Genomic DNA, 144,179 nt, shown 5'->3' on the forward strand with positions numbered 1-144,179 from the left:
ATGCCTTTTAAGTGTTTCCCTATGAAGGATGTCTCTCAGAGCTGCAACAGTCTTCATTATGTACATTTATAATCTTTTAAAACTAATTGTCCCCTGGAATTAATAACAACCAATACAAAATTAAACAATATAGCCCAAGAAACAGTTTATTGTTTAGGCCTTGATAAAAGGCAGTTACATAGTTAGAAATACTGTACAAAATTGTCACTTCTACTAGATTTAGGAAAATGCAGCCATCCTCAGTCATCAATTCTTGCTGTAAATGTACAAAAAGGGCCAATATTACATCGGATTTTTTTACTCTCCTTTGTTGTCTTTTTCAGAATAAAACCATGGTAACATGCTATTAAAAATTATGTAAGTAACTTTTTCTTATATTATTAGTTAGTACCTATACTACATTTCTTATGTTTCCATATATTTTGGAATATTTACTCAAGGATATTGCTTTATCAGATATCCTGGTTAAATAATTTTAAATTACATTATTACTGGAACTTCAGACTATGTCAGCTAAGTTAAAGTCATTTTTCATGACATCTTTTTATTTCAGTATTTTCTGAGATCAAAAGGTAGAAGCAATTTTGGCTTAACAAGTGCATCAGTCCCTTTCTTTGCTGAGACGGAGCAGTAAATTAATAAGATTAGAGAGAAAGTCAAAAATTGCAGTTAGAATCCCAGTCCTCACACAGATGTGAAAAACGTTTTGAATAATTGATAATATTTGAGGACACAAACCTACACATTTGCATGTAGCAAGACATGAGCCTATGACCTAAAACCCCTAATAAAGAGGGAAATTCACCAAGTGCTTTACTACAGTGTTAAAGCTTTTAAAACATTATACCTAATGCCACCAGTAATAGAGGCAATCACTTTTAGGTAGAGACAAAGTAACTAGGTGTACTGTAATTACAGAAAATGCATTTCTGTCACAACCATGAAAATGTGGTGATGGTGAATTTCAATTATTATACCTTCTTAGATTTGTATATATTAAAAAAGATGGCAAAAGTTACTTAGTCCAATTAGTGTAGCTAGACTTGTACATTTTAATTTTGCACATATATTCTCAAAGAGATAATTTTATGCAGCCTGTAAGAAAACTAAATATTAGTAGCCAATATACTGCTCTTTTTCAGATTAAGTGAAAGTTTCTGGTGCTGATCCCTTTATAGCCTACAAAAGACTGACCATGCTGGCTCAGCTTCAGTAAATAACTGTAAGCACATGCTTAATAAAACTCCTGAATTCCTTCTATTTCATCACATTTGGCAGATGGTACCTTCCACAACACATTTCTCCTTGTTCTCTGCTAGAACAGGGGAGTACACCACCTACTGAAAAACCACAGGTCTCCCACACAAATCCTGATACCAGAGGGACTACATACATACACTCAAATGCTTTTCTAGATGAAACCACAGCGTACTTGGCAGGTTCATGCCCTTAGAAATAAAAACTTCCTTATACCTTCCTGAAAAATAAGCCCCTGAACTACTTTGTACCATTCTTCAGCACCTGTTTCTCACAATAGTTTCTAATACTCTTTTATAACATAATAGATGCTCTTTCATAACATAATAGATGCTCTTTCACTTTCATTTGAAAATACTGTGTAAAGCAGCAAGTATGGAGTGATTGCTGAACTGGCTGCAGTTTGCTATTTACTCAGCAATCTATATACAGAATAACTATAAAGTGCTTTAGGATTGTTTCACATGAAAGGTGCAAATCAACATGTGAGGTCCCTGGAGACATAGTCCTGGTGAGCCCACACTTGAGAGTATCCTCAAATTGTTACAGCAATTTAATAAAGATACTGATTTCTTACACTGAAGAATGCTTCTTTCTCCAGTATTTAGTGGGCTTAGTGTCTCGTGGCACCAGAGGCAGCAGGCCCGCTGCTTGCCTTTCATTAGGTGTCTTGCTGGATCCAGACAGACTCATCTGGATGGGTAAAAAAAGGTACGGTGCTAGTCTGGGAATCCGCACAAAAATAGTCCCTTTAATGTGCAGAACTTGGGGTTGTTAGTTGATTCTTTATGATTGCCATTTGCTGAAAATATGAACTGTCAGCACACTGCAGTATTTCTCTTTTTGGTTAACAGGGTCAAAATTTCAGGCACTGAATACAGCACATCTCCAAAGTAGAATGCTGACAGGTCGATCAATTGTCAAAATTTTCCAGGATTTGGATTATACCACTGAAATAGCTCTCGCAAATGTCTATATAATGCATTGTGCAGCACTGCACTGCTTACAATCTCCTGTTCCCAAAAGATCTGACTATAAATGGGAAGCATCTTTACTGCTTTTATGTATGAGGAATTGAAGCGCCAATGAGTGAGTGAAGTGTGTTAACATAAGAGTCAAACCCCACAATGACTCTATGGATCATATTCTGTTGTAGTACATAGAACTCCCCTAAGAACAAGTACGATTCCATATTTCTACAGAGTAACTATTTCATACATTGGGGTAAATCCTGTTCCCACGAAAACCAAGGCAAAACTCCCACTGAATGAAGCATAATCTGGATTCACATTGTATGTGGAACCAAACCCAGGTACTTTGTCATACGTAGCAAAAGTATCAGATAGCCTCACAGCATTCTGGATGAAGTCTATTACAATTCTGAATGATAAAAATGCAGTATCAAACAAACATTTTGCCTTATTCAGTTTTTTCTGTTCACATTATTGTAGCTCGTGACTGCTGTTTTCCTTAACTGTGGTTACTACAGACTAAAAAGGGAAAAAGAAATAACAAAGAAAGCAGAACACAATAAATCCTATTACCCAGTTGACAGAGTAAATGTAGATTATCACCATGTCCATATCAAAACGCCATCCACGGCTATCATCCTCAAAGTCCATGTAGTCCATTCTGTGAGCAGCATGTGGGAAATGCCTCCTTGTTACAGTATTGGAGTGTCTTTGAAAACCTGCTGAAAAACAGATGAGGGATAAAAACCTTTATCAATGCAACAAAACTGAGTGGAAAAAAAAAAGAAAAAAATTCTTCCCCAAGTTATTTACATGACAAATGGAAGCAGGAAATCTCACACCTCACTACAGGTTTCCTCACTCTGTGGGACAAGCAGGTCTCTGTGGATTTGATTTTTAAAAATTTAAAAAGTAACTCTGTATTCCATGTCTGGAAAATAATACATTTGTTTGTTTGGATTTGGCACACTCTACTATAGTAAAGTAACACTAACTGCCTAGTTATCCAGGCCTACGGACACTTCTCATGCCTTCTTTTACTGAATTTGATTCAGTGATCTAGAAGTGAAAGGCTCTGTATATATACAGATATATAATATGTATATTATACTGTAGTTAATGTCTTGTGTAATTAATCTCTGGATTCCTCAGGTCTACTTATCTGAATTCTTCAGCAATCGAGACACACCCATATGTGTACACACATAGTTCAACAGCTCAAACACATTTGAACTCCTGTTTCTAGTATTTGATTTTTTTTTTAAAACACTCTTCTAAATAAATCCTACTTTCTTTAGTATTATGTATTAGTATTTAGTATATGATATATATCAGGTTAAAATTAATTTTTTTAATTATTGTTTGTATGTTGGCAGTACCTTTAAAATATACAGGCAGATACAAACACAGCCTTTTGAGTGGAAGTAGAAATACTGCAACTCCAAGAATGGCCTGAGTGTGGGGTCCTGCCAAAAAGTTTTTTCCTCTTCATTCCCCCCTGACTTCTCCATGTAGTAAGAGAAGGACTATCAGAGCATAGTTCTTGCACACGTGAGATTAGAGAAGTGTCTGTGCAGCTGCGTTAGACAGCAGGCTGTGGCGCAGGGAAGAGGCCAGAAGCTGCGCTGCAAAGGCTGGAGTCCTGTCCTATGCTGATAAAGGACAAGAAGGGAATGCAGTAGTACTGGTCTGGATTTTTGTTCCATTTTCAGGTAACTCTCAATCTTTATGATGCATTCTTTGATTTTGGAAAACAGGTCTTCGCTGAGCTGCCCAGACTCTTCTCTCTTGCATTGACACCATGGCTGTTGGAGTCTCAAGGTGGATAGGACGTGTCTCCTTCAGTGAGCACGACCACACACCAGTGTGTCTCAGTGGGCACTCCTCAGTTTTAATCTACTACGGCGTTGCCTTCTAGTCCAGCTTGATTAAGACTCCTTGAAGCTTCTCAGTCTTCTGGTTGCGACTAATATAAATAATTGTGTATAACTGGTGTTCACATGCCAGTAATTGTAATTTTAGCATTTTCAGACTTTATTAAAGATAATTGAGAAATGTGTTTTTTGAAAGTATCCTAATACAGGACTTTTCTAGAACTACAATATTTTTCCTTTTCAGTGGTGGCTATTGACTATTTCTTTGTTTTTCCTGAATTACTGTTTTGCTCAGAACTTTTATAGCACAATTCTTTCCATGCCTTTCAAATGAAAGTATTCTCTCTTTTTGGTATCCTTTTCAAAACAGTTAATCAGAGACTTTTTGGCTCTCAATTACACAGGCAAACGGGTCCTCCTGTATTCAGTTAATGACTGCTTTATTTAGAAATTTGACTAGACTACTGAGACACAGAAATTCTTCCTTTGGAGAATCACTCATGGTTAGACATCATGATATCTTTGCATTTCTTTTTTTTTTCTTTTTTTCTTTTTTTTTCTTTTTTCTTTTTTATTTTTTCACAACAATTTGTTTGTATATTTGTTTGTCATGTATAAATACTAAGTTGCTATATCTGTATACATCAGGATCTCTCTAACAATTTATCTTATTTTGGAGACTATGAAATCTTAATCTGGTCAAAAGAGTGATGAGGTTTTATGAATATTTTCAGTGACTCCAAGTGGGATAAGATTTGCCCCAAGCTAAATATGCTATACTGACTGCAGGGGAAAAAATAGGTAAAAAATTCCAGGTATTTACTTTTAAAGTTTTATTATAATACCACAAAATTTTATGCAAGTGCATGAGCTAAATATCTGCTTAAAGATCCTGAAGATCTGTTTAAAGCATGATATAGACCTCCTTGTTCTTTATGTTATGCTTTAGATTGTGTTAATTTAAAATGGCATTAATTTAAAATATTATCTTTGATTACTGGAAAACAACATCAGTAACAGAATTCTGAAAAATGTTCGTCTTCTTTAAATGTCTTTCTGCCAAGATGTAACTTGCTTGAAAAATGCTCATTTAACAACTTACTTCAATTTCAAACCTGTATTTTTCTTAATTTCTTTTCTAACACTTTCTAAACATTATTGTCAAATAGCAATATAGTTTTATGTTGCTTTTTAAATGTAATTTGCAAATGCAATTAGCAAATGTCATTAAATTTTATCAGTAATGCTGTATCATTCATTTTGCCTTTTACACATGAATTTTAGTGTACATTACCCTCTCTGGAGGGTCTTGGTCAAGACCGCTATCTGTGCTTTCTTTTTATTTATTTCTGTACCTAAAGTAAAAATAACACAAAACGCTAGAAGCTGGTTTTGGATCAACAAGGATCATCAGGGAATTATGCAAAAATGTAGCTACATTAGTTTTGGAATGGTAGCCCTCACCTTCTAGAGGATTTGGACAAGTAATAGTCTTGTTTTGTATGTCTGAGCAATTCACCTTAAGCAAACATGCATGGAGTTTATCACAGATTTGACTTTGTAATGTAATCATTCTACATTCAAAATGAGCAGTTTCAGTATAGAAAACTGGCTATTCTCTGACTGCTCTTGCTACAGAAAACCACAGAAAAATTGTTGGTGCTGTATTATATATTATGTATATAAAGATATGTATACAATTAGGAACTGGTTATTATACACCATGTGTAATCCCTATGGCTTCTCTGAGTGCGAGTAAAGCTATTGAAAGTTGACAGCCAGTTATGTGGAATAGATTTCAATTCCGTTGCTGAAGTAGTCTCTTTTTCATCATTTGTAAATAAAATAAGCTTCAGCTGAAAATGTCAATAGTACAACTACTATGTAAACTGAATTCTATGACTTGACAGATGCTAATGAAGAAAAAGAACTTTTTCCGTGAAGTATATTACCAAATAAACTTGCGTATAGTACTGAAACCAAGAATTGGATTTAGAAACTCTGTATGATCGTGCACAAAGGTTGCTACACACTCTGTGACCCATACTGTGAGCATTGTCTTAAATTCTGCCATGAAAAATACCTTCAGATGTCTGTCTCTCCAGCTAGAATGGAAATAAGCCATGTCTCTGCATCTGATTCTAGCCACCTGCAGATAAATACTAAGAACTATAGAGTTCCTCAAAAACTGTACAGCAACATGGAGTAGGGGTTTAAATTATGAAACAGAAAAGATGAGGGAGCTTCAAATCACTTCTAATCTATTCACTCAATTTTTCAAAAGAAACCCTATCTTATTTGATCAATACAGTACTTACAAAATTTCTACACAGGCATGTATTTGTTAGAACATATATTTTATTCAACTGTTTTGTGCATGCCTGTTTTGCTATACTCTGAACAAGAACTTCCACTCAAATCACATGAATATGCATGCACAGTGCCACCAGAGTCCGGCAAACTGTTACTGGAAACCCTTTACTAGAAAACAAATATAATGTTGTGTGCAAATTGCACTTTTACACCCACCAAAGTGCGCAAATCAAAAAGAATTTTTGCTAGAGCATCAATAGGCACATCTGTTGCACATGTCCCTGCTGAAGTTTTGCAACCTTTTGTTCAGGTACTGGCAATGCTGAAAATAAGACTACAAACAATTCTAAATATTCTTCCCATTTTACAAATCGACTGACCTCATTTTGCTATGACTAAATAATATAAGACAGAAGATGAAAAATCTGTACTCTAAAAATGCGCCCAAATGAATAATATGCTAGCTATAATAACCGTGTACATTAGAAGCGCTCTTGTAAAATTAGCTTACCTAAGAACAAGTGTTCTTAGGTAATCAGATGTACCAAGGTCATTTTGATGCAGTCTCTTCTGATTGTGAGCTGCAGGAGATAAAGCTACAGAAAGCGTGTAAGAAAAAAGGCAAGTGCAGACTGACATCTTCCTATATATGCCCCTGCAGCAACCAGTAGCTTAGGACCCCAATGCTATGGAAGCTGTAATCAGAACAATGCATTAAAACAGCACTGATAGGATTTTCTTTCCTTATATGTGTCTCTGCGTACTTTTGAACCAGATCTCATATGCCCTCCACTTACTGCTCTTCGTGTCCCCCGTGGAGCTGTTCTAAAGCAAATAAATCAATTTCCTTTCAGGCGAAACTAAACCAGAAGATGAGCTCCAAGAATCTGATGTGTTCCAGTAATATGCCTGAACCACAAACTGGCACTCAGCCCTGTTATTGGAAGTAAGTTGCTCCGTTCCCTAAAATGCAAATGTGGACACCTGACCCTTAGCACCAATTGTTGTGCTCTATCTATTGTGGCTGATATAACTGCTAATGCAAGAATACCTCTGAGATACGGCAAACAATCTTTCCTAAAACATCTTTATGACATTCATAATTTTACAGACCTCTTGTATCTGTCTTCTGTTATATCCTTTACAAACAAAAAACTTGTAAATTCCCTTTGTATGGAAAAGCTTCCATACTTCTGATCTTCCCTTCCACATTATGCTTCATCCTGACTTACCCTTCTTTGTGATGATGTCATCTAAAATTATATGCAAAACTGGAGATATGGGATCACCACAAATCTAGATAATGACATAACGTTTTCCATTTTATTATGATCCTAATCATTCCTGCTTACCTTCTGGTGATGGCTGTGCATTGAATGTGTTCAGAAAACTAATCAAAGTATTGCCCACATCTCTTTTCTTAAGTGACAATAGCTAATTTACAGCTCATCATAGTGAATATTATGTATTATGGCTCTGTGGGCAACTGCTCCACCACTTGTCTGTCCCCACACAGTGAAAGTGTTTTTCTTACTTGCAGTCTGAACCTCTCATGCCTGTTATTGCTCATCCTCCTGCCACGCACCACTGTGAACAGCTGGTCTGTCCTCTTGGTGGTCTCCTTATAGGTATGGTAAAGGCTGCCTGGTGATCCTCTCCAAAGCCTACCCTCCTCCAGATTGAACAAGCCAGTTCCCTCAGCCTCTCCTCACAGGTCAAGTGCTCCAGGTGCCTGAGCATCCTAATGTCCCTCTGCTAAACCTGCTCCAATTTACTGCCTTCTTTCCTGTATTGAGGTGGGGCAAAATTGCAGTTATTTCAGATGTGGTCTGCTGAGTAGCAGGGGAGACAAACTTCCCTCATTTACTGCTGTTCATACATCACGCTCCTGTTCATAAAGCCCAGGATGCTGTTGGCCTTCTTTGCTGCCAGGGCACACTGCCAGCTCATAAGCAGCTTGCTCTCCATCAGGACCCCCAGGTCCTTTACAGAGAGCTGCTCCCCAGGCTTTCAGTGCCCAACCTGTCTCACAGCCAGGGGCTCTTCCTTCCCAGGTGCAAGACTCAGCATTTGTCCTTGTTGAATTTCACAAGGTTCTTTTCAGCACATTTCTGCAGTTTGTCTAGGTCTCTCTGAACAGCAGCCCTGCTGCTGAGTCTATCAACTTGTCCATCAATTTATTGCCCTCTGCAGACCTCATATGAGTGCATTCTGTTCCCTCCTCGAGGTCACTGACCAAGAGAACTGTTAGATATTGAGTCCTTATTTACTATCATCAGTGAATTGAATAATTTAGTATGATTAATAAGGGACTTAATCTGCTGGAGCACCTGCTTTAGTGTTTCAGCCCATTTCTCCAGCCTGTCTTGGTCTCTCTGAATGGCAGCCCCACCACTGAATCTACCAACTGGTCCTCCAATTTCTTGTCATATGCAGACCTGATGACAGTGTGGAGAAATGGGCCAGAATTTCCCAGCATTCTGTACTTTTTTCAAGGACAGAGTGTTTCTACACTGCTTTCACAAACAAGGTATCATCCCAAACTTCTTGCATAAACACCAGCCTTCTCCCATACGCACAACATGCACATCACATTCTAGTTATGCTAATATAATAGCTAGATTGCAAGATTTGCTATTTAAAATGAGCTATGAGACCTGTATTTCCAACAAAGCAAAAAGCGTATAGTACTAGAGAAGTTTATGAGGCACTTACCCTGTGTGAATGCCTGCCAGCACATACTATTGACTTCAGATCTTGTGTCCCACCCAAGCTCCAACTCAGTCTCAATCTCTCCGGCAAACTCAAATTCCCAAAGCAAGGCCATTCAACCCAACTAACATCCTGTCAGATCCAAAGTTTTATCTTTTCTCCTCCTCCTGCATGAAAAGCTTGAACCTCCCTATCCTCCCATCTCAGATATTTCAGCTCCACACACTGATTTTATCAGAAGTCAAAATCTCTTTCTTTTCTAGAGAGAGCCCTCAAATTCCAAACTCCTCTTGTCCCAGGATGCACACCAGAATCTCCAGCTTTCCTACGTTAAAACTTCTTCCACCACCTTTCAAGGCCTTTCTCGCTGTCAAGTCCAATCATCTTCCCAAACCTCCCTCGCTATCCTACTCCTACCTTCCTCTCATTTCCTCTCTGCTCTCTTTGAACACTTCTCTGCTTTTGCCCTTCTGATTTCATCTGTGGGCTCTCATGAGCTGTCAGCACCTTATACCCATGTGTGACTAAATTTACATGATGGTCTAAACATCTCTGCATTCCTTTTCTATCCCCAAAATCCAAGTCCTCCTTTCTGCTAGCAGTTAGGCTTTAGAAAACCTGGATGTAAAATGTACTGAGACCAGACGTAATCCTTATCTGAAACCATTTTTATATTCACTGTGATGACTGTCTTGCTAGCTGTAGGACTTCTGCAGGGCTTTTGGTTTAAATGTTGAAATCTGCGACAGTCCCAAGAGGTAAATTCTGTTTAAGCTGTTAAGTTATTTGCACGTGCATAAAGTGCTATTTATTGAACTCACTGTGCATACAATACAGTTCTTCTGCACCTGAACAAATTAGCAGCATGCAGGCAATTTAGCAGGGGACACACAGTAATTGCTTTTCAAGATGCCGAAGAATGTTGCTTGCAAAGGGTCTAGAAAAGCAACTGATTACTGTGAAAATCTGAAAAAGCCATGTCCTGAAGCCTTTCATATAGGACACAAGATCTGATTGCATAAGGGGCACTCCTTTTTATAACAGTGGTTAGGAACCACTGTTCACTCCCGTTACAAATTACTTTTTGTTTTGTGACTTCCATAAGGCATTTGACATAAGAAAAAGAACATCACGCTACAGACTAAACTATGCGGAAATCCCAAAACGTGGTAGTGCCACTAACTGGCATACATTTATTTCATCTGTTGAAGCAAAAACCTTATAAAAGCCACAGCCCTACAGAATCAACTACCAGGCAAACGCTGCTTCTCACCCATCAGTATCAACATAACTATTGGCACTTATTTCTAAGAATCACCTCTACTCTCTTAAAAACTAATAAATCCTACATGGATCTGGGAAGTGAAAATACACAAATGAACCAGAAATCACTTAGCAATTAAAAGAAAAAAAAACCAAAACCAACCCAAAATAATCCATAGAAGTTCTTGTAGCAGTTACAGTTTTGACAAATATTTATTTCATATTGCTCTAACTTTCCATATTTTTTTCAAGATTCTAAATATGATCATCTATTCCTCTTTTCTGTAGGATTCTCTGACTTTTTCCACAGAGGTATGTATTCAAAATAAACCCAAGATTTAAGGTTATATACTACACATCAGTACATAAAAGCTGTACTTGAATTCAGCATTTCTTTGGACAATTCATTGTTAATCACTGCAATTATCACCTTTAAGGCCTTCAGGACAGAAAGGAGACAATTTCTCATTCAAGCCTTTTTCCTCTGTGAAATACTGTGAATTTTATTCATTCAAAATTACAAATATTTACACTTGACAAAAAGATCTGACGGTTTTAGTCTGTACAGGAAATGAGATTTTTTTCCATGAAAATACAGCTCATTGTATTTCAGGAAGAACTACTTCTAAATGAAGTTTTTTGCATGTTCCCACCATTTGTTTGAATTCTGAAACATAAATATAGTGCTGCTACCATAAATTAACAATAACATTCTGAATATTAAGTAAATAACCAAATAAAAATGTGTGAAAGCAGTTACCTCTTGCTATTTTGTAGGCTAATAATTCAGCTTTTACTGATTAAAACACAAACCATAAAGCTAGCTAATATATCAAAGAATCATGTTACTGAAAGAGAAAACAAGAGAAAGATTTAAAAATGAATGTCAAAATCCATAAATCAATGCACACATACACATTGTACATTATTTTGCATAGCTAGCATTGTTGCTTATTTATTAAATATGAAATCTATTTACCGACTTTATGAGAAATATTTAAAAACTACTGTGCCCAGCCTCTCTCATAAATTCAAAGCAAAACTAGAACAACTTGTGGGTTTGATTTTGGGCTGTTTATTTCCCTGGAAATAAATGAATCAAGAAGCAAGAGGACCATGGGAGGGCAGAATGAACTGAGAAAACATACTCTGTCCAAACATATGTGATTGTTCTATAAATATCAATACTCATAAAAAGAAGCTAATTGGCTAGTGTAAGTGCTGGGATGCATACTAGAACAGGAGTAATTAATCTCACATTTCACAATATAAAAGTCATTTGACTGTGGAAGCCATGAAGGAATTTTGATAGCCAGTCTGCAAGCAGATTTTTTTTTAAAGTAACTGAGTGAATTATTTCTTTGCTTTTTCTTTCTTTCCCTAAACCATAACATACTAAGTACCAAACAGGCAGGACATCATACAACAGTTTTTAAAAAATATTTATAGCAAAATCTACTCTCATACTTTCAAACCACTTTATTTCAGAATTCAATTACTGGTCATGAAATAAAAATAATATACAGTAATTGGAATTCACGTCCTTCTTTTTCAGGGTGCAAACTAGCTCTGTGAATAAATGAAATTTATTTGAATTTCAATGAATTATATTGACTATCAAATATATATTTGAAAGAAAACTGGCTTCTTTAACCGCCCTCCCCTTCACCACACCTGTTCTGACTGCAGTCCATATAGTCTTGATGACTGACAGCAAGAAATGAAGTTGCATGGTCTCCCTATGAGAGCATGTCATGGATCTAAATTCACAGTCTGCACACATTCAAAACCATCAAATGTCTTCTTTTAATTTTAAAGGTAGGTTTTCTACATGTATATTGATGACATATAGTTATGGTAATTTTCATACATTTGTCTTGAAGTAGGGATTTGTAATCAGTTTTGTTCACATTTGCATGTAGAAAAACTGTATCTTAACAGTGAATTTAACTTGTGGACAGCTTCACTCCTTGCCATGACAGTGCAGACAATGAAAAGCAGGGAATTTCAAACAGCAACATGATGTATTTAACTTTCCATGGTATGTGCACCAATAACCTATATAAAAAATTAATTTTTAAAAGTATGCAAAATATTCTGACTCTATGAACTTTCTTATTAATTTTTAATATATTTTCTATTTCTCTTCCACTCTCTCTTTACTAAATCTTTTACTCATCATGGTCTTGAACTCTATTCATTATCAGCACTCTCTTCTGTTCCTACTTTTTATCACTGAACATTTCTAAAAATCATGTTACAAGTTTATGTTTTCTTTACATTTGTCATCTCCCCAGCTGATCACATACTATATTTCAGCTGTCAGCAACCCTTGCTAAATTATCATCATAACAGCCTTTAACCTTTTATGTCATATTACTATAATGGCATCACCTCCCTCTAGGTTCATTCTTCCCCAGAACTCCTCTCTAATTACTTACAACCCTTTAGGCTCCGGTTGTTAGGACTGCTACTGTATAAAATACATAAAATATGCTATTGATATTCATAGATAGGCTTAAAGGTAGCTCCAGATGAGTGAGTAAGTATAAAATAACATTAGAAAGGATTTCATACTGATGCTTGCCTCTAGTGTGAATGCTACTTGGCATACTGCTTAATTGTCTTTAGATGCTTATTTCTTGACTTGCACAATTGCTACATTTTGTTAAAGTCATTTAACAAAAACTTTGCAAAGTTCTGTTACACGTTGCTGTCCACAGTTCTTTCAGTGCTTAAGACTTTGATGTTTTAAGCCAACTTTACTGGAACACTGTAAGAACAGTAATGCAAATACTTTCGTTAAAATAAATTAATGAATTGGCTCTACTTGTCTTAAGACAGGGTCAGTCTGACAGCAAAGGTCAGAGGGAATACACGAGGTAGGCATGCCAGTGCCTCACCACACCCCTCTGTAAGACAAGGCCGTGTATATCTACACAAAGCATTTAAGTTTATTTGCAGATCTAGCTGTCTGACAACATGCCTCCCTTAATTGCTCCAGAAAAACGGGTGAATGACCTATCTTGGACCCATACTACTGTCTTTGAACAAATTCATATTCAGCTTTAGCTAATGTCAACCCCCAAAATTCCTACTTCCCATCTGAGCAAACAAAATATATATTAAATCCTCCAGAGAATGAAAAACACAAAGCACAAGAACACATCTTGAGAAAGCTGGCACAGTTTTTCTGAACAGAAAGTTTTCTGGTGCTGACAATACTTAAACAGTTTTTTGGAAGCTGCTGAAAAGCACTCATATATGTTAAAAAAAAATGCACCAAGGAAAGTTACTTGAAGAGTTCTCAAGAAGTAAGCTATTTAAAATCTAAAAAATATATTTATGAACTGTTAAAAAAATCCTTTAATCCCTCATTAAAACTGTAATGGTTATCTCTGACTTTTTCTGACACCATTTCAAACATCCATCTTTATCTATTCAGCTAAGATATTAATCAAAAGTCTCCTCACCTTAGTCTGCTGTTTGCTCATCTCTTGCTTCTTTGAGAAGGTATGCTTAATCTGGCTCTGAAAACTACAATCACCTTTTCTTTCTTATTATTCTCACATGTCACCTTAAGTTCTCTCATGATTCTTTTGTCCTTCACCAAATCAAAATTTCAAGTTTTGTTTTCACTTTTAGGGGTCTCCAAAACTTTGCCTTGCCCCAAAAATGTTGCCTCACTTTTTATAATTATGCTACGCAAGTACACATTCCTTCAGAAATCTTAGGAGTTTTCTACCCAGTAAGTGATCTAGGATCAAACTTAACCCATGCTCATGTCCAGATTTTGGAATGGTGTGGATCTATCTGTGTCACTGGTACAGATGTACAAAACAGAAATCACAGGCATGTTAGGTAGCAGAGACAATGTACATGTTCATCCTACTTTCTTCTCTATTAACTCATTGATAGTGATGAAGCCAATGGTATCTCTACAATCTATTCCCAGCCAAAAATTCTTTGTTTTCTTACAGTAAATGGGATTTCTATGAGGCATCAAACCAAAAGATTGAATACCAGGCAAACTTAACTTTCAAGGCAAGATATGTTTACAACAGCTGAGTTGAGACTCTTAGCGGGCTACTTCAGTACAAACTGCTCTCCTATGCAGCGCATTTTGCCAAGAGGACTGGGGGAGTGTGCTGGGGAAGCATGTCTGACACAGTCTTTACTAAACATAATCAGTTCACAGCCCATTAGGAATATAACCAATTTTGCTGGTCATTACTCAGTGGCCGCAATCTTTCTGCTATTCTGTTTGGCGTAGCTGGCAAGGATCATTCCCGACTTTCACCAAAATGCACAGGAAGATACATGCTAATTCCTGCCAGTGATGAAGATGGAAGGCATTTTTGCTTCCACTTGTTCACAGAGACCTGTCATAACCTGAGCTAGTTTCAGCAGGATCTTACAGAAAACACAAAATTTAAGACCAAGAGATATATTATGCTTTAAACAGATTCTGTGACGAACCACTTCAAAAAGCTACTAATTCAAAGTTTACCTAGGCTGGTTTAACTTGGATTACATATTGCTCTCCATTGTCTTTATAGAGGTCAAATAATAAATATTTATACAATCTTATTTGATTGTCATCAAATTGTAGGATATCTCATAAGAACAGGGATACTAAGAGTAGGGTGAAGGTCTTCTTCCTACCATATCATTCCTCCACTGACAAAGCCAAACAATGAGGAATTCGTGAATGGCAAGGAAAGAACTTAAGAAAAGGGCAAGCATATTGCAGTATTTTCGTGGTATTCTCTCAGGTCCCAGGACTTGCAGTTCATGGATCTCTACAGGCAAACGTGTTATCTTTGAGTTAAATACACTTTACTCCATTTTTCTTCCAAAAATCTGCCATTATTTGAAACCATGCTCTGGGGTAATTATTTTATTTAATGTCCTTTAGCAGGACATTATGAGACAGCGAATAACAGCAGCCCATTCACTTCTGCCATGCCTCCCATGATTTTAATTACCTCTATCATCCTCCTTCTTTAGTCATTTCCTGTTTTGGCTGAAGCGTCCTAGTCTGTTTACACATTCCTCATCAGGAAGTAATTTAAAACTGATGATTTTATTTATCTTCTTTGCACCCTTCCAGTTTACTACCTCCTTCTGTGATGAAAGGAGAATGATTTAAACATTGCTGAGGATCACTCAGCACCATGACAGTCTTCTGTCACTGCTTGCTCTTTGCTTTCATTTTTATATCCCCAATATTTCAGTACTGTAAGCAAATGTTATCACCTACATTTCTGTGACAAATATGCTGGATAGTACAAACTGTACCATATACCCATATGGACCAGACTGCTAATGTCCCTCCGGTGAGAAAAAATGAATTATTTATTTCCATCCTTTGTTTGTATCTTTCAAACAGCTATTAATGGATGAGAGGATGTTCCCTCTTTTCCTTAACACAGCTGTTTTTCAAGCATCTTCAGAAAAAAAACGTTCTTAAAAGACTTTTGGAATTTGCAGTCTGCAGGGTGAAAGATGCAATACCTCTAACTGCCCTACAAGTTCATTTGTGTCCCTCCAGTGAAGCTGTGGGACCATGGCTGCCTTAGAGGTCTAAAATGATTTTGGTTTGTCTTACTGGCCAGTGTGAACACTTTGTTCACCAAGCAGAAGTAAATATGCCAATCTAACATTCATTCAGGGGCATATCAAGAAATACACAGGGAAAAGCTTCAATGTGCTTGTTGACCATGGTTATTCTATCACAATCCTTGGTGTTGCATAATTATAGCTATCAATATTCCTAGTACAGCACTCTTATAGTATCATGGTTAAATGGAAACAAGCAATCCTGATGACACATACAGATTACCTAGAATTTAATTCCCTTCAATGCACTGATGAACCAATAGAAACAACTGAGTGGCCATGATTTCTGAGAGGTATATCACTCCCCTACACAGGCTAGCTCTGGATGCAGTTTTTAGGACTGGGAAAATGCTATGAAATATCTTTTCCAATGGGACTGTGGCTCTGAAGAAGTCTCTAAAGAACAGCCTCTGCAAAACAGATTAAAAGATAAAGGCGGCTATTGATAACTACACAATGCTTTGTACTAACACTGCTGGCAAAACAGCAGGGACAGAAAGTGGCAGGGCTAGCATGCTGAAGCTTAAGACATATCTGTAGCACCGACCTTTGTACCTTGAAGTTCCCCTTCTATATTATTTTATCTTTCAGATTCACTTCTGCTTGGTGAGGTGGAAAAATGAAGGCTTGAAGGCTACTCGCCATGGGACCCAAGTGGGACCTTGGAACCAAGAAACCAGTCTTGTGTTTCTTACCAGTGATGTAAGGACTTAGGGGCAAAGAAAATGGGTGCAAATGTTAGAGTCCAAGTTCTGACAAATCAGTAAAATGAAAAAGTTGCCATCAGTCCAGCTGACCTAAGACAAACTCAACCAGCAGTGCTTGGATTCTGTGTTTTCCGTCTTAGTGTACTATAGGCATAACAGATGCTCAAAGACAACACCTCCCAGTAACATGTGTCTCCTTGAGGCAGAAATTCACTTACTGTGAAGACTATAGACTGTAAATGCATCTTGAGAGAAATGTATGTGTGCAAATTAGCTTTTTGTGATTCCACAAGCAATACTGAAGAATCAGATGGATCCTGGCTTAAAAAGGAAAGCCTTTTGGTGAAGCAGCATTGCATGGTTCCACTACTGCAGTCATGAGTAGTATGACAAAGGAACAAACAACTTAAAACAAAGAAATAAGGAAGTAAGGAAATTAACTGGGGGGGGTGGGGTGGGGGCGGGGGGGGCGGGGGAAGTGCAATGAGGAAGGATGGAATAGTAAGACTTGGAAAAATTAGCTCAATATAAAGATTATTCTGAGAGACTTATTACTCTTTCTAGCTAATATCATTGCTGCACCTTCTATTTTCAGTTAACACCTATCTTGTTTCTCTTCTCAGCAGATCACCACATCAGAAACTTGAAAAACAGCATTACTTTTTTTCTTCTTTTTTAAACAGAAAAGTATGATATTAAAACGTAATTGAGGTAATTTTTCATAGTAAATTTTGACAGCTACTAACTTCCTTCCTTTGCCTATCTAACTGAAATCATGGTAACAAGAATATGGAATCAGGAAAGCAGATTTTAAAGCGTTATACCCTGATTTCAAAGACAGAGATACAAAAATGTATCGACAGATATTACTAAAAGCTTTCATAACATTTCTTTTTTTAAAAAATAGGTAGGAGATTGCACACCCTTTTCTCTAGAGAATGATTACCTAAAAGGACATGGCAGATGTGACCCACTGAGGTGGTGGGAATTGCCACTAGTATTAGCAGGCATTGAAAACAGTTTCTTGTAATCCTTGACTGATGCAGAAGTCAATAGCTTTTTATTAAGTCACTAAACAGATGAGATCAGTAAAGAACCAGCACAGATTTCACTGGATGCAGCACTGGGGGAATGTTTTCTAGATTAAGCTTTTTTTAAAAAAAAAACAGATACAAAGAATTACTCTATTTCTAAATAGGCTTTTCCACTTCCAATTTACTCATCATATTTTAAATAATAAAGTTAGCATAAAAACAGCTGGAAGGATTTCCTATTAGCCTGGGAATAATTATATCTTGAAATAGTCACCAAGGGCTGTAACTCAGAGGTTTCATCACCCCCCTCCCCTCCATTCTGAATGCCCAGCTATGTACTTATCTTCAGGTGTAGCTACAACCTTTCTCTATAAGCAGTCAGTCAGCACCCTTTTACATTACCATCACTATCTTGATTACTCTATCTGGTCTCTTCAATGTACTTCTGTCTCAGATTTATGCAAACGCTTTTCAAATAATCCTTTTAGGACCAGTGCACTAAATGTCACAGTCTGTTTTTTTATAATTCCTGCACTTGACTACACCACAGTCACTCAAATTAAGTATCGTTATTTTCAATTTAAATTATCTGTATCACTTCTTTTAGTCCACATTTTTGGTCTCAAATTACTTTTGGAGACTTACTCTTAATTTGTGAACTTTTTGTGACTGCGGTTAAAGAATGCAACTCCCATTTAATGGCATGCAAAGGCTACACTTACGAAGTTATTAAACTATAAATATATGGTAACAGGATCCAATTGAGCACATTTGCTATTTAACTGTCCTACTCAAACTACACTATTTAATTATTTTTAAGTCTATTTAGGGAAATCATTATTTGAGATGCTATTTCTATTGTGCAATTACATTTTTTAAAAGTTACCAACACTGAAAACAGTAACAAAAGTAATATCTTTGTTTAGCTCATTTCTCATTTTAGAGCAATATTTAAACCTAGCTTCTTAACTTTCATATATATTACAAATCTGAATGGTAAGAGAAGATCGGCTTTCATTCTTGAGTAGCATTTTGCCATTAACCTATCCTTGACCAAGTAGAGCATACCATATAGAAAGCAATGCCCTATGAAATATTTATGAAACAAATGGGAATTCTGTTAATAATTATAATTGGAAGAAAATGCAATGCATTATAAGGACAAGCTATTCTGGAGCAACTTGCATCTGCCCTGAAGCACAAAAGTGCTATAGTGCTGCAGTCTCTTACTTTTTGTACAAAACCTCAAAAGCTACAAAAGTTTGGCATTGTTTTTAGTGAGAAGATAGTTTTACGTTCCTCATGAATATCTCATATGAAAGAAAACTCAGATATTAATTACCAAATCTGGCTCAGTGAATCACTTCAGGCAAAAAAGGAAAAAGAGAAAATGTTTCATTTTATCTAGCAGTCCTACAACATTCAGAAAGTCTAAATTAGTTCAAACTTATAAATCAACTACATAATCTAGGCTTTTCAACAGCCATCTTTCTCTCCTTGCATCCCAATCTAATTCTGAGGTCTGATAAAATCAGACCTAGCATCTCTAATGAGTAGTTTACTGTTGAAAATTCAATGTTTTTATGTCCAGAGTATTAATATTGTGCAAGAAGTTTTGTCATATGGAAAACTGGAATCATATGAAGTTTGAAAAGAGCTACTAGACTCTCAGTGACCACTGAGTCTGCTGGACATGAACTAGACAACGAAGCATATACATTTCTAACAGGGCCACAGAATTTCTTCCTTGACAATGCAGTATTGTCTTGCAAAGGGCCAGTTATTCTCATGTTCAAAGCTGCATGTTTTCATTGCTTTCTAAGCACTGTAATCATATCCTTTTTCACTCCAGTCACTCTACTCATGTATTTACTCTGTTCTTCCTAATCTTTGCACTTTGCTTCCTGCAATTCTAAAATGTTATTAGGCTGTTATCTTCCTAATTAAACAAAAATTAATCTAAGTACCATCTTTTCCTGTACACTCTCAGCGATATTGTTTTGCATTTGTGAAGGCATCTATTATAGTGTAAGAAGGCTGCTGCTGCCAGTATGCTCAGTCTTCTACACCTGTGAAGTCCCTGGGAGCCTCCTGAGGCACGGAACATAAACAAAGCTAGGAAAATCAAATATGGAACTTTAGATGTTGCCAAGCAAAACTTAGATGTAAGCCCAAAAATACCATCCAGGAAGAAAATACTATACACTTGCATTTTGAACTGACACAAACCGTGCAGGAGCTTTTAGTCAAATAAAAATTCAGAAGAGAGAGACAGGGCAGTGACACTTGTATTTAAGAAGGCAAAGACAAAGTTTCAGACAGCTATGTGGTTTGGTCACCTATTAATTAGATCAAATCGTGCTCCCACATGGTGTGGGACTTTTAGGCTATCCTTTGGAGACATGTAAATCCAGCATTCTGAATTACATTTGTGGAATGACATTCCCAGTTTTCAGGCAGCACGATACTGAAGCTGTATGACCTCTCCAGATCTTCCTTTTATTTTTAATTATTTATGTTTGTACAAAGCTCAGCGTGGTAGTTTTTCATACTTACAAAAGACACAATTCATATGACACTATGGAACATGTATGAACTATGTCATATACATACAGTAATGTATTACAGCAGACCAATAAGCTCTGCATCAATAACACTACATTAGTGGCTGATAGAGAAAAGAAATACTCATTGTTTTTCCTGCCAACAGCTTCCCCTCTGAATAATACCAAAGATGATCAATATTAATTAACTAATCAATTAATTAATTAATACCTCAAACATCTCAAGTTGCTAATTTTTCATAGGTAGGAGCATTTCAGTGTCAAATCATGACTTTGCATGACACAGTTTTAGAAGTGGAGTACCAGAATTTATCAACTTTTACTTGTAGAAAGGTCTGTGGAGACTCACAAAAGGAATATAAAAAGGATGTTCTGTTTTATTTTTTCCATATACTTTTAGAATCTATTTTGTTCTTAGAAACAGAAAAAATATATCTGCTAGCAAGACTCAGCACTACAGAAAGTAAGTATGTAGGTAAACATTGATGAAACCTGGTGAAGAAAGGTCACTAGACTGAAAACAGGGAAACATGGGTAAACAGTGAATCCTACATTTCAGTGATCCAACTTAAACATTTTCCAGTAATTTTCTTTATTCCACTATGCAGACACAATTTTTTCCAAACTGGAAGCTACATACAATTATCCTGATGGTGTGCACAAAATTAAAGATTTAAGAATAAATAAAAAGGTATACACACAGATAGTCTTTATATGAGTCACCCAGGAGAATTTAACTCAGCTCTACTTCAATATCCACCTCTGATTTTCTACGGCATGTGTTAGAGCTAGAGGTTCATGTTCAAATGTGATACTCAAGACTGAGTGAAGTTTAGGAAAAAATGAAAAAACTTACCTTCAAAAACTCTGAAGGCTTTCTTGCAGCTTGGTAAAGGCCATTTTGCAGAATTTGATTTTTGAAAATTTTCTTTTAACTTCAAATATTCCATAGGGAAAAAAGATTTAGTAGAGTTGTTCAGATCTACAGTGGGAAAGAATGTATACATCAATGCTGTAAATACAGCAATAATTTGGATACATTTTTACTACAAAATAAACATGCCTTATCTACTGTGTAATCCATTTTCTGATTATAACATCGTTTAAATTGTTTTAAAATCACATAAAACCAAGCGTTTCCAGATATAGCAAGAACAAGTCTTACACATCCTGTTATGATTCTGTTCCTCTGAAAAAAAGCATTAAGGAAAGATGATGTCAAATTCTAGCAAAATTAAGTATATAATAAAGCAGGCTATGTTTGCTCAGTTGATACTGTTTTTTAACACGATCACTCAGTAACAGTAATGCAAGGAGAGGTGGAGTCTAAAAATTATTTTTTATATTTTTTAAAATGTGGTGGATTAGCAGGAATTAAGAACACATTTGTAGAATGACTACTGACAGATTTCAAGGGTTGACATATTTTATTAATCTCAAGAAATCATTAGCTTCTTGGGATATAATTTGGGGAAACAGCTACGCGGACTACAACTTGAACCTGCCAAAAATAACCTATCCATAGCAATACAGAAATGGAAATAAATTTAATAATAACCATATTTTCTTACCACAGAAGTGTTCTGCTGCTAACAGAAAAACTTCAAACCCCCCCATTTTGACCCTTCAAACCACCATGGCTCCAGATAAATGCTAATAATAGCAGCTGCTACCATAATTCCTTCTTACCATAAAAGAAAGAAAAGGCCCTTCACACATCTTATGAAAAGGCTTGTGTATTATTACTTTACCTGGTTCATTGCAATTGTACATACTTTTCAATAATTGATATTTTATGAAAGGATCAAATCTTCTTCTCTGGCAAATTTGAGAAAGCTCAGCTTTTTGTGAGCAGGCTCCAGGAAGAAGAAAAAATTCCAAATGCCCTTTGGTTGCAGTAGCTTTTTTCTATATAAGAGGGAGGCATCAGCAGATTTCAAGCAAAAAAAAATATGCTGGTCTTATTCTAAAAATTTTTCTGTATTTCACCATGTCAGAATGGAAGTGGGACGAGGCTACAGAATGCATGCAGAGTACAGAAATCTCCAAATCCTTCTATCTCATTATGTGAGAAGAGTGCTACTGCACCCATAAACCTCTGTTACTGAGGAGAAAGAGGCCATTTTCTTTCCTAAATGTAAAAGGAACAAGCTGTGTATTTTTCACTAGTGGTTTTTAATTTTTATGTAAGTGTTTTATATGCTACAGAGCATATATGAGAGGCATTTGAAAGACAGAGTTACTTGAAGTGGGCTGCTGCAATCAGATCAAAAGCTGTTGTTGTAGATGTATCCTGGGCACCCTGTCATCTGACCAGATGTGACTTTATCCTGATCAAAGAAGGGCTTTTAAGAAAATCTTTAAGAAAGATGGGAATGCATGGTGGACACCACATGAGCAACCTATCTGGACTGGAACTCAAGTCTCAAGAGAATCAGTGAAAAAAGCTGACTTGGTGAAGGCAACAGGCCAGAGGAAGTATCATCGTGGATCGCATCCAGCTTTGTAGTTCTTGGTTAAGCACAATTTTTTCTTCACAATTGGTGGATAACTGACCTGTTAGCCTTCAGCTTTTTTTGACATGTTACATTCTGTTGCAGTTATGTTCAGGTGCAAAACTGTACAAGCTGAACGTGAACTTCTGAATATACCAATAAATGTTTTCTTTTTGACATGTCCTTGTAGAATAAAATGCAGTTATACAAAAGGAAAGCTGCATGAAGTATCTAAAATAAATTAATGAGGGAAATAAGACATCCCAGTTTCAGCATTAGAGAAATATGTAAAGAATGCTAGCAACTTTGCTTTGTTTGTTTGTTTGGCTGCTATACAAAAAGTATAGCAGCATACTTCAACATAACTTTTAAAAGGCTTAATAAATAAGTAAAAAAAAATACTTACTACCCTTTACAGTGGTTTGGCACCACTCATCTTCCTTAATGTGTTGATTTAGAAGCTGCTTAGTATGTTATGCACTGGGAAATTACAAATATTTTTCTTAATGTATGTATAATAAAACAAAGTAAAATTAGTGTACCTCTTTTCAAATACATTGCTAAGCTAAGCATACAGATATCTCCTGTAAGGCCGTATAGATTTCTCTTATCTGAAGTTGTTAATACTACATAAATCTCACCCACTGTTACAGCTCTCTATTTACAGGAGACTCTCTATTTACACACTTATGACACTGTATTAACACTTCAGCAAGACAGATCCCTTTCCTCAAAACTACATAGCTTTTTAGTATTTTCACAGAATGGGTTAGGTTGAAAGGGATGTCTTGAGATCAGCTAGTCCAACCCACACTGCCCAAGCAGGGTCAGTTACAGCAGGTTGCCCAGGAGCGTGTCTGGCTGGGTTTTCAGTGTTTCCACAGATGGAGATTCCATAGCCTCTCTGAGCAAGTTGTTTCACCACCCTCACAGGAAGAAGTGTTTTCTTGTGTTCAGATGGAATTTCATGTGTTTCAGTTTGTGCCCACTGCCTCTTGTCCTGCCCGTGGGCACCACTGAGAAGAATTTGGCTCCCTCTTCATTCCCTCCCATCAGGTATTTTTACACATTGTATATGAAGTACTCAAAGGTTGCAAATAATCCTTGTGACATTTCACTTAAATGGCAGTACTTCAAATGCCTTGAAAAGTTTTGCAAATACTTTTTAGCAGGCTTCTATATTCTTTGTGCTCTCCCAGTACTATTTTGCTGCAGCGAATCTGTTAAATAGCTTTTTTAAGATTTAAATAGCCCTAAAACAACTGTAAGTAATTCTCTATTGTTGAAACACACTTCATCTGGTACATCAAATCCAAGAAGCATCAAACATGAAGCAAATTAAATGAGAACAGCTTGAAACCCCTATACACCAGCCAGGCAGGATGCTGAGAGCTCAGGCTGCAGCTTGCCATCCATTTTCTCTGCTGACTGGCTGACATAGTCAGTCCCTGCCCTGGAAACCAGCAGCTCCCCAATGAACCATTCTGGGACAATTAGTTTGTTTGAAAAATGTCTCCTTCCCACCTAAATGAGTTCTTATTAGCCCAGTCAGTTCCTCGAACTGGTTTGTGATCAAATTGTACCAAGTTGTGTCCGTGCAGAGGAAGAGTCTGTGCACAACCAAAAATAGAAGCTGGGCAGCTCTGCTCATCAATTTGAAATCATACTTTAATCTGCAATACCAACCTGTCATCATCACAGCGCTTGCCCAGTTTAAAGAGGATCACTGCAAGGTCTCTGCAGCATGCAAAAATAAACAAAACACTCCTTCATGGCTGAGTCATTTCCATTACTTTGTGACCTGTCTATGCACAGCTTTAAGTGCTCTAAATGGCCTCACTCCAGGTATCATACTGAAATTTTATTCACAGTGCTTAAATTTGCCTTTTTCAGCTCCAGACATAAAAGTTTAATTCATGCTGTTCCAAGTATCCCATCTAGAGCACTACTTACCCTCCTTCTATCCCAGTACTCATTCTGACATCAAACACCCCTTGCTCACCAAGTTTTCCTACTGCTATGTCAGGAACATCAGAGATGAAGGCATAAGAGGCCAGGAAAGGAGAAGTTAAAAACAAGATTAGTTAGGAGGATTCTATAGTTCCGCCAGCCTTTATTTTCACTTGTAGCTAAACTAAAGCCATAAAACCAAGAAAAGAGCATTTATTTGTGTGTCATTGTTAGTAATTTTAAGAATGCTTTTCTGGCAGGAATTTTGACAAAGTGTTTATTATGTTTGGAGTTTGTGATTATTTAGCAAGAGGAAAACAAAGAAATGCAAAATATGAGAACCTCACTTCAAAAATCAGCAAGTTTTAAAATACACATCTGTAACAAGATTCTTGCCCCTAGAGAAAGCCTGCATGGAATAGTCCTAGGCAGAATTAAAAGCAAAGAAAACCTCACAGTGGATTAACATCATGGAATTTTGCTCTACATGCATTTGGGATGTGGCCCATTGCATATTACTACTTCTTTCTTCTTTTTATGACTATATTTGGTTAGTAAAGTTTTACCATTCTTTAACTATGTATGTATTCAGGCCAGAAATACGGGAAGGAAATCTACGAAAACTGTTCTGTATTGCAAAAACTTTCATTTCTATACCTGTCTGGAAAAAGACTCTGGCAATTGTAGTGCGACACAGCGGACATGGAGTGCTGGCTGGATTGTCTTTGGCAAGCATCCTTAAGCAAGGTTCACAAAAGATGTGGTGGCATGGATAGCACATGTAAGGGTTGAAATAAACATCCAAGCACACCGCACAGAGATAGCTTTCTTTATCTCCTCTGAGTTCATGCTCATCGTCTGTATGTAGGGTATCACTTGCAGTCTGTAAGAAGAAAAAGAAACAGAAAAGGTATTTTTACAGGCTAGCTCATAACTATTTTGGATAAGCTAGCTGGCAGGAAGGTGACTTTAAAAAAAGCTTAAGAAGTTGGTAAACACTGGTGATATTCTTAATTTTTAATACAGGTTACTTTTAACGAGATGATGAAACATCCTGATAAGACAGCAATGTCAGAACAAGCACTCTGTGGGAAAGGAGAACAAAAATTGTATGAGACAGTAAAAGAAAGAAATAACAAAACCAAAAAGGGTAAGTAAAACTGTACTATCATCAGATTTCTTCTTTTAAAATGAACTTTAACAAATTTATTTGTAACTTTATTACCAAAACACCTGCTTACTTTGCTAAGAAAGGCAGAACAAAACAAAAATCTCTAAAAATAATCTGTGGAATGCTCTGCCCTTGAAAGGTAATTTGTGGAGGGCATGTTTGATCAAGAATAATGACTCACAGTTGAAACAAGCCACAACCTTATTACTACAATGCAGAATCTAAACCTTAGAGTAGAAAGTCTAGGAACCCCTAACAACCCTGGTAACTGCTTGTTTTCACCAGCACATATGCTCCAAATTTCCTTGCATTGACATATTTGTAGGGGGACACAGCTGGACTTCCCAAATGGTGTACATGCCATATGAGTGTAACAACATGTGTATACTGCCAGGTTCCTGCTTTGCTCTTGTAGGATGACTAAACTTTTCCATGTAATCTGAAGAACTCATACTAATGGCATCCAAAGGTTTTGGCTTAAAAGGTATTTTTTTGGAGCCCCAGAAAACACATTGACTTTTCTATAGCTCGTCTATCCTCTCTGTTTCACAGTTAACAGAACCCAACACAGCCCGATATCCAAGAGACCTGGCAGGAAAGAACCAAGACAGAGGAGGGTCTCAGACACTATGGAGTGTCAAAACGCTTCTCTCATGGCCCTTGTTCTGAACTCACAATCCTTGCCTAATGATCTCCGTTTAAGTATCTTAATTCTACACTGCCTTGTAATACCAGTGACTTCTTGTAGGATCCAATATCCGTAATACCCTCATGCCCCTTGATCAATCACTGCTCCGCACCTGCCTCTTTGCAAGCCCTGCAACACTAGTCCTGCAGCCCTTCCAGACATGTGTCATTGATGTTAAGTGCACCTATTGATGCATTTCTACCCAATAAATACTACTTCGTGCTAGAGCAGCTGCTTGACTTGCATCCACCTTACACACCACTAGCTGTATGTTACACAGGCCACTTTTGACACTCACGGGCCATGGCAGACAACCACCGCCTGCTATCGGTACACTAAATATTAATGGCAATTATTTTGTGCCTGCTGTAGAGATGGGATTCCCTAGATCTGTTTCAGAGATTATTACATTGGCTTACTGGTTTGAATTTCTGTTGTTTCTCATTGTAGTTAGTCCTTTTCTACCTGGGATATTGAACACTATGAATAAGCCCTAACAGATTAGGTACTGTGGAATGCATTTAAAATTACAGAACAGAAGCATTTACCCAGAATTTAGGAGTTCTGGATAAGGACTCATCCTGCCAATGTGGATCAGCCTTTGCATCCATCGCACTTTCCAGAATGCCAGGTGCCAAGAGGGTTTGCAAATTCTGGCCTGCTGTGATACAAATGCATGGAGATAGTTTGGGTTTAGCGCCATGTCCAATTGCAAGCTCTTGTGCAACCCTAAGCGTCCATACCTGTGTGGCCCTTGTAGCACTTACCTCAGCACTTATTACTCCACCTTGATTTTCTCTGTGCCAGACTTGAAACAGGCCCAGAAAACTTCAGCGTGTACTGGAATTTACTGCAGAGGCAACTGGGCTGTACTGACAAGCAGCCAGTGTAGGTCTGGCTGCAACTAGCTTCTAGCTTCTGTAGTATCTATAGAAGCTAGTCCCAGACAGTAACAACTGGGACTATTACTTCTAGCTCCACACTGTAGGAAAGTGTTAGAGCAGCGTTGTATTACAACTAATCAATAACACTGTTTAACCCAGACTGTCTCCACACTTACAGCACAGACAACCTGCACCACCACAGGATGGCAAAAGGTTAATTGAGAGTTGATTACAGCTAGGTGATTTTAGAATGAAGGAAGCCTCATAATATCGTTTCTTTGACAAAAAGTGGGAAGTAATTTGGCACAGAAGGTGAGGAAGGCAGTCTGAGCTTAACACATGACAGAGATTACTTCAGCAGAAATTAGAAAACACTAATATACTGTGACAGTAAGAACCCACTCCAACCCAGTCACATGGACTTGGCACTGTTAGGTTAACTGCCTGGCTCAGTGATCTTAAAGGTCTTTTCCAACCTAAATGATGCTAAGTAAGGGCAAAATTGTAATTAAAAGCTAGCACAAACCCAAAAGGTGGGCTGGGGTGGGGAAGCAAGCTTTTGCTGACTGGTTTTGATAAGCGCTGATCAGAAAGGAAAGATGCAGTGTGTATAGACGAGCTGGCTGTCTTGTTGGCTGCAAGTTAAACATCAGCCAATGATTAAGTAAATAAGGGAGCTGGAGGCAAAATGGCTCAGGATTCAAGGGTAATAGCTGGTTTTGACATAGGTTTGTAATCAAGGTAAGATGCACAGACAGGAGAATCTCAGAGCCATTTGCAATTAGAAAGAAGATCAAAACTATTCTGATGTGCAAACTAAACTCCAGCACTGGAGTTTACTCCAGTAAAAACAAAGCTGTTTTTTCTACAGTTTTGCTCCCCTTCTCAAAAGACATATTTAGATGCACAGCAGAATTTAGTACTGCAAAGCTAAAATCAGAGCAACTTCTTTACACAAGAAGCTAACGCACAATAATTTGAACAGGCACTGTTTTTTGTTTGCAACTAAGCAGTGCCTGTATGTTCCAACTAGAACCAGAGCTTCAGTGTTTTGAGAGCTTTACAAGTTGTTTTTCCAGAATTATAGTACAGACGAAATTGAGAAAGGCCATGTAGGCATCAAGGACAGTGATGGGAGTAAGGCTGCCAAATACTATGGAAAATCTTGAAAACAAAACTATTGCTCCTAAGAAAAGAAAGAATGGTAAGAGTGACAAAAGTTTCCATCTTCCCAAGTGATTTGGGAACTGCTAATACTGACTGTATCAGCTGATGGCAACCTCTCATATTTCACTGGTAAGAAGGATGTTAAAAAAAAAAAAAAAAGAAAGAAGAAAGGAATAGAGGACCAATTTTGCCTTGAAAAGCCTATAAAGAATGTTAACTAACAAGGAGTCTAACACAGTTTGGCTGGACTACATGAAAGTGTCTGATTCAGTCCCATATTCAGAAAGAACACATGCACCAATGAATAATATGATATTTAATGCAAGATTTACCTGTAATCATGTGAAAGACCTATCACTAGTGGATGTAGACACTAACAAGAAAAGATTCCATATGTATGCTACCAGTAAAAAGGAGGCTCAGAGTAAAATCTGGGAGTATGATCAGAACAGTTACAAAACTAAATAAAGCACATATAATATTTGCCCCAAGATGCCAAACTGCAAAAAAAACAACTTTGCAAACCCCTTCATTTTAAACTGACCAATTCAGAATGCTTTGTAAGCTCAAAAATTTCCACAGTTAAAGGGAATGATGATCAAGAAAAAAATCTGTTCTATAGTTCATATTATTATCTTGCAGAGATAACTGCCTGAAATAAAATTTGGAAAAAATACATAAAACTGTATTTATAGAAATATTACTTCAGAAAAGATCAATGATCAAAGGTGGATTTTTTGTAAAGGCTTTGAAGTTAAGTAAACATTAGAGAAAATTTTTAATATATTTCACTTTTTAAACAGAAGAAGGAAAGCCAAAAGATACCTGTTGATGCTTTGTCAATGCAAACTCAACTCCAAGTTAATTAGTAGTGACTTACTAGTAGTGCATAATAATTGTGCCAATAAATTGCCCTTAAGTGACAGCAGCAGAAGAATCTAAATGCCTTATAGGGCTACATTCTTCTGCTAACCAAGAGTTAAAATAGAAGCATGCCATGGACTCTTTTTCCCACCTAAACAAAATCAGTGTGAGAGCAGAGTCAGGGATAAGCCATTCACCATGGACATGACATTTTCAGGTGAGTGCTTTGCAGCGTTGTGGTACTAAGAATGAGAAAGAATCTGTATAGTCTGGGATGGGATATGCCAAGTAGCACAGTGCTGTGCAGTATGGAGGACCAGAGAAACACTTAGTGGTGTGAGACGCCTGAGTAGTAATGTGCACTGTGAAATGGCTGGGCATTAAACAGCACAAGCTGGTGCAAAAAATTGTGTAAGAATGATGGAAAGCCCTGTGGAACAGACGGGGGAAACAAGACAGATGCATTATTAGTGTGAGGCCCACCAAATATATCCAAAAGTTCTCTTAAAATGAGAAAGGTTATTAATCTTTGCCATAAAACTGTGGGGATCCCATTCCAGACTGCACTTGTAACGTAACTGTGACTACATGTTCCACTGGGCAATAAAACCCTTTTTTCAGCAATTCCTTACTATAAGAATCTGACATATGTGGTGATCACAATACATAATCCGTTAGGTGTTACATAAACTGGTTAGGAGATGAAAAAAATTTCTTTCTGTCCTTATGCTTAATGTAAAGATGGATAAAACTGTAGTGTCTTTGCAGAGGCAACTCCTTCGCTGTTCCCTTACACGAACAATACCTCATACAGTACATCAAAAGGGGACCACTGGTGTGGGAGGCTCAAGAAGCCACATATTCACCTTACAAACCAGGAGGAAGACCTGATTTGCTGCACATTCGCACACCTCACATTTTGAAAGAGTGCAGTATGCATATTCTCCTTTGTTCTCTTGGAAGCTGCTTCTCAGTAATCTGTTCCATGCTATTCATAAGCTGTACATAAATAAATCTGCAATGATTTACAGCTCTAAAACAGTCTTTAAGCCTCCAGTTACACTATTATAATCAGAATCATACACCCCAGGACTGAAAAGTTTGGAAAGAATGAACATACATCCCGTTTTGTACAGAAATGAAGCAAAACCAAAGAAATACTTCTTGGTTGCTGCTTGAAAAAAATAACCATTGGGTTTAGCCTGACTTCCAACAGAAATGCAGCTTATGGGAGTGCCATGACTATCCATCTGTAAGGTTGTCCCACAACAGCTTTTGAACCTGTTAGTCAGTTATAACCAAACCTGACACATGGCTTGTGACCTCAGGTGCACTGTCTTCCTGAAAATTTCATAAAAATTGATAGCTAGGTTGAGTAGAGACACTGAAATGAATGCCATTGCTATGGGAAAGTCTGCAAATGCTTTGTTGCTTTGATCAGAACTTATTTAGCCTAATTTCTACAGACTAAATTGGTGACTTTTTATGGAGTTACAAAAGCAAACTCAGAAAACAAATTCAAGTCCAATTTTAAAATGTAGCAAAAACCCTACCAAAAATCTTTACTCTAAACTGGCAGAAGTTCTTCCAAATCAGGCCATGCAGTCTGCTGGGGTTTATATGACTTTGAGCATTCAGTTTTGGTTGACTGGTATGATGAATGCAAAAGGGCATCTTTTCAGGTGTCTAGCAAACCTAGGTTCGAAACATACACATCATAACAGGGCAGAGGTGCCAATGCTCATGGCTTCAATATCTGTACAAATCAACAATTCAGTCTGAATTCCTTGCACTCTGTATTTCTCCCCATACAACATCTCAGAAGAATCCAAAGGCAAGCCAAACACTTCTAAGCAGGGCAAAGCTGCCTCAGCAGCTCTCTGGAGCTATCTGCTGCCACATCCTACATTCATACCCCTTCTGCTGCATTTGGGTTGGGTTGCTCAAAGGAAATTGCTCAAAGGAAAACAGCTGAAGGACATTTTGTTCATTCTTCTTCTATAAAAGTTTTGTTTAAAGCTAACTCTATTTTTTTTTAAAATTCTGTATTATTTGGAAGAATCTTTAAGCAGTGGAGTTGTTCATCTTGTGTCATTAAGTGCTTTGTAGACCAAGGCTTCTAAGACAACTACTTGTTGGACACCTACGCATTATGTATATGGGGCTCTAAAGAGACAACCATAAATAAACAGAATAAACAATGAAAATGAAAATCAGAATATTCTCAACAGATATTTGCACTCTAACCTCATTAGCCTCTGCCATGTTCCAGTGAAAATAAATCACCTATCCTCCTGCTTCTCAGAGAAGATACACTCCATAACACTTTAATGCCCTTTCTCTCTCTATCTGAGCTATCAAAGGTTGTTCTGAGGTGATGTATATTCATGAGGGCTATTGCTTTTTAGACCTGAAAATACTTTTTGACCCTCCAAACATTGTTTTTCTACACTTTAGCAGGTTGCCTAATCAAATATGCTTTATTTGTTTAATCAAATATATGTACACATACTAACTTTATCAATCTCCAGCAGTTTCTGTCTTTAGGTAATGAAGGCTACTACAGCATTACTACAATCTCTTCTTACTCCTGAATGATCTCATAGTGAACAACACAGGCAAGTTAAATTTCTTACCTAGTTAAAGTTTACTGAATTATTATGCATAGGCCATAGTTGAGAAAATTATCAGGTTTTTAACGTTTGCTGTATTCAAACATTATGCATGCCACAAACAGAGCCAGGTTAGTACTCTATGAGCTTACCGTACCCCTGCCTAAGATAAATATTCAGTCTATTATTTTAGTATCTCAGCACTTAATGAATGCAAGTTATCACAATTTGTCTGGTTAGCTGAATTTATTTTCATGCATTTTTTAGATTCATTACAATTTCTTATACTTTCCTACTGTGACTTTGTACTATTGCCAACCTACTCAGCTATGATAAACTTGTGAAGTGCTGTTTGGACTTGACTAGGTGACTGCCTTTGCACTAATCACCAGGGAGTTATTAGAAGTTCCAAGTCTGTTACCCACAAATTAAAATGCATGCAGAAAAATTAGATAGCGTACAGAAAAGATACTAGAGATTAAAACAATAAGCCAATAGCCTGAAGATGAGGTGCTCACAGAGAGCAAATGATGCTTATTAGTTATGAACCCTGATGTGGGAGCCAGCACTAGTACTGTTTTGTTTTGTTCAGGTGCAATAAGACACAGTTCCCTGGAAGGATCAAAGGTGCTGACAAGGCTAGGCACAGCCAACAAATCTGCAGGTAGTCAAAAAATCTCTGAAAACTGCTATCAGTTCATTACGTTTCTCAAGTTAAAAGACGCTGTGTCGTGCACGCTCTAATATAAGTAAGTCTTGTCATATGCTGGCCTGGAAATGTTAGCTCTTGAAGATACTGTTGAAGCATAAATAAGGAGATAGGAAAGGACACAGTTTTTTTGGTCCCAGATAGGAACACCTGGGATAACTGGGAACTAGGAGCTAAGCAATCGATACACATGGACACAGGGCCTTGGTTCAGAGCTTAACAACACCGTCTGGATTAGCTGCACTGGGAACGATTCCTTATGACTGTGTCAAGTGCCCAGAGCCAAGGAACTATGCATTTCATTTAACCCATGTGATGTTGCCCCTCTGATGAGGCCATTCACATCATTAGTAGAGCAAAGGCCTTATCAATGGAAGATGCAGGGACATGAAAAAACTGCTAGTTCTTTGGAGCCTTGTCAGGCCAAAAAATTCTTCAAGTATTGAAGGCCAGGACACCTTCACAACCACAGGGTAAATGTGGACATAGAAAAACACTGGAAGAACATAGCTTGTGCTTGCCCAGGAGGAATTTCTTCTCTTGCTGCCTACATAAGACTGCTTTTAAAGGCTGTCCTGAAGTTCTGTACAGGTTGTTACCGAGATCTCTTCTAAAATAACATACCCAAGTTTGAACATCTGCAATTTAAAACTGACATTTCAAAGCAGAGAGGGTACTACAAAAACATATAAAAGCCTAAAATACATCCTACAACAGAAGGCAAAGAAATTCTGTCAACTTGATTCTTTAAAATCTACCACAAAAAGGAATAAGATGTGACATCTTATAGATGCAATTAACACTTCAAACTGGATAAGCCACAAATATGAAGCGAGAACAACAATTTAAATGGATTATCAATGTGATAAACTCTCCACCACTTAAAGACTACATATATGCAGACTATTTTTTTCCAAAGTATCTAATCTTATGGCCTGTTAGTGGAGTAGGTGTACGACACTGAGTGCAAAGTTTTATCAGCGTGTAACTATTACAGCCCAGCTGCAGGCAGAAGTCACCTATGAGACAGTACCAGCACTGAAATGACTGGATTAACTCAGCACTCTGTGGAAAATAAAGCCCACTCTCATACATGGGCACTTCAAAAGAGTCTGAGTAGGTTCAGCCTCCACTTTTCTCCTATGGAGAGAAGTCATATTCAGAAAATATCACGACAATCTGGAAACATCTGACTTTCACAGGCCTAAAACTATTACAAAGAAACAATAAAAGCCATGATTTTAAAGTTTTAAAGAGTAAATTTATTTAATCCAGGAAGCATATCCTTTTTACACACTTCATTAATTACCGAATTGATTAATGAACATTATTTAGAGCATTTTTAAAACTTCTAGTTAGAGATTCATTGAGACTTACAGAACTTAATAACCTCAGTAGCCTGTTAACGTATTTAATATTAATAAATGCATTCTTAATATAATCTCTTCTAAGTAAAAGGACAATTTGAGGACATAACTAGAGTACCTTAAGAAAAATAAATTTCTAACATGCTTTGATAGAAGGCAAGTTAACCAATTTGTCTCAACGACATATTTTTAATTCAGCAGATCTTTAATCTTACTTATGTTAGAAGATAAAGAATTATTTTGTGGAAGAAGTGTAAAACAAAAGTCAGAGAAACAGATAAAGGAGAAAAAAATGATCCAGTATCTTTTTTTATTTCTGTACACACTTCACAGACATAGAATAAAAACTGTTTTACTGTATTAAGGATTCATACTGCTTTAATCAGATTGAAACAGGCTGCACAGAACTGAATATCCCTTGTGCTAGGTGTTGTACATAGGTATTATGCACATATCCCCTTTCTTTCCAAGCATCTTGTATAATATATTTCAGTTTCTTGTTATAATGGATTTGAAATTATTGAAGCATTTTTTGTTATGCAATTTGATTGATATCTGCATCTCCTTCTGTGGAGTAGTTGAGCCTTTAAGCTTTTGGAATACACATCTAATCTGGCAGTGCTAGCTATTATTACCCTCTTGGAAATTTGTCTTAGGAGAGCCATATTTATTGTTCAAGGAACATCTATAAAAGCAGCTTTTATGAAGATCTTTTGAAGATCATGGCAACTACTTAACTGATTTATCATAAAATATTATTCCTATTAAAATAATGTAATTATCAACATGAATTCAGAGACAAGCCGCTAGAATAAATATTACTCAAAGTACTCGAACCACAATTATCTTAATGCTTTGATATTTATACCCACCCCTAAGCTAGTATATACGAAATAAGTGCCATGTTACAAGCTTATCTTCATTTTTCTGATTTTGCATTTTGTGCTTGCATTAAAATACACACATTATTTATTCAGGCACTTAGAACAATGATGAAAGCATTATAGCAAATGAAGCTTCACACCAAAAATAAATATGCCGAGTACAGCATCCAGGCAAAGCTATTAGTGTCACTACACCTAACAATAAAGCAAATATTAATTATTATTTATCTTTATTGTAACCAGTATTTCAAAGAAAGATGAAAATTCACTCACAGAGGCCTGCAGAAACTTCTATGAATCGCCTAGAACCTTGATGCCGTGCCTACATAATGAAAAAAGGTTGGTTCTGGTGTGAACTCCATGCAGAGAAAACATCTTTTTTAACAACTTTTTTCTCACAGAAGTTGTAGGGGAAAAAAAGGAGAGTATTGTTGCTATTACAGATCTCCTTTGCATTTTGGAAACTGAAACAATGTAGAACTGGTAGTAACATGTGCTAAACATACTGCTGAGGCTTACACACATACTTGGACTGCAAGGTTAAATTATAGTACTGAAGCAGTAAACAAGTTGCAAGCATGAGTATTTCCTTCTGTTAGTTTGATCAAAGCAGTTGCTACCTACATGGGAAGAATCCACCTCTCTCGTACAAGAGCACAACTTCTCTCCAGTGCAACCATGGTAAAAAGACAACAATCCTGTCAATTCACATACATAAAGAGCTGAGAATCAATAAATTATTTGTTATACCTGTATAAATAGCATAGCTTTTAGTTTTAACAAAGGCAATTACAGCACTGAAGTGACAGGCAATTTGTATGCATTCATTTTTCCATTCTACTTCTAGGCTTTGCATGAATGTGTATCATATTACTCTGTTAGGGAAAATACTCCTAACAAAGTGTCTGTAAAAGAATGTCTGGAACAGTGCTGCTATATTTTGGCAGCTTTGCATAAATATAGTCATAGTATATCAAACAACACATCTGAAATTCTTCTTGTCATTCAGCACAAATCTAAAGCAAATTACAGTGATGCATGACACAATCTGAGTTAACAGCACACAAAAGGACCTTTTGTGCAGAACACCTACTCTTACCATTAAAGTAAGTCTCTTCCCCATCAGTCTACAGCAGGAAGCATAGTAGGTGACATGTGAAGAGTGCTGCTCAGAGTTGGACATCCGCTCCTGTTCTGAACAGCACTTACAAACTCTTTATAACTCGATGCATCTCATCTTCTGGGAAACAGCTCTATCAATAACAACGTCAGTCTACAATTTTAAGTTTCCTACAAAAGCCTCACTGTTCCTGGGATTTGCCAGCTCCAAGTTACAGTTCTCTCTGCTCATACAGTCTACATCAACTGCACAGATTCGTCTGCTAACAGTTATCCAAGGATCTACACAATCAGAGTTACAGAGATTTTATGGCTGCTAGATATCGTTGTAGAAGACTTACAATGTTTTGGACAGAAAAAATGGGTTTGCTGAACTGAACTCTCACCACAGGCTTTTTCAAAAATGTCTTTACATGAATTTCACACAAATTCCTTAGCAGTATTACATAAGCATGACCCTCCTTTCAGACATTAATTGTGGTGGCTACATGGCCAATAAAATTTTATTAATACAGGAACACAGATTTCCAACACAGGCTAGGGCAAAGTGAGAAAGTTCTTGCCTTTCATTACTCAGAAGAGAATTTAAGTAAGAACCACCACAATATGACTCAAAAGAGGAATTTAACCCAGATAAATTAACTGTGCCTCTGTTTGTATTCACCTGGATGCACACTGAGGTATGCCCAGCCCTGATCCTTCAGCTGGGTTCTGGTGGAACATGACCACCTTCCATCTGGCCTGGGTGCCCACAGTGTCCTTCTCATTGGGCTGGGACATGCCTCTCTCTCACCCCAAAGACACAAGCAGGACACCCTAGAATTATGAATCTGCAAGTACCTACCCTCTGTTTCCACAATTGAGGCACAATTTGTGAAATATTACAGTAAAAGAAGGGTCCCCCGGGGACCGTCCCATCTTGGGGAACCCCCAGGAATCCCTGGAGAACCCTCATCTCTATGTCCCACCTCCCACGTCCCCATGTCACATGTATTGCTTTGAAATAAGTTGGCAAATAAGTTGGCCTAAAATTAGGAACCTAAAACTGTATTTAGACAATTAAATGATCGTCCCAGTTTTCAAAAGTTTCCTTACCTGGACAGAGTGACTGGGTGATCACCTTGCTCAGAATAATCAGGCCACCTATTTAAAGCATCTTGGTGGAGTTTCTTAAACTCAATTTAGTTATTGATTAAATAAATAGACTTCATCTCTAAACAGTGTTTAAAGTACAGCATTCACTTACACTGAAGGAAAATAAAGACAAGTAAAGAGTTTCAGAAAAGAATGTATCTGAGAAACTTAGGGGAAAGGTATTCAGATTTTATCACTATTACTTGATTTTTTATACCTAGTAAAATCACTACTGAATAACTAACTTCAGCAGAATCAAATCTTTGAAATCAATTCTTACGCAGTTCCAGGATGACTTGAAAAAATCATACAATTTTTTCTTAAAATGAAAACAAACAAATCACTGAAATACATAAATATAAGTTTTTACTTCAAAAAAATCAGGAAAATTATGGTAGATTTTCCATTACTACAAATCTGCAAGAAATCCAAGTCTGTTTGCTTTCCTACAGAGCTTGTATTGATTTTCTGGAAATTTTATCTATTTTGTAAATGACACTGAAAAGAAAAAATGATTTAAGGTTAAGACTCTACATCAGGTTAAGACATCTACATAAGGTTAAGATCTTGCATCAACAACAGATGCAAGATTTCCATTTTGGTTACATAGGTACCCTGACTCAGTAAAAATTGCCGTTTGTAATCCACTTGGAGTAGATAGACATGGTAATGCAAAATTAAAACAATAAACCACCAAAATACAAATATGTTTCAGATGTCTTAATGTAGCAATAAAAAAAAAAAAGTCCCTTCTTCACTCTCACACTGGAGAGTGATACTCAAATTTGATCCTACACTGTTTAACAAAAAACCAATCCAGACAGATCTGCAGAAACAAAATGCAATCCAACTGTTTCATATATTGCTTTTCTGACAAATAACATCTAGATGCTCAATTTGATAATCAATCTCTCCTCAGCTTTTATTCCTTATGATGTTTTACCAGAAATTTTATCATAACTTACAGTTTTGTGATGGCAGCTATCACCAATAAGCACTACATTATTTCCTTGGTATTTTATTCACATACCCAAAGTCATCCAAACTGTGCAAAAGGTTGTTTACCTCAAATTTAACCATTAGATGTCTCAGTCTGAAAGTGCTGAATGGCTTCAGCAGGGTCAGCTTTCACTGTACTGATACCTAAATAAATTCTTTCCAGATACTTGATTTAAGCTGCTGTTACCCAAGTCTTTTCTATCTGATAAACACAGCAGAAATTATTATTTATTTTTTTATTTCTCAGTATAAGTGAAAAATCTTGTATGCACGTATGCATATTTCTGTAATAATTAGTAATTTCATTATACACTCCCATAAATATTTACTTTTATACAGAGCAAACTGTATTCCTTGAACAGGTATTACAATATTCAGGTGTTACTTTATGCAAGTTTGAGGACCCCTGGTCTAGATGGTCCACAAATTTAAGTTTTCTGAATTGTAAGAAGCAGACAGATGACAAGATCTTTTGATAAGCCCTACCAGCTGTCCCCTTCTCTTGTACCAGCATGGCTAGGCATGGTATGTGGCACCTATTTAGCTGGCATGAAGTTGTTATACACAGTTTTATTTATGATACACATGCTATTTTCTAATTATTATGCCATAAGTTTCTGTTTAAACAACATGCTGCTATGACACTAAACTTCTGGATTAAAAAATCAGAAGAACAGTGGTGCTAGAAGATTTTATTTTCTACTTACGCTGATGATGAAATTTTATTAGCAAAGGAAACAAGCATTTGACTACATTTGCACAGGAATTTAATTCAAAATTTCTATTGTCTTTGTATAAAGGATATATAACCCTATAGATGACACAAGTGGCAGAAAAAGTTTTGTAAAGAATGAGCTGGATAAGGAAGCAACAAAACCTGCCTTCAGCTCAGCATTTCAGGGTGCTCTGATACAGGCAGTATTCAGGAGGTAGAATTAGACTTCTTGCTTAGAATGTCTCGGACAACAGACTTCCAGAAGAAGCCTCACTGCCAGTTACTAAACCATGATCCATTGCTTGTAACATTACAGTTTCACTTGTGACGAGATCCACGGCTACAAGCTTGTTGACAACATAATCCATCTCCTGTGACTCACAGGGTATGGGCCAAGGGTCCTTCCTCAAGACAGGCTCCCACGTCTCTCTTTTTTTAGGGGAATCTTCTGGGGAAAAGCCATCATGGAGCACTACTGTTACAATGCTCAACAAAAAAAAGATTATTTTTTTAGTGGAAGGATGAAGCTGAATTGATCTTCTTACGCTTAATGGAATTAATCCACATTCTAATTAGCTGTATAGGACAGCAGAAACAAATGTTTAATTTTGGGAAAATGTGCCTAGCACTAAGTTTTATTCTGGTACCATAGAAGATGTTTCATTCAGGTGTACTTTGTGTCTTTCTTTTAACACTTACATTCATACTGCACACTAACTTGGAATTTATCTTTCTACCGTTAGCAAAATATAAGCCAGGAATATATTTCATTACGGAAGGGATCTGTACAGAAATTCTCTTCTGTGTTCTCATTTTCACTTACAAATTATTCTTTTGATAAAATAATGTCTTTGTAAGAAGAAAATGTGAATTGATTGCACTGTAAGCGAAACTTTACTACAGTATCTTATATTGTATCATCTTCAGAAACTGAAGCTACTCCAACACATTCTGTATAATTTAAGAATTCCAATTTATTGGTAATTTTACATTTCATCTATGTTCATCTCCAAATAGAGTTTCAACCAAGTTTCTTCCTTCTCATTTTGCTTACATGCACAAATAATTAAAATGATAAAGCTTCCCTACAAAAGAACAAAAATACTTTGGTAAATGACAGTGAGTAATGAAAGATCACCTATGAAAAGGTTAGAAAAAACTCAATGGAGAAATTCAGTCCTAAAAGACTGACAATCTCTATAGCTAATTAAGTTGCCACAGATATCTTCATCAGCTTTTGCTGAAGCTATCAGTCAGATTGATTAGGTCAGTCTTCTCAAATCTCCCTTATGAGGGTGTTCAGTGGATCCCATTTCACTTACAGACCTCCCCAAGAGTTACAGAAAATTATGGTCAACTAGAACATACATGGAACACAATTTTCTAATAAAGAATAGAGAAGATGACAAATTGTGAACCACAGCTGCTGAAACTGCTAAAAAAAATAAGAAGGAAATGCTCAAACATAATTTAGCACTCCAAAAAATACAGCTGATACAAAATAATAGTAATAAATAGAATTTGAAAACAATGCACATACTCCTGGCTGCGACAGTGAGCACACAGAGACAGAGAATTAAAGCAAATAATTTTGATATTCAATTAACCAATTAGCGAGTATCTGGTGAATTCACTAGTCAACAGAACCAGTAGCCACACAAAGACTAAGGAAAAAAAAAAGGATATTGGGAGTAATGGATAAGCTTCACATTGCTGGGGTTTTTTTGTCACTGAATTTCCTGGGAATACACTGCTTCACTCAAACAGTACTTTTTTGGGTCAGTCAAAAAAATCATACTCAGATGTTAGGATAACCTCTTACAGGAAGAATCCAATTCAAAGCCATGTTACATATGAACATTCTCATAGTTAAGGAGCAGAGACAATGTCCACTGGCATTACTCACTAATTCCAAAAGCTTGCTGGGCCCTGTCTTTCAAGACTCAAGAGGATATGAAGGAAATAAGTTAATAAGACAGAACTAACTTCTGTTATTGAAAAACTGAAATACAATACAGGATGAGACTACAGGAAAGAAAGTGATTTAACTCCATCAAACAGCAAGTATAAATTTATAAAATACACAAAATCTTCTGTAATTATAACTGCATTTTAAAGCCACAGTACTTTTGGCACTTTGGTAAACAACAGGGTGAAACCAAAGTCCCATTAAAGTCACCTGGATAGGTCTAGGATTTTGTTCTGCAGCATTAGATGACTAAGTAGGCTAGTAGGAGTTTATTACAGCACTATAGCAGGCATTCATTTAGAACACTACACAAAAAAATTGTATTTATAAATGCACAGGATGTAGCTATTAATTTTATATATAAGCAGAGGCACAGAGTTAGTCTTAGCAGTTATTTATCTGTCAACAAAAGCAATGTTACCATAGAAATATTATTTGTGATCCTTAAATACATTCAAGATTATTGTTTGAGGGTTAAAATTTTTAAGAGAGTAGTCCAGAAAAAAACCCTTAAACATGATCATGTTCTCTGTATCTAAAATGGATCTCAAGTTTTTGAATTTATCTTAGCTCTGGTACACCTTATCTAAAAGCTTAACTGCTCATGCAGCAAAACCGCCATATACGTTCATTAAAAGTCTCAGGATACCTGGATTTACAGAAGTGAATACACTGTCCTATACTTCACCCATTTAACCTGTTATATGACTTAGTTATATGAAAAAATGAATACTCAGATCTGACTATGGTAGCCAACACACAAAACAATTCATCACCAGTAGACAAGGCATCTCAAAAATTTCACTGCTGGCAGCCTCAAAGTCCTTGCAAGACTGACACTAAGAAAGTATAAAAGACTTCAGAAATCTGTAGAAATATAAACAAAACTGGGACACACAGCTTACAATGTTTTTATGTGAAGAACAGTTCAAAATATACAGAAGGAAAAAAGGAACATCAGAAAGGGTTATTCCAGACTCACAGCTCTAAATGATGCAAAAGGAACTGCAAATTTTTTTCATGACAAAGCACTGTATTTTAGTTTGATACCAGAATAATATCCCCTTTCTGAAAAATTCAATAAATTTGCCCACTATTATTGATGTTAGTTAAAAATGGTTTTATTTTTATTTATCTGTACTGATTGTAAGAAAAGACACTAATTCCTACTTTTTGTCTGGTACAACAGTAGGGAAAAAGGAGAAACTATCGAAACAATCTTACTAGACTTCAGCAGAGGACAGATCTTGCACAAGAGCATCACACATAATTCAGGACTCTCAAGTAAGGTCTTGGAAACTTTCTGATCTTAGCTACTAATTTTAATTTCCTTAATGTGGGCAGCACCCTCTGTCCTTGTTTAGCAGAACAGAAAAAGTCTTTTCTAATGAGGAAACATAACAGCCAAAGACAAAAGACCAAATAAAGTGAAGCACACAAAGTGAGCCAATGCCATTTAGTTTAATTGTGCTGGGTTGATTGCCTTCTTAATGTCAATTTATAGCTGATAAACTGTGATCGTGTTTAGAAGTGTTAAGTCAGTTCTTTAAGCAAAAGCAGGGCACGTTTAGAGAAACAACTCTCACTTTTATATTGTTCAAAGACATGCCTATCTTAAAAAGAACAAAACTTGTTATGCTACCTACTTTTAATTTTATGGCTTTCACAGTGCATTCAATGAGAAGCTAGGACTTTATTTTGGGTCTTAAAGGATGCAAGATAAAGCCCTCAAGCAGAAGATCCAACATAAAGCTTTTGTGAAGGGTACAACCAGCACAAATACTTAAGAGTGCACATGACAAATTCAAATCCACTAGCACCCAACATTTTGTTACTAAAAAGAAGTTCCTAGCCCTCATTCTGCAGATAAACCTTCAAAAGTAATAAAATCTAACTGGTGAAGACAACCTGAAAGAAAAACTCAGTCATGCGAACTCTGCGCTTCTTAAGCCTGAGTGCAGTTTTAGCTCTGAAGTCCAATCACTGTCAAATTGAGTCACTTAACCACGGATCATTCAGTGGATATAGGGGTATGAAATGGCAATGAAACAGACTCAGCAGGGAACTGGAGATGCTGCTGGGAAGAAAATGCACAGAAAAGCAAAAAAGTGTGTACAAAAAACCCTACCAGTGAGAGAATTTCTTCATAGCAGTCGGTACGTGGCTGTTCTTTGTATTTATGGCCAAAACAGTGCTGGTAACACAGAGTGTTCTAGCTATTGCTGAGCAGTGCTTGCACAGCTCCAATGCTTCCTTTCTCCCTACCTCTGCAAGTAGGCTGGGGGTAGCCTTGAAGTGAGGAGTGGATATAGCTAAGACAGCTGACCCATACCACAGGGTGTCACACTCAGCAAAAAACCCTCAGGGAGCAGAGGAGGCAGGTGGGACATTTGTGGTTATGACATTTCTCTGTGCAAGCAACCATTGTGTGCTGAGGCCCTGCTTCACAGCAGGTGGCTGGACATCTGCTTGCTGACAGGAAGGAATGAATAAATTCCTCTTTTTGCTTTGCTTGCACACACAGCTTTTACTTTTCCTATTAAACCATCACTATCTCCATCCATCTTGCTTTCCTTCTATGGCCAGCCCACCTTGAGTACTGCATTCAGCTCCGGGGCCCCCAGCATAAGAAGGACAGGGACCTGTTGTAGCAATCATCATAGATGATCTTTAAGGTTCCTTCCAACCCAAAGCATTCTATGATTCTATGATTCCTAGAACACATTCTCTTTTCCAGAGTATATTTTCATTTTCAGAAATTCCATTATGGCATTAAAATTTTTCTACAGAAATAAAATTAAAATGCCACTGACTGAAGTTTTCTAAAACATGGGTGGACATTTTTTCTGCTATCAAAGTATAAAAATACAGTAACTTCTGTATTTTCAGATTAATTTTTAAAATACTTGCAGACAGTAGTTAATTGTAACTATGTCTATGATGTATTGCCATGTCCACTCGGGCTACATTTAGCACAGAAGTAAGGAGCCAAACATGAGAGTGAAAACCTGTCTTTTCTAGAACAAACTGAGGACTAAGTTTGACCTCAAGGTACATCTTCAGACTTCAGTTACTCATTATTATCAGCATGCAGGTCACCCAGGCACACTTGTTAGGTAGGATGCTCCTATTCATTGTTTTCACATTACTGGGTGGGAATTAAAATGTACCCCACAGAATTTGGTATGTTACTTTCTTAGGAAACACTGCAATCACCAGACATATAGTTTGTCCTGTAATTTTCTTATTTGTTACCATGCACGTTTTTTAACCCAAGAATGTGCTCAGTGCCTTGTGGAAAGAAGGTTGTCAATAACTAGATGGGCAGGCTGTTCTTAGTGCCTAGGAATTGTTCTGTAAAATGAGTGCTATTAATTACTTTGTATTACAGAAATGGAACAGACAGCTGGAACTGGGGTCTCAGATTTGCCCATTCAGAATTAAACAAATATTTCTATTAATATATCTCGCAAATTCCCACACACAAATGGTACTGCATAGTTACTGAGGCTGACCTTAATTAAAGAAGAAGCAATATATGCTTCTGTGGTGGTGTGCGCTCTCTGCCCCCTGCCTGAGCCAGAACCACCAGTGGGGGTGTGATGGCTCTGTCCAGAGTACTCTGGGCTTTGGGGGACAGATGGCAACATGGTAGCCAAGGGCTGTGTCACATTAAAAAGGCAGATTTCTTTGAACCCTTTATATGTGATCAGCCTGTCAGTTTCCCAAGATGAAACATTTGTGTCTGACTAGTTTGTCTATCTGTGTTTTGACAGCCCACTGTATCGCAGGGTGATTCCACTAACATACACAGGGACCGCCACAGACAGCATCACTGAGTCAAGTCCCTTGCAACAACTACTCAAACCTCCGAAGATTTATACAAAATGAACTTCAGCTGAAGACTTCTATTATACGAAGTACGAGTTTGTGACAGAATCAAGTTCAAAGATTGCCAGTGATAATACACTGACTGTAAAATGAGCTTAAAACAACACACTTAGTAACAGCTAGCATGGGTTAGTCACAGAATCAAGTTCTTACCCAATAGGTGTTCCTATGCGGGACAAGACAGGTTCAGCCCATCGACTGATCCCAGGAGTTACGATGGAGTCTTCCCTAACTTCTCCCCTCACTTATCCACTTTTTGTACTTCACAGTACGTTGCACATTCATTGACCATACACAGGACTGGCTACAAGTGTCTCGCTTCTAATGCAGATCAGCGCGCATCCTCATACAGCACTACGGAAGCTTTCTGCTAACACGCGTGCTCCCCAAATGGGGTTTTGCCCTCTCTCGGGGGGCTATTTGAGTCAGAGGTCGCAATCTCCCACTGCCACAATTACCTCTGTCCTATTTTCAACTAATTTTCTGTTGATGTGTGGGGGTTGCAACACCTATCAGCTTGTCTCCTTTTGTGGCCAGAGCTCTCCTCACTTGAAAGCTTCTTTCTGCATAACTTAGATAACAGTGTTCTTTTCACCATCCATTGTTTGTTTCCCGTCCTTCCCAAGGCTGACTCCCTTGATTAAAAGTCCCTTCCTTCTTCACTTTCAACAACTTTAGAGAGTCAGCTTGACCTAAACTTTGTGCACACATTCGTTTAACACATAGTTAAACACTAAAACAGCATGTGATAATTCGTGAGTTTAGATAACAAGTCGCCCCCCCGCTTTGGACTTATTCCAGTTCAGGGCCAGTCCGTTTTCTCTGCATTTAGGTGGAGCTTGAGTGACTCCAGTCACACACACTTCTGTTAGGGGCTGGTGTCGCCTGCCCAGTGAGGTGTGGCAGTGCCCCAGAGGCGGGTGACTTTGGGATGGAGGTGTGCGTTGGTGTTGCAATGAGAGTGTTTCATCTAAGGAAATTACTTAATTTTAATAATTAAATAATTTAAATTTAATAATTTCTAAAAAATAAATGTAATAATTACATCTAAGAAAATAAAAACGGTCGGCTCAGCAGTGGACATCTTCTCATGTATTCTTGGTGTGACAACCGCTATGCACGTATCAGCTGCGTGGTGCCATCGAGTTCCCGTTCCCGCAGGGAGCACAGCAGAGCCCGGCCGCGGGGTCTCCGCTCCGCTCCAGCCTCCGTTACTCCCACCAGCAGGTGCTCAGACGGCAGGGTGTGTGGTTAGGGAGCCGTGGCCAGGGAGATTCCGTCCGTGCCAGCCATCCTGAAAGCCATAGCTGCATTTTACCCTAAAAACATTTCTGTAATACCATGCTTCTACTAGGTCCCAGTTTTCTCTAATTCCAACCTCCCAGCCCCCCTACCCCCCAAGTAATTTTCCCACAGGCTGTCTGGAACAGTGACCCAGATGTCTTGCAAGTATGCAAATACGTCCATAAGTCAAAAGCCCAGGGCCCACTGAGCTCTGCACTGCAGCGGGCTGCATGCCAGGATCTCCCCTCTCAAGGTTACTCTTGGAGGCTGACAGAGTCCTTGCTGCAACAGATCCTCTGGAAGTGATTAATAGCAAGCTGAACTTCGAAATCTTAGTTAAGTGATATAAAGGATTAATTGTGCATGTGTAATCCTTTAGACATAAACCACTGACCAACTCTGGGACTAGGACTGGATCCAACTGCACCTAGACTCCTCTCTGAGGAGCAGTTTAGAAAGGGAGTCCTTTCTGAACCTCACGACTGAATGGGAGGGTCTGTGTTGACAGTTTGTTTGACCTTGTCTTCTATGTAGTAAATAATCAAGTGCACCTTGCCATCAAAACTTGTTAAACCACTGTTGCATTCACCATTGAATTTCGTTAACTCACTGTTTTGTATCAATACAGTATGTTATTGCCTCTGCCTTACCACTGAGTGCATGACTCCATCTGCTTCCATGGTACTGCTCCTCCCCAAGTATTTTAAGTTTTCATATATCACATAGGAAAACATTTACTTTTGGAGTTCTTAATTTTTTGAATAATGTTTCAGATTCTGTTGCTCAAAAAGCAGTCCTAAAAAAAAACCCCAAACCTAAACCCATTAATTTCTATAGCAGTATAAAAATGCTGACAAGCCAAAATGCAAGCTCCCCGAGTGTACTGCAAAGCAATGTATCAGTACACATGCTAGTTTATAATTCATTATTCAAGTATGGATTATTAAATATGTTAAATATGTAAGGCTACAAATGCTCCAAAGCAGATATAAAAGTCCATCTTAAAAATTTATGAAGATAAAAGATGGATCACTTTATATATTAACATTATAGAGTCAGGATATCAATACAATGTGATTATGCACTAGCCCTCAACCTAATTTTATTCATAACAAATCAGTTCTGGGTAATGTCTCACACATTTCCACTGAGAATAATTACACTGCTATAGCCATTGTAAGAAACATCCATCAAGTAAAGATGATTTGCTGATAGGAAACAGTATGACTGCAAACAACCAAAACTCTTTTAACACTGGTGCATTTTCTAGCAGGATTGTTAGAATATGAAACAAATGAATAGTTAGCAAAAATCATAAGTATAACACCATGCTTTCATGTTATAGCTCAGGTGATCAGCTAACATCTCTTTACCTCCCACAACACAGTTCTCAAATACACTCCTACGCTGGCTTCAACAACCTACTGAACCCATGAGCTGATGTGGCAGAAAAGTCAATACAAAAATATTTCAGTTTTGCCTTTTTTCCCCTCTCTGAATCGGGACACTGTGGAGTCAGATGAGACGAGAGAAGTAGACAGCTGTTACCAGAATTGTATAGGAATTCCTTTTCAACCACTGTAACATGAAACCACTGCCTACATTGCCTGTTCACACCATCATTTAAACTAAAAAGATAATTAGATAGTGGCATATTTTTGCGCTGCCATGTGGTTCTGACTATGCAGGTATTTTGAACAAAGAACTACGCAAATTGCCTAGAAAGTTGTTCATAAAACTATGCTGCAATAGTGTATCATTGACATGGTGAGTCATGTACTTTCCTTGCTGCTCATGCTCCGCAAAAGTAAAACTGATTCCTGGAAAGCTCTTGCTCAGTCACAAATCCACTGCCAGTCCACCGTTCTAACAGGCCAGCATTCTTCAGACAGCTTAAACAAAGTCAACTAGTAGGAATCTTGCAGGAGGGCACGTGATTCAGGGTAGTACAAGTTTCATACCTTTTGTTCTGTCTTATGCCAAAAATCTAGCTTGGTTACCTTGTCAAAAGGAACATCCTGTAAAGTAGCAGGAACCTTGAACTCCTAGTGTGTTTCCAGAAGAATGTCCCTTAGAAGATGCATCTTGCACGAACAGGCTCTAAATCAGGAAAGGTCAGGTATTGGCATTGATAAGAAGTTTGTATTTCAGTACAATTTTTTGATGAAACAAAATTTTGACACTGGGGTTTTCTGCATAAATTTGACACTAAACACAAAAATTTCATAAACTCAAAGAAGGTCAGCATTATTGCTCTACACTAAACTAGGGGTGGTTCCTTAGGGAAATTCCTAAGATCATAGGAAAATGCAGAGGATGTTGTTGGATAAACCATGGAAATAGCTACAATTTGCTTTTTACTAGTATGTCTTAACTTACCTTTTCTTAAAAGTAGACACATAAAGCCAAAAGACATTCTCCACTCTGTGTTCCACATCCCCTCACAAGTTTCTGGCCTCTTTCTTCAACATCCAAATATAAGTGCAACTTGATAGGCACCATTCTTTGTCTCCATTTTCTACTTTTTAGATTTCACTTCTGTACACATATGAAGTCATAGCCTCTGGAGACCCTGCTCCACTTCACCCCACTCCCCTTTCTTCTTTATAGTCCAGCTTCAGAAGAAAGCACAGTAGAAGCAGGGAACAAACATGCATTTGTACTCCAGCTCCACTACCTTTTGTTCTTCCACCACCACTTGGCAGGCCTATCCAATATGGCAGGAGCATGACAAGAGAGAGCTGAAGAAAAATTTGTGTATTTCCCCTTAATTTCTTAGACTATGTGGTCTCACTTTTGGACTCAAGATTCACAGTTTGTTAGGGAACTTCCAGCTAGCTCGACATGTGCCAGGTCTTCCCTCTCCAAACACAAAGGACCCCTTAAAACTAGTATTTGGGGCACAAAGGAGCGCAGAAGGTGACGTGTGAGTTACGTTTGGGCCACAGTTTACTATTTGAGGAGTCTTGCATGTTCTATACATCATCTATATGGCAAAGGAAATACTGACATTTCTTACAGTATCCACTTTGAGCTGTAAGAATTACTTTCTTCCATTGTGCCCAAAATCCCACTTTCTGTTTTTCATGAAGAATTACTTAAACAATTGAACTCTACCTGCTCTAAATGGTGATAAAAAGCATACTGCATGGAAAAATACAGCATGTCTGTTCGCACAAAACAGGCACACCCATATTCGAAATGACAGGAGGCTGACAGAAGACAAGTAGGAAAAAACCCTTGTCTTAAGAGCAAATAAACTGAAGAAAAGATGGTAAGAAAATGCACCTGAGGCTTCAAAAAAGCAACTGCAGTGGTCCAAAGTCTTTTGATATGGTACCATATGTGTAGCACTTGGAAAGGCAAAAAGACAAACTGCCACCAAAAGCACAGGGAGAAGATTAGGCAGAGAAACTTAGGACAGATAACCAGATGCTTTAAATCTCATCTAACCAGATCACTGGATTTGTTGTAATTTAAAAAGCAGAACAAAATCTGTGTTAGAAGCCAGAGAAAAGTATATCTTTGTAGGTGATGAAGGTGATGAAATAGTGGTATAGATAAGTGAAACAGAGAATTCATATAACATGCTGATAAGAAATAAAATTCAGCAAGATCTTCCACTGCTATTGCCTGAGACAGGTTTTACAGAAGTTATCCAGAGGACGTATGAACTACAAGCCCATCTCAGCACTCTGGCTGAGCAACCACCTCCTACCACAGCTCTCCATTAAAAAGTGAGATTATATTTTACTAATAATGGATCAAGTTAATCCCAGGAGATCCTCAGCACATTCTGTCCCTACTGCAGTGGGTCACATACTGTATTTTTCAGCATTTGTTTCTAAAATTAAGTACTGCTCACACATTTTTATAAAAATAGTTTCAGTGGACTAGTTAATGCTACATACATGCTTAAGCTAAAGGGAACTAGGATACTATTAGAACAAAAGAAATCCAAATGACAAACATCCACACAGTGGTTAATACCATTCTAAATACAGATACATTCCATAGATTAACAGATTTCAATCCAGAAAGATTCATCCAGTAAAAATTCTAATGCATTATTTATATCCTCCTAAAACAGCTTACTTTTAGAAACCAGATTGGTCTGTTGTGCTGTGCTGCAGAGGGAAACAACATATTGCCACAGCAACTATAGTGTTCCCCTTTTCAGTTTTGTAGTCCCCTGTAGAAGAGATTTGATCATCCAGAAGAAATCTATTTCTGTTCAGCATTTTTTCTAATGCATAAAACCAAAATTCAGTTTGCTAGTGTATCAAAACCAGTAGTCCTCTTTACTGTAACATAGTTAACATTCTCATTTCAGTCTGGATTTTGGACCCACCGCAGGGGACTAGTACTTGACAATACAGCTGTGCCATTATGCAATCAAGAGCAACTACCAGGTCTGCCTGTATCTAATCTTCAAACAATCTCTTTACCTATCTTTTCATACAACCTTACCTGTTTTGTAGCAAATGAAATTGAGCACCAAACCCACTCAACACCTGGAAAAAATGCAATTAATAAAAACCATACACCTGAAATGCTGCATTTTCTGGTTTGCTATTTTTGAATCCTATTTTTCCAATGTTGTCAATAAAATAAACAAGTAATTCGCTAAACTATAGAAAACCTACCAACTCTGCTGCTAACAGGGAAGAATATACTTAATACTATATACTTCTGTAAAGAATAATATTAAGTCTCTGTGATCTTACCTGTTATGCTAAGTTATATGGTATGCATCAGACTTGAGGAATATAAGCAAATTAATCTGACTAAAGAACAGCAGGTCCTTTCTAGGACATGCTGCTTCTGGATTTGCCACTGCTGGCAGGTCTACTGCTGTGGGTCTTGGTTTCCACAGATTTTTGTTTTATAACTGGTATTTTTTTCCCTTTTGCAAAGTTCACGTACAACATTTCCCACATTAGAGCACTTAAGAGTCTGCTATATTTACCCACCTTCCTAAAATTTCCTAAATATGAGCAATTACCTGAAGATAAAAGTTACCACACCATAAATTGTGGCTGAAATGAATAAAAAGGTTAAAACATATTGAGGAAACTCACAAAAAGGCAAGAATGGAAGTTTTTTCCCATATGGATAACTGGCACCTGGTTTCTACCTTTTTCCAGAATCTCAGATGTAATGTTTTGTTCTAATCATACATGCCTTTTTTTTTTTTTTTTTTTTTGGTAACAAACCTTCTGTTATATTCAATTGGAAAACAGAATGCTCAAAATAATCTACTCTTTCCAATTCAGGGAGCTCACCACATGTAATACTCCACATTGCACTGTTTTGTTCACCACTTAACGCTTCTTCCTACCATGTCTGCAGTCAAGCCCTATTTCATGTTTTAATGAATGATTTTTGCTCTGTTTCTTATGAATTAAATAGCTTTCTATGACTTCTTTTCTTAACTTGTGGATTGCTTTGCATGAAAACTAGTAAGACAAGGATAGTAGTGGAGTAGGCACACAGTAGGAGTTAGAATTTTGTTACTCCAGTAAAGTGCATTTCACAGTTGCACCATAATTCTAGCTCTCCTCTTCCTGACATACTAATTTTAACCTGCAAATGGAACTGAGATATTCTAAATTAAATGTATTTGTATCTTCTAATTTTACTTTTTTAAAAAGTCCATGGAATTGTTTTTTCTTACCCCATTTTTTTTGTTAAGACACTTCTTCATTTTCTATACAGCTTTTACCAAACTATGAATTACAATTTTTGCACTTATGGAAGAATTAGAGAATCATCTTTCTCTACCAGTTGCTTCCCCAGTCTCCCTTACCTAAGATCCCATTTTAGTTCTCAAGTTGCTAGTTAATTATTTGCAATTTGCTTCAGAATCTCTATTAGCAGTGCACTTCAGCAAAAAGTCTAAATCACAAACCAATACTTGAAAGAGTCTTTAAAAACTACTGAACAAAATATAAATTAAATAGATAATGCCATTAAAAGTTGGGAAAAGCATAGAATAATTTATTTCTTTGAGTAAGTGTCCATAATGTCAAATATGTGTTTGATTCTACATACTTTTACTAATCATAAAAAATTCTTCAGTGAAAGTAGTGCAAGCTCTCCTCACTCTGTACATAGAAGAAAATGAGATTACAAAATACGAAACAAGATCACTTAAAATTTTTCAATTTTTTGACCTACAAAAGATTAAGATTTTATTACCCTTTTGTCAAACTGTTGGACTTCTTTTATAAAGACCAGGAGAAGGAAGCATTACTTAGTGAAGATGAATATGTTTATTTCTGACTAATGGCATTTTCAAAAATGTGAGATTATTAATGAATCAGAATGTTTCTTTTCTTCATATTCACTATTTCCAAATGTTTTCTTGTTCATACTCCAATTTCCAGTCTTTAGAAATAACACATCAAATCTCCTAATGCTCAAATGAAAGGTAAAATAATTTTAATTAGGAACTTGATTGCAAATTACTAACAATGGGAACTGACACCTTCATAAATGTAACATCTTCATAAAAAGCAGATACACTCTTGAAAGAAAATCAGAAAAGAAAAAAAAATGCCATACCTTCCATCCCCCATAATCCTAGACTGTATTCAACATGAAACACCTTTTCAGCTAAGTCATCTATAAAGGAAACTTTTCCCTTCTGATATGTAATAACTTTAATTTAGGTGTTGATAGAATGCATTAAGGAAGCACATGATATCAGAAAAAGCACTGTACCAAATAAAAACTTGGCGACAGGTAGTTTTAAAAAATCTGTTGTCACCGTTTTACAGCCATAAGGGTGTTAGATCATAACATAGGAAACTTTTGTTTTATTTAACTTATTGGCATAAGCTTGTACTTTGGATGTGAAAGAGATGTTCCCATGCCCAAAAGACTGACAGCTTCCTCAGCTGTAACAGTAGATGTTATCTTTCCTTACTTTTAATTCTGAAATGCAGTTACCATACAGCATCTCCTCAGCATTTTGAGTATATATAATTCATTTCACTAATTCGCTACTTTAATTTTGCCATTTCCTTCTAGAATCACTGTTTGCTTACCAACTTCAGAAACAGTAAGTTTGTATGAAATCTATGTATATATCTTTTTGATGCATACAGTGACTTCTACTTCTCAGCGACTGCCTGAAGTTTTACCTAAAGTATTTGAAGAAATGTAAAAAAAAAAAAAAATTAAGTCTTTTCAGATAGCATTATTTTCTCTCAAATGAAAACATGAAGGAAAAAAATAATCATTGAATTTGGATACTGTAAAATTTAAGAGGGCTCATGGATGAGAAACATTCATAGATACACTGACCACTTACAAGCATGAATAAATATTTCTTTTAAAAAAAAGACTGGGATCTTAAATTCTCCCAGATGTTAGGAATTTCTGTTCTCCTGAGAAAAATTATTTTTTAATTTGAAGAAACATGCCCTACACTCTACTTAAATCCCCATGCAAGCAGCATTTAATTTAACTCGGTTTATATGTATTCAGAGAGTTTAGTATCATGAAAACCAATTAGAAATATAAAACTTACTCAAATTCTTAGTCACTGAGTCAATAACAATTTCTAGAAGTGAAGGACTGCAGGCCTGGAGCACAAGATTCTACAAGATTTATAACAACCCATTCTTTTCATATGTAAATTCTCGTCTTAAACTCCCTACTTACTGTGCATTTGATGCGGTCCTTCTGGTAACACACAGCAAATCTCATAAATATGAAACTACTCATATTCTTGTTCAAACCATTGTTGAACTTTGATTTTTATCTGCCACAAGTTATGTTATCTAACTGCAATTTAGTCTGCTCTTCACTCTATCTGTGAAATAAGAATCCATGCTGAAATTATGGGAGGCACCTAACTGACCACCACTGCAACCTACCTCCATGAATGGGTCATCGTTTTTCTTAGCTGAGGGACAGCAGGTCTTAGAAATTGTTACAATCTAAGTTGTCTGTGGGATTCCAGAAAACCTAAAATAACAGTTTCTAATACTTTCAGTTTATACAAGAAAAAAGCATACAGTATTTCTATAGCTATAAGCTGTTCATCAATATTTTCTTGGAATGGCAATCTATATAAGCTTTGAACAGCAGCAATGTTATTTATTTAAAAAAAACTCACTTTTTTTGGTAGATCATCAACAATAAAATATAAACTTATTTCACTGGACTTAGTTTCTTTTCTGTGTTTCTTTTGTCCAGCAAGATACAATAACTGCGAGGATGGGTCAGGATCTTGCCCGTGGCATGGCATATTACCCTGGCTGTTGAATCTTAGGGTTGTAGCACTACCAGTACAACATTACTATTTCAGGTAGAGGTGGCTGCATTTGGAGACTGTGTGACTGGAGATTGTGTCTAGGATGCTGGAAAAGCACCAAAAAAAAAATATCAGTGAAAACCACTGCCTCTTCTTAGCCACTAAAGGTGGCCTGATATATGACATAGCAGATTATCCCTTCATTTGCAAGATGGGCACTTAATGCACAACAGCTCATGGACTTCTGCTCTGCTGAGATTATTCTACAGTATCTGTACATTCTGAAATTCATCTGTATCTCACTTAAATGAAGGAATATATTCACACCAGAGCCAACTATTTTGGCCTTCTGTAAAGCTGTATTATGGCAGTGTAGCTCCACTATATTCTAGTCTATATATTCTAACTTCAAGATGATCATAAAAAAATTGAGACTATATACAGATACACTGAGACAATCCTGATGTTATATTTATCCAGTAGCTCCCTGAGTAATTTTCCCTCCTTGCCAATATATGTGTGAAATTTTAAGTCTTTTACAATACAATCCATGACAGAAGGCAAGCAGAATTTCTTTCTGATAAACTTACCTGGCAAATTTGCAAGGTTGTTTATCCCACTGGTTATCATTAACACTCAGTTGTGTAAAAGACATACCAAACAGTAGGAAAGGACAGGTCAGACAATGCCCTCAAAAGCTGTAATCACAAATAACAGCATGAAAAGACTGCAGCTAAATGTAATTAAAGTCTAAAGTGCTAGGGTTTGAAGGCTTGCAACAGGAGCTCCAGATGCACCTCACAAACCAGTAGCTTCTGTGTGCTATTTCCCTCAGGTACAACTTCCACAGAAACCACAACTGCAATTTAACAAAGGTACATCAAGCATTTGGATATGAATCCATCATCGTTAGTACCTTCTTGTTAATCCAGTTTATAATCAGTGACAGAATTAATCTCCTAATTACAAAAGTCACCATGTAGTAACAAAGCAGAAGCAAAGACAGACAAGCTTTGACTCAGAAGTTTGTCATGCCTCAGTTTTCTCCCCTCCTTGTGTCAGCTAGTTAAAAAAGATTCTGCTTCTTATTTCTAACTGTGTAGCCCTGTAATGCAGTGCTGCTGCTGCCAGCATCAGCCACGAGCTGTGTATGGAACTCGTGACACCTCTGGGCTGATGCTGACCGCGCTTGCTCTGGCTGAACTTCCCTTGCCCTGCCTGCCGCTTGGTTTTCCTCCATTGAGCTGTGACAGCAATTTCTCTAACTGACCAGATGTGTGTGGCTGGTTTGTCTTACTTTTTTTACCTTTCTATGGTGCAACCATTGTCAGCAGTTATTCCATGTAGAATGAGATATTTATAACTAATATAATGACGTAGTATAAAGAAATATGGGCCCGCTGAGGATAGCTGAGGTCTTCAGAACTGGAGACCCACAACACAGTGCAGAGGAGTTCAGGCACGGGATCACATGGGATGGGGCACTGGGATGGCACTAGAGACCGCAGCAGCTATGGGCAACTTCCTAGGGGTCTGTTAAAAGAAATGCAGACTTGGGCCGAGACAGAATTGTTCATAAGGGTAACAAACAAAGAAGAAACTGTCTCTCACACACATGAAAGACACCACATAAGGTAGTTTGGATGGAGCTTAAAGCTGCAGACCAGTGAAGAAAGAGCAAAGGTATAAAAGTGTGTTACCAAACATAAAAACGACCTCAAGTGGATTCTGGAGTAAACAAAAAGAAACCATCAACGTGAACACCCTATTGCTCCCAGTGAAAGAGATGCTGGCAAGCCACAGTAACACCCACCACCACCAGACCCCAAGGTCTGCCGCCAGCCTGCAGACCTTGATGCGCAGCACAGGCACAACCGCAGGAACCAGGAGGAACAAATGAGTGCATGTAACAGCCTCAGTGAGAGTATTATTCCTTCTTTTTTCTTTAACAATTAAGTCTGGACTAACAATAATCACAGGCTTAAGTTCTGAGTTAGATGAAGAATGAATTCTTGGCTTTATATACACAATTTGTGTTTCCTCTTTGCTTACTGTCCTGGTTTCAGCTGAGATGGGGTTAATTACTCTCTTAGGAGCTAGTGTGGTGCTGTGTTTTGGCTTTGGTGGGAGACTATTCAGTTCCTCAGGCCTGTTAGTGAAAAGGCTGGAGAGGCACAAGGAACGGGGAGGGGACATAGCCAGGCTGGCTGACCCCAACTAGCCAAAGGGGTATCCCATACCATGGGGCGTCACTCCTGGTATATATACCGGGGGGGCTGGCCAGGCTGGGCAGGTCATTGCTCAGGGACTGTCCGAGCATCGGTCAGCCGGTGGTGAGCAGCTGCACCGTGCACCGTGTGTTCCTTTCTTCCTTTCCCTCTGGATTTTATTCTTTCCCTCCCCCTTTTCATTATAACTGTTATTGTCACCATTGCTATTATTATTCTTTCATTTTTATTGCTTCAACTATTAAATTGTTCTTCTCTCAACCCTCGAGCTTTACACTCCTTTCCAACTCTCCTCCCCAACCCTCTGGGTGAGGGGGAGTGAGCGGGCGGCTGCGTGGTACTTCATTACCAGCCAGGGTTAAACCATGATACCCATGAACAAGATGTGAGTGTAACACCCTGCACCCTTGCTGCTCTGTGGATTTTAAACCATTAACGCTATAGCACTATCAGTGCAATACTACTATTTCAGAACAAGTAAAACACTAATGCATCAGGCCAGGGACTGTGAACTCTGCAACTGCATGTTAACACAGAAGCACTTCAGTCTTCTTTAGCTCAGTTTTACTGAACTTTAACATAAATGCAACCAGTTAAATATAGGACTTAAAAATTGGTATGTTATTTTGAGATCTTATCCAGACGAGGAGTGGTTTTGAACACTGAAAGAAGTTTCTACCTTTCCCAAGTTGGCAAGGTTTGTATTAATATTTGATCTTCATTTCTCTTGGAGTCACTTGAGGAAGTCAATGAGAAAGCTGGTGTAGATACAGCATGAGCAGCACAGAGTCAAAATGCTCTCCCACAATTGCATCCTTCAGGCTTAATTCTGAAGATTCACAGCTAGTCTGCAACTATTACTTCATATTAAATCCACAGTCTTTTGGTACAAATCTCTGCGTATGGGACTATGACTACCCCCTCTTCCTCTCTGCTTACTTTAAGCAGCTTCTCCAGGGCCTCATACTTCCCTATCAAAGCTCACAATTGAGACCTTGTAGTTACTGCTTGCCTCCTCCAGCTGCGATTTCATTTCCCTTCCTTCTCTTCCTGCTTTACTTTGATACTAACACTAACTAATGGTTTTAGCTTTCCAGCAGCCAGCTGAGGAATCTATATACAGCCCGAGTATAATTATTGTTATGAGTACCATCATAGAAAGAGTGACTGAAATCCAAGTACCTAAACACATAATGAGACACCTGAAGGATTCACAATTTAAATACAAATATGCCAGTGCAAGAAAAAGAATTATAAACCAATGTATACATGAACAAGAGACAAGCACAGATTAAGCAAACTAAGATCTTAAGTTAAAACCTTTGAAGCCTAGCACCTTCATTATGGACTGACAGTTGCTAGAGAACATCAGTATGGACTTGAAAACTTCAGACTGCAGGGTAAGGTAACAGCATCTGACAGTGTGGATAAACAATGCAGTATCTCACCCACCTGTTCATCCTGAGTTCAGATTAATACTGGGAGCATGAAAGCAAACTCACTTCATGGAAACTGACCACTAGTCACCTTTGTAAGACAAAACTTTCATGTTTTAAAAAAGATATAAAAGAACCGGTGATGTGTCAAGTTATAAAATGAAGCAAAAAGACCAATAATATTTTTTTCTGGCGGATCAGGATCGTTTCCAAGAGGATACTGCAATTTAAAAGCTGGCTACATAGTCTTCCTCTATGTAAAATGATTGTGAAGAGAAATGAAATAAAACTGGAGGAGCCACAAATGGTATCTCTGTCTAAGATCTTTTAGAAAATTATTATCAGCTTCAGACACCAACAAACAACGCAAATGTATAACAAGATGTACATAAAAGGGAATTTATAACAGAAATACTTCATTTTCTTAGCTATAGCAACAGGAACAAGAACCATTATTAATACTGGCAATCCCTAGACTTAAGTAGTTATTATCATACCCTTACACTATACCAGAGACCTAAAAATCCCGCATGCACACTCACACACGCACAAAATGCAAGTATCCAGCTCACCAGCATTCAGAGCTCTCCCTTGTATAGCAGAGGAAGCTTGGGTCCCTCTACTGTCAGCAGGCTAGCTCAGTCCTGCACCTGCACCACAGAGCCTGCACCAGTGCAGCCCTCGGGGGCAAGCGCGGGTCAGGAGCTCACAGAATCGCTCCTATTCAGTATCCAAGGCTTATACACTTCAGCTTAATAACAGAGGGCACTCTGCCGCAACACCACACTTAGGGGCACGGTTTGGCTTACTGCAAGACAGAAAAAACGTCTGACAGATAAAAGTTATCACATTACAAAATAAACTTTGTGAAGCAGCCTATGCATTTACAAAGAAATTCCAAAGTCTGAACAGGTCTGTTGTCTCCAGAAAAGCTTTAATTATACATAAAAATGAGATGCACAGTACCTTTAACAGAGACAGCTTAGAAGAGATTCACCTCATATCAGGGTTCTGTTGTGCTAGAAGTGCTTCTTAAAACAACACTTATATTAAATACTTCCCGTTGTCATTTATCAAAAATCTCATTCCATTCACTCAGAGGCTTATGCTTTTTTCTTTCTGAAGTTCTATCATCTGATTACTTAAGCATATGTGCTAAGTATGCTGGAAATCACAGTTAAAAAGTACCAAAGATCAACTTCCTATTCTAAATACCACTGTAGCAAATGCACAATTTTACAAGAAGGGTTGTCAGAATGCTGAAGAAAAAGGATGGCAAGTGAAATCTGCAGGAAAGGGGAGGATATCTAGACTGACACACAAGATGGGAGAAGCCACAAAAAGGAGTGCGTGGCAGAGGAGCACCCCCTTCTGCGACATGTCAGACTGTACAGAGTATGTGATTTTCTAGATCCACATTTTCCTAAGAAGATACCACAGTGATGGCAAACATGGCTGCACTAGACACACATACTGCTTGACACGGAGTCTGAGAAGTAGACTGTTTAAATATTCCATGCCTCAATCACAGACTTTCACCAAAGTTAGAGAAATCAATGCAAAACCAAAATATCTTCCCATCGGAACTACTATTCGAAACTATATGATTTATAAGATTTATTTTCCATACTAATTTTTTTTTTACTTTTTTTTAACCCTATGTTTACTGATTAGACAGATAACGTTTTGATATATATACATCATCTGCTATATTAAAAGTAATGTAGGAATTGGTTAAGAATTGTTTAACAAAAAAGATCTGAAAGTATACTTTTCTTTCTTAGCTACCACAAATTTGGAAAATTTATACAACATTTTATTCTTGAAAGTAATATCTAACAAAGCGTAAAGTACCTTGAGAGACTGCAGACAACACAACTCTGCACATGACAGAATCACAGGGTGGTCAGGGTTGGAAGGGACCTCTGGAGATCACCTAGTCCAACCCCCTGCTAAAGCAGGTTCACCTAGACTGGGTCGCACAGTATCACATCCAGGTGGGTTTTGCATGTCTCCAGAGAAGGAGACTCCACAGCCTCTCTGGGCAGCCTGTTCCAGTGCTCGCTCACCCTCCAAGTAAAGAATTTCTGCCTCATATTCCAGGTGGAACTTCCTCTGTTGCGGTTTGTACCCGTTGCCCCTTGTCCTGTCACTGGGCACCACTGAAAAGAGCCTGGCCCCAGCACCATGAAGCTTACCCTTAAAATATTTGTAGACATTGATAAGATCCCCCCCCAGTCTCCTCCAGGCTAAGCAGGCCCAGGTCCCCCAGCCTTTCCTCAGAAGGGAGATGCTCCCTCCATACAGGGCATGTCTGTAGCCCTCGATGGACCCTCTCCAGTAGTTGCCTGTCCCTCTTGAACTGGGGAGCCCAGAACTGGACACAGCACTCCAAATACGGCCTCACCAGGGCAGAGCAGAGGGGGAGGATCACCTCCCTCGACCTGCTGGCCACGCTACTCCTGATCCCCCCACGATCCCACTGGCCGCCTTGGCCACCAGGACACACTGCTGGCTCATGGGCACCTTGCTGTGCTCCAGCACTCCCAGGCCCTTCTCCGCAGAGCTGCCTTCCAGCAGGTCAGCCCCAGCCTGTGCTGGTGCGTGGGGTTGTCCCTCCCCAGGTGCAGGACCCTACACTTGCCTCTGCTGAACTCCATCAGGTTCCTCCCCACCCAACTCTCCAGCCTGTCCAGGTCTCGCTGAATGGCAGCGCAGCCTGCTGGGGTATCAGTCCCTGCTCCCAGCTCTGTATCATCAGCAAACCTGCCGAGGGGACACTCAGTCCCTTCATCCAGCTCACTGATGAGTAAGTTGACCAGGACTGGACCCAGTACTGACCCCTGGGGAACACTGTGAGCTACAGGCCTCCAGCCAGACTCTGTGCCGCTGCTCACAACCCTCTGAGCTCTGAGTTCAGCCAGTTCTGCATCCACCTCTCTGTCCACTCATCCAAACCACACTGCGTGAGCTTACCTATGAGGATGTTATGGGAGAAAGTGCCAAAAGCCTTGCTGAAGGTAGACAACATCCACCGCTCTCCCCTCATCGACCCAGCCAGTCATTCCACCATAGAAGGCTATCAGATTGGTCAGGCATGATTTCCCTTTGGTGAAGAACCTGTGTAGACTACACCTGATAACCTGTTTTTCTTCCGCATGCTACAAGATGAACTCCAGGAGTAGCTGTTCTATCACCTTTTCAGGGATGGAGGTGAGGCTGACTGGCCTGTAGCTTCTTCCTGGGTCCCCCTTCCTGCTCTTTTTGGAAGACTGAAGTGACACTGGGTTTCCTCTGGTCCTCCGGCACCTCTGCTGTCCTCCATGACCTTCCAAAGACGATGGAGAGTGGCTTAGCAGCAACATCTGCCAGCTCCCTCAGCACTCAGCAGTGCATCCCATCAGGGCCCATGGACTTGGGGGTGTCAAGTTTGCCTAAATGACCTCTAACCTGATCCTCCTCAACCAAGAGGAAGTGTTCCTTTCTCCAGACTTTCTCTCTTGCTTCCAGGGTCTGGGATTTCTGGCGGCAAGTCTGGGCAGTGAAGACTGAAGCAAACAAGGCGTTCAGCAACTCAGTCTCCTCTGTGTCCTTCATTACCAGGGCACCCACCTCATTCGGCAGCAGGCCTGCATTTTCCCTGCTCTTCCTTTTTTTACTGATGTACTCAAGGAAGCACTTGATGTCCTTTGCCAGATTTATTTCCAAAGGGACCTCAGCTTTCCTTGTCACCTCCCTGCAATTTCTGACAGTGCTCCTATATGCATCCCAAGTGGCCTGTCCCTTTTTCCACATTCCATAAACCTCCTTCTTCCGTTTGAGCTTTGCCAGAAGCATCTTGCTTATCTGTGCAGGCCTCCTGGCCCTTTGCTTGATTCCTTACTCATAGGGATGCACCGATCTTGAGCTTGGAGGAACTGATGCTTGAATATCAGCCAGCTCTCTTAGACGACCCCCATCCTCCTTCTACAGCCCTAACCCATGGGATTCCTCCAAGCAGGTCCTTGAAGAGGCTAAAGTTAGCTCTCCTGAAGTCCAGGGTTGCAATCCTACTTACTGCCCTGCTTCCTCCATGCAGGATCCTGAACTCCACCATCCCATGGTCACTGCAGCCAAGGCTGCCCCCAACCCTCACATCCTCCATCAGTCCTTCTCGGTTTCTTAGTACAAGGTCCAAATGCTCATATATACTATTATTTTGCACCATCATTTCATTTCATAGAAACAATGATGCCTGGAATTTTAAAATGCACTTTAGGGACTCAGACACCTAAGAATCTTTAGACTTACTAGAAAACAAGTATTCAATACTCTGACTTTCAGATCTTGTAAAGGTTTTTTACTCTCAGTTTCAGAGAAGCATTTTACAAAATATCACAATGCCAGTTTACATCTTACTTTAAACAAAACAAAAAAGAACCTTCCCAAAGTTGAACGAATGTATTTACACTGTATTCAAAAGTCTCGTATGTCCCAGACCCATCACATTTTCAAGCTGGTTCTTACATTTAATAGAGAGAGTGTCCTGGTTTCAGCTGGGATAGAGTTAATTTTCTTCTTAGTAGCTGGCGCAGTGCTGTGTTTTGGCTATGATGTGAGAACAATGTTGATGGCACACTGATGGTTTTAGCTGTTGCTGGGTGATGTTTTTACTTAATCAACGACTTTTCAGTTCCTTGGGCCCTGCCGGCCAGAGGGCTGGAGGGGGACAGGAAATTAGGAGGGGACACAGCCAGGACAGGTGACCCGAACTAGCCAAAGGGACATTCCATACCATATGATGTCATGCTGAGTATATAAACTGGGGGAAGAAGAAGGCAGGGGGGGACATTTGGCATTATGGTGTTTGTCTTCCCGAGTAACCGTCACGCGTGATGGAGCCCGGCTTCCCTGGGGATGGCCGAACCCCTGCCTGCCCGTGGGGAGTGGTGAGTGAATTCCTTATTTTGCTTTGCTTGCATGCATGGGTTTTGCTTTACCTACTAAATTGTTCTTATTTCAACCCTCGAGTTCTACATGTCTTTCTGATTCTTCTCCCCATCCCTCTGGATGAGTGGGGAGTGAGTGAGTGGCTGCGTGGTGCCTGGCTGCCGGCTAGGGTTAAACCATGACAGCCTCTGTGTATGTATCTCTATCTGTATTCAGGGCTCTGCTTCCAATCTGTACTATATTCTAAAGGCTGTCTTGATTGTATGTAAGAAAGAGGTTGAAGTCACTTGGTGCCTGACCGGAGTGGAACTGTATAACCACAGCAGAAAATATCAAGGATTAAAATCATATAGGTACAAAGGACTAACAAATGATCCATACATGAACTGTTGGTCCTATATATCATATTGCACTTAAATGCAAAGCAATGAAAAGAATTTAGTATCTAACCTAAACATAGTCCATTCAAATAACCTTAGTGTTTCTCAGTCAGGCATAAATATAAATTAGATTTGGCTACTATAAAATAGAAAGCATCACATTAAAAATAAATATCTGTGAAATAAGGTTTACATGAGCTTTACATGTCACTACAGTTAATCTATGGAATATTCTAAGATTATCACAAGGACACACCTACCCAAAGCAAGAATGATTTCTTGAGTACATACTCCTTTTCTGATGAGAATTAGTATGTTTGTTCTTGCTGGCCACACAGTATTTTGTAGCAGGAATTTTATGATGGGAAATTTTCTTTTAAAGGCACTTGTCATTAGTTTTTCTACTGAAATTCATAGCAAAAAACCCGTTTTACTCATTTTAAGATATATTCCTGGTCTTTCTCCCTTGTCTCCCAACAAAAATTGCATGACTATGGTCTTTAATTCTGTTTTGCTTTAGACGGTTTGAAGAAGGAAACCATGGCTGTATAATCGGTAAGAACATGTAACATTGCTCTCAGATTTGTAGAAAAAATATTAACCTACTAAAAACCATATTTTAAATTGCAACAATCAATTCTTTACTCAAACAAAAATATTTGTGTTACAATAAATAGTAAATGCAAACATCTTTTAAAGCATAAATATTTCTTAACCGTAAAGTTAACTCAAAATGCTGTTACTTAAAAGTCAGGAAATCTTGAAATGCTGGACTTTCTCATTTAAAACATTTGAATGGTTCATTTTCTAAATCACACTGATTAAACTTTTCTGTATTTTTTCCCATTTCAAATGTATTATTACGTCATAAAACAGTAAGAAGGCCAACAGAAAATTGTTATATATACCCCCTAGGTTTGACTTTACACAGAAAAAACCTGACTGGGTTGAATTAGAAAAACTACACGTAGGAAGAGGTCATAAATCCTTGCTTGCAAGATACATGACTCTACACAGTACCATGTTAAACCAGTGTTAAAAGACAGCATAAAAAAAGTCAGAATGATTTATAAAAGACAAAGTTTTTTTTTTAAAAGTAGCACAAAGTAATTTTAAACACCTACTTGCATCTGTGGCCACCGTTCTTGCCTTCTTTGTTTCTTTCTCAAGGTTTTCAATTTGTTTCTTTCGCTCTTACTCAGCTTTTGGTTGAAAGAAATACTCAAAGGCTGCACAAGACCAACAGATGTGATGTATTGTTCCTCTTCTACAGCACCTGTAGGTGACCCATCAGCAATGGCACTCCCAGAAGACTGTCCAGTAGCTTCAAAATCACGCTCACTTTCTGTTTCTTTATGTAGTAATGCGGTAAAGGAAGTAACTTGAAACCTTTTTTGTAGTCTGTCAGCACTGGAACTACATAGATCCTGAAAAGAATTACCATCTTTCCTATTGGACTCTAACTGCAAGCCACTTTGTGTGTAAACAGGTAGATTTTCATTTTGGCCATGGTAAATAGTTCCCATACTGCAAGTTTCATAGAACGCAGGTGGCAAAACAAGTCTCTCTCTGATATTTAAATCCAAACTATGTGATCTTCTGTGAAAAGGTTTTACAGCACATGAATCATCCATAGGATATAAAGCAGAAATATTTCTTTTTTGATTTAATGCCTTTAAAGGAAGTTTTTTACTTTTCATCTCAAAACTGGGAGCTCTTACTTCTAGACAGAGTGCTTCTGTTAATCTTCCAGTACCAATATTACTTCTGGCTATGTATGAAAGCCTTTGATTTTTTACTTCCAGAGTTGCAGTTACCGCTTCATGGCAGGTATCCTTGCTAAAACCAGACTGAATTTTGAGAAGAGGTAAGCATTTTCCTGATGATTTTGCCAGTTTAACAGAGAAATCTGGCTGATAGTCAATCTGACTTTTGCAGAAATATATATTTACTAACTGTCCACCCGAACATTTTGTGTGGCAAACAAAGTTAAAGCCCCCTAAGCAGGCCTCACAGAATGGACAGCGCAGTTTTCCAATTGTCCACTGTGCCTATTGATAAGAAAAAAAAAATAGCCAATGCATTCATTGTAAATAAATGATTAAAAAATCATTACTAGTTACTTTTCTCCTTTAATCAAAGGGTTTACTTTTTGTTTTTCAAACATAATTACAGAGATTTCACAGCAGAAAGAAAATAAACCATAAATAATGTTATGGTCAAAACTCTGCTTGCTGCAGTGATAACTAATTCTAGGAAATCTAGAACACACATTTCAAAACGTAGAGGCTTTGAAATATGTTTACAATTTGGCCATAGAATAATGCTGCAATACTAATGAAAACATTAGATTGTTTAAAGCAGTGAAATCATTTACCATGTTAATCTGGAATTGGCAAGCTGTTTCTCAGCTGAGTTTTCTGAGTGCTGATACATTTCCTGCATACTAAGTAAGTAAAGTGGAAGGAGGTTTCTTACAAGAGAATACAGCTTTTTACTTTGCTTAGCCCATGAAAGCTTGAAATTGTACTTGTATTTTGGTATATGTAGTATTACAACATAAGCTGTGTGCAGATACCATGACAAATCCTTAATTATCTATATGGAGACAGTTCTTTTCATTATTTGTAATTCTGTGACTTTTATTTCAATCCTAAAGGCACTTTTTCAGAAGAAATTATGTATTAAAGATCTATAAACACCTATGTATTTGCACAAATATTAGTATTTTCAGTAAATATATTCATCTGTCAGCAGAAAGATTTTTGAGGATTAAAATTATGCAAGTGTGTGTAAGATCAAAGCCCAGACAAGAAACATTTTCAACTCCAGTCACACATTACTCACTCTTGAGCCTGATGTGGGGTTGAGCCGTGAATACAGAAGCCGCCCAAGATTTCTAGCTAAAGCATTGCTTTCAGTTGCAAATGCCTTTCAGGGTACTTTGGGAAGATGATTCTGTGACTGACGCTCATCTGACTGAAAGCTTCAGAAAGTTTCAGTAAAACCAATTTTACAGTTTCAAGAAAAAAACCCAAAAACTTGTGTGGAAAGAAAAGGTTATTTTTCACATGCAATACTAGAAGTAGTTCTGGAAACACTTTGAGTAACTTACTCCTCCTGCCTTGTGGGTTAAAACCTCAAAATTTCATGAAGTATCAAAGACATGACTTTCATTGCACCTATGAGAATCTGTTTAAATCAGGTCATCTTTATAATCCGGGGAAAAAAATCGGTTTACATATGCCCAAAGGCTTTCAAATCCCTGAAAATTCCTTGAACATGCACAGTCCCTCTCAGTTTATAAGGCTGTCCAATGTGTATATATGCCATTCCCAATGAAGAATTAAGTTGGTTCAGAGATGTACAGTAAGTCTCCCACACTCCATTCCCCAGATGCCATGGGCTAGGCACTAAAATTCAGGGAAAAGCACTTTCTAGTGCCTTTAGTGAGTCTTTCTGGCACTGAGGCGCTATGGAATACTGGATCTCCAAATGGAGAGGAGTGATTCATGAAGGTTAGAGAAAGCTAAGAGTCTGGCAAAAATGGAAGTGCAAGAGACAGCAGCAAATAAAAAAGACATCTCTATGTCCTGTGTGCACAGAGCCTGAGAGATGAGGTGCAGTATAAGGGAGTCCAGGACCGATTTAGCATAAGTTTGGCAATGGACTGTGGAAGCATTGACTCAGTAAAAGAAGTAACAGCCTACTAGTGGAGGAGGTGGTAGGGGGAAAATCAGCAAGATCTGAAAAGGAGCTGAGGGTACACAGATTTAATGATGGACTGCATAAAGAGGAAAAACTGGGAAAGGTTAGCCAAAGAAGCTACAAGTGATGAAGAAAAGAAAATGCAGGTCAATAAAGCTCACTAGCAGCACTAGCCAGATATTTATATTTATTGAAGATTACCTATACACTAATGTGTGCATGAAACGCAAAGAACAGGGACAGATGGCAAAATAGAACTGGCTGGGAAGCAGTGGGTTTTTACAGCCTGCAAATAGACTTTGTGCTTATGTAATAATGATTTAGCCTTTGATTCGGGAGTCATACAGGAGAAAATAACACATGATCACAAAATTATTCAGAGCCAGGAGGATCTGGCAATAAGCCAGAATTTTTAAAAAACCCCACACATTTATCCATAAATCCACAGGATCCTTCCAGAGAAGTCAGAAGTCAATAAGGTAAGAGTTCCCAGGATATTACAGGAGAAAATTAACACTAAGATATTAAAAGTGTTCATAAAGAATTGCATTTGCTGCCTCTGCCACCAGAGCAGCATTGCTCCTCTGCAATTTTGAGCAAATACATTAAAACTTTTCTGAGCAGTCCACGGGTTTTGTATTTCCTAGGTCTCCAGCCTGACCCTCTAGGCTTTAAAATGCTGAAGGCTGGCTATTTACAGCTAAAGGTAAAAAGAATATCAGTATCAATATATAATCCAATTTTAGTGAAATAACATAACATAAAAAGTACTGTAACAAACTGCATGCTTATGATCAGACATTCAAGATTAGGCAGTGCTGTGAAGTGGGGAAATACCTTGCCACCCCTAATTTTCACACACATCCCCCAAGATCATTGTTTCTGAAACAGATACACTATTCTGTCAAGCACTATTGAAGTAAAAGAGATCATTAATTTTTGAAAAAGCTTAATGTTTAACAAAATAAAACATAGGGCAGAACAACGAATGAAGATAAAACCAATTTTCTAAATTTTTGAATGTTAGTTTTACAGTCATGACAATTTTTTTCTTTGTGTATCATTGTCAGGGTGGAATTGCTTAAATCAGAAGTTAACTGCAATGTAGTAAAACAAACACTGAAGTCTAAGCAGAAAGGAATGCAGATAGCATTTGGCTCTCAAAATCAAAGACTCATCAGAGAAAAACTGTGGGCCAAAAGAAAAGCACTGTTCCTGTTTACTGTATCTATGCAACAATATTAACTTCTAAAACTGAAATAAAGAAAATACTGAACTGAAACAACCAGTACAACAAGGAAGTTATGAGATGGTTTGTAATTTCAAACGGGCAGTTAGAACTCAAAAGCAGTGATGCTGGCCTGTCATCAGACCTTTTAATTTGCAGAAAGGTAACTATTCTCTATTCATATGACATAATAGCATTTTAAATATGAAAGCCATTACATCATATTCCAACAACAGATCCCTTAACAAACCCACCAATCCAGTTTTTTGGAGAAATATGCTTCTTACTGTTATTGTCAACATATGCATTACTACTGCAAGATATGATGATTAAGACAAACCAAAACCCAGAGCACAGATAAATATAATTTCAAGCATTGACAAAATATGCAGAGGTGTCCATGACAGTTATTTGGACAATCGCAAATACATCCATCTCTACATAAGCAGGAAGAGTATTTATCACTTGCAGGTGTTGTGCATACTTAAAAAACCACTTAAGACAGAAAAAAGCCTCTGTAAATGCTAATGATAGAAGTTACTGAGAAGAATTCCTTCAGTTACAAGGTCTCTAATATACATGGACCTTGGCAGAAAAGTGCTCTTGTGTAGTAGCATAGGGATGTGGCGATGCGGAAGATCATGTGTTGTGACGGAAACGTAGGAACTAAGTAGAAAACCACCCTCAAAGGGCTGGCTCTGCTACTAGTATATAAGTGCCTGTGTCTTTCAATAAACTGCCATTTTGCCTTCCTCTCCATGACAGTCTGAGTGCTGATGGTCCCTCAGGTGCTGCGCTGAGGTTTGGCACATCATAAGCTGCTACACTTTTGCAATTTGTTCCCTTTACTTATTCCACATTTTGAAAAGATGCAAGCAAAAAAAGATTTACCTTTTCAATGGCACATTTCACCCACTCTGGAATGGTTTCTATGTTCACATGCCATACGTTACAAGAGTCCTGAGCAGCAGCTGAAGGTTGTGATGTCTGTTATAAACAAATTATTGTATTGATTTTCAACATTCATGTAAGCTTTTTTATTTCAGTATAGCCAGAAGTCACCTTCCCAAATTCAGTAAATACTTTATTAACAAATGACAAAACTCAAAAGATGTTGGTGCATTCTTTAAGCTAAAAACAGGTAGATGCTGTCAACAACTCTCTATTTTTGAATCTAAGGATACTGGAGGACTCCATTGTGGAGATGGAGATGTTTGGGGGTGGGTTTGGGTTTTTTACAACAGAAAGTATGCAATTGCTGATCTTCCAAATATATTCAGAAATCAATTTCAGAAGCACTATCAGCCAGCACAATTTTCCAGTAAAGACAGGAAAATTTTAAGTTCTAGTTTATATGAAGACTGCGGTCAGTACTAGACAACTATCCCAAAATAATTGTAAATTCATTTTCTAATGCTTATTAGAATAACTAGCAGAGAAAACAGGGACTCAGCAACTTTTGAGTTTTTACTGCAATGATGTGACCAGCTGAAGAGCTGGTCAACAAAATCTCAAAAACTGTAGCATTTCACTACTCATAATAAAATAAAACCAATTACCTAACTACCTTTTAGCACAGAAGTGACACAAGTGTAATTAAATCTTTTAATATGGTTTAGAATGTCAGAAAATATATAAAGATGGCTAAAAATATAACGGAAACTCTGATGAGTGTTAAGAGTCTTAAAATCATTTGATAAATTTATGAATGTGGAAAATCACTGACTGCTGTGTTACAAAATTCATGGCAATAGAAGCTTCATTATTGAAACTTTCATTATTGAAAATTTAAAGTGGGGCTATACACAGAAGACAGAAACTCCTAGAAATCCTCCAAGTAATGACAAGACAGATAGATCTGTTTGTCATGTCTATGCTATCGTCTTCCTCCTATGTGTGGAGAGTACCTGTACTTCAACTTAGATATAATTATGATTTAAAGTATTTATACTGCATTTGTAACTTCAACATTTGGTTTCAAGATTTGTTGCAAGATTTTTCTCTTTTACTCCTATATCAGCTATGTCTTTGACTGAAGGTCTAAAATTCATCAGAGAAAGCCAACATGCTGAAAACATTACTCTTCTCATCAGAGTAGAATCTTTGCCTCTCAGTATCTTGGGAAGCAGCATTAAATTACATCTTTTTAATCTGTTATCTACATACTTAGAGAAGGCACTACTTCAGTCTTGTGGACAATGATGGTGGATCTCCACTAGCAATTAAAAGTTCCACTGGGTGGCATGGACAAAGATACCTCCTTCTTTTCCCTACATTTTTTTCCATGAAAGTAGTTGAAATTCTACCATCACCACCCCCAAAAAATAATTAAAAATCCACTTGAAACCATGCACAAAATAAAAGTTCCTCAAGTGTAAAGCATGACAAATATTCCAGAACCTCAAGCTCTGTAAGCGGAGTGACTAAAATGGGGTTTATCAATAATACTACTTATATCAGGATCTTAAAAAATAACTATATTGTTTCCACCTCTATTGGTTATACCCTTTTCCAGTGCCAAAAAGAAGGTTGTTGCATTTCTAGTGCACTAATAAAAAAGATTAACACCTTCCCTTCTATTTGCTTTCTTGCTGTGATTCAAGGTCATAAGATGTAAGCATAGTCTTCTTGGCATATTTGGAAAGACTTGAACTCTTTGTGATTAGTAACTGCCATTATACACCAGCAAGAAATACTCTGTCATTATTTTATTCTGTAAAATTATCTTTCTCTTCATTTTAATAAAGATGATGTAAATTACTAAGCAGTATTTTAGCCTGGCAGGGCATCCCCCCTCAGGGCAGGCTATCCTCTGAACTATCTTTGGGCACAGACTATCCCTTTTCAAAATCAAGAGCAAATGTTTCTGATGTGGGAATATTTGAGACACAGTTAATGACTGCAGTGGAAATTAGTATCAGTTTTTAAAACACACCTTAGAAACAAAGAGCCTCTGTTAAGAAATATTCAAACAAAAAAAAATGACCACATTAAAACTGTCAAAAACAGAACTGATTTTTATGTGAAAAATGGTAACACTATATACTCTACACAAGCTAGTAGTCAAATGTATCATGAATACTAGCCTTCACGTCACAGAACATAAAGGCGATCACTGCCTACTCAGCTTCACTGGCATTACTGCTTCCACTACTCTTTATGGAATCGTCCACAATTTTAGCACTTATCTCCACAGGAGATTAATTACTAAGTGAGGGCAAGTCTAATGTTTCTCCTTTGTTTGAAACCAATGGCACTGAAAAAGTTACAAACTCCATCCAGATGCTATACTTACTTCAGATGGTTCTTTTCCATGACACTTAGCAAGGCAAACAGAATTTGCTATGTATTTTCTACATCTCCAGCAACATAGAACATCATCCTCCTGGTTACTCATTTCGGCTTGTGATTCTTCAGCTTTGTATGTCTATCTGTAAAGACCACAAAACATACAATTCAGTCATCTGTTGAAACCACACATGATTTCCTCTCATGCTGAGAAGTCTATCAGTAGTCACCTCACCGCAGAGGAGACTAATACTTTATTTACAAACACCCTCTGATCTTGTATAGCACGACACCTAGACATTTTAAATAGCAAAGCGAAACAGTTTTTATTTCCAGGTTGCATACAGAACTAGAAAGCAACAAACCCAAAACGAATAAAAAAATAAACTAACTCCCTTGATGTTTGGACAAACGACAAGAAATCTCCAGTTTTCCCAGAATGTGTCCACAGAAATAAGTCATTGCTATCCAACACATTAAATACACACATACACACACACACACGATGCACATAACAAAAATGAATGGCAACATAAAACTACAAAAGACAAAGACTCTTTTCTTAATGTGGCCCTGCAGGCTTGCTCTCTTAAATTATTTTGCATGGGAGGAGCAGTATTACTGGTGCAAGAGAGCTTTTCACAGACCTGAATAAGCATCCTAATAAAATAGAGACTTACATTAAGACAACAGAGGACAAGACAAAGATTTTTTTCTTTGTGCCTTGCTGTGTTCTGATGTATCTCTCGTCTTCTAGAATATGTTTACAAAGCTTTCCCTTTTCGCCATGCTTTCTCCAAAAGTTCTCCAACTCTTCTTTCTACCTGCTTCTGGTTTTAGCCACTTGTGCTAGCTACATGAAAATACATAAGAAAATTTTTTACATCAACACACTCAATTCAAGCACTGTGCTAGGGTTATGCCTACTCACAGTGCTGAAGTGCACAGCACTTACTGACAGGAAAGCTGGGACATAAAACTTAAAACCAGTATTAAAAGAGTATTTCTGTTCTTCCACAGTACAAACACCTGATTTTGCAGATATTTCAACAATGTAATTTTTATTTAGTTTTCACTAACTAAAGCAACTCTGAGGTCCTCAGACAGCCTATACTGCAGATTTCCTACATTTTCTACATATGTGAAAAGTCTGAAATACAGTTTGACAAGGAAGAACAGAAACAACATGTGCATACATTAGACTCCTAGCTCAAGTGCACAAGCAGCTTTTAATAAGCAAATCCACAATAAGCTTAGAAAGTGAAATTAAGGTAAACATCAAATCTTTTCTTGTAATGTCACAATAAATTAAAATGGTTTTTTGTTAAGGTTCCATTACAGTATTTTAACATAAGTTAAGATGGCCAAGCAAAAGATCATGGAAGAGACATTTACAGAAAAGGCAGAATTTACACTGGAAACCTGTCTTATTCATGACAAAACTGTGATGATTCAAATACCCTGACTTAAGCAGAATCTCTCTCAAGTTTTTATTAACCTTGTTATGTCAGTGCTGCTACTTTCTGTACAAGACCCATTTTGAAATTGCAATGTGTAAAAATGCTGGACCTCTCTATGTATGACTTTAAAAAAGTAAATTCAGGCTCTGAAAGATTTTTAAAAGCAGTGTGTATCACTTTGTTGTGATAAATACAGCATTGGACTTCACAGGGTATTGAAAAAAATGGTTACCAGTTACAAATTTGCATCACTCAAACACATTAAAGCTGTTCTAATTAATTTATTGCTCAGAATTTCATAACACACTCCTAGAATGCATTTAATCTTACAACAGCTCAGTAAGAACCTCAAATGTAAGACCATCCAGGAAGGACTGACAGACTTTCTGCATTAGGCTATCTCAGACGTGCTTTGCGAGTACAGCTCTATCCCCATCTACTAAAATACATTCTTGAAACATACTACAGATAGTGATACACATTTCACACACCTTATTGCTGTATCTGTGTATTCAAATGGTATATATTTAAGTCTCTGCATACATTCTGTTCCCCTTTGCTAACTTGTTTTAGAAAAAGCTGTTTTTGAACCTGTTGAACAGCTGCTTCATTTGAGGCTGATGATGCTTACTACAGCTGCATATAAAACAATAGGTGAGAGTCCTCTGAACCAACAGATAAAGGACTGATGGATAAATGCACCTGCTATATTTAAAAGACAAGTCATGCAAACAGAGGCTGTTCAAGGATGACCGGCATCTGAAGTGATGTAAACATCCCCCTCACTTAAACAGTACCTAGCAAGCAAGCACTTGTTTTACCACCGTAAAATGAAAAATAAAAGCTCTTTTTAAAAAAAATACATTTCAATTAAAAAAAAATACATTTCAATTAAAAAAAAATCGTAAGAGAAATTAATATAGGGTATATAATACATATAATAACCCACACAGCACAGGTTGTCTTTTGTGTAACAAAGAATGCTGATAGTGAACTATATGGAAAAAGAATATCAATATGCAAATGCTTTTTAAGACTCTACTACAGTAGGCTGAAGTGTCCTTCTGGTCTAGCAGAATTTAAAAATGAAAATTCCTGTGGATCTATTAAAATTCTGCATGTATGTGCCTTTTGCAGTTCTTACAGAGGACAGAAGAAACTCTACAGATGCTGCAGTGGGTTGACCTTAGCTGCACGCTGGGTGCCCACCAAAACCACTCTTAACACTCCCCTCCTCAGCTGGACAGTGGAGAGAAAATATAACAAAGGCTCATGGGTTGAGATAAGGATGGAGAGATCACTCAGCAGTTACCTTCACAGGCAAAACAGACTGACTTGGGAAAACTAGTTTAAAGTATTACCACTCAGATTAGAAAAAAAAACACCTTCCCCCCCACCCCTCCCTTCTTCTCAGGCTTAACTTAATTCCTGATTTCTCTACCTTCTCCCCAGAAGTGGCATAGGGGAGACAGGGAATGGGGGCTATGGTCAGTTCATCACATGTTATTTCTGTTGCTCCTTCCTCCTCACACTTTTCCCCTGCTCCAGCATGGGATGGGGTCCCTCCCATGGGAGACAGTTCTTCGTGAACTTCTCCAGCGCGAGTCCTTCCCATGGGCTGCAGTTCTTCACACACTGCTCCAACATGGGTTCCTCCCATGGGGTGCAGTCATGCAGGAACTGGCTGTTCCAACATGTGTCCCCCCCCTGGGCTTCCCATGGGTCACAGCCTCCTTCGGGCATCCACCTGTTCCAGCGTGGGGTCCTCCATGGGCTGCAGGTGGATATCTGCTCCACTGTAGACCTCCACAGGCTGCAGGGGACAGCCGGTCTCACCGTCATCTTCTGCAGGGTCTGCAGGGGAATCTCCACTCTGGTGCCTGGAGCACCTCCTGCCCTCCTTCTGCACTGACCTGGGGGTGTGCAGAGCTGCTCTCACAGTCTCACTCCTGTTTTCTGCTGGCACAGATTCCGCCCCCCCCCCCCCCCCCCCCCCCCTTTAATATGGTATCACAGAGACACACTACTGCTGTCACTGATGGGATTAGCCTTCGCCAGTGGTGGGTCCATCTTGGAGCTGGCTGGCATTGGTTCCACCCACTGGACATGGGGAATCTTCTGGCATCTTCTCACAGAAGCCACCCCTATAGCACCCCTGCTACCAAAACTCTGCCATGCAAACCCACTACAGATGTACACATTTCCACATGTATCACACTAGAAAACAGCAAATGAGATATTTCTGATTTGTCACATAAGCATTAATTTTTATTTTGATTTGCACATAACTTCAACTGGAACTCAAATAAAAGCATACAAACACAAGATTTTCAAGTGTTTTTACAGTTGAACACAGTTTAACCATAGTGGTTTGGATATATTTTACTAAGTTTTTTATTTGTCTTGTTTTGCACCTGAAACTATTAGAAGACATCTTGTTCTCACCTTGCTTTGTCTTTCAGCAAACAATGCCAACATGAAGATAAAAGATTCCAGTTTGGCACTCAGGAGCTAGATAGTATCACTCTCAGTGGGCCTTTCCAGCTTGGCACTGGGCCATGCTGCTGCTGCACTGCTTTCAGATCAGTTGCTTTGTGTGAGCTCATGTTTGCCTTCAAAATAGCAGGTAGACATATCCGAGTGTTTAAAAGCCTATGCTCCTCCGTGACTATTGGTTTTATGTCCTTCACATATTTTCCTGTGGTTCAGTCCCATAAAAGCCAGAAGCAGGGGGTCCTAAGACTTCCTTCCCAAGTCAGTCCCAGTTCCCTTTCTTGAAAACTGTCTAACATTCTCTTACAGACCTTTGATGTGATGAAGATTTCACAGCCTTCCCAAACTATTTCATTACCTTCTTATCTTCTATGATTTTACCTTTTCCCCTAACATCTGACCTGAATTTTCTTGCAATTTCCCTTATTTGCTGTGAATACTGAGAACAAAATGGCTCCTTTTCTTCTGTGCAAGAATATTTTACAACTCTAAACACTTATTATATATTAGCTCCCCTTCAAACTTGTCTTTGAGCTAAATAAATCCAGTTATTTCCTTTTTTTTTGTCACAGATCATTCTTTCTTGATCACCACCTGCACTGCTAGTTTGTGAACTCTTTCAAATGGATCAGCTGTTCTTGCACAGGAGTGTTCAAATCTGGATGTAGAACTCAAAATGAAGCTTTACCATCACTGAGTGGTCTAGACAGTCTATACATTTTCAAGGGAAAGAAGAACAGAGAACGCCTTGCTAGGGTAGAAACTAACACAAAATTCACTAGATCCATTTGAAAGTGTTGTTTCTTACATTTAAAAGGGCAGGAAAAACACTGGAAGATTAAATAACTCCCCAGCAGCAAACAATTTTTAAGTAATTTCAGCATGAGATCCTTAAGATCTTCAAATTCATACATGCTCATCAATATGTTAAGGGAAGAGGAAACAGGAACTGTAATTTTTCTCCTCGTACCACTCCATCTGGAAAACCTATGAGCAACACCACAGGAAGTTAGTGGAATTGTTCACAAAGAAATCAACAAAAAACAGGTGAAGGATCAAGCAGCAAACATAGCCAGAGGAATGGTACAGAGCTGATCAGCTTCCTGTTTATTCATCACTCCTTGAATGGGACGCTTTCCCTTCTGGCATCTCTCACTAGGAGGAAGTCACCTTTGATACTTATATCTAAGTTTCTTATACAGTCCAAAATGTGTAATGCATTAAGCTTTGGCCATTTCTTCTTCAAAAAGATTGCTAGAAAACATGAAGTAAAAGCCCAAGAAAAAATTCTCATGTTTTCAGTGTGAAAAAACCCTAAATTTCTGTTGAAAAGCTGGTTTAGAATTTCTTTTCAACTAGCTTGCCCCTCATCCTCAAATGCATAAAAGTTAAGAAAATGAGTACAGCAGGACAAGTGGTTCTCAATGCCTTTTTGTTCAGAAGTCACCTGTGACCCCTTCAAAACACAGCAGTCATGAAGACCACATAATAGTTAGGTTGCAGCAAGAAATCAGGGCACAGAAACCTGGGCATTAGTTACTCAGTCTTGAAAAAATATTAGATGTGTGGCAGCTTTGAAGGAGAATAACAGAGAGAAGAATCCATACCAGAAATTCCTGCTCACAGAAAGGGAGGAGGAACTGACACTGCTGGACAGAGAAAAACAATCATGGAAGGCATTCAGGTAGACATAAAAACTTGCTGCTAGCTTCTGATCTCCAAAGTATTTCTGCTTAAAGAGACACTTTTAAAAGCATACTTAACCCATGTTTCTCAATAACATAGCACTTAGATGGGAAGACAGAAAAGAAAGTTTAAAGAACTGCTTCCAGGCTGCCAGAGAAGCAAAGCAGTAAGATGAGTGAAGAGCTGTGCCATCTCCTCCTGTAGTGGCTTCTGCTCAATGATCAACATTTCTACCAGTTCAGCCACTGTTGTGTCATCAGCTTCCATACTGGTGACCTCTAGTTGATGACAGAGGGTGGCCCGGGTGTGGCACTCCTTCTCTTACAGCAAGAGTGGCCCATGTAATTAAAAGACAGTTAACAGAAAAATGGGAAAGAATGTTACTGGCAAAGTATCACTTGCTAAAAAAAATCCTAGTGCATGCTGCAGGTAGACCTGTTGACTTCAGCAAGAGAACGTGGACTGCTTAAATCGCTTTGGGAACAGATCTAGCAGGTCAACGGAAAACCACGGACTGGCGTGTCGCCTCTTCCATGAGACCCCGCAGACCGCTACTGGCCACGCTGCTGCACGTACGAACACCAGCTGTTGCACAAAAGGCGAAAGGAGCAGGAACACCGTGCCGCCTCCCAGCGTAACACTCGCTCCTGGCGGCAAAGGGCGGCCCGGACAGCCCCTGCGCCCGCCAGGCCCCGCCGCGGGGCAGCGGCGCGGCCGCGAGCCCGTTCGGCGGCCGGGCACGAACCGCCCCCCGGCTGGGCGGGAGGGCCGCGGCGGGCCCGGCAGCCGCCCCCCGAGCGGCGCGGGAAGCTCCGCACGCCGCTGGGCTCCCGGGCGTTGCGGGTGCTGACAGCCGGCGGCGGCACCGCTAAGTTAACTCTGAGAAGTCGGGGCTGTCGCTGCCGCGCTCCGGCGCCCCCTCAGGCAGGCGCCCGGCTCGCCCCGGGACGGGCAGCCCCGCCGCCCACCCAGCCCCGCGCAGGTGTCCGCACCTCACGGCGCTCGCCCCGCGCCCCCGACGGCCCCAACGCCCCCGCTGCCCGGCGAGCCCCAGCCCGGGACGCCGCTCGGCCCAACAGGCGGCGGCGGCTCCCTCCGCCCCCCCGCCCCCCGGCGCCGGCCCCGCTCAGCTTACCGGGCCGCGCCGCGCGAGGCTGAGAGGAGGCGGCGACGCCACTGGGGCGAGCGGTCGGGCGGGGAAGGGGTTGCGCAGCAGCAGCAGCTGCTCCTGCGAACGGGAAGAGACGGGAGACAAACGGCGGCGGAAAGCGCTCCGCTAGCGCGGCGCCGGGCCGGCCGCAGAAGTCCTCCCCGGGCAGGCCGGTCCTCGCAGGCCGCCGCTGCGCGCCGCGTCCCCGCGGGAGGCCGGGCCCATCGCCGGCTGCGGGCCCAGCCCTGCTACCGCCGGGCGGGAGGGCAGCGGCCGCGCCAGCCGCGCCGTGCCGAGGCCCGGGGGTGGCACGTCCTCCCGTCTCCTGACTGGCAGAGCCGGAGCCGGGGTGGGGTCAGCCCCGGCGGCGGCCTGCGACAGGGGTGGGGAGGCGCGGCAGGGAGTTAGGGGGAACGGAATGAACGCTTTGCCGTAGAAATCGGGACACAAAATAACCTCCTCCAGGCCCGAGGAACAAGCCCAGGCCCAGAGAGCGTGCACGGAGCGGGGCCAGCGACGTCAGAGGGACCGACGAGCGCAGCAAGCAGTCACATACTGGCCGCGCTGCCGTCAGTAGCCCCTGTTTTAGCAGGCTGGAGGACCAGAGAGGAAGCTCTGAATGAGATGGGGAGGGGGGTTAAGTAAACCTGGGGACCTGTGTGGGCAGCTGCCGCGCGGCTGCACGGGAGGCGAGGCAGGCGTGCGCTCGGAGGCTGGCAAGGGAGCGGGGGGCGCGGCGGGGCCCTGCTGGTGCCGCCTGCACCGCGGTGGGGAAGGGAGCGCGGTGGGCTGGTGGGCTGCGCTGCCGCCTCCGCTGTGCTGCCGCCTGTCCTGGTAACAGCCTGACCTGATCGGGAGCTAACGTGCTCATAGCTGACTATCTGCTGATAGTAACTGCTCCGTTTCAAACACAGGAAGGGTTCGGAGTATTGGGACAGTGTGAAGGTAAGAAAGGCTGGAAAATCGCTGGGGAAAAAAAAATTTGGAGTCTGCCCACTTGTTGGCCTGTGGTCATGGTTTGAAACACTGAAACCTCCATTTCACTGTTTCTCCTGCATTTATAGTATCTAATTCCTGTGATTTTTCTTGCATTTCAATGTACATTTCCTGTAGGTGAACAAAAAGTTTTGTTACCAGGTAGCTATTTTGAATGATGTTGGAGTCACCGTAAGATTTGGGCTCTCACGGATGCAGAAGTGCACTACGACCACTTCTTTTTTCTTTTCCCCCATTGCTCTCATTTACCTGGGGTTTTTTGGGGGGTTTTTTTGCTAATCTTTGCTACCCCCGTTACTATTCTAACAGACTGCCTTGTAACAGCAGAATTATTCATTCAGAAAGGCTTACATTTTTCAGTAGTTACAGCTAGCTAAATTACTTTATACTTGGTTTTGCTTAAACAGTAATTGGATATGGTGGTTTAAAAATAAACCAACAAACACAATAAACCCCCAACAAATTACCCTAGGCTATGACAAACCATTTTTCTGTCCTACCATTTTCCCACTCCATGGTTAGGAAAGATGTTGGTTTTATTTTTGAGGAGAGGTTTGTTAGGGTCTTTTTAGTGATTATTATATTTGGTGAGATGTTGTGGTAATTGCCACTTTTTCGTGCTTAATGTAGACCCTGTAAAGAAGATCTGCGTAAAGAAGTTCACAAGTACGATGCTCACAATAATTAAATTCTGTTTTGCTCTGCCGTGGGTGTACAGTAATTATCTGTAGAAGAGACAAACTTATTTTGAAATAATTTGTAGCATGGTACAACATGCTCAAATTTAAACTTACAGGACTACTTAGAAAAAAGCACTATTTATCAGTCATAGAGTTGCAGGTTATAAGGCATTTTCTAGCAGACTTAATTGGTAAAGGCGTATGGAAACAAGAGAAATAGGGAGATGAATGGAGGAAATCAAATACAGGTTAAAATTACTAGCTGCTAATTTAAGGCTTCACCTTCTGACATAAAAGAATATTGAAACTATTAGGGGAGAGATCTTCCATTCTGCTAAAATTTTGTCATCTCATTTGCTTCTGCTTAAGTAAGATGTAGGGTTGGACTATTCTAATTTAATGGCATTCCATGGTTAAGGAGTAATAGCAGTGAAGATGGCACTGGAAATAAAAAATGAAACTCACCATATGGCTCATGTCACAGTAAGAGCAAACAGAATGAGAAAAATAAAACCTTGATCCTATTTTGAGAATTTTGTTCAGCATATTTGGTTTTGTTAAGCAAGGAGAATGTGCCGTTCAGCTGTGCGGTTATCTGTATTTATTGATTTACAGAGAGTGTCACCGGATGGGGAGTGGGTTAAGAGTGAGTAAAGTGATCACTAAGAGGGTTAATGGGTGTTGCTTGTGCTGTGGCTTTAGGATACATGACACCCTGGTGCAGAAGTTAATTCCAAGGCAGAATATTATTATATGAAGTGGTTTTTACTGGGATAGCCCCTTGAGTCTATAGTGAGCAGTCTAAGGATCAGTGCCAAACTGACACACAGTAAAACACAATCCAGAGGGTTTTTTTACTTGCTGTTCTGACACAAGGATGGTGTAGCAGGATGATTATATTGCAGGCTGTGAAATACTGCCTGTGTAGTGATTTGTGCCTAGACAGTGGCACATACTGTGTTCACATCCATGGCACACGGATAGTATATCCAGTTCACCGGTGCTCTATGAACACTTCTAATACGTGGTGGTGCATTCCAGTTGCCACAGCAGGGACATGTTGTTTTCCTTGCCAATAGTGTTGATGAAGCTGGAAGAAATAATGCTTAGCTGCCTAGGACAATAGATGACCTGACTTTTACTCCTGTAGAGTTGCATTCTTTCCCCAAATACATCTTCTCCAATAGAAGAATTTACATGTTCTCCAGATATTCAATAGTGCACTAATTACGTAATCCCTTATCCTTGACCCATTAGGCTGTTCCCATCAGCTGGGGTCATCTCTGAGACCTGCATATCTATTATTTGATCATCTGTGCTGGAGGAAAATATTTTAGAATATGGTGAGAGAGGGAGCATGAAGAGAAATTAATGAAGACATGAAAGCTGTTGGGTAGAACTTTTGGGACTTGGTATCGAGCACAGGAGGACATTTATTGTTGCCATAATATGTTGTTTGGTTTGGTTTGGTTTGGTTTTTGTAAGTGGCTTGCATACTTGAACAGGATTGTATCAGGAGAAGCCTACTGAGCAACACTGACTTGTTTTGCCCTTCACTATGGGATTCATTAATGGAAAAACTTTGGTAACACAAAACATTACAGTAGCCATAAAGCATAACGTTTCACTATGTGGAGATGAGCATCTTCTTGCATTTTATTGCCCTTTCAAAAATACACCCTGATTTTAAATTTAACTTACCATTGAAGAGCTTTTCCTATTACAATGGAAGTTGTAAGAAAAAGACATTTCTTCTCCTTTATCTTTGAACGTTATGGTTTATATTTGCAGTTAAGGTCCCAAATCTGATTTTTAAAGCCCGTCATACTCGTATAAGAAGTCTAAAGCCTATACATAATATACGTCAATGAATGAATCATTTGCTTTCCTTTTGCTTGTTTTTTAAAAACAATCAGAGCAATCTAAAATTCCTTTGTATGGTCATAGGCTGAGTTAGAGCTAGGAACTTTAAGTCACTTAGGACTAGATCTAATAAGGTAATTCTTAATGGTGTTTTCTTAGTTTGTGGTTGCTGTTCCTTGAAATGGAATCCAGAACTGTGTTAAATACAGGGATCCTCTCTGCGCTTCAGAATCCTGCTAATCAAGCGTTCCTTCTGTTTTGAAGTAGGATAAAAGAAAATGCCATAAAGAAGTCATTTGCTGCAAATGAGTAAGGGCAGTGAAGTTTATTAGATGTGTTCTGTTTATCACCTCTTGAGAACTAGTTCCCAGAAGTGAAAGTGTTCATAAAGAAAAGAGACCAAAGGTCACTTCCCTCTATAACTTGCTTATCCATCCCACATTTCCCATAACTTGGGAGAACATACTGGTTACCCAGATAAAGATAAAAACATGTTTTCTTTTTCTTGATGGTGCTACAGCTTCAAAGAATTTATGATCTGTGGGACTATAAGGGATGGAAGAGAACATGTGCCCAAAGAATTTTAGAACTCACATGGAAAAAGGGATTTCAGGGACCTTCAAGGACCAGCTTAAGTGTTTTACACTAAGCAGACTGTAAAAATATATCAACAACCTTTTGGCGAGGGTTTTGTACTATTTTATATTTAGTTTGGGTAACTAAGAATAACATTACAGTTAAGCCAGTCACTGTAAATTTTGATCAGGGCTTTTGACTAAGTTGATTCAGTTTAGCTCAAATGGAAAGACAAAAGTATGTCTTCGAGTAAAGTGCTTGACTTGAAGGGTGAGCTTAGATAAGCTAAAGAAATTGCAATCATAACTCAGGCAGTCTGAACTGTGCAACAATTTGAATGGGAGGATATCTGAAATAGAAGTTAAATTTATTTGAAATACCAAGAATTTACATCTGAGGAAGGAAAAGACTTCCAGAAATAATGCCAGACATCAATGAATAGTTACTTAAAGAAGGATTTTATAAATACATGAACACTTAAAGGAATAGAAAAAACCTGAAAGGTGTTAAAAAATACTCATCAGCAAATAGCATTACTTCTTAGAATATAGAGCAGGAATAAAAACTGTTTAAATCAAAGCTGAATAGAATTTGCAGAGTATTAAGAAAGAACTTTACAACCTTGGCTATTAGAGATATGGAAAATTAATAAGGTTCAGGTGAATAATGTGTAGGGGTATGTACTTGGAGGCTGCTGACGGGATTATCTACTGTCAGTCAAGGACTCATCAAATGGAAGCAATAAAGATACATGTTGGAGTATACTAATTGGTCACAGGATGTCTGTGCTTTGACAGTGCGATGTAACTCTGGAAAGGCAAATTGTGACCTGGACTGTGGGTATATTTCCAGTACATGCTCTAGCAAGTCTTTATTTGAAATAATACAGATAGTTGTAATAATCCATTTTTCAAGAAATAAATTTGGGCTAGAGTAAGCACAAAGAAGTAATGCTAAGATGATCAAGATGGATAGAGCCTGCCTTATGGGAAAACAGAAAAAGCTTTGCTTACTCAGTTCAGCAAAACAAATACTGTGGAACTGTTTCCTTGATAGTTCATCAGTGAGGAAATAAAAGATTATGACAGTCTTACATACCCTAGAAGATGCATTAAAAAAAAAAAAAAAAAGTAGGTATGAATTGGCCATTAAGAAATTTAGGGTGGAAATGGAAAAGTTGTAGCTGTTCCACCAGGGGGATTACTGGAAAAGCTTCCTAAGAAAAGTATTGGACAAAACCACCAACCTACTTGAAAATGAAGTACAGCTGTATGATATGAAGCCTACAGCAGCTGCTGGTGGGACTTGATGCTCTGGAAGGCTTGTTCCAGTCCTGTCTTACTAGACTCCCAGCTGTTTGTTTTTGGGTTTTTTGTTGTTGTTTGTTTAGTTTGGGTTTTTTTGTTTGGTTGTTTTTTTTGTTGCTTTTTTAAATCTTACGCTTTTCAGGGAAAAGGAGATTACCCTTCGTAATTTGCTACCTTGTAACTGAGTGTGTCTGTGCTTAGTCTTGATTTTCCTGTCCCAGGAGAGGCACTGCTTCGTCAGTGCTTAATATGTATATAAAATACAATTTCCCAAGAAGCACAAAAATATATTTTATATCCTTCAGAAGGGATATAAAGGAGATTGGTTTTTTTCCAGTGATGCTGTCATTCAAACATTCTGAACAGCTCTGCATAGTACTTTCTATTTGGTGGAATTTTAGCTTTCATATGACTCCAGCATCATCTGCTGTTTTACCATTGTCTAAATTAAATCTTTGCATTTTTTTTTATTCCACTGTTATATAGTTTATGATAGTAGCCTGAAATTAATTCCCCTTCTAGAATTACCAATTTCATTTTTTCAGTAGGTTGATAGAAAGCAGTGACAGTTTCTTTCACTCATTAGTGCTAATGCCTACATGTAACAGGCTTGTTCTCAGGCTGAGATACAAATAAATTATCCTGTTAAACTGAAAATTGTTTTTAGTGTACAGGAACATTAAATCAGTTTAGCTTTTAAGTATTGTTCTTCTTTTACATAAATGTATGTATGCCTGATATATGTAACCTTGTATACTCCAAATATTAAATACATAAGAAGTAGAATAAACAAGTTGTCTGACTGTTGAAGAAAGCAATGTAATCTATTTTTCATTTTAGAAGACACCCTAGGTTATCTCATTCTTCTTGAGAACAAGTCAAAATAATAATTTTATAAGACCTGTTTAAGTGAATATATATTTGCTTAAATAATGATTTACAGAGATTTTGCAGTTGTATTATTTTTTATTTTCTGTTAATGACATTCTGTACTCTTTTTAGCCTATTACATTGGTGGAATTTATAAACTATAAAACTTGGTATGTAATAAATCAATGGGGAATAAATTAATCTTTAAATTAATTTGGAGTTAGCTTGTTTATGTACATGTTCCAGCTTAAGTTACATGACCAAATGTTCAATTATGTGAAACTTACTTGTCTTGCACTCAGAGGATGGTATCCTCATTCAGATATCCATTTCAGTTGAAGACAAATAATTTTGAGGTATTTTCTGGCTTTACATTTTGGAAAAATATGTCAATTTTTTATATTCACAGTTTCTGAGTTGAGCACTGATGATGCAAACTATCAGAGTGATCGCTTTTATGTCTGACAAATACTATGCTGTGCTTGGTGTTTGCAGTTTGATGGCATAACAAAGCAGAGGACTTTGAAGCTTTATTTTTCTAACATGATACTGTATGTAAATACTCTCTTGTAGTCTAAAGAACCTCCTACACTTATGTGGGATTATGCATAATATTTTTGCTATTACTGAAATATTATGCCTATAAATTCTCCTGCCTGATCTCACAGAGATCCAAAATTCTCTTTATCATATAGTCATCTAAAACGTGTAATGTAGTAAGACGCTACAGTAAGCAATGTTTTCACTTTAGTTATTTATCTGTTACCATATGCTATATAAATTGAGTGTTACCTCACTCCTTTTGCCATGGAAACCCTTCTATAATCCTTAGATATGAACTTTGGTTTATCCCAACAAGGGACCTATTAAAGTGACCATTTTGGTTGCCAAAAATAAGTACTGATGGGCTGAAAGGAAACTCCCTGCTTTAGTGAAGTGATTCAGCGCAGCTATGTGCCTTGCAGCATCAGTGAAGAGTGAGATTCTTTAAAGAGTGATTCTCTGTTCCAGCACGGAGCAGGATGCTGCCAGAGCTGGTGAGTAAGAATGTACACCCATGTAATCATGACTCTGCACTCCCTTTAGGTAGATGATGCAAACTATCAGAGTGGTCTCTTTTATGACCTTTGACATGGTTTAGTCACATCCCCACTTCAGGCTTAAGCCACAGCAGAATTAAGGACAAAGTTATGTGCCCACAGTTTCTGAGCGAGACACTAGGCTTAAACATTTAGACAATTCTGTAGTTCATAATGTGGACATCATAAACTACAGGCACTTTAATAGCTGCTTGGCCTTGGAAAGCAGGTGTTCTGAGTCTTTTTTATGATTTTGATACAAGGGTTGAATTGAGATACCCACACATATGTCTTCAATGCTACTTAAAATGCTCATGTATTTATGATACTGGCAGATATGACATAGCCCTCTGGAGCAGCAGCTGGAGGTCAAGTTCAGTACCTAGGGGCATCTCAGATGGCTCTAGGAGCTTATTTACAGACAGCTGAACAAAGTCCTAATATTCCATTGAAGTGTATTTGAGATGCTCCAAAAGAAGCTGTTCTCATTTGCCCAAGTATTTCAGTTTTCAAGGAAGATGAGTAGGAAAGGAAAGTAAAAGAAAACATTTTGGGCATCAGCTCCTGTATCTGGATGATACACAAAATGACTCTGCACATCTCTGAAAGTGACATTTATGCTTCTGCCATATCAAGGGAATTTCGGTGCAAACTGTGCCTTTGCTTTTGAGCTTTCCTAACGGCAGTTAAGCAGTAAAGTTATTGATGGCTTCTTCTCATCCATCCTGCTTCAGCTATGTCATATCTAGACACCTTCTGCTTTCAGTCAAACATGTTCAAGACAAAGAGTGGCTAGTTTCTGAGTTCAAGGCATATGGGAATTAATACATTTTTCATCTGCCCACATGTACCTTATAGTGTTTGTTGTCTAGCCTTATGCATGAATTGAAATATATGGTAACATCATGTTGTATTGACTCAGGTATTGACGTCCCAGCAGTTCTGTAGGATCTTACTAGGTAGGTAGTGCAGAAGCTAGACATCAGCCTAGCATTTTAGATTTTCCTTAATACAAAGAGTATTCTTTCAAGAAAGCCCACTTTATACTTCACTTTTTGAAAATTGAAAAAAACTGTGGAATAGTTATTTTGAGATTTCCTGTACTAGTTTGTGGGACTTGTCTTATCCTTACACATTACGAGGAAATACCTCACTGTAATTAAGGTACCTTAAAATTCTCTGCGTCTCTCTAATTGATGTAAAAATGTTGTGATGGTCTTGGCCATTGTGTCCTGTATTCCTGTACAGTATAGCCCTAGGCAGGGCCTGAAGGGATAAAAGCAACCAGATATTAAAGCATCTTCATTCCTACACATGCTTCATCTGATTATATGCAAGTGATTGGCCTGAGACTTACCAAGAAGTTTTATCCCTTTGGAAACTTTTATCCGCTTAGATCAGTATAACTTAGAACATCCAAGCTGATTAAAATGCACAGCCAACTATAGGTGAAGTTCTGAACAGGGAGTGGATGCAAGGTGCACTGCTTGAAAAGAGTGCTTTTGAAGGTGGTTCTTTCACACTGGGTTTTCTCCTGGTGTCTTCACTAGTGTCCTGCTGAGTGAGGGGTTAGTGCCTTTTTGCTGATCACACCAAAGCTTGCCTTCCACTGACTCTCCATTTAACTCACTGGGTCTGAACAGAAATCTTTTAAACACTTTCATTTTCATAAGACCTGACATGTTCTGGGGGCAATGGGTAAAAAACCAAGCCATCTTTTACATGTTGTGGGATATGCCACTTCCTGGAAATAGTTACTGTGGAGGTGTTCAGGTTAGTAAGACCTTTTAAACAGCCTTCTGACTCAGCTTTGCCAGAGATGAGCACCATGGCCAGAGCAGCCTGATGGGACTCTGGGAGAACACAGCTGAGGCCTTGGTGACTGATGTGAAACACCAATGGCAAGCAGAAGACACAAGGTGAGGGGAGTGGAAAGTGGCATTGCAGTGGCCCCCAGCCTGGCTCTTGCCTGGACTCCTGCTGAGCTTGCCTGCAAGGTCTGGAGGGTCAAGCAAGACTTCTGCTGGTAGTGGGTCCTGATTTGGGGGCTGCCATCAGCAGTTCTTGGTGCCTGTCCCTGGAGCCATCACCTGCATTGTCTCCAGTCCTGCCTGGTTCAGGCAGTCAGGCACCACAAGGCATGCTTGCAGCAACAGAGGTGGGCTGTCTGGAGAAGAATCCTCCTGGCATGGCCATGAGGTGGGCAATAGGGCTTGGGAAGGTTCTGGCCTCACAGACTGAGCCTGACCCTGTCTAGGTGGGAAGTACCTGGGAAATACCTGAGCCGCAGTGGGCCAGGAGGGTGTCCTTAGGGACCTAGACATTTCTTCCTCTCCTCCCCTCCCTTCCTTTCCCTCCCCAGGGCAGGGAATGACAGTGACCTGTCTCCATTTTGCAGCATGTGACACCTGCTGCTGTGGTGCCAGTGAGGCAGAGCAGCTCCTTGTCCTCAGCTCTCCCCAGCCTGCTGCAACAAGTAAACATGGCTGTGCAGACAGAGTGGAGCTGCCCCATCTGCTGCAATGCCCAAGATGATGTCACTTACGCGACCCCTGTCTCCACCAGTGCCGCCTGGGATGCGTTGTATGGTGGGCAAAGAGGAAACCAGAGTCCCCCCCTTTGCAGGCAGGCTGTCAACACCATCATTTACTCTGTGTGGTCAGAGGACAATTTTTTTGACGTGGTTGTTCAGTACCCCTCAGATCCATTGGTTGCTGGCCACCACGATGAGCAGTGTTTTGTGAGGCTAGTGCCCAGGACTTACATGGCTGGGTCTTCCAGCTTGAGGTCTGCAAAGGCCTTTTCTGGGACTGCTCAGAGATCCTTGAGCCCCTGCTGTCCTGGCTGAACCAGGTACTGTAATGGGGCCACCGGTGGGAGGTGGATGTGGCACAGGGCACCATCCTAATGTCAAAATTTCCAATGAGTAACAAGGAACTGAAAAAATGGTTGCTGTTAATAGCGGGGGAAAAAAATCTGCAGGTAAAAATCATTCTACACAAGATAATGAGAATGTGATCATGCAGCACACTGTTCTGTAAGATAACAGTTGCCTGCAGTTAAGTTTTATTTCCATCTGCCTTCTCTCCCCTGACTGCGGGTTGCTTTGCCAAACCCAGACTTAAAATGTACTCAGCATCCTGATGTTGAACAGCTTTCATTAACTCAGTAGAGTTGACTGTTCATATACATCATTTAGGTTCCACACTGTGATAAATGTGCTTCCCTGGCAGTCTCTCAGGACACGGGTACTGTTGAATGAGCCCAAAATGTATAGTAGTCAGTCATAATGGTTTAAACACAAGACTTTCCAAATATGGAAAAAAGTCAGGATTTATAGCAAGCTGATCAGGTGATGAATATTTGACACCGTTCAGCAGAATCTTTAAAAGATATGTGGTAGAAAAGGTGTAGCAGACTGAATTTCAGGAAGCCTTCATCCTGTATGAAACTTGACCTAATTATCATGATTACCATAAAAAAAAAAGTTTAAAAAATGGAAAGGAGGAAGAAAAGGAAAAGAAGGAACAGGAGAGGGCAAAGGAAAGGGAGAAGGGGGAGGGGAAAGAAAAAAGGAAACAATTCCTGCAATCTCTAAATGTAGCAAGACATATTCTCACATCCTGGCATACAAAATGTTTTTGTATGTGTTTTGTATGGGAACAAACAACAATTTTTTGAATTTTGAAATATAGAAACACCTATAGAGAGATGAAATTTGGTACAAAAAGGTACATCCTGTGGCATATGCAGCCACTCTAGCTTCCATAACGAATTACTGTATTTCTCAAGCCTTAATTACACAGACATGCTCATTATTTAAAAAAGTAGTCTTGGATTTTATATTTGGATTTTCTACTGTAAAAAAGATTTAACTCAAAGTCTTGTTTATGACAAATATGTATTTCTACAAAAGATTTGTCTTCTCACAATAACCAGCCAAAACCCTTACTGAATTATACCATGGGGAAAAAAAATTCATCAGGGAAACAAGTGTTAGCGCACCTAATAACAGCAGATGAGGAGAAGGCTGAGGTACTCAGCAACTCTTTTGCCTTAGTCTGCACTGGCATTGTCTCTTCCCTCACCTCTCAAGTGGATTGACTGCAAGGCAAGGAATGGGGGAGCAAAGTCCCTCCCACTGTAAGAGAAGATCAGGTTCATGACCACCTGAGGAACATGAACAAACATAAGCCTATGAGACCTGATGAAGTGCAGCCAAGAGTCCTGAGGGAATTGGCTGATGTAGTTGCCAAGCCACTGTCCATGATATCTGAAAAGTCATGGCAGTCACGTAAAGTCCCCAGTGACTGGAAAAAGAGAAACATTGAACCCATTTTCAAAAAGCCTAGAAAGGAGAACGCTGGGAACTACCAGCCTGTCAGACTCACCTCTGTGCCTGGGAAGATCATGGAACAGATCCTCCTAGAAGCTATGCTGAGGCACACAGAGGACAGGGAGGTGATTTGAGACAGCCAGCATGGCTTCACCAAGGGCAAGTCCTGCCTGACCAAGCTAGTGGCCTTCTGCGGTGGAGTGACTACACCAGTGGACAAGAGAAGAGCTATGGGTGTTGTCTACTGGGCTTCTGTAAGGCTGTTGGCATGGTTCCCCACAACATCCGTCTCTCTAAACTGGAGAGGTACTTGATATTTGGTGGTATGTGATGCATGGATGGTTTGGTGGATGAGGAATTGGTTGAATGGTCACATTCAAAGGGTAATGGTCAGTTCCTCAATGTCCGGGTGGAGATCAGTGACAAGTGGTGTCCCTCAGGGGTCTGTACTGGGACCAGTACTGTTTAATGTCTTCATTAATGACATAGACAGTGGGATCGAGTGCACACTCAGTAAGTTTGCAGGTGACACCAATCTGAGTGGTGCAGTTGACACACCTGAGGGATGAGATACCATCCAGAGGGACCTGGACAAGCTCAAGAAGTGAGCCCATGTGAACCTCAGGAGGTTCTACAAGGGCAAGTGCAAGGTCCTGCACCTGGGTTACAGCAACACCTGTTATCAGTACAGTCTGGGGGATGAAGGGATTGAGAGCAGCTCTGAGGAGAAGGACTTAGGGGTACTGGTAGATGAAAAGCTGGATGTGAGCCAGCAATGTGTGCTTGCAGCCCAGAAGGCCAAACATATCCTGCTCTGGATCAAAAGAAGCATGGCCAGCAGGTTGAGGGAGGTGATTCTACCCTTCTACTCCACTCTGGTGAGACCCCACCTGGAGTACTGTGTCCAGCTCTGGAGTCCTCAGCACAGCTCATGGACAAGGACCTGCTGGAGCAGGACCAGAGGAAGGCCGTAAAAATGATCAGGGGGATGGAACACCTCTCCTGTGAAGAAAGGCTGGGAGAGTTGGGGGTAGTTCAGGATGCAGAAGAGAAGGTTTCAGGGAGACCTTATTGTAGACTTTCAGTGCTTAAAGGGAGCTTGTAAGAAAGACGGGGACAAACTTTTTAGTAGGGCCTGTTGGGACAGGTCAAGGGCTAATGGTTGTAAACTGGAAGTGTGTAGATTCAGACTAGACAGAAGGAAGAGATTTTGTTAGGATGAGAGTGGTGAGGCACAGGCACAGGTTGCCCCGAGAGGTAGTAAATGCCCCATCCCTGGAAACACTGCAGGTCAGGTTGGATGGGGCTCTGAGCAACCTGATCTTGTTGAACATGTCCCTGCTCATTGCAGAGGGATTGGACTCAGTGGCCTTTAGAGGTCCCTTCCAACCCAAACTATTCTATGTTTCTATGATATTAGATTCAATGCCTCCAGAAATATTTGAGTTCATAAATACCAGATACACATAAAACCTGAGTTTATTAAACTTGAATTTATTAAAATTATCAAGCTTAAAGAAAGACTTGTTTATTCACACATAAAAGATTGGAAGTTAGCCAGGTAATTAAAAGGAGATTTTCTTACTTTCAATTTTTCCCATAGTTTTTCCCTCTTAATAAATTTGCTGTTGAGTTATGTTATTTTAACTATACTAAAAATGATAGAAGAGTTTCTTTTGTCACAGTAGATGTCCAGTCAGTCATGACATAGCAAAAATAACATGAAACACAAAATCTTCACAACGTAATCTTTACAATCTTTACAATCAATGTGACCTGTACAGTCTTTATAACATAATAGTACATGGAAAGCTCACTTCCCACATCCAGATGGTCCACTCACACTACTGAAATTGAAAATCCTCAGGGAAGATGTAGCAATTTGTGTGTGTGTGTATCTTCAAGGATGAGCATGACAGAGACTGGATCTGTGACTGGAACTCTTGAAGAATGGTACTGTATAACAGTGGCAATGCAATATACAGTTGGCATGTAATACATTTATATTAAATGGCAGTCTTCAGCCAATGCTTTGTCCTTTTCCATGACACCGCTGTTTCAGAATGTGCTAAGTATTTGTTACAGCACCTCTTTTTCTCCGCTGCAAGAATCTAAGTTCTGTGATTGTGTAAGTTTCAGGTTTTTGTTTTGATGCACTTTTCCCCCACATTTGGCTATATTGTTAATATTAATACTAATATTAACATATGAGAAACAATATTTGTTGATTCCTGTATTGACAGTGTTAGAAATTACAAGGGAGCTTGTGGTTTCTCATGCTAAGTGTAGCACAGCAAAATATTTTTAAATGAATAAACAATGTAAATAATAAGGATTTTAAGAAGCTGTTCTTTAATTTTGATAATGAGTAGTAAAATCCTTCTATACTTCCACAAAAACATTTAATTCTTATTAACTATTGTAAGGTAAGGTGAAGTGATAAGAGCTGTTAGTACTTTGCAAGCAAATTTAGTTTGGTACAGCGGTCCCTGTCCAGTTCATGGGACTGTAGAGATGCAGGTAGTAGTAACATTTTACTGTCCTTTAAAGCTGAATTCTTGAAAGTGTAATTCTGCATTAATAAAAATGAGAAAGAAAATGTTTTCCTATTACATTGAAAACATGGATTCATCTAAAACGTTGGGAAAAAATAAGTCTTTAAAGCATCTAAATAGATGGCTAAAAGGATCTAAATGTCACAAAGTCCTCTGTGCTCTGCATATTCTCACAACCAGGCAACATGCCAGGAAGAAGCTAGGAGATGGGTCAAAGAATCCCATTCCCCACCTGGAGTATTGCATGAGTCAGGCTGAGTGAGAGCATCAGGCAGTGAGAGCCTAGTTAGGCTAGTGCTTGGAAATCTCCAGGATAACAGCTGGAGAGATTTGTGGACTGGAGTTCTCCCTCCTAGGCACTTGCCCTTTGGTTTTCTGTTCCTGATGTGTCACTGTGTGTAGGCAGCACATCTGTCACTGCTCTGGATGCTTCTGAATGATCCTGAGACACAAGCATCTCCTGAAGCAATCCACCTGTGGTGTGGCATTGACGTGCTACATCACTGACCAAAAGAGTTAAAGGTGCTGTTTCTGCATCTGAGGGAAGGAACAACTAGATGTCATTAGAAGACTTGTGCCCATAACCATGCCCACACATCTTCAAGTCTGTGAAATTAGATGTGTGCTTTGGCATCTTTTTAATGCAGCAGTTTATAAATGAAGTGGAAATGTCAGGCAAATTGTATTTTCAGCTGTCCATAATCTTCCAAGAGGTTCAGTTGTCAGCGATCAGGATCAGTGCAGCCCTGTTCTAAACTAATGGTCCTGCACAGTTAAAATTCTGCACTACACAGGATACATAATTTTTTTACACTGCGTTGTAGAAAGTGCATGCTTGAGGTAGCCACAGAATCCAGCTCCAAGTATCTGACCCTGGGCTTTTGTATTTCCCATGTTTCTCCTAACTGGGTATTTTAATACACTTTTGATACCTGCTTAGCCTTTATGGGTTTGTGGTTGGGTTTTTTTGGTGTTTGGTTTTTCTTTTTTTTCCTGTAGTAATAGTTTTAAAATATTTTCATAGAATCATAGAATTATTTAGCTTGGAAAAGACCCTTGAGATCATCAAGTCCAACCATTAACCCAGGACTGCCAAGTCCATCACTTAACCATATCACTGAGCACTGCATATATGTGTTTTTTAAATACCTCCAGGGATGGCGATTCCACCACCTCCCTGGGTAGCCTGTTCCAATGCTTCAACACCCTTTCAGTGAAAAAGTTTTTTCCTAATATCCAGTCTAAACCTCCCCTGACATAACCTGAGGGCATTTTCTCTCATCCTATCGCTAGTTACCTGGGAGAAGAGACCCACCCCACCTGCCTACAGCCTCCTTTCAGGTAGTTGTAGAGGGCAGTAAGATCCCTCCTGAGTCTCCTCCAGGCTACACAACCCCAGTTCCATCAGCTGCTTCTCGTAAGACCTGTGCTCCAGACTCTTCATCAGCCCTGCTGCCCTTCTCTGGACATGCTCCAGCCCACCTACATCCCTCCTGCAGTGAGGGGCCCAAAACTGAACAGAGTATTTGAGGTGCGGCCTCACCAGTGCCCAGTAGAGGGGCACAACCACTGCCCTAGTCCTGCTGGCCACACTGCTTCTGACACAAGCCAGGGTGCTGCTGGCCTCCTTGGCCACCTGGGCACACTGCTGGCTCATGCCCAGCCGGCTGCCGACCAGCACCCCCAGGCCCTTTCCCACCAGGCCCTTTCCAGCCGCTCTGCCCCAGCCTGTAGCGCTGTGTGGGGCTGGTGTGACCCAGGTGCAGGACCCGGCACGGAGCCTTCTTGAACCTCATCCAGCTGGCCTCGGCCCATCGGTCCGGCATGTCCAGACCCCTCTGCAGAGCCTCCTGCCCTCCCACAGAGCAACGCTGCTGCCCAGCTTGGTGTCATCTGCAAACTTACTGAGGGTGCACTTGATCCTCTAATGCAGATCATCAATAAAGATATTAAACAGAACTGGCCCCAGTACTGAGCCCTGGGGAACACCCTTACTACCACTCTTTGGGCTCACCATCCAGCCAGCTTTTTACCCAGCAGAGAGCACACCCATCCAAGCCATGAGCAGCCAGTTTCCCCAGGAGAATGTTGTGGGAGACAGTGTCAAAGGCTTTACAAAGATCCAAGTAGACAACATCCGCAGCTTTTCCCTCATCCACTAGGTGGGTCACCTTGCCATAGAAGGAGATCAGGTTGGTCAGAGGACCTGCCTTTCACAAATCTCCAGCTGTCCTGCACGTGCCATGTGACGGCACTCAGGAAGATCTGCTCCATAACCTTCCCCAGCAGCACCGAGGTCAGGCTGACAGGCCTGTAGTTCCTGGGATCCTCCTTCCTGCCCTTCTTGTAGATGGGCATCACACTGGCTGACCTCCATCTTCTGGGACCTCTCCAGTTTGCCAGGACTGTTGATAAATGATGGAGAGCGGCTTGGCAAGCTCCTCCACCAGCTCCCTCAGTACCCTTCAGATTTTTCTTTGTCCCCTTTGCAATCTTTGTATCTCTTAGCTTGTCAAGGTAGTATTATTCTTGTGTTCCGATTTTTATGTACCGTTTTCTTATTTCCTTTCAGTGGTTTTTTTTTTTTAATCTGGCGTGGCTTTTCTTCTTGTATTTGTTCACCAGGTAGCTCCTCTTTCTGTTACATCCCTCACGCTTCATTGTCTGAGCTCAGCAGAACGCGGGCAGCACCTATGAAGAGCAGAGCAGCTGGCTATGAAGAGAGGTGTGAGGGTGCTCGGGGGTGTGGGGGAAGGAGAGGCGCTGACCGCGCTGCCAGGCGGCGGGCCCGAGCGGGTGGGACGAGGGAGCGGCATGGATTGCTGCGCCTGGCGAGGGCGGGCTGCGCGGGAGCAGGGGCTGGCAGGACCGGCAGGGGGCGCGCCTCCCACGGGCAGTGCGCCCCGGCGGGGCCCGGGCGGCGGGGGGCGCGGGGGGCGCCGCTGGGCACGGCGAGTAACTGCCCCGCCGCAAAACGCTCTCCGGGAATGGGCGAGACTGGTGTTTAACTGGGGGGAAAGCCTGAGGAATTTAGGAGAAGTATAATACAGAAATAAGGGTGAGCTGACTAGAGCTGCGAGATGTTACGGAGGAAATAATTTTGAGCAATGGTGGTGGCTGGTTTCGTGATTGCTACGAATCAAGTACTGGTGAGGTGTTGGTTAAGTCTTTAACAGGGAAATTTATTTCATTACCGGAATATAATTCTTCTTCATGCTGAAATGCTTATTGTTTTAACAAAAAAATCACCACTAACTATGGAAATTAAGTAAACAAATAATTCAAAAAAGCCCAACTCATAAAAACCAACCCATGTAATAAGTAATTAATTCCCAGGTAGTGCCTGGGACATACAGAATCTCATTGTGATCAGTATGTTCTGAGTAAGTAACAAGGCAAGACTCTCTGGATGTTTTTGCAGAATGTTTGTTCTTAATGATTCTGAAGATGTTTCTGAATTACGTTCCTGGGAGTGAGTGGGAAAGGCAGGCTGACCTACCACTGCCGTCAGCATTTTGCAAGCAGTCGTTGCTCTCTAGCTGTAATGAGCTCTAAGAAAGGTGTGGACTGTGCTGAGTTATTTAGCTAATGGTTTCTCTCAGTTTTTACTGGAATCAGAGGAGAGTGAATGGAGATGAGGTACAGACAAAGTGGACTGACCTGAATAACAATCCAGGAATTAAACTGACCCAAACCAGCTTGCGATTACTTTGGTATCTGCACATCCTTCCTGTCATTTTTCAACTCCAGCCAGTAATTAAGCCCCACGCAGCTGCTTGCTCGCTCCCGCCTTACCCAGAGGGATGGGGAAGAGAATCAGAAAGGAATGCAAAACACAAGGGTTGAGATAAGAACAGTTCAATAATTGAAATAAAATAAAACAAAAACCCCCAACAATAATAATGATAATAACAGTTATAATGAAAAGGAGGGAGAGGGGCAGAGGAATAATATCCAAAGGGAAGGGAGAAAGCAAGTGACGCGCAGTACAACTGCTCACCTTCAGCTGGCTGACACCAGCCGGTCTCAGGGAGCAATCAGCAGCCCCAGCCAACCGCCCCCCCCCCCCAGTATATATACTGAGCATGATGTCCCATGGTACAGAATACTTCTTCGGCTGGTTCAGGTCACCTGTCCTGGCTGTGTGCCCTCCCAGTGTCTTGTGCCCCTCCAGCCCTCTTGCTGGCCAGGCCTGAGAAACTAAAAAGTCCTTGACTTAATATAAACTTTGCTTATCAACACCTAAGAACATCAGTGGGTTGCCAACGTTGCTCTCACACCAAATCCAAGATACAGCGCTGCACCAGCTACTAAGAAGAAAATTAACTCTATGCCACCTGAAACCAGGACACTTCCATAATTTACTGAAATTAATTTTCAGTTCTATTAAAAATATGTCTGCTGGGAAACAGCCCTCTTGTGCCTAGATTAGAAACAAAATTAATGGGCTTGATTATTGCGAACTATAGAATAATTACTCAGACTAATTGTGGGGAGGTAAGTGTCAGGATTCAACAAAGTCAATATTGGGAACAACAGCATTCAATGTGCCTTGTTTCAAGTATTCAATGATTCAAGTAACTTTTTAATGTATGGATTGGCAATGCTTTAGGATGCCATTTTAGATCAAAGCACAAGGTAAAAGGAAATTATAGAATACTGTATCATTTTCAGAAAACATACTGTAACAAAGTTCTTCAACAATAGGCAATACTAAATCACAATCTGAAACACACCCAGTGGAGTTCTGGGTAAGTAATCCAATCTGTAGTATGTACAGGTTGGCTGAAACTTGGTTGAAGGGGACTTACTGGTATTGATCCTTAGGTCATGTCAAATGCCAAGGTATTATTTACTTAGACGGTTGTCATTGGGATAGGTAGTGAAAGGATGTTTTTCCTTGTTGAGCAGGGATTACTTTGGTTTGATAGCATGTTCTCAATATATTAAAACCTTATTGTAAACTGTGCATGTAAATTATTTAATACATAGAAATACTTCTAGAATTCAATGCAAAGGTGATGGAACCCCCCAGCAAATCCATCTGAAAATTATCAACATTGTTTAATTATTTACTATGTATTTGTTCAGCACCTGCCACAATAGAACTCGTCATGGCTTTGGTCATAAGGAGATACTTTATGAATACCTAGTAATACTATTCAAAGGGAAAACACACAAACATCTTGCTCAACATAATTAATTGCAAAATATTATATTAATTTCACAGTAGCCACAGCTGAGGGAGGGAGGCCTGTTGTGCTTGGTATCATATTGAGACAGAATACTTCTCCTAAAAAGTCCTGTCTCAAGCTGGGAACCATCAATGAGTGCAATCCTACATGTATTGTCATCTAATAAAACAGAAGCATTAAATCAAGCGATGGATACCTGTCACTTACTTCAACAGTCTGTTGCAGTCTGAACATAAGGCTAGGAATTGGCAGTTTGGTAACATCAGTCAAATTTGTATTCTCCTCAGAAAGGCAGGCGATGTTTTCATCTTAATTTCTTTTCTTGACTAGAATCCATGTAATCCAGATCTTAAAGGAAAATAAAAATGTCAAAAGGTAAAGGAGATTTCAGTTGTTAGCCGTAAAAAATATTAAACCTGAAGTATTAAGGGATGGTAAAGACTGTATGCATTGGCATTCTCAAAAGAACACAAAGATTAATATAAAGATTTCTACATTATGTCATTAAGTCTGGTCAACATGTAACATCCACAAAAGTAAATGTAAATATTGGCAGGGAGATGCTTGGTTGGTGACCCACTAGCTATTTTTGGCTCTAGCCGCTGTGATTATTTTAGGATTTATATTATACAGAATTTAAGAACCCAGTTCTTGTGACTTGTTTACCTAGCTAGAGGGTTTGAAAGACATAATATGTTATTAAATATATGAAGGAGTATTACTGATAGACTGAATGTTTGGAAATGTTTTGCCAGCAAATGTCTTTTTTATTATTTTTGTTTTAATTTGAGGCAGTTTCTTCTGTTTTGGAGGAACACTTCTGTTTGGGAGGAAACAGCCTCAAATTATGCTAGGGGTGGTTTCGATTGGGTATTAGGAAGAACTTCTTCACTGACAGGGTAGTCAAGCATTCCAAGAGGCTGCCCAGGGAGATGGTGGAATCACCATTCCTGGAGGTATTTAAAAAAAGTATAGATGCAGTGCTTAGTGACATGGTTTAGTGATGGACTTGGCAGTCCTGGGTTAATAGTTGGACTTGATGATCTCAAAGGTCTTGTCCAACCTAAACGATTTGATGATTCTATTCTATGATACAGGTTTCTAGGGACAGTTAATAGCTTATCTTAGACTGCCTGATGTGATCAGAAAAAAATAAATCAGTATTTCAGATGGCTGACATTCTTTAAAAGAGACATCATCAGACTGCAGACAACATCCCATTTATCATGATATAAATGTCTTAAGTATTTGCAAGAAAAAGACCAAGACAAAGACTTCATTCAGACATGTTGCTATACTTACTTAATTTCACCCACAACTCTATTTTCATCAATGAAGGGAATTTTCACTGATTTTTGGGCATCAAAATCTGCAGTGCCACCACGAGGTTAATTAACTTTTAGATAATTGTCTAATGAAATCTCTTTTTTTTAATGTGAGATATACCAATGACACTTCAATCATGTATCTTAACTCCCACCGTTGTCTCACCATCAAACTGGCTCCAAAACATCCCCCAGAATACAGAGTTCACTTAGTGTTGTTTGTATTCTGGAGATACTTTTTTCCAAGAAACATAATGCATGGTGGAAAAGACCACTAATGCAAATTGACTAAAAAACATATATTCAACTTTTTGTATGGTTTTGAAAGGACATCAGGTTTGCGATAACAGAACAGTCAAAATGACTGGCACATTGGTTTTCCTCTGATTTTTCTGGGAATTAGTAACTTACCATTTGGTAAATGCTTTTGGTAGACTTAAAAGAGATTGGAACCTACTGACAGAAGTGGGGAAACAGAGTTTTTATAATTGGATCTTCCCAAGAGAAACCACTACTAGTAAAAATAGAAATTTTCCTTCAGCAGAGTTTGTATTTCCCCATTACTGCTCCCCAAAGAGCCTTCCTTTCTCTGGCATGAATTTTTCTAGACATTCATCTGAAGTATCTTTGATGGATTTGCTGTTATTGTTTCTGTAGTCACCATTTTATATTTGGTATAATTAGCTAATTAGCTGTCAGCTCACTAGCAGTAGTATTTACTTTGAAAAGAACTTGTAGTAGCTTAAAAAGATGAAGGTGGATGTTATTGCTTGGTTTGTATGTTGACTTGTATGTCAACTTGCAAAATTTATTTATCACTGTTAGGAGGTTGCAATGTGTTTGCCAAAGCACAGTAACTGTGTAGTTTCTAAAAGCTCTAAAGGAGCAGTGTTTAAGAGAGTGAGGTCCAATGTTTGAGAGAAAAAATGAATGTATGAATATATGCGTAACAAACATTTGCATACACAGATATCAGTTAAATGAAAATTTTACATTCCAATGCAAAGATGTGATAAAGGTTTGCACTCAAGTGTCTCCTTTTCATAACTAGTTCAGAAAGTTGTTTCTCCCCTCTCCTATATCAGGCAGGATCTTTCTCTCAGTATACTCTCCAGGTCATCGTGCAGTGCTTTTCTACAGGCTAGTAAAGACATGACTTGCTCCAAACTATAGAGGTGTACCAAACCTGGCCTAAGAATCAAAACCTGTCCACTCAAAGCAGCATTGAATTAAGAACTGGTATTTACCAGGCTAAATTTAACTTCTGCTGAGCTGTGTGACTGTGGCTAGGCTATCAAAGGTTCCTGAGCTAGCTTCTTTTTAGTTAGCATGATGATTGCTAGTACTGGTGCTGAATGGTGCTGAGTGTGAGCAGACTTGTATACATACTTGAGGGTTTCTCAAGCATCCTGGCAGTAGGCTTTCACTGTAAAATGTGGTTTCCCTTTCTGTTATTGTAATTTCTTTGAAAGTTACCTTTATTTAAATAAAGTGCCTTGATAGGAGACAACTGAACTTTAGCTGAGGCTTTTTGTTTCTAACTGATTTTTGCCAGAATTTACCCTGTGGCATGGCAAGTGCTTTTAAATAAAAACTGTAATGTGTGTCAGTAATGGATGCTCTGAGTGGGGATTTAGTGGCTCCTAATGGTTCTGCCAGGTTTCATGTGTAAAGTGTACACAGATTTGAATGGACTGTGATTCCCCTCTCCAACATGTGCCCTAACTTTAGTTTTTATATCACACCAAAATAGAACAAATAAATACACCACTCTCTGATTATTAGCTGTCCTAGGCTGTCCAGAAGTTACAGATTTTTCCCTGAACAGAAGACAACCACAATAAGACATCAATACTGTGCAATGAACCTCTTTCGTTCCAAAATATTGGTGGAGGTAAAAACACAGAACAGATTCTTAGAAAGGTAGATTCCCCTTTTCCTCAACCAAACTAAACCAAATGAACACCAGGAAAGATGATGGGGTTTACAGGCCAGCCTAGGGCACTTTATAGCTCAACACAGGTAGCACCACAACCATCGTTGGTTTTTATGGGCTAGGTGCTGGCCATGCTTTTCCTTATTATAAAGGTATGCAAGAGAACACTGAGCCTTAGGATTTCAAACAGAGCCTCTTATTGAACTTCTAGAATTGATACTGAAATCACAGATCTCTTCTGGGCTGCTTTTATTGCAAAAATATTTCCCACTTTCAGTGGGATATACTAAGTCTCTTTCTTAATCTGCAACTTAGTGACAAGCCCTTACTTCTTCAGGGAAATAAAAAGTATATTTGACTTCATCTTCAGCTGAATGTTTTTACCTTTTGGCTGCTCCTCTCCCATCTGTTGAAGTGAACTACCTGAAATGAAGAAAGAGAGAGACAGGAAGGGGATGAGGGGATGAAGGAAGAATGGGAATAATAGTACTGCAGCTTGGAATGAAGAGACACAGAGGAGACCCCTAAGTAGTCCATCCAAGAAGGCTTCCAGAAGTTGCTGACTGCCGTATGGATTTGAGTGTGTAGCCAAATGTAATACTAATGCTAATTAATACTAATTTAGCATGAAAATTCTTAAAAGCTTATGATGGCCTTTAACCCTTTCTTTGATGAACTAAAATTCCAGGGTATAGCATCTTAAAAATGAGATAACTATACCAATTTGATGATTTCTTTCATATAATTTTAACGTTTGATCTGGTACCATCTTTACATAAGGATAAGTGCACTGTGTATTGCTCTTTTGGAACCCGACTTGGATTCATTACAGTGAGCCCTAATCCTTCTTGCATTCAAATAGAGTTGTATCAGTAATCAAAACAGAAGGATGGTAAAATAGAAGCAGCACATATGGTAATAAATCCCATGAAAAGAACACAGACTGTAGCAAAATCTACCATCTGCTCTAAGATTTACAGACTCCCTTTTTGCTTACTAGATGACAAACAGATAGATTACCCATCGTGTTAGCCCACGCTGAAAAGGATTTTTCCACTGTCTAGTAATAAAATTAGCTGGGCTAAAATTTGCCTCGTACCTAGACTTGCTCCTCTGAACCTCCTCAGTGTATGGAAGAAGTCTAAGGTGTTAGTTCTACAGAACAATCTCCCCTCCTGCAGAGGTGTTACTTGAGAATAGTTGGAACAGCTTGTGGTTTCTCAAAGCATGGTGAGAAGGAAGGGCAAAAGTTTCTACTGATAAGACAAATCAGCTGTACACCCTCATTAACGATTTAGAAAGGCAACAGGATAAGAGAACAGCACTGTCTTCTCTAGCTAATACTTCACCTAGCCACGAATATTTTTTACCACTGGAACATCTGCACAGTGGGGCCCTTTTGTTCCAGGTGTTATTCAGCAACCTAACTTGGCACTTCTACATATAAGTAAGATTTACCTCTGCAAAAAGAGGGCAATTCAGTGCTCTTTACTTTCCAAAACTTCAGTTAAAAGGACTTACTTTTGAGCTGGTGTTTCATGCAGCAGAGCAAGACTGGAAGGAAGCTATTTTCCACCTCTTCAGAAGAGGCAGTTATTTGCTTGCCTTTCACAGAAGCCTGCTCCACACCCATGCATTTACTGCCAGGACTGCTGGAAATGTGGAACAATCTCAGCTTCTGTAAAAGAAATCTGAATCAGTATGTCCAAAGCTTAACTATTCTGTTTCTACCCTTTGCACGCTGTGATCAATTAACTGGAGTCTCCTAGTGGTGAGCAAGTACAATGGTGTAACATCTATACTGGCTCAAGTTCCAGAGCTGGCAATAATGCTCATAGTGAGGCATAAAACCCTCAAGCCCTAATGCTTTGTCATCCCCCTGGAATGTCCCTTCAAATTAATTTTTTGCCTCCGAATATAACAGAATTGACAGTATTGGTATTTCAAATGCCTCCATTTGACTCCATAATTAAGACTTCACACATAAATAATGCCCTTCAACTCCTTCCTCTGTACTCTTGTTCCACATCACTGAGCTGCATTCTCATTTGGATCACACACAGGTTTCAAGCACAGAGCCACAGCTGCAGATACAGGAAGTAGCATCTGAAAGGCTTGATCTGCAAAACTGCTAAGTACACAAAATTTAAGCAAATCCTGATAGAAATCTTTGAAATTCAGAAAACATAGGGAAATTTGTTCTCCTACAGTAATAAAAAAGACACCACCACCACCCCACCACCCCACACCCCCCCAAAAAAAAACCAAAAACCCAAAACCCACCAAAATGAAAAAGGCAAAGAAAGAAGGTTTAGGTACTATGTAAAATTTTAAGAGATATTAAAAATGCACAGACGGACCATTTATTTTTTTGGTTGAACTGGATTTCCAATAATATTTTACACTTATCTTTCCTGGAGTGTTTTCTCATTGGTTGAGAAGTCTTGTACACTTCCAAACTCAAAGCATCTTAAGTAAGACAGTATTTTATTTGTTCTTCTGCCCCCTTGAAGGTTTCTGCTAGGAAGCTCATTTGCTCTAGCTTTTCCTAGTTTGAGAATTCTCAGGCTTATATGAAAACAGGAGACATCCCAGAAGGTGAATGGGAATAAAAAATTTCCATTCTGTGCACATCCTTTTAATCTCTGAGATACTTTCTTTTTAAATGCAGCTTTAGCAGTAAAGCCCCAAATGCTTTTAACTTTTAGATAAGCAGCAAAGGCATGGATCATAAAGACATACTTAAGTCAGTTAGACTTCTCTAATACCACCCATTTTCTTTTGCTTAGAATTTCTTTGATAATTCAGGATGCTTCAGATTAGGCTTTTTTCCTCTTCTGTCTTCTGCAAGTTTTGAGGAAACTGAAGAACTTCTGCATCACAGACTGTCTGGCTCTCTGGAGCTCTCAACAAGTGTGCATAGGAATGTTGGGGAAAAACCTCTTGACACTGTTTACCATGTAGGTGTTATTATTGTTGCAAAGAAATGGTGAGAATTGCTCATGCAAGGGTTGAAATTATATATATATTTATTTATATATATATATATATATACACACATACAACTTTCTCACAGAGGAAAACAAATGAGCAATTCTATTTTTCTTTCAGTGTGATGACTACCCAGCTCAGCTGTTGTTTTAATCATTGTTATTCTGTTACAGGAAGTAGCTGTAGCCAGCACACTTCAGATACACAGAAACTTGCATGCCTGTCTAGATTATACCAGTACTTAACCAAACAAACTACCTCAAACAGTTCTAAAGGGCAAAAGAACCCCACTGTTATCAATTGCCTTTTTGAAACCTACTAGGAAATTGAACAGTGCAAGGCAACACTCCTGAGCACTGACATTCAACTGTACATGCTGTGAAGTTTTTACTGTGGTTCCTAGCATTCTTTTGGTCCACACGAGCTTGCGGTGTTCCAAACAATCTCCAAGCTCAGTTTGTGATATACTACTATACTATCATTTGCGTCAGGCAGTTTGTACGTGCCCATGCTACTTTAGAGGCTAAGATAATTCAGGAGTGTGGAAGTGAACCATCCTCTCCTTGTTGGTGTCAGCAACCGGTATGCAGGAATATATCAAATGACACAAGAAAGACTGCATCATTTTGCTCATTGGTGTAATGAAGGCCTAGTAACAATCTCACTCTGTAAGGTTCACTTAGTTCCCCTTTCAGGGTAGCCATCCAGAATGACCTTGGCCTCTTGACATCTGGGCTGAGCATCCTAAGACCAGCTGATAGATGAATCTGCTTACTTCTTTCCCTCAAATCTCAACCCAAAGTGATGATACGCACTGTAACAAAGTCTTTACATACTAATGCACAGATGGTTGCTAGCTCCCAGTCACAGCATTTACCAGTGTGAAAGCATGGATTCTGCTTCTTAAAATGCATCTGTGAATGCATTTTATCACCCAAACTAGGCAATAAAAAACAAGCTAAAAGTGCAAATGCACACTAAAAATCACAGACATCATACATTATTGCAGAAAACTTCATTAGATGTTATAAGTGAGAAATCCCAAAGACATAAACCAGGCAGGATACAAGCTATGTTTCTGAATATCACTCTAAAACAGGTGCCTGCTCTGTGTGTACCCATCTGTTGTGGTTTAACCCTGGCTGGCAACTCAGCATCACACAGAGGCTTGCTCAGTCCCCCTCTCCTGGAGCAATGGGGATAAGAATTGCAAAGGAATGTAAAAGTTAAGGGTTGAGATAAGAACAATTTAATAGGTAAAGCAAAAGCCATGCACACAAGCAAAGCAAAGCAAGGAATTCACTCACCACTCCCCATGGGCAGGCAGGTGTTCGGCCATCCCCAGGGAAGCCGGGCTCCAATATATGTAATAGTTTCTCGGGAAGACAAACACCATAAGGCCAAATGTCCCCTCCTTCCTTCTTCTTCTCCCAGTTTATATACTCAGCGTGATGTCATATGGTATGGAATGTCCCTTTGGGTAGTTCAGGTCACCTGTCCTGGCTGTGTCCCCTCCCAATACCCCGTCCCCCTCCAGCCCTCTGGCTGGCAGGGCCCAAGGAACTGAAAAGTCCTTGATTAAGTAAAAACATCACCCAGCAACAATTAAAACCATCAGTGTGCCATCAACATTGTTCTCACAACATAGCCAAAACACAGCACTGCGCCAGCTACTAAGAAGAAAATTAACTCTAAAAGAGTAGACTACTCTGACTTAAGGTACTCTGAGAAGATAATTTAGCTTTACTTGAAAACAGTTGCTAATACAGTGATGTAGCTCAATAAGAATAGTTAACTCATATTATTAAGGGCTTTCATACTTGTTAAAATATAAAGACATCAGAGAAACTCTTGAACACACAGAAGGCAAGAGATTGAATTGTTAATCACACCTGTCTTATGTTAAATATATTCTGCAGAAATCTGAAGTAAGCATTCAAACATTTCGTGTCTTCACTAGTGATGGAAATAGAATTCCCACTTTAGGGCCAAATCTATTTTGCCTCAATTCCTAAGTGGCACTGAAGCACTGACTGAAGCCTTGAGTTTATATCATAATTGCTAATTGTTAAGGTATCCTTTATCCATTATTCTGATGTCCTTCTACATTCTGGAGCACTCTCATTCTTCTTCCTAGATAACACAGTATTCTGCTTGCAACATGCTACATCTGTGGTGCTGCAGATTCTAGCTGAAAGAATCAAAGACCCAAATAATGAAGGTACAGAATCAAGAATTGCTGAAAGTTTGTTACTACAAATGTGGGAAGATCTGGAATTATTTCTGAACAGTATTTCTTGCACTTGTCTGGAAAACAGTTTTGAAGACTTCAGTAATTTTAAGGATTATCTGTTGGAAGAAATCACTTTCAAAGTTCTCTGTCCTTCCCTCTGAAGGTCATTGGTATAAGGTATCAATAACTTTTGAATGGGGATTTCATATTAGTCTAGTGTCTGTCCATTGAAAATAAATGTGTTAGCATTTAAGCTGCTTATTATTTTTAAAGCTGTGCGTATTTCCTTCATGTACCCTACGACTAAAGTTGTGCTAAAATTGCACAGGGATGAGATATTAAGAACAGTTGGCAATACAATTAATTGCTTGTGGATTTGATAGAAGGGGAGGAAAAATACTGTAATTCTTCTGACTGCAAGTCATATATTTCACAAATTATAATGAATACCTCAGAAAAAGTGTACAGCACTTCCCTGAGCAGCCTGTTCCAATGCTTGACAACCCTTTTGGTGAAGAGATTTCTCCCAATACCTAATCTAAACCTTCCCTGGCACAGCTTAGGCCATTTTACCCTCATCCTCTCACTTGTTACCTGTGAAAAGAGACAGATCTCCACCTCACCCCAGCGTCCTTTCAGGTAGTTGTAGAGAGCCCTAAGGCCTCCCCTGAGCCTCCTTTTCTCCAGACTAAACAACCCCAGTTCCCTCAGCTGCATCTCATACAAGTTGTTCTCTAGACCCTTCACCACCTTCGTTGCCCTCCTTTGGACACACTTCAGCACCTCAGTGTCTTTCTTGTAGTGAGATATTCAAGGTATGGTCTCAATATCTGCAAGGAGGGAGACTTCACAACCTCTCTGGGAAACCTGTGCAAGTATTCAGTCACTGTCACAGTAAAAAAGTGTTTCCTGATGTTCAGAGGGAGCCTTCTGTATTTCTGTTTGTGCCCATTGCCTCTTGTCCTCTCACTGGACACCACGATGAAGAGCCTGGCTCCGTCCTCTTTTTATATACATTGATCTCCCCTGAGCTTTCACCTATTCAGGCTGAACAATCCCATTGCCATTGTAAGCAATCACATGAATCATGAAGGCATGTCATACAAATAAGTATTTTTCACCTTTGCTGTTTTCTGAAAATAATTTTCTTATGAGAGGTTTAATTAGAGGAGTGCAAGTTTTTAGAGAAGACATTTATGTGTGGGATTTTTAACAGAACTGATTAATCTGCTTTCTATTGATCTCAGTGTGAGTTACTACAAACCATCTTTCCCTTTTCAAAAAAATACAGAATAAAATTTGCACTTCTGTGGTTATTTTCTCTTTCTTTAGAATTTTCTTTGCAACAATGTGATTGAACTCAGAATAATAAAAATAAAAATCTGATTTAAGATGCTTTTGAGCCCTAGAATATGTATTATGAGAGACCTACTCAATATCATAATTCAACAAAATCTCTACTGGCTGGAGTGATTTTTTGAGTTAGACAGCTTGTGCACGCCTGTTCAAGCGTGTAGAGAACTGCATAGTTTTTCAGTCTGCTTTGTGAAAGTTCTCATTGCCATACAAAAATCTGATAGCAATTGTGAAATGCATTATTTTTGTTGGTAGAGTCCACTGTGTTCAATGCACTGTTGTTTCAAACATCACAATGATTTCTTGATCAGGGAAATGTCTTTAAAAAGATCATAGTTATTTCTGTCTCAAAACTGTTTATTTTACTTCCCCCCACCCTCACCGGTCTTCATGTGCAGACACAATTGGGATCAGAAAATCAAACTTTGTTCTTTTCTTCCAGTATTCAGTAAAGATGTAGTTCTGCATGAGTCACATGTAACTGGTAAGGAGTGAAATCCTTCTTTCTCCTCTGTAGCTGAGCAGTTCTGTTGCACTAATAGGCACAGGAGAGACTAGCCTCTTTTTTTCGTGTTGGATTTTCTTATACTTCGCTGAACACGACCCTGTGCAATGAGGGAAGAATTTAGATTCCCAGACTAGTAAAACTGGTGGTTTGTACACATCAGCAACTGAACAGCTATGTTCTTTTATCAGTATTGAAACAATACAAAATGGTAAAAGACTGCAATCTTTTACCATTACAGTAGTTTTCTTCCAGCATCTTTCTCCAAAGTTACCCTGAAAGAAGACAACTTTTGAGGGTTTCAGCTGTGTTAGTACTATGCCCCACCAAGCCCTTGCATGGAACCTCTAAGGCATTGAGGATTGATTCTAGATCCAAAAGTGGTGCCGGTGCTTGGCAGAGGGTGCACTAGGATGCATGGATACACTTGCTTTAATCCCCCTCTGTCTAAAATGAGAGAAAAAAAACCAACCCCAAACTGATTTGAGGAATAAGAATTAAAAAATAGTTTCACCATGCATATAGATCACCTAAACTAAAGAATGTGTCTCATGGGAACAGAAGACACGTTAGAACATAATCATCCTGCTTCTACACAGAACTCCAAATATATAGTGATAGTTTTTAAATAATGTATCTGGTTTACTTTTAAAAAGTAGCGACATGCTTTAAGCTCACAGGTTGCTTTTTTAAGAGTCCTGTTCTTAATCCACACTTCATGACTAGCCAGAATGAAATTAGGAGAAAGAGTATTTTTCTCAAGTGAGATGAAGCCCAGTTACAACAAACTGAGGTATCTGCATGAAGAAAACTGTTGAAGAGGGCTGTTGTGAGAATCTTCTCTTTGGCAAGATGTATGAGCAAAATAAAAATTGCTGAGTTTGTCTTTTCCACTAAAATGACTATGAAATTATATGAGAGAATTTTCATCTGATCTCTTCAAGTTTCCACTCTTTACAATTAGTTTAGAGGGGTTTTCCTTTTTTTGGTGTATCAACCTGTTTTACTCAATAAATATTACTAGAATAGATTCTGATAGAATTTCCTTTATTACTGAACTGGTCATTCTGTCTTTCCACACTTTCTTCAAGATGCAAAAGGTGCTCAAGAGAGATAGTCAGCATCCAAAGTTCTGCAGTTGAGAATATTTCTTAATTCCCTGACCAGGGGCTTTTCCACATATGGAAGAGCATTCAGCAATAGATTTGCCTGGCTGGGTGTATTAGTGGACATGATATACAAAAGGCTGCCTCCTGAAAGCTATAAACTATATAATTTGTCTATAAAAACATTGACCTTTCCTGACATTTGGCTTATACAACCTTCCATAGTCTTATCTAGTGCTTGTGTATGTATTTCTGTTTTCTGTTCCTGCTTGTCCCTTCAAACCATTGAGTCATGGATTCCTTAGCTCAGACTGCAGCTTGATTCTTACAGTTACAACAGTCCCCCATTTTGTCCTTTACACAGAGAAGTTCAAAGGCCTAACAAAAACATGCTTAATCTATTTTAATTATTGTTTAACTGAATTCACTTGAGTCAGTAAGTTACCTCTGCAAAATGACATAGACAAGATTTCAACTAAATTGTCTCTACAGTAAGGGCCTTTTTATAGTTTGGTGAGCAGTAAGAGAAAATCTGAAAATGCTTGTCTTCAGCAACTTAGAAAACAGGAGCCCATTAAACATGATTTTTCCTTTGGCTTTAGAAATGCAATGTTATTTGGGCTACTTGGCAATAATACACAGGAGTAAAATATTTTTTGATGAAAAATGTTGTCCTTATTTTCCAATTCAGTCCCAAAAGATTACAAGGCTATGTTTAAAGTTCTTAGTTAAAATTAAGATTTCCCTGTGCTCATATCATAGGCTGCACTCTGATGAACCGTATATATCACAGTTTGTCTTGACACTTACAGATTACCAATTAAGTTCTGTGCAATTCATCTAAAACACCTCTTGCAAACTATTTTATTATTGTAATGGTCTTTGATAGAATAGGATCACAAGGTATTTTTGTATTGGTTCTCTTCTCTGTACATCTGCCTCCAGGTAAAACTGAGATTTTTTGTTTGCTTTTAGTACACATTAATTAATACCCTTAAAATATCATTTTGAAAATGCAGACATATTGTATTTTGAATGTACTAGATAGTCAAGATAAACTCTTACCTAAAGAATTTGATTTACCCAGAGTTCTGTTTGACAAAATCTAATATTTTAGATTATAATTTTCCTTCAAAAAGTGACAGATTTAAAAGGTGTTAGCTAGCACCCTAATAAAGAAGCACAGCTACTGACTGTTGTGCTCTGAGGTAGTGGTTTCACAGTTGTTTTCATCTGATATGAATGCCCTTTCCTCTACCTCCAGCCACTTGTTCCTAGTTCCTTTCTTGTCCAGATCTTCATGTTGAGGTGAGTGAGCTGGGCCTGGGAAGTGATCCAGCTGGAAACAGAAAAACAAACAAATAGCTTAAAAGATTAATTTTCAGCAGGATCAGTTTCCTGTTCTGATCCATCTAGTGACCAAACAAATGTTCATGTGTGCTGTGAATGTGCTGATGAGGATTATGTGGATGATGTAAGTCACCTCCTTCAGTAGCAACCTGCATTTATGTTGAGATTAAAGTAGTATGAGACCATATTCTAAATGCACCCTGCAATGGTCTTAGCCAGCAACTAAAGAATCTAGTTTCAGTGGCAATTTTTTAGAAGTGATCCTAGTTACATTTTGTCTTATAAGACATTCAAGATTGTTCAGTAGATCTAAAATGATAATGTCTTAAGCAAATCCATCTGCACTATATCCAGTCATAGCAAAGCTTTCACAGAACGATAGCTAAACTGCAGTTGCTGAGCTCAAAAGATACTCAGGAAAGAAAATCAGGGTATGAGAATAAGCAGTAATAAATGCTGAAAATGCTGAACGTGGCTACACGTAATAATTTTTAAAGACTTCCTTTGTTGTAGCCAGTGATAAGTGTAACAGTTTTAAACAGTATTTACTCTTTTTAGGTTTCCTTGTGAACTGCTAATAGTCATTTGAAGCATACCTTCTACCCAGCTTAAAAAAAAATTCCAGTTAGAATTTCTACATCATGGTATCTGAAGGGTTGTTCAGTTCTGCATAACCTTTAGCACAACAGGCAAAAGGAGGAATTATTTGCATTTCATGATGTATTTGAGATCAGATTTTGATGATAATTATTAATGATTTTTCCACAGCAACTGTAATTTATTTGGGGGTGGGGTGGGGGGTGGGAATGAGGAATTGTCAAAATCTGTCAGTGTTGGAAAGGCAATCATTCCATTTCTTCCACAGGCAGGAAAATCTGAAATACAGAAAATGAAATTACTTGAAGTTATACACGCATTCAAACACTGCTGATGGAATTTGTATTCTACTGAGCAGCAGCTACTACATTACCCTCAAGAACAAATTACTATGGTATTAGGCAACTTTGGGGGTTAAAGAATAGACTATTTACACCTTTCTTGTCTTCCTGGTAAATCTGTGCTTTAATCAGGCACAGCTTAATTCAAATTTAATTGACTTAGTGGTTTGAGGTTTGTTCTCCACTGCCTAAACCTGGCTTTAGGCAGATGTCATCAGTGCAATTGTATCAGATCCTATGCTCAGAGGCAGTCTGTGCCTACACTAACAAGATCTGGGTGGGTGGTGGGTAGTCAGTTACAAGGTTTTATAAGAAAACTTGCCAGACTTTCATTTTTCCTCAGAAAAAGGGATTACCTTGTACTTAAAATTAATCAAGCAAATTATTTTTTTATTTTTTTCTTTTTCTTCATACTGCATGCAAGAGCTGTACAGTAGAATCATCAAATGCTATGTTTAGCACTTTAAAATAATTATATTGGATTTGCTGTTTCATTGATGTTTCAGCCTTTCTTGGCATCTTAGGACCTGCTTAACAAGAAGTAGGATGAGTCCAAACCTTTAGTATGTGGTACATATAGCATACCACCAGAGTCCACAAATCACATAAGCATTACATAATGTGACAGAAGTGGATCTGTCCATGGAAGGAAGGGATTTTCTCTTTGGCTATTCCCACTTCAGCTTCCTCTCCCCATTATCTTCTTTTTCCAGAAGTGAGTCTGTGTCATTTGTATTACTTTTTTACGAAATTATGGAATATAACACAGATGATTCAGCCTTGCCGGATGTGTTTGATCTAGTTGTCCAATACAAACACCATGCACTGATTCTCAAAGGAGTCACTGCCAGAGTGTGTACAAAATCTCCTAAAAAGATCGTATCAGCTTTTCCTGAATTATACCCGGCTCTCTCTGGAGGTGAAATTATCAAAAATGGCATCCTGATGCCCCTGCATTACAGTAGGTATTTTCTTTGTTGGTTTTTTTGTTTTTGTTTTGGTTTTGTTTTTCTTATTTTTACCATTCACAGGCAAAACAAACTCAACTTGAGGAAATCAGTTTAATTTCTTACCAATCAAATCAGAGTAGAGTAATAAGAAATAAAACCAAATCTTACAACACCTCCCCCCCACCTTTCCCTTCTTTCTGGGTTTAACTTTACTCCTGAATTCTCTGCCTCCTCCCCTGCTGTGATGAGTGGGAGCAGGCTTCGGTCAGTCCATCACATGCTGGCTGCTCCTTCCTCCTCAGCAGGAGGCTCCTCACGCTCCTCCCCTGCTCCAGCATGGGTCCCTCCCACGGGGTGCAGCCCTTCAGGATCAGACCGCTCCAGTGTGGGTCCCCCGCAGGGCCACAAGTCCTGCCAGCAAACCTGCTACCGCCTGGGCTCCTGCTTCCACACGGCCACAGGTCCTGCCAGGAGCCTGTGCCAGCATGGGCTTCCCATGGGTCACAGCCTCCTTCGAGCATCCATGCTCTGGTATGGGATCCTCCTTGGGCTGCAGGTGGATATCTGCTCCACTGTCAACCTCCACAGGCTACAGGGGCACAGCCTGCCTCATCACGATCTTCCCCATGGGCTGCAGGGGAACCTCCGCTCTAGTATCTGGAGCACCTCCTGCTCCCCTTCTGCACTGACCTGGGGGTCTGCAGGGTTGTTGCTCTCACACAGTCTCACTCTTCTCTACAGCTGCTGTTCCACAGCAGTTTTCATCCCCTCTTCTTACATATGTTATCTCAGAGGTGCTACCACCACCACTGATGAGCTTGGCCTTGGTCAGTGGTGGGTCCATCTTGGAGCTGGCTGGCATTGGCTCTGTCAGACATGGGGGAAGATGTGTTTTCTCACAGAAGCCACCCCTGTAGCCCTGCTTCTACCAAAACTTGCCACACAAATGCAATACAGTGCTTCCAGTAAAAGCTGGCATCTCGCTGGAGGTTTTCTGTAAAACACATTTTCCAGATTCAGTCTTTTTGTGAGATAGTTTTGCCCTTGGTAGGTACCACTTTTGATGTATTTTCCTTTAAAACACTTAAATATATTGGGCACTAGATTGTCAGTAGTACTTTTCTGGATGAAAAAGTGAAAAGGAAATATTTCAATATAATAAAATAGAAATAGAAAATCTGCAAAAGTTTGGCCAAGGAAGCATGTTAGTGCTGTTATCGTCACACTATTATGTGATTTGTTCTCAAGTATATTTGGCCCCTGAATTTCAACATCTTCATCCAGCTGTTAAGAGAAAGATGTTCTTAATACCACCCAATCTCCTCACAAGTCCCAAACTAAGAACCTGTTTTCTAGTACATGTGAAACCTGAGATATAAAAAAAAGAATAAAATCTTACAGTAACAGATTTTTTTCTATTTCCTGGGGTTATGGAAGACAGTTACTTTTCTGCTTGTGTTTGTTATGTATTCAACTGTCAAGACGCATTTGAACTCCTCCTGTTTCTTTTATTTAAAAGTTCATATCAAGTTAACTTTTCCTAATGGAATGTACTGACCTCAACCTAGGGGTGGATGAAGAGTGAGCCAAGAGCTTATAGGTAAGAATTAAGGGGCCAGGGGGACACTGTTATGGGTGTTTACTACAGGCCACCTGATAAAGAAGAGAAAGCTGATGAGGCCTTCTACAGACAACTGGAGGGTAACAGTCACAGGCCCTGGTTCTCATGGGGTACGTCAACCCCTTGATAACTGCTGGAAAGGAAATACAGCTAGGCACGGGCAGTCCAGGATGTTCCTGCAGACCATTGATGATAACTTTTTGACACAGATGGTGGAGGAGCCAGCAAGGCAAGGTCTACTGCTGGACCTTGTACTAAGAAACAGAGAAGGACTGGTTGAGGATGTGAGGGTTGGGGGCAGCCTTGGCTGCAGTGACCATGGGATGGTAGTTCAGGATCCTGCATGGAGGAAGCAGGGCAGTAAGTAGGATTGCAACCCTGGACTTCAGGAGAGCTAACTTTAGCCTCTTCAAGGACCTGCTTGGAGGAATCCCATGGGTTAGGGCTGTAGAAGGTGGAGTGGGGTGGGGTGGTGGTGGCCTAAAGAGAGCTGGCTGATATTCAAGCATCAGTTCCTCCAAGCTCAAGATCGGTGCATCCCTATGAGTAAGGAATCAAGCAAAGGGCCAGGAGGCCTGCACAGATAAGCAAGATGCTTCTGGCAAAGCTCAAATGGAAGAAGGAGGTTTATGGAATGTGGAAAAAGGGACAGGCCACTTGGGATGCATATAGGAGCACTGTCAGAAATTGCAGGGAGGTGACAAGGAAGGCTGAGGTCCCTTTGGAAATAAATCTGACAAGGGACATCAAGAGCAACAAGAAGTGCTTCCTTGAGTACATCAGTAAAAAAAGGAAGAGCAGGGAAAATGCAGGCCTGCTGCCGAATGAGGTGGGTGCCCTGGTAATGAAGGACACAGAGGAGACTGAGTTGCTGAACGCCTTGTTTGCTTCAGTCTTCACTGCCCAGACTTGCCGCCAGAAATCCCAGACCCTGGAAGCAAGAGAGAAAGTCTGGAGAAAGGAACACTTCCTCTTGGTTGAGGAGGATCAGGTTAGAGGTCATTTAGGCAAACTTGACACCCCCAAGTCCATGGGCCCTGATGGGATGCACTGCTGAGTGCTGAGGGAGCTGGCAGATGTTGCTGCTAAGCCACTCTCCATCGTCTTTGGAAGGTCATGGAGGACAGCAGAGGTGCCGGAGGACCAGAGGAAACCCAGTGTCACTTCAGTCTTCCAAAAAGAGCAGGAAGGGGGACCCAGGAAGAAGCTACAGTCAGCCTCACCTCCATCCCTGAAAAGGTGATAGAACAGCTACTCCTGGAGTTCATCTTGTAGCATGCGGAAGAAAAACAGGTTATCAGGTGTAGTCTACACAGGTTCTTCACCAAAGGGAAATCATGCCTGACCAATCTGATAGCCTTCTATGGTGGAATGACTGGCTGGGTCGATGAGGGGAGAGCGGTGGATGTTGTCTACCTTCAGCAAGGCTTTTGGCACTTTCTCCCATAACATCCTTATAGGTAAGCTCACGCAGTGTGGTTTGGATGGGTGGACAGAGAGGTGGATGCAGAACTGGCTGAACTCAGAGCTCAGAGGGTTGTGATCAGCGGCACAGAGTCTGGCTGGAGGCCTGTAGCTCACGGTGTTCCCCAGGGGTCAGTACTGGGTCCAGTCCTGGTCAGCTTACTCATCAGTGAGCTGGATGAAGGGACTGAGTGTCCCCTCGGCAGGTTTGCTGATGATACAGAGCTGGGAGCAGGGGCTGATACCCCAGCAGGCTGCGCTGCCATTCAGCGAGACCTGGACAGGCTGGAGAGTTGGGTGGGGAGGAACCTGATGGAGTTCAGCAGAGGCAAGTGTAGGGTCCTGCACCTGGGCAGGGACAACCCCACGCACCAGCACAGGCTGGGGCTGACCTGCTGGAAGGCAGCTCTGCGGAGAAGGGCCTGGGAGTGCTGGAGCACAGCAAGGTGCCCATGAGCCAGCAGTGTGCCCTGTGGCCAAGGCGGCCAGTGGGATCCTGGGGGGATCAGGAGTAGCATGGCCAGCAGATCGAGGGAGGTGATCCTCCCCCTCTGCTCTGCCCTGGTGAGGCTGTAGCTGGAGTGCTGTGTCCAGTTCTGGGCTCCCCAGTTCAAGAGGGACAGGCAACTACTGGAGAGGGTCCATCGAGGGCTACAGAGATGGTGATGGGGCTGGAGCATCTCCCATCTGAGGAAAGGCTGAGGGACCTGGGCCTGCTTCGCCTGGAGAAAACTGAGATGGGATCTTATCAGTGTCCACAAATATCTGAAGGTTGAGTGTCAAGAGGCTGGGGCCAGGCTCTTTTCAGTGGTGCCCAGTGACAGGACAAGGGGCAACGGGTACAAACCGCAACAGAGGAAGTTCCACCTGACTATGAGGCTGAACTTCTTTACTTTGAGGGTGACCGAGCACTGGAACAGGCTGCCCAGAGAGGCTGTGGAGTCTCCTTCTCTGGAGACATTCAAAACCCACCTGGATGTGATCTTTTGCGACCTGCTTTCAGTGAACCTGCTTTTGCCTGTGGTTGGACTAGGTAATTTCCAGAGGTCCCTTCCAACGCTGACCATCCTGTGATTCTGTGATGCTGTAATACCAGGTTCAATTCGCTTTTTCAGAAGTAACATTTATAGGGGAAATATTAATTAAACTTAATGGAAAAATGATTACTTCACAGAGGTTTTTAAGAATCATCCAAGAGCATACAATTTGTAAATAAAATCCTTTTGGAGGGATGTCTTTCTTGAGTACAAATCAGCTTGTTTGAGTAAGTTCTGAAATCTGATTTTCTAATTTCATCCTTGATTTCTTCACTTTTGCATTCCATAGGACTTTCCCAGGGAGTTTGTTGTTACTCTAAGCAACTCCTGGCATGATGAATCATAACAGATGTCTGAATACTGAAAAACTGTTTTTTATTAGAAGGGAGAAGAATTTGTTGCATCTAGAAGACTGTGCAACTTTAGCCAGGCTTAATGGCAAGGTCAGGATTTTTTTCTCTTTTCCTTAAGACAAAACAGAAAATAACCTTTTTTGAGGCATTGTGGACTCTGGATTTTCTAACTGTCTAGATAGTCAGGCTATAGATACATAGAAAACTCTCTTCATACAGAACTGTGCTACAGTATGTTTGTTATGGGGCTTTATGAGCAAGAAAATGGACCAATAGCTTTGGGAGAATAAGTTAATTTAGATTTATCAAATTGTAGTTGTCTACAGGTGACTGGATTTTGAAGGTATCAAAACTGTGGTAAATACTAGAAGCATTTAAACCAGAAGCATTGGGTAAAAGTTTCCACAGTTGCAGTAGCAAAGCAGGGTGAAGTCAAAAGAAAGATCTGTTTTCAAAGGACATCCCGATCTTGCTCTGTAACTTTATGATTCTCTGTCAGTGAACAGGCAGGAGAGATCAGGTTGGATAAAATAGAGGTGAATAAAACATCAACGTATATCAGCCATGAATTTCCATCAAATAAAGGAAAAAAGTGCAGAATCACATTTCTGTTAATGTATATGAGAACTCTGTAATGATAAGAAAGTTTACTCAGCTGTGATCTGAAGACAATAAAATTTCGTACTGTGGATACAGGTAAAAGTGTGAAAATACACAATATTTTCATGACTAGGACTATAAGCAAGTCCTGCTTTGAGCAGAAAGTAATTATTTTCACTGTTGAGAATTCAGTACAGAGAAAATGCAACTGCTGATTTTTTTTAATGTCCTTTTTATATTTCATTCGCTAATTTTATCTGTGCTTAACAGTCCAAGTTTCAGTGCATCTTACTGTGTTTTCTGTCTGCTCTTTCAAGCCTTGAGAAAACATTTCCTCTATGTATTTCACTGGGATCCCTGTCCTTCATGCCAGACCCTTGCCCACTTATGTAGTGGTGGCATAAAAATTTACTTGTTAATATTTGCTGATATTACACCATCTACCTAGTTCAGTGGCAAACACAGAGAGAGATCTCTTGACTGAAGGTGGAACAGACCCTGGAGTTCTCACGGGAAGAGTAGATGAAACGCATTAGCATGCAGGCATTAACTTGCTTCTCAGATCACAGATAGTACTGAAAGTTTTGTTCCTAGAAGACTATGTGGCAAGTATGCTTGTGTAGATCATTGTGAATGAGAAAACTTGCAAGTATATTTGGACTTTCAAAGTGAGTTACATTTCTTGAGGTATAATTGTATAAAGTTGACGGTGTGACTGTGGTAAATGTCGGAATCAAGGATGCAGGGAGAAGACTGAAAGAGAATTCTGTAATGCCATCTAGGCATGGAAAAGGGAGAGAGGGCAAGCATCTTTCCACATCTTAAATAATTTATTTTGAACAGATTTGATTAAATATGGAATTAACACCTGTGATGACAGAATTTTTTCTGAAAGGGCCATATCACATGTATCTGTTCCTCGGAACACATGCTGAGGAGAAGACACACAAGATGGCATCTCCAGGAGTTACTTAAGCCACTTAAAATCCCCAGGCACACTCTTGGGTACTAGAAGGAAAAAACCAGCTGTTCAACATGAGTGGGTGTGACCTCTAAGATTCATACTCAGACTGTCTCTGAAGGTTATGATGGAGTTAGCAGATTCCTTCTGAATTTATACCTGACAAATGTAAATGACCAAGGGAAGGATTCCTCCCACAGCCAAAGTCCCTGCCAGCTCATGGTACTGCCATTTGGATTATCTAGGGCACATGGGAACAGGCCTTGGGAAAAGGCTAGTAACACAAGCGGAGAGCTGTGAACATGTAAGTGCTGCCAAGAATTTGGGCACAACACTCCCAAAGGAGCTACAATCCACCTATGCTATCAGCATGGTCTTTGGGATCCTGCCTACAGAAACAGAACGGATGCCCTGTTTTGAAGGACAACACACCGCATACGGTACAGGTTTACTGAGAAGGAAAGAGGAGCATTGTAAGGGCTTTCTTCTCCTCTACTGGTGGAATTGATAGTTCTAACAAGTCTGAGGATCATTAATGGAATGAGTGTTTTATTTTTATGACATGTGTCTGGCTATGTGCTTACTGTGACTCTGGCTGTATAAAGTCTATTGTAGATTTGAGAAGCCGTACCTGCCTTATTCTTTCTGGTATTCTGTTAAGTCAGAAAAATATGGAGAAGCAGTGAGACAAATAAATATTTGGTATTGTATCTAATAGGTTTATTTGCCTTAAATTTGAATCTTGACTAACTATTTTATTATTTTAGTGATTTCATGCAGATACAGATGGTTCCAATAGAAAGTGATTCATCACTAAACATGATTTCCATTGCAGAGACTATTGCACAATGGCTGAATAAATCTGTTTTAAAGAATACACACTCCCCCCCACGTGATGCATGGCATGCAGCTGTATATTATTTTCATAATCAGTAAATACTGCAGGGAGACTTCTAAAAGATTAGACACCTTTAAAAGACATTGCTGACAGACTTTAAGTGTTGCATAGCAGGAGTGATTCACAACCTTTAGGCAGAAATTAGGAACTCTGACTGTCACTTTTCCATTCATATTTATGAAATAGTGAAATAGAATCTTCTTCTTTATTGTTTCACATGAAGATTAGGTCCTTAAAAGAATAATTCTCTATTACCTTGCATGATGGGGTAGGCATCAAAGCAGAAGGAACGTAAAATACTGTCATGTGATCTTGGGCAACATTTTAGCATTTGCTATGTATTATTGTAAAGCAGAGAAATTTAAAGGTAATAAAGGAGAAAATTGTCCACAAGAAGATAAACAAGTTTTGTATAGTACAGACTTACGTGTATGAGGTGGTTAAGATTATGTGTTTACCTTTGTAATATTTGAGCACAGGTCTGTACATTCTTCAATGTTACACTGAGCATGTATGATTTACATAGCGTAAAGACAAACATAAAGGTATAAAAACTTCTGTTCATCCTTGTAGCATCAGCAGAACCCAGAAGTCCTTAGAGAGAGGGATAAGCAGTGTTCTAAGCTTTCAGCAACTGGCCTGTCTGGGAGGTGAGCAGAAGACATACATACATAAGCATCTCTCTGTGGATTTTTCAGCACATGTGCTGCTAACCAAAGTCCTGATCTAATGTCTCCATACAGCTGAAATGTGTAGTAGTCCTGAGTGAGTTGCCACAGTTGAATTCCTTTGGGCTTTGTGAGATGTGTGGTGTCAGAGCAAAACCAGAAAGCTTACTGCCCTAGCCTTGTGGCCTACATCCTTGATAGCACTGCTGCCTCTGGAGTAAATCCAGACCGTTTGTGAATCAGCTCAGTTTCCATTCAGCCTACCAAATTAAGCCTCACCTCACACAAATGCAAGCAGATGGATCCAAGAAATACTGCCTATGTCAAACACCACACCAGATCATCTTAGATCATCACCAGATCATCATTCATGTGATTGTTTGCCCAATTTCTAGCATAATGCATAAGTAACCCACAGGTTATAGACCTATTACCTTTTGGATGGAATCACCTGTGATTGCTTGAGATAAGGGATAATGCCATTTCTTGTCTTATGTAATTTGTTTTCTTCCAACACATGATCCTGAATGAATCTGATGTTGTTCTGAATTGGTGGCTGGAGTCTTACCTAGGAGGAACCAGTAAGTAATTAGAAAAAAACCTAGTAGGAGATGTTTGCTCGTATGGTATACCAGAGAACTAATGGGAATAACAATACTATTGAAGAAAATGAAAATTCCTTAGGGATCAGAAATGACTAAATAGCAAGTAGAACCTGTTTAGATTTGCATATTTAATAGTTACAACCATGCATGCAGAAGTAAGAGTACAAAGGCAAGTGTAAAAAGGCCTCCATTACTTTGGAAATCGGGAGTACTTTAATATGGAACAGAATTCAGATTTCTTGTGTTCCTAAAAGGAGAACTGAATGAATGCAAAGAACTGGTTGGTGGGGTATGAGAGTGATCATTTCAAGGAATATGTGAGAGAAAGTAGTGAAAGAAACTATTGAGATCAGAACGACAAACTGACCTGCTGTGGAGAAAAAAAGAGAGTAACACAAAAAGGGAGAAATATGACTGCATTTGCTGTTCTTTAATGGACAAGCAAACATAGGTATATAAAGGCAAAATTAAAAAGACTAAACTTGAGAGTAAATAACACCAAAAAAATCAAGAAGCAGACATTTTTTTTTAAGAGAAAGGAACTGATAGGCCTATTGTGTAAGGGAGAGTGGTGGTTAAATAGTCATGGGCACAGAAAAGAATGAAACATTCTCTCAAAGAGCCATTTATTACCACTTGGTTAATGCACTTTTCTTTACAAGGGTAAACAGACCATAAAACAAAGGGAATTAAAGGATGTGTATATGCTGTATTGCTACAGGTTGCAAGGGCTCATGAAACTCTGCATTATTGAACAAATCCTGAGCAGCCTTGGAATCAGTAGAGATTATCACTTTGAATCTGGACAGGATAAAACACATGACATATACCTTGAAAAGGAGCAGAGAAGGACTTGGAGAATTACAAGTGTGTCAGCCTGATGTCAGTATTGGTTAAAGTGCTAGAACAATCAGTTTTGTGAGCATCTGTGGGATAACAACACTGATTAAATTATTAAAATATTAAAATACTTTAATCAATATCCAATGTAGATTTGTCAAGATCAAATAGTGGAAGCAAATTTAACTTCCTCTTCTGGTAGGAGAACCAGTCTAGTAAATGAGGGAGAAGCAAGTTATATGATATAGTGGCTTCAGTAAGACCTTTGTCATTGTCCTGTATGACATTCTTATATGCAAACTAAGGAAATGTGGTCCAGATGAGATAAAGCAGTTATCCAAAAGGGAAACACAACACAATTCTAGGTGGCTGGCTCTCCATCTGGGAGGTCATTTCAGGAGTGCTGCATAAGTCTGTCTAGGGCAGGCTTCTGTTCAAGAATTTTGTTAATGGCCTGGATGGTGAAATAACGTATTGAGAAAGTCTGCAGATATCACTGGACTACAGTGGGTTTTAAATACCTTGGAGGAAAGATAGGAGGACTGGAATTCAGATTGTTCCTGGCACAATAAATAGTCCAAACTCAAAAGAGCATTCCTTTTGTGAATCCCATCCGTAAACCAAATGATAATAGTATTCCCTTTATTTGTATATATTCTATTTCTAAAGGTTAACTTTTTCTTTAAATTCATATAGGGGAAAATATCTTAATAAGCATTCAGTGATCTTCACGGAATTGAGTTACCCTGGAATTCACTGCACCAAAAGCCACAAAAGGACAGAGAAACTGTACATATTTTCAGAGGAATACATGAGTATGTTTTTCATAATTTATTAAGTAATTGATGCAATTAGAAGCTATTTTTACTTAACCCAGAAAAACAAACCAGGCTGGACAGATGGAATAAACAGTGGTGAACATTTAGGAACAAGCAGTCAAACATAATCACGTATAAGATACACGGTAAAAATTCACAGTCTTGGATACCCTGAGGGGAGATACTAATGGAACATGATGGGAGATGAACAGAACTGATAGAGTCCATTATTACATAACTACAGTGAAAAAGCAAATTTAAAAGAACAGCTAATGTCATATTGTACACAACAGGCCATATTATTAACACTAGGGAGAATATCCATAAATGCACCATCAGGCTGTCTAAACTGGCAATACCAGTTTGTACGTGTGGAAAATAATCGCATCACAGCAAAACAAGATATTCCTGATAATCTGTTTTTCCTTTGTGGTTTTTCTCTGTGGAAAAGGACTCTTGAAATGGACTGTGAACTTTTCCTCAGCTGGGTTTCATATCGCAGGCTGTTGACTCCTTTTCTGCTCCCTCAACAGAGCTGCATTAGTTTTTTGGAAATCTGTCAGGGGAGACTCAGGCACATCTGACCATCTGCTGTGTGCTGTGAAATGGAGGAGTAGCCTCTGCAGTGGTGTTTCATGAGGTGTGACTCCAGAGCTGCTCATTATAATAAACGGGGATGGGGTTATCCCTTTAATATTTCTAGTTGGTTTTGGTTGGTTTTTTTTTCCGGGCTGAAAGGATGAGATACTGGTGGATATCTGACATACTTTCTTTATTGTAAGTCATTAGATAAGTAGAATCCTTGTGCTGTCCTGTAGGTGGGTCCAATTGACATACCGAGTGAAGGTGTTTCTTCTGTCTTTTTAAACTAATTTGCGCAAAGTAGGAAGCTAAGTAGTAATTCACAAAAACTAGCTCCCTCCTAACACATAGCAAAACACTTCACACACTTTGAACAATTGTTTACAGTTGTTTAGTCAGCTTAAGTCTCAGTGGTTCCTATAAGCCTTGTCTCCATTTGAAGGTACAGCATTCTTTTTGCTCACCAACCATGTTCTGTGTGGAGGGGGCTTTGTTAGTAGGAGGCTTCCTTTGCTGGGGAGTGGATCTTTTAGTATGGTGATTAGGATAGTTCACACATAGTGAAAGTAATTTTCTGCTTGGTCTCATTAACTGTTAAGTTCTCCTTGAGTTTACATTGTTTTGCCCCAGCTTGACATAGTTATGGTATCCATTCCTTCTCCCAAATTGTTTGTTAACTGTTCCTAACATCCTCTGTTTTTCAAAATCTTTTGTATTTTTCATTATTAAATATTTACATGTTTTGCCTAGACCTAAAGTTAAATAACAGACTGGACTTCCATTAATCACCTCTCTGCCAGACAGTCGACTATACTTGGTCTGATCTTCCTGCAAGGGCTGTGAAGGGAGCAATTTGATACCAGGAGAGCTGTGTACCAGCAAACCTTTCTTCAGCCACTGTGTGACACTCCTCTTTCATTAATAATGTGAACAATAGTTATCAGAAAAAGATTACAGAACTCTTTATTACAGGATACACAGAATCTGTTATTTAAATCTGTTCTAAGAGAGGGTGAAAGAGGGGAACAGAACATTTTCCTGCTTACACAATTCTCAATTCGAAGAAAGGTTCCAATTTATTACACTCAGTTTGTATCTGAGGAGGCAAAGGAGTGGATATTGGAAGTATACGTATGTGTATATAGGAGAAGAGGTGACACTTGATGCCACCACCACCTAAACTCTGTATGATGGGATCTTTTTCCACCTTTTGCTGGAAATTCACATCAGATATCAGAGTTAGAAAAACAGGTACCACTGATGCCTCTTTAATGTTGTTTCAAGCTGTCTCACTCCAGAGTGAGGACATAGTTTCACAGTCATCAATACCAAAGTAACACATTATTGAATCACTTGTTTATAAGAAATTGATATAAATCAGGCATGCAGTTTTTATGTTTTACTTTAGGCTGTGTTTATGTTGCTCTAGCTGGAACACACCATCAAATTCATAACTGGTTTTATGCCGAAAGCCAGATAATGTTCTTGTTTTTACATTGCTGTTTGTCATCAGCTCACTTTTGACAGTGCCAGCATGTATGAGCTGTGCTGAGCCCTGGGCCATGGGCCATGGGCCATGGGAAGGAAGTTTCCCCCAAAATGTTGCTGTTATTCCTTTTTCGACCGGGTGATCTTAGTGTATTAGTGGTTCAGTTTGCAGCTGGACTCCACCAAGCTGTGCAAAACCAGCTGAGGAGCGATGCCTTCTGGATGAGGTAGGAATGAGGAGCTGGAGACAGGAATCACTTAGGTTAGCTTTGTCACTTAGGGAAATTTGCATAGAACAGCATCCCCAATAAAACTAAGAAGGTCATCTGGAAAAAAAAAAAAAAAGGTTTAATCTGGGAAGAGGGGGAAGAAACATCTATGACAGCTAAAATCACCATGGAAGGAAATAAGGGCAGTGTAACATACTATTGAGTCCAACTGTAGCCAAATTCCTGACTTTGCCCTGAGCCTACCAGTTCTCAAATTGTCTCAAATGGCCAGTACTCTGCAGGTGACCCAAAAGCCTCTGCTTTGCAGTGGAATCAGCACACCTTAGCATACTGAACATTACAGATTTTTTTTAAAAAATATTTTGAGAAATGCTGTGTATTAAATATGTATTTATTATACCCAGCCAGCGTGAACATCATTTACAAGGGATGATAGCATCACAGACTGGCAAAGACTTTGTTAAGGTTGAAAATGTAATACGTCTCAATTATCCTTGAAAAGGATAAGTGATTTTGAGTGTTTATTTTCAAAATGAGTGAGTGCTTTAGTGTCCAAACAATGAATCAGGGGAAGCAGCTGAGTGCTTATCAATAGCTACAGAAATACCTCCAAAACTGCTAGTGAATATAACTCTTTATGGAGATGTATAATGAAAAACATTTCACAAACTTTTATAGAGGTTTTCCAAACTGGGAGAGAGGCTTACTGTGAAAATTACTACAATCCTTTCATTTTTTTATTTGAAATATCCTACAATTAAATACTCTTTTCTCTGACTATAAAGAAAAAATATTATTAAGAAGTGTAATTGCTCTAAATTGGAACTGGAAGCTGGAATGAGACTAATTCAAACTGGATATTAAGCTTTAACAATGCAGGTGTAAAATATTGGAACAAACTATCACAATCTTTCTTTTTTTATGACCAAATGCTTTCAAATCAAAACCAGATAATAAGTTATTTGGGTAAGTATAGGAGTAATTGGCAGAAATAAAATGGCCTGTGCTGTGTAGAAGACTGGGTGAAATGATCACAAATTCCTTTGGGACTCAATTTTATCAGTCTGTGGAAAAATTCTTAACTACTGCCAAACCTGCCCTTTCACTAGCTGAGGATCCTGCATAACCAGCTGTTGCACATTTTCTCATTTTATGACTATTACTAATTTCAGCAATATCCCATTTCAGCAATCCTATGCCAAAGGCTAGTAACTGCAGCCTTGTTTGGTGCCAACATCAAACAAAATGAATAGCAGAAAATCTGGGTGTGGAAGTGAAGTAAGATTAACAAAATTCAGAATTATATGTAATTTGTATCTATTTAGACAAAGGAACAGTCAGTCCTTCCTTTTCTAGAGTCTGGGCAGTTTATCACAGAAGATGTGTGAAGTATGCAATTTTAACTGTTCAGTTACGTGTGTGTGTGTGTGTGTGTGTGTGTGTGTGTGTGTAAGATCAGACATCAAATTCTAAGTGCGGCAATATACCTGAATTCTGCAACTGCATCTACCACTGCAGTTTACAGCTTTCCAGCTTGCTAAGCAGTAGTCCAAACATGCCCATGCGCTGGAGTTTCTCCCCTTGTTCTGCAGGGGCTCTCCCTGGGATGCCTTCAGCTCCAGTCATTTGCCACTTCCAGTCAATTCATGTGCCTTCTCTGGGACCACTCGTAAAAGACATATTGCATGCAACTACTATCTTTCAGGTGCTAAGAAATTTTGTTAGCATAGCTGTGGGCCCTTTCACGCATTCGTTTCAGTGCCCAAGAGCATTCCCATTTAATTTACTAGATCAGACAGTGTGAGCTGCCTGTCTTGGTCTTTATGTGATTGCAGAGCTGGGTGCTGTTGATGGCTGATGCTCCCCAAACTGTTTAAATTATTAATATAAAATAATAACTGAAGCAGTAATTAAATATATTTAAAAACCTACTTGTTCTGTTACTACTTTCCATTAGGGAAACATTTTCAAATGTACTCAGTGTTAGCCAATTTTTTTTTCCCCTGATGTCCATGAAATTCCCAGCCCATAAATATGCAGCATCTACAAAAATGTGGTTTTGTAACATGTGACAAAACAAAAGTGTGTTTTACTTTATACCAAGTGTGACCCCGTATCTCAGAGTGATAAGCAATGGACATGTGTAGCTAAAAATTGATCAAACATATTTCTGTCCAATTTCTGTCCATTTACCAAAAACAGTCATCTTGCTGAGGGAAGATGGTCCTGGAGAGTACACAGACATGTGAACTTGCTGTCCCTTGGTCCCTCCACATGGCCAGACTCCACATTGTTTGACCTCTATGCCTATGGAAATGAGAAACGTAATAAGTGTGAGCAGAAAGTGTTTCTGGAGGAGAGATTGCTAAAGCTATGGTTTTACTGCTTTTTCCTCATAAGCTTCAATACTTGCACATACGCCATATGACTGCTATAACCTAGATAGAGTCACTATTATTTCCCTTTAAAGGAAGGATTGTTCTTTCAACTACCACTTGCTTTGATGGTGGATTATATTTATGCCAGTCAAAAAATGTTATTATACTTCTTTCAAGTCTAGCTATAAAAAGCATATAACATGAAACCTTAACCAGGGTATTAAAAGATGAGCTACCAAAAATTTAGTGATAAAGTTCTTCCCAGTTTCATTAAGTTACACTGCAAAGACTTCTTTGCCTAAGAGATTCATATTATAATATCTTATATTTTTTCATTGATTTCTTTTCAGCATTTCCACCCTGTGTGTATGAGGAACATTTGCCAGGTTCCCAGCTAAACCAATGACTTTTAGCAGCTCAAGTTAGCCAGGACACTGACTTCTTTAATTCAGGTGCTGATGAGCATTTTCTTCTACAATGTGAAAAGTGTTCTTCCTGTTGCCTTTGCACAATTGTCTTCCTGATGTCTGTAATCAATTGATTAAGTTCCTCTTTAAATATTTACTAAGCTATATTCCCCTGGTCCCATATGCATTACTTCCAAATATATTTGTTAGTTCCTGACCAGAAAAATCTACCCCCCAGCCCCAAACAAGCAAAAGGTCCCTGGAGAACATGATATAAACTGAGCCAACTTGATGTTTAAAGCTATTGCAATGTATTTCACAGATACTACATCGCTTGGATCACTTCTGTTTGAAGCAGTGTGTGAAATTTCCTGCATCAATTTCAGCCCCTTTCAGTGTGTTCAGGTGCACATGAGGTATTAGCAGCACTTCTGGCAAATCTTTATACCTCACTGCAGTCCAGGCAGCAGCTGAGGTCTGGTTTAATTTTAGGATTGCTAACCTGAAGTGGTATGAGGACTAAGATCCAGCAAGCTCTATAGGAAGTTTATAAAATGATGTTTGTTAGGCTCAAAACTGAGTGTTTTCATCTTGGAACTGCTGAGGATGTATTACTTTAAGGCTTCTTGCATTTTACATATTAACTGATTCCTAATCACAGGTGGCTGAAAGAAAAATTTAGGGATACCTGTCTAGAGTGCCATCACATACTGGTTCATTCTGACCACTGCTTGTACACATATATTTAAAGGACATTCTCACCTACCCGTGGTTTAAGATTGTGTGCCTTAGTAATTCCCTCTTGTGTCCATATCACCATTTAGTGTGTTGATTTGGTTGAGAGATTAGACAGCTTTATGTTGTTCCTGAGGCAGAAAGACCACTGAAATTAGTAGAGTACTGACCTGTGGCCTAAAGCAAACATGCAGCTATGTGATTTCATTCAGCAGCACTGAAGAATGTAAATATCTGCTAGTTTCAACATTTTTTCAAGTGTTTTGCTGAATCAAGAGTTATCTCTAACCATACAGTTGTCCCACTGAGGTCCCTGGAATCACTAGTATTTAAAGGATGTGTCTTGCTACTGAAATTCAGGGCTTTAAACTGTTCACAAGAAGACTTGCTACATGCAGAACATTTACCAGTCCACTTAAATCTGCCCTCCCTTTCTGATGAGAACTGGTATAGCTTTTGCTGCTTCTTTGCTCTTTTTCGTATTTATTAGCTGACTTCTGAATGGAATTACCAAAATCTGGATTACCTTCTTGCAGCTGACATATTTAAGATTAGTCAGACTGGCAGTTTCTGATTGCCAGCTAAAATACATTTAAGCACATTTTCATTTGATTTAAAAGATGGAGGTTTTTTTTCTTCCAGATTGTTACCTAATGCATTCCACCAGCCCTTTTTTTTTTTTTTTTTTTTTCAGAAAATAAAATATATTTTATCTTTCTAAAGATATACATTGATCTAACTTACAGTGTTCATGTTTGAAAAGTTGCTTGGCTTTGAGTAGGAGAGCTGCTCACATCTGTATTTGGTGTGGAATTTTTGCCTTGTGAAAGTGGATGGGAGCTTTGAATTTTGGTGGAAATAGGCTTTTATTCACAAGTTTCATACTGTTATCTATAAGATTTCTCTTTTTTTTCATGCTTCTAAGTCGTTTTTTGTTTCCTTTCTCTGACTTTTCCAGATAGTTTGTATCAAGTGTTCAAAACAGGTGCATCTACATTTTCAAATGCAATTGTATGTCCGCAACTGTTTGACATAAAAATGTTTTTGCAGAAAAAGCAGCTCAGTGTTGTGGTCCTGGGCAACAAATAACACATTTAGTTTTAGCCATAGAAGCTATGACAGCAGAGCTGGTAGTGCTTGCTACACCATTACACATTTTAAACTGCTGAATGCTTCCTATCAGTGCAGAAAACCATTGTCATTGATAGTGACTTGTAAATCATATGGGGATGGTCTTTGCTTAGGAAAAGAAACAGCATTGACAGAACTTTAATTTATGACAGCAGTGTTCAAACCAGGGTGTACATACCTCAGAGGATGCACAAGACAATCTGTTGGGATGTGGGAAGCAAATATTTTTGTGCCATGAATAAACAAAATAATATAATTTTTTAAAATGTCTTTATTTCTTCTTTATCTTATACCTTTTTAATTTCTATTTCACGTGCATTTTATAATGTGCATAATATATTAATACAATAGTACATGTATATAATGTATAAATAAATAAATAAACAAATGTGTATTTGGGGTGTGCAATCAAAAAAGGCTTGGAGATGACTGCTGTAAGACAGAATCCTAAACCGATGGCAGAGTAGTATGCAGATGATCATACAGCTGATTTTACTTTTACTTATGTAAATTTTAAACTAATGTGGTTCTAATTGAATTATTTCTGATTTATTCCAGTATCAGATCATTGCCCTGCCATTTGTAATGGGAAGGGTGGGGGCTGAATGCAAATGGAAACAATATGTTAGCTGCAGGTTTGCAACCTGAATCATGTATAGAAATGTCTTACATCTGTGCAGCATGCTGTGGGCTTGGTTTTCATCACCTTGTTGTAATCTAGGAGAGAGTGCATGAAATTTTACGGGAGTAAATCTGGTGCATGGGAAAGAAGCAAATGCCTAGTCACTGTTAGGCAATGTATGGCTGAAAGCTTCTTAGAGACTTGACAGAGACTGTGCTCCTAGGAATTAATTTTTGGGACTGAGAATTTATTGGACAAGCTATGGGCTGTAGCTTGATTTTTTTGAAAATATATATCCAGGTACAGTTAGTATACAGTGCACAGATAAAAAGCCATAAGCACTGCACTTAGGGAGTATTAGCCATTTGGTGCAATTAAGGATCCTGTTGGGAAAGAAGATCCACCCTGCAGCTATTCAAAGCTTCTGCTCTCTCACACAGCTCATGGTTCACCAGTCTAAAATCATGAATGTGGAGACAAGTGCTAGTCCCTGGCCTTTGCAGCCAGGGTGTTACTGTAACAAATTCAGAGAGAGATGCTGAATAACCAAATATGAGGCTGCCAGGAAGGTAAAACCTGTCTAGCCTGGATTATGCTAATTTTTTTGAAAACTCCTTCCTGGTGCAAAAATGCAATTGACTGATTAATCTAGAGCCTGAGAAGAGATCTCCGGTCTCAGTTCAGCAACTAACAGTCTGGCTTGAATGTTGTTACACTGCTTAACAGTCAGATAAACTGCCATGAAGATGTGGGAGATGTATAGCTATCAAGGAAACAGTCATTACCCATGGCTACTCTGGATTGCAGTTATCTGTGATAACTTCTGATTTTCAGTTTGAAAAATGTTACATCTCAACCAGCTAGAATTTGTTAGAGTTCGAATTTGAACAAGTTAGATTTCCATGACAGTCTAACTCCAGTCTTTAGTAAACTCACCCAGACACCTAGAATAAAGAATGTGACATTGGAGGAAAAAATATTAACAGTAAGAATAATTTTGTTCTAGGATAGATGTAAAAATTTAGGGATAATATCTGTAGGAAGGACATTAATATTTAGATGAGATTACTTTTCCTCAGAAAAGGCCTGAAACTGAGAAATAATTGACAGCTGGATCATTAGGTTACATCCCTAAGGTCTTGAACATGTGGACTAAAGTCCTTCAAACTGTTTGATTTATGGGAGAGACTTGAACTTAGGTCTTTTCCATGCTCTGAAGGCACCCTGGCTGTGCGGCTAGTGGCTACACTAAAGTAAGACACCTTTCACCTCGCGGTGCAGATATTCAGCAGCTTGTGAGAGCCGTGCCACGTTGTATAAACAATTAACTTGTCATAAGGAGAGGCATCTGAAACCACTTTATGGCTATATGCATCAAGCCACTGAGTCATTCTCCCTATGGAGTAAAGGATATTTATTTGTTTATAGAAAGTAAAATAATCTCAAAAGAGAGTTACAAAGACAAATACTCACTCTGTACTTTGCCTTGTCCTTCTACCATTTAGGAAATGAATGATCGGCTAGTATCAACAATAAATTAACAGAAGAAACATTATTTGAATTAAGGTGACTACTGTGTCTCATCTTCCTTTAAATTTAGTCAGATGTGTTATTTGCTGATAATATTCATCATTAATATTAATTTTTATTAAAGGATTTTTGATTGGGGATTTTGATGTTCTGGAAAATAAGATAATCTGTTCCAGCAGATGATAAACACAAAAAGAAAATGTTGAAAGAAAGCCTGTCCTGACAATAGACAATGGAAAGAACTTCAGTGTAAAAACATGTTCCTTTTAAAATGGCTAGAGCTTCATTCATTGTTTCACTCTCAGTTCTGAGTATTTGTGGGATAGTTGATTTGCCCATATATGTCAGTGGGACACACCCACACAGACAAACCTGTATGTTTGCTGATCATTACATATGTGCTTAAAATACTTCAAAAAGCCTGCACCCTCAGCTCCCTCTGGCTGAGATGGATTCCAGTCATGAACAGAAGAAAATAATTTATTGTTTGACAAAGACTCTTATTCCAAGAGTCTATTCATGAAAGGATTTTTGCTTGCCATAATCTTAATTTTCATGTAGTTCTAATGAAAAATTGTATTAGGAACATGTTCATATAGATTTGGTAAATGTGTAGTAGCCCTTATGACAGCAGAACTTCCATTAAACTCAGTGGAGTTTTTCCTGGGGCATGAGCTGCTTTAGCTTATGACTGTCTTCAACCTTGTCCATTCTGTGACCACCATCCCTATGGAGAACTGGAACATCCACCTCAGGTATGAAGGAAACCAGAAGCCTAGTATAACCATAGAAGAAAGAAACTGGTATAGATCTGTCTTCAGTGAACCTCAACAGATGACAAGAAATGGAAAAAAGAGTTAGAAAAAGTGACATTTATACCAGAACTTCTCTTTAGGTGGTCTTCATTACAAGGACCCCCAATGCAGCAGGCAAACAGAGTTACTATACAAGTAACAACTATTATAAAGAGACCATTTATTAAATTCTGATCAGAATTACATGACCAACATTACAGCAAAAATTGTCAGATACCCAAATGTATCTGGAATATAGCCCTAACAGTGGTGATCCTGTGGATGAAGACTGAAGGGTGCATGATTACAGCCATCATCCAGCAGAGCAGATATTCCAGCACTGAATAACTCATGAAACAGTTTTCACTTATTTTCATGGTCTTGGATGTATATATACATTTCGATACTGGGCTATATTTTAAAGGAACGACACATCTGCATGCAGATACTTGTGTCTGATGAATATCACCCTCATTTGCACCTCATTAAGAAAGGTGGGACATGCTTTATTAGATGAAAAAGATGCAGCTATTATTGTGGTCCAGAGTAAACCAGAAACAATTTTCTTTTAACAGCAAAGTTTTCAGCCTGACTTCTTTCCCACATTCAAATACCTTAAAAACATGAAATAATGGAATATTATTTAGAGCAGCCAAGATCTTTAACCTACACTGGGTGTCCAAGTGCAATGGAAACCAGTGTTGTATTTTTGTGCCCATGTGAAAGAGGATATTCTCTTTTAGCTCTCACAGACTTCTTTACATCTTAGTATATTCTCAGCTTTTGTTATAATTTGTAGCCATTGATAATCACATTTTGATTTAACTATCCTGATATACAGCAGCTGGGAAACCATACCCACATCTCTTAATAATGACATTTATTCTAACCAATTTCCACTGTTCTTAATCCAGGAACTTTCTTTAGCTTTTAAATTTAAATACTGATTATTAATTTTTATCTGCACTCATAATTAATAATATGACTAAAGCTATTAGTTATTGAAAAGGCTTGAAATCTATTTCTTCTAACCATCAGAAAGATGGATGAAGAGGAACTGAATATTATACAGAAGTGCAAGTTTGCTCCAAAGTATGTACGCATTGAATAAGGTAATTCAAGAGAGAGAACAGCTGTTTATAGAACTGGTTCCTGATAATGCCTTCTGAAAATTGAGAATAGAAGCAATAACTAAATTAATTTCTCAGGTGAAAATTTCACATCTGCTGAAGTGAAAAGAACTCTCAGGAAAAAAATCTTTACAGGCTCTCTTCTCATGGGACAATGCTTCCAAGAGACACAGCAGGCACTCCAGTTTTGAGGCAAGCTTAGAGAGCTGGAAAAGCTTCCCTATGATGTCAAGAGATGGGAGTAATTCTGTTCAGTCAGAAACTTATTAGGAAGATAAACAAGAGGTAGATAAAATAAGGATTTAGAAGGTATTTCAGGCTTTTCTTAATACACAAATAGACAGCTTATTAGTAAAAAGTAAAACCCCATTTATAGTACTTTACACAACATATAATTAAACTATTCAACTCTTTGCCAAATGTGAAATAAGGGCCAAGAGCAAAATATGCTTTCTTGTTGAACCTGACATTTTTATGACCTTAATTACATAAAGGTAAAAATGTATGTAAAGAGACAGGAGTAGATTCTCTCTTGTTTTTTAACATACATTAATCATTAACTGTGTGGGACTGCAACATCTTTCAGTAATTTCCCCAGTAGGTATATTGTGCATAATTGTTTGGTGGGGGTTTATGCCTTCCTCTGAAACTCCAGTTTGTGGCCCTGATGGATAAAGATGCATCACATCTCTCAGTGAGTGGAGCTTCTCCCAGCTGCAGGTTGAAATTAACATAAATGGACTTCAGAATAAAAGGGATGAGGCCACATTTCCCTCTGAGTTATCCTGACAAAGCCCCTTGGGCTTCAGCAATTTCAATCCAATTGACTCGACTTTTTGTAGAATAATAGGAAAAAAATGCACTTAGTTATTGGGAAGAGTCAGATACAGTGTCCTGATCGCACAAGGCCTAAAAGGCAGGATTTCTGGTGACAGAAATGAAGGATAGGGATTTCTCCCTTCTTAAACCTCAGATAGGTACCTACCACTTCGTGAATGATCAGACAGAAGTCTGAGGAGGAGGATACAGCCACATATTTTAAAATATGAATCTGTAAATGAACATCCAGGATTTGATCTGTGTAAGGAATAGAATGGGTAATTACTCCTTTCCTGTGATCCTCTGTTGCATGGTTTAAAGCTATATAGATTATTAACTTGAATGGTATTGCAGTCACAAATAATCATATACCATCTTCCTCAGCTCCAGTCCCTTTCATTGCCTTGTAATAATCAAATGCAAGTAGATTTATCCCCAAGATGGCAATGTTAGCCTGATATCAAGGTAAACAAAAACAGTTATGTGCACTTATGCAGAAAACAATTTACTCCCTTTTTTGTTTGAAAAGCCTTAGCTAGCATAATTACTTACCAAAGTCCTGCAGAAATAGAAGAGTAAGTAAATTGAATTCAAGGGCCATGTCATAATATTGATTTCTTACTAAAAATGGAATATGATGCAGAAGAGAACTGATACAAAGTGAACAGATATATGAAGTATATGTCTGGCTACAATTTTAATTTTCATGGAACTGTCTTTAGAGAAATCCAGGAATAGCTTTGGTTAGTGAATAAAGCATGTTGTTTCTTAGTTCACATATTCAGTGTTGGATGGGGGAAAGAAGAACACCCCACAGGTATTCAGGTAGGGAGGAAGAAAGGCTTTTGCCATACTCCTCTTTCTTCTAAAGGAGATGGACAGACACAGGTAACAACTGGCAGTTTACTCTCCCCTCTGGACAAGTGGAAGGGAGGAAATGTACTGCTCCTCTCCAAGGCATAATTCTATAATTCTATGCTTCTTTACAGTAATGCAACTATATATTGCACCAGAGTACAGGTGAAAGAAAGCTTATTTAGCCTTTCATGACTAACGTAAAATGTGTCTTAGCAAGAAGAACTGTGAAGGCCTTCAGATGCACATGAGGTACTGGATACATAAAGCACATTGTGACTCTTTTGTATGAACAGTCATGAAGATAAAATTATTGGAGAGAACGCACAGGAAAGGCAAGATTTGCTAGAACTTTCTTAACACCTTGTTCTCAGATTTTGTTACAAAATAAAATAGTAGTAAAGATACTGGTGCTACAATGCTATGTTCTTGGAGGTAAGCAATTTGAGACAGTATCTAACAAAAGTAGTTAATGGCTACCTTTACACCTAAGTTTGTTATTGCAACATGTGCCTGTGTTCAATGTTTTGATCAACGCAAAGACTGCTTGTAGCTTGTAGACGAAGATTCCTAGAAGTTTTAGCAGGACTGTGTGCACTACAATTATACTTTACAGCCTCCACGGTTGTAATGTGCCATGCAGACAGTTTTGAGGGCCTCAATATCTGATCCCATCTGGTCAGATGAAATTAAAAATGAGGAATTGATAACTAGGTGATCTCAAGACAAAAAAAAAAAAAAAAAAAAAAAGAAAGAGAAAAAAAAGAAAACCACAAGTTTTTACTTGTTTTGACCTTAATTGGGTGAAAGCAGAGGGAGTTCAGATGACCTTTGCAACTATAAAGTGAAAGTTCAGTGTCTGTGACACATGTGATGAAGTTCCTGAGTACAGAAATTTTCCCTAGCACTGAGGTGCTTATAAAAAGTGATTAATGGGATAGGAGAGCAGAGAAGAAAAAAAACATTGGGAAAGAACTAACGTCATCAAGGAACAGCACCAGCATCCAAGAAATAACGCCACCCCCACTCCCATACTTTTATGGTGATGTTTAAGGTCTGATCAAATCTCACTTAACTGTAGTTTTGTTAGATTTGTTTCTTTGTAGCAGACAGTGTCTGTTTGGCTTATCTGGATAGTAAACACCCATTTATATATGTTACTCTCTTTGCGTTTCTAAGTTCTGTGGTTAGCCGGAGTACCTATTTGCCCTCATTGCATGTTTTCCCTTGCTGGCCTCCTTTAAGGATGGTCTGGTGGATGGACTAAAAGCAAGGCTGGGGACAGTGTGTGCTCATCTGTATCCTGGGCTTTTCCATTGGTCTGCTTTCCACTGGTGACTTCCCTAGTCAACTTAAGAGAGCCCACATTGCTGCTGTGATAATACACCAAACTGATTATTTCCTGGTGACACCAAGCTCAGATCTAAGCTCTTGCTGGATTCACAGACTGTGACCTCTGTCCAACAGGTTCACTTTGAACAGCTCTAATCCCACATAAACATAACCAAGAAGATGTAGTAGTGGTGCCTCCCACTCCCTTATACCCAAAACTTCAGGATTTTTTGAAACTATTTGAAAGTAAACAGCAGCTTCCTGACGTTTCTAGCTCTGCTGATGGAATTAGGTTTCTGAGCTACTTTGGTGAGAACAAGCTAAGTAACACTCTCCTCCTTAGCATTTGCTATTGGAAGGATTAAGAGTCTGTATGCTCAATGTGCCAGCTTTTGGGGATCTGGGGTTTTTTTGGGATCTCTGAACTCCATTTGTTACATAGGAGTCCTGGGTGATTAACTTAACCTGAACCCTGCTAGGTAGTTAAGGTGCTTAAAAGTTAATGAGCAACAAGGAGTCACCCTTTAGAAACCAACATCAAGTATGAGATGCTGCTAAAAGGGGTGTTCCTGCCTTACACCATATCCTTGGCCATATACTCCAGCTGCCTCAAGCACTAGCATTTGTGCATGGTACAGTGATTGTACTAGGAAAACTCGTAAAGACAAAGAAGGGGGTTGCAGCTGAGTAATTCCTCAAGGGCACATTTACTTCCAGAAAAAAAACAAGACAGCCTTCCTCCATGAAGAAGGTCTCAGGGAAGACATGGTGGTTCAGTACTGTGTCAGCTAATGCCCTAGCTAAAGGAGGTTAGTATATCAGAAAAGGCAATATCCTCATGGCCCTTGTCAAGGTCACTCTAAAAGCAGGGTCTGTGTGGGCCTCTGTGACTGGACTTGTGACTTGTCCCTGTGTAGATAAAATAATCTTTCCTTTGAAAAGGTAGTTAGTCTACAAAAACAAGACCTTCCTAAAATTTAATGTCTAAAAATCAGCCTTGCCTTTTCTAAATCATATTTTTTTAGTAATAGTATTATATTAATTTTAATGTAAGAAAATTAAAATTAAATAACATAATCTTTTTTAAAAATGCACTTGGATTAATATACTGTTGAAGTGCAGTCAATACTGTTAAGCTCCAGTCTGTGCACCAAATAACAGTTCATATCCTTTATGAGCAATGATGTTGAAACTTTAGCTGCCATCTTTATTGATTAAGGAGACAATGGTGCAACATAATTTAGTTTTAATCTCTAGTGTAGTATTGAAGCTCTGGTATGATGAGAGCAGAGGAAGTCATCAGTTGGTACACCTGCAATTAAATTCTAAGATTCAAGTACCTTAACTTTATTTTGGAAAATACTGAAAAACTCATTTAGATTGGTCTGATATTTAAACCTGAGGCCTGTTGAATTTAACTAGAGAAGTTAGATGTTCTTTCATAACTTGCTGTTATTTGAAATTAGTTTGTCTCTTACTTAGTCTCCTCTGAACTGAAGTAATATTTGTGTGTAAAAGTGGCAAAAATGGCCCCTGCCATAAAAATATTTGGAGCATAAATCTCCTTAAGGTAAAATTTACTTGAAAGTCTTTTAATGCTCATTGTATAAAATGTCTTCTCCTCTAGAAACTAGGGGGTGGGGTTTTTTCGGTGTTTTTTTTTAAGGGGGGGAGCAGGGAGGTGGGAGGCAGAGGCAAGGAAACAAAAAAAAATTGAATATGTCCACTACAATGTATCCATAAATGAAGTAACTAATAAGTGGGGGAAAAAAATATCGCGAAGCTTGGAATAGATTGGCAGTCCTTGTTTAAATGATCATGTAAATATTGTTTAATACTTGGAAAAATTGCTCGAGATCTGGAACACTACTGGAATCTGGTATGTGTTGTCAGTAAATGCTTTAAGTCAGTTGTGTATTTTGCTGTAAGATGAATGTGAATATTAAGTAAACAGATGGAATAATCTTAATTAGCTTCAAGAAAAAGCCTGATTTAACCAAGAAGCTGCTCAGTGCTAGTCAGCAATTTTAGAATTGTATAGTCAATGTTATTAAGATGATTTATTTTGCAAACTTTGGTTGAGAAGAAATTACTTGTGAGCTACTATTTTTAATTAAACTACAAATATCAGCTTGCAGTTTTTAAGAAACTATTTAGCCATATTCTAACCACATGGGTGATTCTTAACCAGCTACAAAATCCTTCTTCACAGAGACCAGCTCCTAATGCACCAGCTTTGTGCATTGCTCTCCCTTGTCTCTGACAGATGTGCTGATAAAAACCTCAGCATAGCTGGAACATTGCTTTGTTCTCCACAGCATGATTGGAGTTGACTGAAGTGATTTTCCCAGAGTTTCTCTGGGATCGAATCTGTGTTTAGCAACTTAAGTATCAAGAAAGTGCACAAATGGTTAAGAGACAATCTTCTAGCTCTTTCTTCATCACAGCTGCACTGTGTACAGAAAGGGCAACACAGAAAATTTAGCCTAAAGTTGTGTTTTCCCAGAATTTCAAAATTCTGAGAAGTTTCTATAAGCTTATGAAAACTTATGCTTGAACAAATATGCTTGTAAGTCTCCTTCCTTCACAGAGGAATATTAAAGTGAACATCTTTCAAAATTAAACTTAAACTTCTAGACTTGTGTAAAAGCTGCCCCATGATTTTGATAGCAGGCATCACTATTAACAGTTTCACTTCAGTGATGCCACTTGAATATTTTTTGTATATTCATCACTGCCACTTGAAAAATAACATTTATTCATTTTGGATTTAATGTTTACCTACTCTTCTAGTATTTCTAAGACTGTGAATGAATTATCTCCTTTGGTGGGTTATGCTGCTATGCTATAATTTTAGTTACTACTGTAAGCTCTTGGCAGAGAAAGGCAGAAGTAGCAAATAAATACTTGTGTATCTAAATATTTCATTTCTGGCCTTACTAAAAAATATGAACATGAGATTTGTGGTAAGGCAGCTGAATGGAATGATAATAGGACAGTACAACTTGCAGTCAGCTCACCATTGTCTAGGATGACAGTGGCAACTGGGATATCTCAGGCAACGGAAAACATGATTGATAACATGGGAAGCATAACAGACAGGCACTCCAGCATTCTGGGATAATGGTTATTCCTGCCTCTTCCAGGTTATTCCTCTGGGAATTCCTTGGGCCTAGATTATTGATCTAGTTCTAACTATCTAATGAAGAGGGAACAGAAATCTGACTGAATTCAGTGCGCAGCCATCAGAAACTGAATTAGCAGAGAGTGAATCCAGCTCTACAACTCCCAAAACCTGTAAAAGCCAAGAAGCAGGACTGCTGCTTTGGCATGACTGGCACCAGAGCCAGCAGATCTTTCCAGGCCTGATATTGGGTGTCACTGTTCTGTGTTGGCAGAATTGGGAGTGTTAAGGAGCAGGGTGAGGGACATATCAGTACCTTGCAGGACCTAACTCAGCCCTGAAGCTGAGTTCTGTGCTGATGCTCTTATTTCTGTTAGACCCGAGATGATTCTTGCAGAGCTACTGGAATGTCTCAGCACTGCACAGCTAGCCAGCTCTGACCTGGCTGGGTGGGACTGCATGAAGAACTAGCCAAGCCACCTCCATGCCCCAAAAGGGAAGAAAACCCAAGCTGGCACAGGGGTGATCCAGAAGCTGGGAATTTAGGCTTCCTTACTGCGCTGTTGCATTGAGTTTGTGGTGTATTGTTTCTGAGCAGACTCGTTGCAGGATTCAAGAGGGATTTTCCCCTCCCTTTTCATATACATGAGTTGGATGTGGGGGGCTTCACAAACTGGCCATAGCTAGATACAGGACATAGGGAACAGTTCTGCTACTGGTACCGAAGGTCACTTAGGTTTGGGGCTGGTACATCTTGTCCACAAAGTCAGGACTAAACAGATTGTCAGACTTGGACTCATTTTGATCCAGAGCAGTTTGGCTGGGAACTATACAGGTACAACACTAGAAATTGCCTTAAAGTTTTGTCCCATTCTTACAGCTTCTGGTCTTTCACAGTACAAAGTTTATAATTTGTTAAAGTACTGGGAAACATTTTGTGCTTTATGAAAGGTGGGAGCAGGTATCTTGAAGTGGGTATCACAGTGCAATGTGTGTGCTTGTGTGAAAGGGATGAGTTTCAATGATACAGTCACTTCAGCCTTGTAATTCTTGTTTGCTTTTCTGTATTTTAAAGTTAATAACTGTTCTTCCGAAGGTTTCAAACAAGCATGGAGTAGTGCTAATTCCTGTTGGCTATATTCCCAAGATGCCCAATGACAAAATTCAAGGTGGCAGTAGTTGGTGGATTGTCTCCTGGGACATCTTTCCTTCCACTGAAACTGTTAATTTCCTTAGCTCCCTAGTAAAGACTACTCATTTTGAAACCATTACTGGAATGTAATTTCTTGAATAACAAAAATGCTGTATTTTATTCTGGTGAATACTAAAAAACTACCCAAGACCCAAATCCTTTTCAAAGCAAAGTGTAATATGCAACCACGTGAACAAAATGCTGCAATCAAATTGTAGCATTTTAGTTGGACCCTGGCAAATAGACAATACAGTAATAATTCGAGATCATCAAGAATACATAGCTCTCCCCTTTTTGGAAATGTGTAAAATGAAATTACTCAGGAAAGCATCTTCTGACACAGTTGTTAATGCTTTTTCTTTTCATACTTACTGAGGAACGACTTGTTTGCTGCAGCTGTGTCATAACTGAATAACATTAATATTTTAGTTGGACTTTTAAAGGTTGTGCGATGTTAAGGTTTCATTTATTTTCAAGTCAGCTTGGATTTTGTGAGGATATGGCTTTCCTTAAAGAAATTCCCTAGGTGCTTTACCCAGGTTATCTAAAGACATTAGCACATCATTTAGTTGCTTGAAAGTTTAACTGGCTTTTTGCTCTTTAAATGCTTAGTAGGATTAAAAACACTATCACATCAAAAGAGTGAGTTTTCCCTTCATCTACATCTTTCACCTCCTACTCCCACCCTTTCCTCCACGGTTGCCTAAGTTGTTTCTCAATTTAATTCAGAGTGAAATGACTTTCAGTCCCTAAACAAAATTCAAAAAGCCGATTTAAAAGGTTTCCACTGAAAGTGGACCCTGTCGACTTTTCCGCACTGGAATTTCTCGGCAAAAAGTGTCTGGGATTGACTGCCCTTGACCGTGTCAGCGCAGAACACCTCTAGAAACAGTTCCTCCTAGAGCCCTTCGTGGACTCCTAAAACCCCCATTCCCCGTGGCTTTGAAACGCTAATTTCAGGCTAACCTAATTAGGCTAATGACTTGCCCATCACCGCAAGAAAGCTGGGAGAATCTCCTCGAGATTTCCCTGCCTCCCAGACTTGCACTTTCTTCGTTGCATCAGGCTGGCTGTAAACAACAAGAAGCACAAACTGATTTCGCTGAAGGTGAAAGGGTCCTGAAACAGGTTGGCTCAGAAGCCAACCGTGCCATACGTTTGAGAGGACATCAAAAAGAAAATAGGTTTTGGTAGTGAAGGAGCAAAGCATACTTAAATGCCGTTTACATTTTGCTTTGTCTGTGTCTCAGCAGTGTAAGCCTTCATTCAATAGGGCACCGATCCTCTAAGCGTTAGTGCCCGGCTGGCACCATGGGCAATGCAGGGGTTCAGCTCTGCTCTGCTTATCCAGCGCATCTCTGCGCCTTGCTGATTCTCAGTAAGGAATGCAAGCCTAGAGGCGGGGAAGTGCAGCCTGACCCCCTCTCATAAAGAGGAACTGGCCGAAATCTGGCCAAATGTGCTGAAGCAGTAAACTCAGCTTTATTTTTAAATGTTGACTGAGAGAAGGTGAGGAAACTTGGGCGTTGCAAGCCAGGCTCTGTGATCTCAAGTTTGATTAAGTTAGAATCTGGCAAATCTTCCTGTTAAGCAATTACTTATTTGGCTTTCTGCGTTTTCTGAGCTTGCATGGCACAACTACAAAGCGGAGTGAAAGATCTCATATCATTAAAAATACTGAGACGCAAGACAGTAGAAAGCCTGCACAGAAGTTGTGTCAGAGGGCTTCCTTTCACGGACAGTTGGAGTTAAGCCTGTCAATAACACCACGGGTTGGTTTTTTGGTTTTTTTTTTGTGTGTGTGTGTTTTCCTGGTTGTTTGTTGTTTTTTTTTTAATGACAGATGGTTCTCAGGTTTGTGATTGTTTGTTCTATTTACTGGATATTAACTGATTTGCTTATGATGTGTCAACCTGACACTCTTGTATTCAAGATTGTTCCCAGAGGTATTTTTCTCATTTCACTTGCAGACCTCAGCTTTTCTCCCTTCTGCTGTGGGGTGGGGTGGGGCTGTAATACATTCCCCCCCCCCCCCCCCCCCCCCCCCCTTCTGTTGTTGTTGCTGTTACTGTCTTGCGAGGACAGCGATTTCAACAGCGTGCTGCGCGGTAACTCCCGTCTCGGGAGGGCCGGGGACAAGGCCGTCCCTCGGCGGGGATCGGGACAGCGGGGACCAGCGCACCGGTGCGCAGCCCCCGACGGCAGCGACCGGGCTCCCCACGACGGGAAGCTGGGGCGAGGGCACGGGCCGTCACGGATGGGGACTCCACCGCGCCAGCACTCTCAAGGGACTGAGCGAGAGCCCTGCCCGGCACCGGGCTGCACGGCAATCTCTTCCGCGACACCCGTGCGACACTGTGATCCCTCTCGCCCGGCACCCGCGGCGGCATGGCTGATGCTGCCCCCCGGACGACCCCGGCAGCACCGGGCGGACAGGGGGCGAGGGGGCAGACCCAAAGAAAGTCCCGCCGGCCCCGTGGCGGCGGGTGCCCGGCCGACCTGCCCCCGGGCGCCGCGCCCTCGGGCCGCAGCCACCTGCCTGTAGGTGGCGATAAGCCCCCCCGGAGCCCCCCGGCACACCTCTGCGCCCCCCGCCCCAGCTGGTAATGCCTGGCTACGGAAAGCCTCCCCCTGCCTCGCACACCCCGCACCAGCTCCGGCGCCGGTCCCGAGGGGAAGCCCGCAGCCCCCGCTGCCCGAGGCGGAGGACATTTGGAGGGGGCGGGGATGGTGGGGAGTCGTGGTGGGTTTCTCTGCGGTGTCCCCACTGCGAGCACGGGAGGGCGGAGAGTGACGGACCCCGGCGGCCGCTCCGCCGGCGGCGCTGGGAGACGATGGCGACCTAGCGAGACACCCCCCCCGCCCCGCGGAAGGGCGGGATGGAGGGGGGGGCGGAAAGGGAGGGGAAGGAGGGAGGGAAAGAGCGAGGGGAGAGCGGGGAGGTAGAGCAGGAAGGAGCGGCGCGGGAGAGCGGCGGAGCGAGGGGCAGCAGCTCGGCGAGCGGCGGAGTGAGAGCCGCCCCCACCGCCCGGGGCTGCGCGCTGGGCAGAGGCGGCGGGGATGGGCGGGCGCGGGGCGGCTCCGCCAGCCGCCGTCCTCCGAGCCTCAGCCGCCTCCCGCCGCGCTATATAGGGGAGGGAGGGGTGGCAGAGGGGGGGTACCCGTCGCGGCCAAAGCGCACGGGGCGGCGATGCCTCCTGCCAGGGGAGCGCACAAGTGACCGGCGCCTCTTCCCATGCCCGTCTCCTGAAGCCACCCCCCCTCCCGGCATGGATGTGGCCAACAACACTACCTCCCCAGAGCGCTCCCCCGAGGGGGCAGGCGGCCCCGGCTTCGCCGAGGTGACC

At 39.6% G+C, this 144,179-nt stretch overlaps 2 protein-coding genes across 3 annotated transcripts in view; one reads left to right on the forward strand and one right to left on the reverse strand.

The window, feature by feature from the left end:
• Positions 1 to 2,531: 2,531 nt before the first annotated feature.
• Positions 2,532 to 79,068, reverse strand: RNF180 (ring finger protein 180). 2 transcript variants are annotated; one of them, XM_055791376.1, is made up of 7 exons: positions 78,457 to 79,068; positions 71,690 to 71,825; positions 69,286 to 69,381; positions 64,583 to 65,509; positions 25,420 to 25,645; positions 21,174 to 21,299; positions 2,532 to 2,947 (listed from the first exon to the last, which is right to left on the reverse strand). In XM_055791376.1, exons 2-7 carry the CDS (start codon positions 71,789 to 71,791, stop codon positions 2,748 to 2,750), a joined length of 1,677 nt encoding a protein of 558 aa, XP_055647351.1. In that variant the 5' UTR covers positions 71,792 to 71,825; positions 78,457 to 79,068; the 3' UTR covers positions 2,532 to 2,747. The 2 variants fall into 2 exon arrangements, with proteins under 2 accessions (XP_055647351.1, XP_055647350.1); XM_055791375.1 differs by having other exon boundaries at positions 2,532 to 2,950.
• Positions 79,069 to 143,785: 64,717 nt separating this feature from the next.
• Positions 143,786 to 144,179, forward strand: part of HTR1A (5-hydroxytryptamine receptor 1A) — a 1,677-nt gene continuing 1,283 nt past the window's right edge. The window contains exon 1 of the mRNA XM_005240642.3: positions 143,786 to 144,179. This exon is cut by the window's right edge and continues 1,283 nt beyond it. Coding sequence (XP_005240699.1) covers positions 144,102 to 144,179 — 78 coding nt within the window. The 5' untranslated portion in view covers positions 143,786 to 144,101.

Source organism: Falco peregrinus, chromosome Z (assembly GCF_023634155.1).
Source record: "Falco peregrinus isolate bFalPer1 chromosome Z, bFalPer1.pri, whole genome shotgun sequence".
Classification (NCBI taxonomy): Eukaryota; Metazoa; Chordata; class Aves; order Falconiformes; family Falconidae; genus Falco; species Falco peregrinus.

Bases quoted from the DNA above. Each gene is read 5' to 3' on its own strand.
- RNF180 (XM_055791375.1), bottom strand. From the start codon at position 71,791: ATGAGTAACCAGGAGGATGATGTTCTATGTTGCTGGAGATGTAGAAAA. The intron at 65,510-69,285 runs GTAAATCTTTTT...TCTTATCAATAG, and splicing joins TGAAATGTGCCATTGAAAAG to GCACAGTGGACAATTGGAAA. The intron at 25,646-64,582 runs GTAGGTGTTTAA...TTCTTCTTACAG, and splicing joins AACGGTGGCCACAGATGCAA to ACTGCAAGTGATACCCTACA.